General features: G+C 31.2%; 11 protein-coding genes across 22 annotated transcripts; 4 read left to right on the top strand and 7 right to left on the bottom strand.

Moving 5' to 3' along the window:
* Positions 1-1125: 1125 nt before the first annotated feature.
* LOC130899956 (S-methyl-5'-thioadenosine phosphorylase) lies at positions 1126-3245 on the bottom strand. Its single transcript, XM_057810180.1, has 3 exons — positions 2871-3245; positions 1821-2600; positions 1126-1329 (listed from the first exon to the last, which is right to left on the bottom strand). The coding sequence occupies exons 1-3, from the start codon at positions 2886-2888 to the stop codon at positions 1294-1296; spliced, it is 834 nt and encodes a 277-aa protein (XP_057666163.1). The 5' UTR covers positions 2889-3245; the 3' UTR covers positions 1126-1293.
* Positions 3246-4937: 1692 nt separating this feature from the next.
* Positions 4938-17069, top strand: LOC130899941 (protein O-GlcNAcase). Of its 2 annotated transcripts, XM_057810144.1 has the most exons (16): positions 4938-5238; positions 5406-5457; positions 5558-6054; positions 6108-6389; positions 6658-6858; positions 6932-7065; positions 7124-7355; positions 7712-7893; positions 7949-8016; positions 9817-9988; positions 10426-10600; positions 12314-12367; positions 13398-13483; positions 14875-15267; positions 15327-15483; positions 16271-17069. In XM_057810144.1, the coding sequence occupies exons 1-16, from the start codon at positions 5160-5162 to the stop codon at positions 16399-16401; spliced, it is 2895 nt and encodes a 964-aa protein (XP_057666127.1). In that variant the 5' UTR covers positions 4938-5159; the 3' UTR covers positions 16402-17069. The 2 variants fall into 2 exon arrangements, with proteins under 2 accessions (XP_057666127.1, XP_057666135.1); XM_057810152.1 differs by lacking the exon at positions 12314-12367 and having other exon boundaries at positions 4948-5238.
* On the bottom strand, positions 16999-21137 carry LOC130899952 (leucine-rich repeat-containing protein 27-like). Its single transcript, XM_057810167.1, has 5 exons — positions 20210-21137; positions 19807-20006; positions 19064-19425; positions 17570-17888; positions 16999-17202 (listed from the first exon to the last, which is right to left on the bottom strand). The coding sequence occupies exons 1-5, from the start codon at positions 20484-20486 to the stop codon at positions 17143-17145; spliced, it is 1218 nt and encodes a 405-aa protein (XP_057666150.1). The 5' UTR covers positions 20487-21137; the 3' UTR covers positions 16999-17142.
* A 1225-nt stretch (positions 21138-22362) lies between these two features.
* LOC130899965 (protein rhomboid) lies at positions 22363-31477 on the bottom strand. 6 transcript variants are annotated; one of them, XM_057810243.1, is made up of 6 exons: positions 31224-31395; positions 27623-28191; positions 25735-25866; positions 25144-25658; positions 23981-24301; positions 22363-22900 (listed from the first exon to the last, which is right to left on the bottom strand). In XM_057810243.1, the coding sequence occupies exons 4-6, from the start codon at positions 25312-25314 to the stop codon at positions 22562-22564; spliced, it is 831 nt and encodes a 276-aa protein (XP_057666226.1). In that variant the 5' UTR covers positions 25315-25658; positions 25735-25866; positions 27623-28191; positions 31224-31395; the 3' UTR covers positions 22363-22561. The 6 variants fall into 6 exon arrangements, with proteins under 6 accessions (XP_057666226.1, XP_057666217.1, XP_057666206.1 ...); XM_057810234.1 differs by lacking the exon at positions 27623-28191 and adding an exon at positions 26002-26077 and having other exon boundaries at positions 25144-25361; positions 25731-25866; XM_057810223.1 differs by lacking the exon at positions 27623-28191 and having other exon boundaries at positions 25144-25361; positions 25731-25866; positions 31224-31471.
* A 2629-nt stretch (positions 31478-34106) lies between these two features.
* LOC130899997 (REPTOR-binding partner) lies at positions 34107-57857 on the bottom strand. 2 transcript variants are annotated; one of them, XM_057810291.1, is made up of 4 exons: positions 57703-57857; positions 40009-40096; positions 35969-36090; positions 34107-34332 (listed from the first exon to the last, which is right to left on the bottom strand). In XM_057810291.1, the coding sequence occupies exons 1-4, from the start codon at positions 57745-57747 to the stop codon at positions 34237-34239; spliced, it is 351 nt and encodes a 116-aa protein (XP_057666274.1). In that variant the 5' UTR covers positions 57748-57857; the 3' UTR covers positions 34107-34236. The 2 variants fall into 2 exon arrangements, with proteins under 2 accessions (XP_057666274.1, XP_057666265.1); XM_057810282.1 differs by having other exon boundaries at positions 34107-36090.
* LOC130900007 (partner of xrn-2 protein 1) lies at positions 57213-60178 on the top strand. Its single transcript, XM_057810304.1, has 3 exons — positions 57213-58410; positions 58467-58597; positions 60025-60178. The coding sequence occupies exons 1-3, from the start codon at positions 58235-58237 to the stop codon at positions 60066-60068; spliced, it is 351 nt and encodes a 116-aa protein (XP_057666287.1). The 5' UTR covers positions 57213-58234; the 3' UTR covers positions 60069-60178.
* A 9-nt stretch (positions 60179-60187) lies between these two features.
* LOC130899978 (coiled-coil domain-containing protein 28A) lies at positions 60188-63603 on the bottom strand. 3 transcript variants are annotated; one of them, XM_057810255.1, is made up of 4 exons: positions 63589-63603; positions 63187-63370; positions 62925-63081; positions 60188-60806 (listed from the first exon to the last, which is right to left on the bottom strand). In XM_057810255.1, the coding sequence occupies exons 2-4, from the start codon at positions 63307-63309 to the stop codon at positions 60469-60471; spliced, it is 618 nt and encodes a 205-aa protein (XP_057666238.1). In that variant the 5' UTR covers positions 63310-63370; positions 63589-63603; the 3' UTR covers positions 60188-60468. The 3 variants fall into 3 exon arrangements, with proteins under 3 accessions (XP_057666238.1, XP_057666244.1, XP_057666252.1); XM_057810261.1 differs by lacking the exon at positions 63589-63603 and having other exon boundaries at positions 60188-60803; positions 63187-63413; XM_057810269.1 differs by lacking the exon at positions 63589-63603 and having other exon boundaries at positions 60188-60755; positions 63187-63408.
* A 100-nt stretch (positions 63604-63703) lies between these two features.
* Positions 63704-64885, bottom strand: LOC130899932 (protein Cep78 homolog). Its single transcript, XM_057810132.1, has one exon. The coding sequence runs from the start codon at positions 64808-64810 to the stop codon at positions 63707-63709; it is 1104 nt and encodes a 367-aa protein (XP_057666115.1). The 5' UTR covers positions 64811-64885; the 3' UTR covers positions 63704-63706.
* A 119-nt stretch (positions 64886-65004) lies between these two features.
* LOC130901835 (run domain Beclin-1-interacting and cysteine-rich domain-containing protein) lies at positions 65005-70352 on the top strand. Of its 2 annotated transcripts, none has more exons than XM_057813465.1 (9): positions 65005-65359; positions 65481-66116; positions 66653-67316; positions 67376-67640; positions 67698-67877; positions 67929-68111; positions 68164-68346; positions 68670-68823; positions 70082-70352. In XM_057813465.1, the coding sequence occupies exons 1-9, from the start codon at positions 65183-65185 to the stop codon at positions 70283-70285; spliced, it is 2646 nt and encodes an 881-aa protein (XP_057669448.1). In that variant the 5' UTR covers positions 65005-65182; the 3' UTR covers positions 70286-70352. The 2 variants fall into 2 exon arrangements, with proteins under 2 accessions (XP_057669448.1, XP_057669456.1); XM_057813473.1 differs by having other exon boundaries at positions 65039-65359; positions 67379-67640.
* Positions 70353-70409: 57 nt separating this feature from the next.
* On the bottom strand, positions 70410-80235 carry LOC130901850 (G2/mitotic-specific cyclin-B3). 2 transcript variants are annotated; one of them, XM_057813493.1, is made up of 7 exons: positions 80017-80235; positions 78443-78799; positions 77208-77359; positions 76105-76372; positions 75461-75847; positions 74938-75112; positions 70410-72308 (listed from the first exon to the last, which is right to left on the bottom strand). In XM_057813493.1, exons 2-7 carry the CDS (start codon positions 78788-78790, stop codon positions 72145-72147), a joined length of 1494 nt encoding a protein of 497 aa, XP_057669476.1. In that variant the 5' UTR covers positions 78791-78799; positions 80017-80235; the 3' UTR covers positions 70410-72144. The 2 variants fall into 2 exon arrangements, with proteins under 2 accessions (XP_057669476.1, XP_057669467.1); XM_057813484.1 differs by having other exon boundaries at positions 76105-76399; positions 80017-80167.
* Positions 80236-80401: 166 nt separating this feature from the next.
* On the top strand, positions 80402-97344 carry LOC130896339 (peroxisomal ATPase PEX1). The gene is made up of 14 exons (XM_057804352.1): positions 80402-80607; positions 80661-80876; positions 80929-81043; positions 81426-82319; positions 82806-83067; positions 83383-83545; positions 83600-83750; positions 83925-84109; positions 84398-84597; positions 85568-85627; positions 85711-85897; positions 86746-86916; positions 94940-95043; positions 95104-97344. Exons 1-14 carry the CDS (start codon positions 80518-80520, stop codon positions 95171-95173), a joined length of 2868 nt encoding a protein of 955 aa, XP_057660335.1. The 5' UTR covers positions 80402-80517; the 3' UTR covers positions 95174-97344.
* Positions 97345-121896: the final 24552 nt, after the last annotated feature.

Genomic DNA, 121896 nt, shown 5'->3' with positions numbered 1-121896 from the left:
TTGTTTCAGTCCGGTTCAAGTTCTTTAGTTCCAGAACGTGTTCCTGTCCAAAAAGGAAGTACCGGAACGACGTTCCGGAGCGTTCCGGCTCGACAACACCACTGACATTAAGTGAAATATTCAGAGCTTGAATTAATAAGAATCTACTGGAAATAAACTATTTGCTTCCTTTTTAAATGTGAAAATAAGTTACCTCATTGATTTCAGAAAGTTTAATGTGAATTTTATGAAATAATACAGATTTTGAGTGAGCTCAAAGGAAAAAATATTACCATAAATATGATTTCCTCAGCATAGAAGTAGTTCTTAAACTTCGTTTGTCAACAAACTAGTTTAACAATCAATAATCTCGAGTTATTAATTTGCTTATTATAACAGTGTTGCTCATATCTTGACGTTTTCACAAAGCTTCGATTAGATTTCTGAACCAAACATAAAAACATCAACTGTTTAAAATTAATGAAAGAATAAAGTTTTAGTTTAGAAAATAAATTGAATTTTCTAAATATGTTGATAATACCCATACTTAAATAAATGTTTTCTGACACAAAACAACACTTTCAATTAGACTTCCAAGTTACCTTTAGTCTAAGACAATAACATAATTATCAAAACATTTACTAGATAGTTGAGAGTGTTGGTGTAGTTGTACTAAACAGTCTATTTAGTTCATTGTTATTGTAAACATGTAGTTCATTTGTTATCAATATGGAACATCTAAATTTATTAGATGAAATTGGATCAGAAATAATGTTAACTTGATTTACGTGTTAAGTCATACTAAGAAACAAGCCATCTTTTTTACACCTTATCAATTGAAATACAAAAATCGCCAAAAAGCTAATGATCAAAGAATAGCATATGTAAACAAGAAAATTAATCATTATGATACAGTAAATTATTAGTCGCAATTCAAATTTTCAATTTTTTTATCCAACAAATCTCTATATCAATAAAAAGAACAAATTTACTTCACTTTTTTGCATTTAAAAATAGAAGCAACACAGTAAATGTTTCGTGTATATATTTTATTTTATTTTTCATTTGGTGGTAGAAAAGTTTCGGTTTATTATATATTAAGATTTAGTTTTATGTAAATTGTAATATATTTTAATAATAAACGTATTTATTGAAAAATTAATTTTATTTGAAAATTTTGGGTACAAAAATACTTGATTATAAAATTTAGATATTTAATTTGCTAACTAATGGTACAAATATATCCAATATCTCAAATACACTTTTGAACACCATTATTTTCTATATGATATTGATAAACTTATTGCCATGTAGTTAATGTGGTAGCATTACACTATTTTGCTGCATGTCCTACAAAAATAATTAGCTATAAACAAAATATATAGAAAACATTCTAAGATAAGGCAAAAATGATTTCAATAAGCACAAAATTTATTGCATATTGGCAGGGAGTTATGACAAAATAGTGGAGTGAAAATTAAATTAAATATTTAGTTTTCGCTTAAAATAAATATTCTTGACAATCTGAAAAATTGATCATTGATTAAGAATATAACTAAACCAAATTGAAATTCTGACTCCAAAGTTTAGCAAATGCTTTTGATAATGTTCAATCAAGTAAAGAAAGTAATTTTATATAATATTCCAATTTTCAAATGATTAACTTATACTTGGAACATTGTGACCAATAACAAACAATTACCAAACAAACAAATTCATATGTTGGTTGAATGGGAATAGTCTATTATATCTTTTGAATACATATATTTACATAATGCATATTAACATTAGTTGCTATATTTCAAAATATCGTACATTTGATATAATAAACAAAAAAATACCTTAAGTTCTGCAATAACTTCCTTCCAATTACTTCTACGTATTTCTGGCACTACAGCCAAAACAAGTTTTATAACTTTAGAAACATTTCCAGCAAATGTCTTCATAACTTCTGGAACAGACACTTTCTCCCCTGAATCTCTCCAACAGTCATAGTCAGTGACTAAAGCTATATTAGCATAACAAATAGCTGCCTCTTTAGCTAAAATTGCTTCAGGTACTTGTGTCATACCAATAATATCACCTCCCCAGAGTTTATACATTTTACTTTCAGCTTTAGTAGAATAACGTGGTCCTTCAATGGTTACAAGAGTACCTGTTTTTATTATAGGCATTCCAAGTTTATCTGCTACTTCTAAAATCAATTTCCTTGTCTTTGTACAATAAACAGGTTCCAAGGGAATATGACAAACCCCAATTGGATGTTCAGGTTCTCCATCATAAAATGTTTGCTGACGATTCGTTGTTCTATCTATCAAATTGTCAACTAAAGCCAATTCTCCCGGTTTATAGTGCTCTTGTAAAGAGCCTACAGCAGAAGTAGCTATGATATGAGTACAGCCTTCCTCTTTTAATGCCCAAATATTCGCACGATAATTTATATTACTTGGCATAAGATGATGTTTCCGACCATGTCGAGCTAATAGAACACATGGGACTCCATCTATTTCTCCTAATATCAAAGAATCTGAAGGGTTTCCAAAAGGTGTTGAAACAAATTTTTCTTTACGATTTTTCAGAATATCTGGGTTATCAAACCCAGTACCTCCAATAATTCCTACCTAAAATGATTAAATATTTACCCAAAGCAATGATATGAGCATAGATTTAAATGAAAAACTTTCCTGTTTTATACATCTCAGAAATATAAAAACAATAATTTGAATTACATTGATAATATACCCTTTTTTATGTATATTGCCTAACTACAAGTTATATTTTCTATAAACATTAACCAAGAATAAAAAGGCAATATTTGTTGAGAACAATTTATTATTCCATAATATAATAACTTCAACCGTCTGAAATTGCGATAATATAATTAATCTTACCTTAACTGATGGTGTCATAGCTTAGGTTAATATATAAAATCTTTGGGTTCAGCCAATTATGAAATAGAAATATTTTAAGAATCTAGTTAAATTAATATCTGAAATTAATGTAAACACCTTTATCAGTTTATCCTTGATATTTTATCACAAAATTATTAGTACGAGCACACCAATCAATCAATGTTCAGTAATTATGTCTAAAATATCTTTGAACGTACTATTTTTGTTTATTATTGACAAACAATTCAACAGAAAATAACTTCTAACGTTATTTTGTTATTTGAAAACTATTTCTTTAAATTATATGAAGCATAAACCTAATTAGAATATAGATAAGTTATTAAAACAACTATTTTTATGAACATCGTACGTTTAGTTACAACCAACACAATTGGCGATAGTGATATTTTACTCAAAATGCACAATCATGTAGTATTGTAATATATACACTATCTCGGGTTTATTAATTTTGAAAAAAGGTCAACCGAAATTAAAAATATGGTAATATTTTGATCAACTATAAGAAAAACACTGATAAGTGAAAATTGATATTTTTATTAGTAAAACTGGCCAATATGGTAGATTCTAACCCAGAATAAAATAATTAGTTTAAGATTTCTACCATAGATAGTGAAAAATTCGACCATTTAACTTCCACCAAAAATAATTTCAAGTATTACTTCTATCATAGACACTTGTTGCTCAATATGTTCGACAAACTCATAGTTAACTTCAAAAGTAAACTAGAGTAAATTTAACTTATCAAAAATATTTGTTATGGTTACCTCGCGAAATTTGGTAGTAAATATAGTATAACTTTCATTACATAATTTATTATATTTGAACTAGTTACCTATAGTTCATTATCATTCCGGTTAATCCAAACTTAGCTCATTTGAAAATAAGGGTATAAATAATATGTATTAATAAAAGTTTATTATGAAAGGTACATGAATTAATCTGTATTCATAGCTACGGCTTTGCGTCAAGTTCAGTACAATAACTGTACATATAGTGAATAATATAAATGAACAGCCTTAATAACTAAGGATCATCTAGTGAACCTCTCGAGTATTTACTTCACTACAATATACAAGTATAGAGAAATATTCCTCTTAATAATTAGGACTTTACATATATGTGTAATGAAGACTTTGAAATCAAGAACAAATGAAATCTTAAATTACATTTATTAAAAAACAAAACATACTTAGCATAAATCTGCTAAAAAATTTCAAGTAATCTATTTATAGGATTCAATAACTGCTGGACGTTCAGGAAACTCATTGTAGAACTCCAAAAGTCCAGCTGCTTTTCCCAAAATTATAGTTGCAGTAAAAACACCTATCCCAATAGCGAGATGGCCATTATACTTGCGTTGATTAGCATCATAATTGGTTTGCCAACTTCCATTAGGTTGAGGAAGATCGTTATAAGTGGTTTGAACAGAGTGTTCCCCATGATGGGCGTTTCTTTTAGTGCAATTTCTGATAGCTGGGCTAGTTAGTAACCTTCGAATATACATTTTAAATTAATATAACTAGTAATTCTTTACCAAAATATGATCAACTATTTTTGATGTATAGAATAATATTTCTATGGTTGGAAGCAGTGCTTGTCACTGATTGTCAAAAGTATGACAGATTATTTAACCTACATAACATAAATATATTATTCTAGCATTAATACAGGACCGTCTTACTTTTAATTAACTTGTACGATGATATATTGGAATTTATATGTTTAATCAGTTACCTGAATTTGACCCATATAAAATAGTTTTTCTATATATTTTCCTATTATGATATCCATAAGTTACTAGATGAAACAAAAATGTTTTTGTATGCATGTACAATGATATCCATGATTTTATTCGAAAGGCTAATTTATTTGCATAATTTCATACACCACATATCTATTTTCCTGAAATTAGAGTAATTTTTCTAGATATTTGATGACATGAAGAGCCTAAACGACCCTGTGCTGAAAAGTGAAAATTGTGTTGCATAGCGACTAGTAGTTAATTTCTCGAAACATATCTAAGTGCTTTTTGAATACTCGTATCCGAAATGTTTTATTTCTATGGTTCATAAGTGACATCTGAAATAGTTGTGTAAATAAGTCATCAAATAAATTGGAAAATACCAAAAAAAGTTTAATATAACCCCAACTAGAGCTTTTAGTGCTTTTAACTCATGATTTTTATACATTGGTTATATAGTTTTATGAAGTAACAGTTTTTATACATTATATTTATACAAAAGTTCCAATTATACAAGAAACTAAAAAATGGCCGAGGAAACAAATCTACCCAATTCCGAAAATTTAAATACGAAAAATGGAAATTTTATTTGTGGAGTAGTTGAAGGTATGCTTACAATGTATTAATTACATAAAGGTTTTTTATTCTTGATTTGTTTTGCATCATCTGAACGTTTATCTGTTTCATTACTATTTTAAAGGTCATTGATCTAATTTTTTCTTGAAATGTTTATGGACTAAATATTAAAAAATATATTCTTATTTCATTTTTAGGTTTCTATGGAAGACCATGGACAACAGAACAGAGGAAGGATCTCTTTCAAAAGTAAGTAATTGGTTTATTTTTGGTACATCAATGAAGTCAAGACACTTTTCTTTATTTTTTACCATTATTCCATTTGTTAACAATTTTTTTACCTTTATAGAATGAAAAAATGGAATATGAATTCATATGTATATGCACCAAAAGATGATTACAAACATCGTGCTTACTGGAGAGAACTGTACACAGTAGAAGAAGCAGAACATTTGACTAGCCTTATTCAAGCAGCAAAAGATCAAAATATTATTTTTTATTATGCATTGTCTCCTGGCTTGGATATAACCTACAGTAGTTCTAAAGAAGTGGCAGCTCTGAGAAGGAAACTGGAACAAGTGTCTCAATTTGGTTGTCATGCTTTTGCATTGTTGTTTGATGATATTGAACCAGAAATGTCAGAAGCTGATAAAGAAATATTCCAATCTTTTGCCCAAGCACAAGTATCAGTTACAAATGAATGTTTTCAACACTTAGGTCAACCCAAATTTTTACTTTGTCCAACTCAATATTGTTCTACTAGAGCTGTGCCTAACGTCACAAATTCAGAATATTTAAATACCTTAGGATCCAAATTAGCACCAGAAATAAACATAATGTGGACTGGTAAAAATGTATTAAATGTTTCTTTTTCTCCATAATACATTCAATATTTTCAGGACAAAAAGTAATATCTAGAATATTGACAAAAGAAAATATTCAGGAAGTAACAGAGGTATTACGAAGACCTCCAGTTATTTGGGATAATCTACATGCTAATGATTATGACCAAAAAAGAGTATTTCTTGGTCCTTACTCTGGTAGATCTCCTGATCTTATTCCAAAATTACGAGGTGTTCTTACTAATCCTAATTGTGAATATGGGGCCAATTTTGTAGCTATACATACCTTAGCGCAATGGTCTAGATGTAATGTAGATGCTCAAAGGGATCCTTCCATACGTAAGATATTAATCTCTTCATATGTATATTTTGTTATGTATAACATCTATTTGCTTAGATGTTTACGTTTTTAGTCTGAAATTTTATTAATGCAAGAATTATCTTTACTTATAATTTTGATAATAAAATCATCCATCAATTAAATTATACATAAAAATAATTTTTTCTATTTGTATGTAGATAAATTTTCTGCTATTCAATTCCAATTAATAGTATGTTGATAAACATGTTTCAAACTATTGGTGTCATATTTTTTCACATTATTTAGATGATACTGTGTCTGCTGATATAAAATTAGAGACTGAGACTGAAGATGGATTATCAGGCGAAGATGTACCATCAACACTATCTCCAAATATGTATCACCCGAGACAAGCTTTACGAAATGCAATAAAAGATTGGCTGCCTGAATTTGCTAAGCACAAGTCAGCTTGGGGTCCCATTACCAAACCTCAGCCTGCAGTTGCTGGTAATAAATTGATTATCTATATACGTTATTTGATTATATAAGTGATTAATTAAATATATATTTTTTTAATTAGTTGTTCCTGTGCCTATAATACCTTCAATAAACACTTGTATGAGTTTAACATCTACTAGTACCACCACATCGAGTAGCAATACAGCTATAGTAAATTCAAATCAATTACAAGCATTAGCTGAAGTTTGCAGTACAGTAAGTAACAAACAGAAACTGAAAAATATAAAATTAATCATGTAAATAACGTTTTTAGGTATCTTGTACTGATTCAATTGTTAGTGCAGTTCCAGGTCCTGTTATGAACTCTCTGGTATCAGAGACAAAAGTTATTTGTAATGAATCTATTCCTAATCCCATTACACCTGTTTCAATTCCTATTCCAATTGATACAACTGAGTCTAAAACTGTCACTATACTCAGTGGTACCATAATAAAACCAGAAAAAGGAAAAGTGGACCATGAAACTACAGAAAACCCTGCTGATGGTACATACTTTTAATAATAACAAATATAGCAAAATCTTGATTGAAACTTAATTTGCTTGGAATTGAATTTTCAGAATTCGTTGCAACTGAATATAATAATTCATATGTAGTTGAACAAACTGTCTACAAATGTTATAAGTATACATCAAAAATTGTAATATAAATTTTGAATTCAACTTTAAAAAAATTAGATCACTGTTAGGAGTTCAAGATTGCATAAAAATGGTCCAAACATAAATTATGAAAAGAAATAGTATCACATCATAAGATAAATTGTCAAATTTTATTTATATTCATAATAAACTATCTTTATAGTATGACCAATTCACACAATTGTATATAATTTCAATTTTCAGTCACAAATCTCAAAGATCCTAAGGATGAAAGTACTATGAACACTGATACTAGTTTAAGTAATGAGTCAAGCTTAAGTCCATCAGAACCAATGGATTGCAATAGCACCCCCAACATATCACCTGCACATGGAAACAAATGTACTAATGGCTCTAATGAAGATGTTGCGATGAGTGAGAATTCTGTGAGTATGTTTGGTGTTATCTTATGTACACAACTTTCATATTATATTATTCCAGACTTTCAGTGGAAGCATGCAGGTAGATCCTAACCAAATGGTCATAGAAAATAATACTGAAAATGAAAGGTATGCCATCAAAAAATTCAACTTTACATAAAAATTACATTTAAAAAAGAAATTACTGAAGATTTTACCATCATTGATCTCTTATTGTCAACTTAAAGCAAGAAATAAGAAGAAAAAATCTATATATATTATATATGCAGGTAACAATATTGTCAATGTGAAACGCATTGGAAAACCAAAAGAAGGGTTAGTAAGACAGAATTCGTTCAAATTGATTTGGGACAATAAGAAACTATAAATACTTGGACTAAGCTAGTAACTGACAGATGAAAAACAAGGAAGAGAAAGGGAGAAATTAAAAAAAGGATTCAGAGACTACTTCACTAATCAAACAATGGAAAAACAGGACCCACTTCCAAAACTAGTAACGCAAATAATTGATGGTAATAAAAATAGATGTAGACTAAATTATAATTTTCACGGACAAGAAACAAAGTTTAAAGTGGAAATATTAAAAAATAGGGAAATTATCAAAATTTGTCACTAGCTAAAGACTAAATGGAAAAACAAAAATGGGGAGGATATTTACCAAAAGAACTACTATAATTATAAAACTCATAGGAAATTAATTTCCTAGATTGGATACCATTGCCGAATTAGCAACAATAGACAAGTTGTCAAAGATTCAGACTAGAGTGGCAAGAATGAAGAAATTAAAAAATAGTTATTTATGACTATAATGCTTAGGTAAGGCGCAAATTGGGACACGTATAGCACGTGCGAGGTAACGCAGCACAGCACGTAGTTTTGTAATCTACAAGAATGAATACATTTAAGCAAATTAACGACATAGCGATACCTGACACGACACGCGTGAACTCACTGACGTGTCCTGCTGTAGTTAACACACGCTGTGTCGCACGTGTGGCTGACTAGCAAGTCTCTCATTAATTTTTCTAAAAAAAATGGCAGAAGAAAAGTTAATAGAGGCGGTAAGGGAAACAGAGAGCTTTACGATACAAAAAATGGTGATTATGATGACGAAATAATTAGCAAAATCAGTATCACTCATTTTAGTTGTAAGTGTAAATTGTCCACTGTTTATTTTCTTCAATAGAATAACTATATTAGGTGATTTAAATTTCGTTCTCATCAAAACATGAAACAACATTTTCTCCAGCATAATCCAATTCTGATTCAAAACTCAAGTTCAATAACAATAATTGTTTTGTTTGAGTGTCAAAAATTTCAAGGAATTTTTTGATGCCGGCTAGTCGCGAACGGCCATCAAATCCAAATCCCATCGTTTTCATATTGAAAACGTTTGTCTTAATATGTCTCTCGTGTCACGCTATCTCACACGTGCTATACATGTCCCAATTTGCGACTTGCTTTAAAGATTTTTCTCTTTGGTCATTACGTGAATATAGAATTTTTGTAAGTAATTTATTATTTGTTTGACGATGGGTACAGTCAACAGTTCCTTTACTATAGTTTCATCCATTTTTGTTCAAAAATAAAATGATCTTCAAATCTTATGTCTTCCTAAAATCTCAACAGAAAAAACTATTTCTGAGCAGTTTAATCACGAATTCATAATGTTGTTATTCTTATTAATTAATTAATCGAATGTCAAATAACTGCAAGTGAATTAAAAATCAAATTACTTGAAAAATCAACAGGTGTTTCTCAATAAACAACTTCAACCCATTTTGTATTTAAAGGGCATGCCAAAACTCACGGAAGTCAAAATTAATATTTTTCAACTAAAATGGAGTTTACAGTTCTGTAAAACAATTAGTTTTTATATTAAACAGAAATGTTTGAATTCAAGTATTTTTTTTTTCATTTTTATTTTAGCAAAGAGTCAGCGTTGACATATGAAGACTTAGCCTTACTTTGTGATCTATTTTATCTTCCATTTGAACATGGTGGACAGGCGTTACAACTATTACAAGAATTTAATTGGTTAAAGTCGAATGCACATTTAGTTATAGTGGCCAATCAGAGGAAAGACAAATCAAGTCCAGAGGTAATAGTTTTTTGTAGTTTCTTAGAATTTCCTTTGAGAGCCTTTTAATATTATTATTGGAGAGAAATAGTTATAAAGTGAAACCTGGATAAGATTTCAATTTTTTATGTGCTATTTTGTAAAACTACAGTTTAACCAATGGTCAATACTGAATCAAAAATTGTCAATCAAAATTTAAGCTATTCGCTATTGTTCTACATATATTTTGTTACCGAATTTAGTAAAAGTGAATGTATGCTATTGAACAATCACATTTATAATGTATTCATATGCTGTGTAATTAATATAGAATAAAGATATGTATTTAATTATCTTCAAATTATATTTCACTCCAGGGACAAAATAACTTTTGTTTACTACACTCACAATATTAATCAATTTCTAATGTTCATATTTAAGATTAATCCAATAATACGTAATAATTCTAAATGCCAAAGGTCCATGAATGGTTTACTAGAGCTGAAAAGTTGAATGAGATGTCGCAAGCCATGACTAGATTGTTTGAACATATATCAAGCTGTAACAATCGAGAACTATTGTATGATTTATATGCTTATATATGGGATATGAGAGGTGTGATATCGTTGCTCAATTCATACATCAAATGGCTTGGTGAGTATGCATAAATATATATATTGAATACAAAATTTAGTGAAATGTAGTTTATTGTAAGGAATTGTTAAGAATATATTTCCAATACTTTGTGAACAGTTTTGTGAAAAAACTCCTAATATCCTAAAATATAGCGATATAAACTTAATTTTGATCCTTTTAAATGAAATTAACACTTTGATCTAAGAATATGTGGTAAAAAATACCGGTTTCCAATTGTCTGAAAATATTTTTATCATTTGGTGGAAGCTCATTTTTGTAATCAAGTAAATTTTTATTTCATAACGATTTGTTGAAACTAATTTTATAGTTCAGTTTCAAATCTTGAATTTTTACTATTTGATTTATTATATCCTTGAATTTTTATTGTCATACATTCCATAAAATTTAGGTATTTTTATTCTTTATCTTCAGTTTCTTAGTTTTGTCTGAAAGAATAATAACTGATTTAGGAGAAATGATTATCTTTGTATCCATACCTCAACTCTGGGTAAATAAAATTAGTTCACTTTATAATTTTTAATTTTATGGTTAATATAACAAATGAAATATTACAATTCCTTATAATAATACTCTATGTAAATACATTGAGATGTTAGATTTAGAGCTTTCTACAGGTTTTTGAAAATTGTTAATTTACAATTTAAAATTCCAATAAAAAATGTTTTTGCTAATATTTGAGGTTTTGAATCCTAATGTATCGAAACGTTTCTAACATCATAAATGTCGTTTTGTGATCAAAATTTATTTTACAATAATATCAAGATTTATCAGTAATAATCTAATAATTTTGTCAAAAAGTCTGTTTACGTTCTAAGTATTTTAACCAGAAGCGTAATATTTTGTAACATTGTATATTGTGCAGAAAGCGTATTTAAATTTCAGGAATCTTGAGTTTTTCTATGCGTCACAATTCGTTTTTATTTTGAGAAAAGGCTAAACGTTGACAGACTTTAGTTATGATTGAAATCGAACAATTTTGTAAAATATAATTTTGAAATTTTAATAATAACTTTTAGCGTTCATTAATCAAACTTGCGAAATGCTTGCTTCGTATTTAAAAGTGAATATTCTCTAAATAAATTCGTAACTTACTCAACTATCTATAGAAAAGGCAAAGACTATTTTTTTGAGCATTCATTTCTGGACATTTTCTATACCTCAAGTGACACTGGTAATAACTGTTCAATTACTGACATTTGTATCATTACCAATTTCGATATAAGAGTAGAGTCAAAATTCAACAGTACTACAATTTTATTAATTTGTTTAACACATCAGTTGAATTTCCTCTTTGTGCTTTTATTTTATCACTGTCTGCTCATATGGTTTTCCATTTTCTTATTTAGTGATCTTTTAGTTTCCCTATCTCTGTTACAAACCTTACTAATACATTCGAAATTAGTTGTTATCACTGTATTTTAATAAAATCTTTCTTTATTCTTGGATAAGAGATGAAGTCTTAAGCAATAGATAATTCTATTTTTGGCAAAAATGTTAATTCTTTGTTTTTAACAGTTGATTAAACTATGGATATAACCAAGTTTTAGTGTTCGCTTGGTTTTAAATAAAATTAAATGTAGATACCGGGTTTTTTAAAATTACATTAAAAGCAAATAGATGTTTTGCAAGTTTGACTGAAGTGAACTTTCAGTTGAAACGCTGATAAGACTTAGATCGAGCCATATTAACATGTTTTTTTTTCGTCTTAAGCTGGCGGTCATTTTCCTCCATCGATGCCATCGTATACCCAGGGAACCTACACATGTATGCATCTTCCAAGGAATTTAGTATATCGAGATGTTTATTCATATTTCTTTGTATTTTCTCGAGCATTTTGCGTAAATTTATATTAATGCGTTCATTTTAATTTTACATAATGTGCATAACATCATTTTTCATTGTTATTATTGCGTAATTTATTATAATAAATAATAAAGACACAAAAGGTAATATAAGTAATAACAATCAATTATGTAGATCTTAGAAATAACACATAACTACCTTAGATCTCTGAAGTAGAGAAGGCTATTGAAACTTGGATCAAATATAAAAAAAACATATAAAACAAGAATCTTTTGAGCACTATCCAGGAACAAATAAAACCACTTTTAATTTTTCAAAGCTGGAAAGTTGTTACACTAATCCTGTTTGTCCTTTTTTAAAAAGTTCATATGCTCAAAACAAGATCAATAATTAAACTATACAAAAGGTGAACCGATATTATTGTTTAGCATTTCAAAGATATTGGCACTTTTAAATTTTATAGCATTGTATTTGAAAGTTCTCATAGAAAATCATCAACAGAGCTACTCATTATACAAACAAGAACTCAGTAGCTTATGCCGGTGAAAAAACAAACTTTTGTCGCCCAGGAAGAGAAATGGAAATTCATTTTTTCTTGTTGTTAGACAGTGACTTCAAATTTAACTGAGTTAAGTCAAAACTAATCCAGCAATGGTTAGAAGAATCTTTGTGGTCCTTAATATTGAATTTCTTATCAAACTAATGTATAAATAATATTCTATTAAAGTACAAGTGGTAAAATCGACGCCTCTTCTTACAATAGTTCATTGTGTAAATGCATCAACTTCAAACTCTAGAGATCTTCGTAGGTAGCCTAACCTTTAGTATTAATTTGGATTGTTGCTTTTTTTCATATTTCTAACATTTACTATTTCTTCACTTATTTGCTTCGGGTAAGAAATGCACATTAACTTGCGTAACATCATGCAAAAAAGCGCTGCGCTGTTTGATACATTCTGTTCACACATATTATTGTTATTATTTGATGTAGGGTTTTCGAAAGGATGGAAAGAGACGTTTATGAGTGGCGACCAAGAACCATGGGTGTTCAGAGGTGGACTTACTGCCGATCTACAGGTAATAGTTACTATTATTCTTACTCAAAATAAAAAAACTATAATCGTAGAAATTTTATATGTATGTACATTTATAATAAGAATATTTTTCTCACTATAATCAGCATTAATTAAGTATATATGTTAAGTAACCCAACTTATTAACAATATCCGGAAACTGTGATAGAATTATGAACCCATTTTACTAATTTTTACGAAAAATTCTTAGAAAAATATATCGTGTATAAAGTAGTTCATTACTCATTCATTAATCTACCATATATAATACGAGGATATATTGAAAAATTCTTAGCCTACTATAGAACCAAACAAAATTTCAATGTCAAAATATTTTATTACTCAACATATTTTCTTCTTAATTGGATACATTTATTACAGCGAACCTGTAACGTCTCTAGACCTTTCAAAAAAATGATGATAGTCGGACGGAGCCAAATCTGGTGAATAAGGGGGGTGTTCTAGTAATTAAAACCCTAAATCACGAATTTTTTGCATGACAACATGAGATTTGAGTCCAGTTGCTTTGTTTCCGAATCGTAGAAATGTACCCCAAGTCTCATCCATTTTCACAATTTCGGTGGACATCTTTTCTTTTAATTTATTGCGTAACTCTGGTTTACTTTTTTGACGTCAAACTTTACACTGACACTTCTAATAAGTTATTGTTGCTTGCTATGCTAACACAATATTTTGTTTATGCATGGAACTGGTCTAGGCTAACTAGATATCAATACATCCTCGTACTTATGATAATAGTTTCAGAAAGATGTCCTCTGCTTTTATTGAATAATGAAATGCTTTATTAAAAATGTTTTCAGAACCTCATCATCATCTATCAGCCATCTTCCATCCACTGCTGGATATAGGCCTCCTCTAGTTTAAACCATCTATCTCTATCTTGAGCTGTATGTATCCAATTTCCTGTATGTATCTAGATTTATTTCTAGGCCAACATTCATTGTGGTTCTTTTCAAATCCGTGGCCATCTGCCGAGCGTCTTGCATATTGTCGGTGATTATGACGATATCATCTGCGAAACGCAGGTGGTTTAGATACTCACCGTCGATATTTATACCTTTCCCTTCCCAGTTTAATTTTTTGAAAGAGTATTTTGAAAGAATTTCAGAACCTACGAGTGAATATTTAACATATGACTGGAAGGCAATTTTTCATCATTTTCATTTATATGATAAATTCTATCAATTTTAATGTTTTGTTGAATATTTTTCCCTAATATGAATTGGCCTCAGTGTATAGGTCTGGCTTAATTCTTTATAATAATAATTTTCTAATAACCTTAGTATTATTTTAACCAATTTTCTTCAAAAAGACTTTGATTTATTAGTTTATAATAATGATATTTGAATTTCTTTATTAAATATTTTGTTTCAGCGTCTAATTCCTGTTGATTCCGGGAACGATCTCTTTATATATAAAGTACCCGAAATGCCCACCAATCGAGTGTTCACTATTCGACCATACCTGCCTACCGATGAAGAAATCGTGTATAATGTTTGCACAAAAACGTGTAAAGATGGTCTCGAAGATCCAATACCTTATCCTGATAAACTTCGTCACCTTCATGCTGATAGAATAGTAGGACCTTACGTAACTCTCCATCCAGAATTTTGTTTTGTTATAGAAGACGATTTGGGAATTGTAGGATATGCTTGTGCTGCTCCGGACTATAAGAAATTTAGGATAAAACAGGAGTTAGCTTGGATACCAGATATGTGTGAAAAATATCCAATGGATTGTGGTAAAGATATTCATAAATTTGCACAGGTAATTTTTTTAACTGTAGATATTCTCTGTTGAAATTTTTTAAAATTAAACAATTTTAGGAATCCATTGCATACTTTCATAATTTCAAGGATGAAATTTATGTTAACAGCCCTACACATCCCTCCAGTATGATTTGTAGTTTGTTACCTTCCGTTTTAGACCAGTCTGTCAGTAAAAGATTGGTTACTTGCATATTAGCAGCATTAAGGGCAAATGGTTAGTATTGACATTAGATTAGGAATATATACAGTTTTTACTATTCCCTTTTATAAACTGTTAATTTATTTAAAATATTTTACTGTAAACTAAAAATGAAATAAAAATATTTTATTATACAATATCTGAATATAAATGTGTTACAAAATGGAAGACCTCAGGTATTGCTCTGCGTTCTTGGTTCAAACCATATATTCAATTTCAATAATTATATAGATTTTCATGAAAATAAAAGTTCTTCAATATTGTGGTGAGTAGAGGGTTGGTTATATTGAGATTATTATGGTAAAATAAAGCATGTATGCAAATTTTTGTGGTTTCAAATGTGTACAACTAACTGTGTTATTTGAGAGAGGTGAAGGAGAGTAAATGGGGTTATCAAGGTTTAACTACTAGTGTCAGTTTTACTCTTCCGGCTGGGAGCTATACTAGACTCTGATTTGAGGAGAAAAAGTAACAAAAAGATATTCGCAACACTAGAAATAGGAAAATTATGTGCTAGTTTGAAATACATGATCTGGTGTTCTAAAAATACGATAGTAAACCTGTTAATTTATGCCATGATATTCAGGTATTAAGGTAAATAAGTAGAATATGAAGAATAAGCTGATTCAACATGATAAATTATATTAAAACAATATATCATTTCTACAAAACAACTAATAATCTCCTATAAATTCCCCTGGTAAATGTCATTTAATAATCGACAAAATTTGGTAGAATGAGATATACTTCTGACAATAAAAAATGCTATTGAAATTATTCCAGCAAATTTTTTCTATTTTAGGGTCTTTTGGAGTTCATGTTGTAATTAACTCATCAGACAGTTATACACACGCATTTTATGGGAAATTGGGATTCGTGGAAAATACCCAAGAATCTATTAAAGGAAAAATTGTGATGGGACGTACATTTTAAACGTTATTGAACTGATTCAACAGTCTTTATATCACTTTATTTCAATTTATATATGACTTTATATTATATTCTATACATATTAACTTAGTTTATTGTCAGTATTACATGCTGTCAATAATTTTTGACGTATTGTGTAATATGTGTATTTTGTTAGTAAAACTGATTTTAGAGCCTCATACCATTTCTGCTTGTACCATAAGTTCATTAATAGTTATTTATTATAAATAGAACATAATATGTATTATTATTATGAATTTTTATTAAGCTCCGCCTGTTTGCATTGAGATTTTTAAAATATATGCTTAATTTTATTACAAATAGTGCCTGTATCTATATAAATATTAAAATTGAAAACATGTTGCAAGACATTTTTTAATATTGTTCATTTTTAATTTACTAGGTGATTCAAAGCAAGTACTAATTTTCTAATCTTCCTGAAATAGATGGCGGAAATTTATTTATAATTATATACACGAAACTAATTATTTATACACATATTGCACCATACAGTATTTATATTATGAGATTCCAATGAATTTTTGTCTAACAGCTTTCAATTTCTTTTTTCCTTATATTCACTATGTGATTTAAAAACGCTTTGAAAAAAATTATTTATTCAATTTTCATAATACTGTACATTAAGTTAATTTAGTAAATTATTGAACATATCATTTAGGTATTATTTATTATCCCATACTCAAAATTTATCTTCGTAGAATAAGCAACTTCAAAGTGACATAATCAAAGAGTTTTCTCGTTAATGGATTTAAGTTCCATTAATTTCTTCTGAATATCCATGATCTGAAATAAAACAGTTTAATTCAATTGTTATAAAAATAGATGAAAAGTGGAAATTATTTTTGAAACCCCAAATTTAATAAAAAATATGAGAAAATAAGCAGGTTTCAGAAAAAATAGATCTTTTGCATATCAGTATTTTTGGCTTAAAAAAATAGTAACCACTGTGAATTTGACCTCGACATATCTTCAAAAGTATATTAATAAAAGAATAGGAGCAGTTAGCTAGAAGACAGCATTTAATCATTCTATTCATCTACCTATTGGTAGAAATAGTAAGATAGTTTAGATAAAATATGAGAAATACAAGAAAAACAAACATGTATGTATTTGTATATAGTTTATTTTTATGGATCCAAAACACATTTACCATTTTTATTTGCTTTTCAGCTTGTTCAGCTCCAGATCCTGGTGTCACTGGATCAAATGAAACTTTCATGTCTTTTAATTGTTCCATTAAGTTTGTTATCATCATTTGAATATCTACTGGAGAATAGTGAACAACAGGTTCACTACTGACATAACTTTCTTCATCAAACTTCTTTGCAAGTTCTTCTCGAGATAACGTCTTGGCATAACGCTGGTCTGTACCATAAGGAGCTTGTGGGATACCTTCCAGGAATGGTTTTGGATGTATTTTTGCTTCAGATTTCATTTTTAAACGCCAAGTAGTGATTGCTTGAAGATTTCTAATTAAAAAAATATTCTTTTATTTAATTTTTGAAACTTTTAATTCTCCCTATATTTACTAAAAGGAAAAAGAGAAAAACGAAACATTCTAATATTTTTGAGTTGTTGGAAATGTAAAGGGTTGTTAATAATAAAATAATAGTTCATATATATGGATCAAAAGCAACAGTTACAGTTTTGTAAATCAATTATTTATTAATAAAAAGAAAATATATAATTATTGAAATAATAAATTATATAAAATAGAAATTAACAAATACTGAATAATTTTTACCAATGATCGTAAACTAAAAGCAATAACAAGAACATAAGACTCTTTGAATGAAACTATTTTTAAATGGCTCACAGAAGATTTTAAAATCAGAATCTAGGTACTTAAGTGGTAGTCAAATAAACATTGTTTTCATCAGCTAGAAAAATGATTCAAGATAATAATGCTATCACAAAGTGTTACTAGGTAAGTAGTAAAAATTTTTTTTAAATACTGGTCCCCCTCTTACCCCTCAAGATCTTTTTGGGAGGTAGAGTGCCATCTTATTGTTCATTTTTGATTCTCAATACAATGCTTTTTTATTTTTTTTTCTACAACTCTTTCTACTTCAAAAACCTGGATCTTGTTGCCCATTAACGTAGTAGAAGGGCAAATTTTGTTCTGCAATTTGGCTGAAAATCTAGGATAAGGGGTTTTCGGGGATGAGGAAACCAATGGTGATATCAGTTTCACCATAGGACTACAATTACATAGTTAAAAAAATAAAAACCCCAAAAATTTTGGTTTTTGTTTTCTGAAAAATAGTAAATTACTTATGAAGCCGACAAAATTTTGAATATGGTGTTATAAGGTGATGAGAATTCTCTTATCATAATCAATTTTGAGCAAATTTTTTTTTCTCATGCTTTATTTGAAAAATTTTCAGAAAATATTTTTCTCCCTCTTAACTATGACAATTTTGTGCAAACTAACTTCAAAACTCGTATAAAAATATGAGGTGCTCTATTTTTTTCAATACAATATATAATAATATTATGTTTTGTATCCTCTATCAATTATATGGAAGCAGTGAAATTATTATTCAGGCATTAATTATTAATATGCCACACTTAACGGTAATATATAGGGCTCTGAGTGATAAAGGTTCCATTTGAATATACTTTATATTAGTTTAATACCTACCTTTCTTGTTGTATTATTCTCTCTTGATCGGTTAATAAATTTCTCAATTCTTTTAACCATCCTTCTTTGAGGTTATTAAATTTCTTACTGTCGCCATCCTTTAATGTCTTATTGAAATAAGATTTCAAATATAATGTAGATCCAGTTCGGCTAACTTTATGGATTATTTTAACTTTTTCTGGATCTTTTTTATCTTTAGAAAGATTAGGTGATAATAGTTGCTTTACTTTTAGATCTGGGTTATAAGTTTGTTCATCTGAGATTGTTTTCTTGATTTCATCCATACTTTTTCTCGCTTCGTTGTACATTTTGGAAGAACTGGGATAATGTTTATCAAGATTTCCACTTTCTATATTGGTTACCTAAGGTGATAAAAGAAATTGTGAACATTAACTTGTAGAGTTCTATGAATCCTTTTTAATAAAATATCAATTATTTAAACTAGAATGAAGAATAATCCTACAAAGGTTTACTTTTTGACAAGTGGAAAGGTTTTAATGAATGAATGAATTTAATTTGATATTAGCCATGAAGAAATAAACAGCCATTGAGAAGTCTCATTTTACTTCTATGAACTAAACTGTATAGTCATAGTTTTGGACAACATAACAATGATAATAGAGTAAACTAATTGTTGTAAAGTTTTACATCAAACTTAGAAAAAGTTATTGTTAAATTATAATAATCAAAATTTAAAGCAATGATGATGATAGTAATTAGTGAAATTAATTATAGTTCGTTACCCTTATGACTCTCTCTGTGTCCTGGATATCTCCGTCTGAAATTGAGCTTTCTTCTCCAGATTCATTCTTTATGTGTGTAATTTCATACTGCTCCCTTAGAAAATCCTTTATGATTTCTGTACCAGCCGCTAGTATTGCTCTCACTGGGTATACCAGAGGATTTTCAGTAATATGGAGACCTTTCAAACTTTTAACTGTTCCTAAATACAAACAACGATTTCAAAAACCTTGTACATATTAGTCAATGATACAAAGAAAATCTGAAAAAATTTCATTTTGACTAGAATATGTATCTATATTGTTAGTAATAGACGTTTTAAAGTTTAAAGAGGAATAAGTACTGGAATTAAAAAAAATTGTAACATAGTTTGACATATTAACTGGAGCTTAAAGTGTGACTTACCCAGTTCATTGGGAAGTTTGTGCAAATTATTATTTGTGAGTAATATATTTTCCAAACATTTATGAAATGCAATACTGAGGGGAATAGATTCTAACATGTTATTTCTCAGATCCAGCCATTTCAAACCCGGCAGCTTCCAGAATATATCATCCGGCAATGTTGTTATAAAATTGCCTTCCAAGAAAAGCATTTTTAAGTTGATCATCTTTAAAATATTTGGAGGCACTGTTATTAATTTTTCTTTGGAGCGATCGCATATAACATCCAACTCATACATTATTGTATATCTTAATAAAAAAACCAAATTTTAAATTTGAATAACACTGTAAAAACTCGTAAATGTGATTGACAGTTTTGGTACTGCCAAATTGTTTATTTCCATAGTAACGTACACTTGTATAGCATGTCTGATTTGTTACGATAATTAAAATCGATTTTACGCATTCGTTATCGCTATCCTGTCAGTCGATTTTTTTGCGCGAGATTTTCTCAGAGGGAGTAAGAAGTTAGATTTAGCAAAAGAATATAACAGAAATGACTAATAAAGTAATAATCTGAAGCTATTATTATTGTTCGTGAATTGACAAAGTAGCAGAAAATAAAATTGGAGGGAGAAAATATTCAAATAAAAACTGTAACTTATATAATTTAAAAGACATCAATAATGATTAGATTTCAACACTGAACGGGCGAAGATCCACACACACATAACTGAAAAAAGTTTCCGTCAAAGATAGGAATTGAAATCCGGACCGCCGGATTTCTACTCTACCTACAGACCTATCATCTCTATTATTTTTGAATGACATTTATTGCTGATGTTTTCTACACATAACTATTTTTACGTGAAGCCATTGACCACAATTGTCAAAAGTTAAATTGAATAAAAAATATTTTTATAAAATAATGTATTTTCTTCCATTAGCGTAGGTTTTTAAGTAAGTCCAGAAGTAGGAAGATTCAGAGAAAAAAGTGGCACAAACTTTAATGAACAAATAAAACAAAAATCAATTGTTTTTATTATACAAAAATCTTTCTACGTTATTATATTGTTGGTTATAATTAGAAGACTGATATCTAGGTGAATAAACTATTCATGCACATAATTTTATGATCCTGTTATGTATTACCAATTTCGGAACAATAAATCTAAAATTAATACGTAGAATATATACACACATAAAAGTATCATGAGCTGCTTTTTTGGAACTATAAGAAAAGAAAGTGTCAGCTACGTATGCAGATATTCGCAAACATTACGTTCGGGGTCAATGTAAATTATAACTAAATTTCTGTTGATAATTGATGTATGATGATTCATAAAGTTGCCTTTATTATTTTTAGCAAATTCAATAATCGAAAAAATTACTTTTAATTGGTTAATTATGATTAAGAACTTATTAGTATTACATTCTGTACGTGGAGTAAAGAATAATTTCTTCGTCTCCAAAATTAATTGTGGATTTAATAAGAAACGTGTTCGTCCTCTTCAAGGTACGGACGGGAATTTTTTTCATGGATGGGTGATAGAGGGCCACAACGTTATATAATTTCCTTGACCGTACTGGGAATTTTTTCTTAGGCATATTGTACCATTTCTTCTATAGTAGACACGAGCAAACTATGTTTTATTGTCAAGAAGAATACAATTTCATAAAATATAGACGATAGACAGAGAGTAAACAAATATTACATTTTCGATAAATGTTAGCTGCATTCTTTAATTTTAGTAAAAATGTACGTAAAAACTATATACATTGATAATTAGTACCTATACATTAGTGGGTATATACAAAAAGAAAATAAATAAAATTTATTCATTAGAAATGATGTGTTTGGAAGAAAGCCGTATTAAAAATATACACAACAGTTTTAATTTTATTGAGGAATTGAGGAAGTAAATTATTTTGAAGGTTCTTATAGAAACTGTGTCCAAATTTAACAGATAGAAATGTCTTATCGAATGCCCAATAAAAAATACTCATTAATCGTGTTATATTTGTTATTATGAGGGTTTTTATTCTGCGGTCGTGGGGAGATAATTTAATCAAAATATGAGTAGAGATTTTATTCACTAAAATGACTAGAAAATAATTCATAATAAAAGGGCCGTTATGGCCCTAAGTGATAGGTGAGTTATACTATACTCAATATTTATTAGTGACAAGTTTTGCATTTTTATTAATATTTTTTTTCTAAATTTTTGGTGATTATGTATACAAATAACAAAAAATTGTACAATTAAACTATTCTCAAATTATTTACAAAATATTATATATCTAGGAATATATTCCAAAGTTTACAACAAATGGCTAGAATACAAAATAAACTTTAATGGTAAAATCAAACATGTCAACAAACATATATATATCTAAAATGAATTATATTCGAAGGGGTGCATTTTTTAATTTGTATAGTTAATATCACGAAACAAATTACCATAAATGAATAAAATATCACACTTATCCAAAATAAAGTTCTGTTGATTGTTATACTTTGGCACATATCATCATATTTGTATATCATGAAACCAAGAAGAAGGCCGGAAACACCTCCCACGCAGTGTGCTTCCCATGATATAACTGGTTCCTTTTTGGAGTAAATGTGAACAATGTTGTATATAATATCGAAAAGAACTAATACTCCCAAGGCAGCGAGTCTGTAGATTTTATAATTTACTCTTGAATAATTCTAAAAATAATTTTTTTAGTAAGTGTTTTGAATCATTTTCTCTAGAAATAAGAAAATTTTTATAAATTAAGGATACCCCAATTGATGCAAATAAACTAGATTCATGACAACTTGTTCAACTACATCAAATTTTTGTTAGAAAACATGATTATTAATTAGCTAACAGAATACAAGAAAAGTGTTCACGAAGAACAATTTCGAACAGGTAGTTTCAAATAAACAAGGACAGGTGAAATTGTATATATGTATGGGGTGAGGATTGACAGAGACCTAAAGATCTATTATTCTCCTCCACGGTATCTGAAATTAGTAGATTTAATTCCTGATCGATGAATGAATTTTAGCGCCACCCGAAGTTGAGTGGGTGGATGAATGTTTCCTCTTTCAAATCACAGTATCTTCGGTCGTCTCTTTCCATAAGTTTGAGTTTCTTGAGGTAGCCATTCATGCGATAATGTCCTGTTAAGACCACTATTAAATTTTTAGTGCAGATTGAATCTGGTTCATGCATTTTTTAGCTCTATTATGCCATCCCATTAGTCTTTTTTCTTCGTTACTTTTTTAATTTCTTATTTCTCCAATATTGTATCGGTATCAAGAATAAACGTAATTTAAAAGAAAAGATCATGCTGATTTTTATTAAAAAATACCAGGGGTATAGATAGATCTAGAGCCTCGCTAACGTATTTCGAAACAGTTGGTTTTTTAGAGCAACATGATAAAAAAATTATAGAGAAGTGTAGAGAAGATCGGCGATATTCCAATACTAAACCGATATCTAATTAATATCAATTAATTTTCTAGCAAGTTTTTGTAAACTGGTTTAAGAACTCTTATTAAGTCATCAACAAAACATATTTTGTTGATGACAAAGATAGCAAAAAAATTTCAAGGTCTAGAAAGCAAGAACAATAAATAAATAGTTTATTTGTTTCATAATGGGTATTGAAATCATGTGTGGAGGTAATTTTATTTGCTCTTAGCTGGTTTTATTTCCAGATAATGCAAATAATTAATGTATGCTGGGAGGATTAGCAATATACGTTATTTTATTTGCAAATCAGGACAACTAATACTTACTAAGATAATATCGGGAATATTGGATATTAAGAGGGCATAGACACCGGCCGATGCCCCTATCACAAGATCAGGATGAACACATGATGCTCCTAGAACACCTGTAAATCCTCCTAGGAAATAAATAATCAGAACCCTGATATGTCCTTGACGTTTTTCTAATAGTACAGCGAAAATACATTGTATTATTATATTAAGCACGAAATGGTACCAACCATCATGAATAAGCATATAAGTAAAGAACCTCCATAACTCTATACGTTTGTCTGGTTCAAATCTCAATGCTTTTTGGAGATTCGCAGTTGCAAAGACATGTATCAGGAGCTGAAATAAAAAAAGGTGTGAAATAAAATAACATTTTCACATTTTAATTCAACACTAATGTTCATAGAACAAAAATTTGTGTCCAAGAATTTTCGAAAATCTAATGGCCAGATTTCAAGAATACTAACGGCGAGAAGGCGGCCACTTATACGATATTATTTTCAAGCGATAATTTTCCTTTTTCCTTAATTTATTTTAAGTAGATATTTGTTTGAATACAACTTGTACAACCTGTACAACTAATTCTATCAACTGTTGGTGAGTTCCATGGACACGAAACCAAATATTTTGCGAAGAAAACAAATTAATAGTGAAAGCAGATGCTTTAAAAATGAAATCAATTTCAGAATATCAGAACAAGCTGGAAATTTCATTCATTCGGAACGGTAATTAGTCAATATTATCAAAATTGCAACACGATTTATAAGGCAAAAAGAAGTAAACAAAAATCTTTCAAAAGCGAATAATATCGGATATAAAATATTCTATAAACAAGTCTTACGTAAAGGTTATACTAACAATTTACATTAATATGAGTTACGTTGTTGTATCAAAATCTTGTAGGTTATTTTTAGACCTCCTGTGGATTTACATATATAAATATACATATTTCTCATGAAATGTGGGTGAAGCATGTAAATTGGTTTAATAACACGAAAAAAGTTCTATTATGATTCCTTCTCATTTTGTTGTGTAATATTTTATTGTCCAAAATATCTTTTAGATTCTAGTTTATTTACTAATAATTACGTGAAAACCCAAATGTATGATGGACCGAATCTTTCGGTACAGTATCTAGCTGGGAGTATTATTTATAAAGGTGTTTTAAATTTTCACAATACCTGAATTAGACTAACAATCAAAATACCAAAAGGAGTGTTTTTTAAACAAAACCATTTCTTTCTAAATTTGGGACTTATTTGATAAGGCACCAGAAATTTTTCTTCCTCCGCTGAATATTCGGGTGTTGTAGCAGGGCTTGATGCATAATTGTTATTTGACTTATCACTCATTCTTCATGTCTTATAGTTTTATATATATATATATATATATATAGTCCCTGAAAAAAATTAGCAATTGTTAATAATGACAATTCACTAATTATATTTTCAATCCCTTTATTTTCATTTAAAAAAATTCATCTGCTTTCTGTTAATCAAAATAGATCGAAACCCTTTTTCTTAGGTAAAGCAGATATGTGAGTGAATCTGTTCCACAGAAAATCTTCTATCATTCCTAAAACAACATTGCTTCAAATTAATAGCATAGTAAATATTTTATACTTATTCAACCAATTTCCAAGTTCATCAATCGAAATAGTAATTTATCATTACATTATATTGTTACCTATTGGTGCCTACAATAGAAACAAAAATTCAAGAAAATCACGCCTCAGCACCTTTGAGGATGTACCCCAACGCAAATTTACTTACAATGGATGAGTCATGGATCCAGTTCTATGATGTAGATACCAAAAAAGCAGTCAGGAGTGACAACAACGAGGTTCATAACCGCCGAAAAAATTCAAGATAGAACCTTCAGTCTGTCAGCTATATTTTGGTATGCTGAAAGCGTAATATCATTAAATTTACCAGCAAAAGGGAGCTACAGTTACAGGTGATTATTACGCCAATTTACTACAAAATTATATTGGGTGATAAAAGAAAAATGCTGGGACAATTTACGTAAATATAGCTCACACAGGCTTCGACTTAGAAGAGCATCCGTTGTTTTCTTTGGATGGTAACCCCAGCGATTGCCAGCTGTTTCCAAAACCTAAAGAACACTTGCGTAGTAAACGATCTTCTTAAATTTGCGGTAAATCAATGCTTTGAACAATCGATGTTTTGTGTAGGAACTTATGTTAACTTTAATAAAGTCTATATTGGACAATTTTTGATTGTTAGTGGGTCATGGACGGAGCCTGTACGAAGAGGTTCCAGTAACATGAAGCATTTATTATTGAATCATCTTCCGGCAACACTTCGACTTAATCTTTGATAGAGTAGATAGAAGCGCTATCACCATCACTCGATCTAATAGTATTAAATGTCTTCTTGTGGAAATATATGTAAGTACTGCATATGAACAACATAATGAACAAATCACTAGATTTACCTTTTGAAAAATGACGGTTGAGATTAGTTCCATCAATTTTAAAATTTTGTATTATTTAAGATCAGTTTATTGGAAATAACAAAAATAACAAACGAAACGATCGGCAAACAGTACATTTGTGCTATTCCCATAATTATTTTCAAACAACTATATTTCCTCGTTTTTTTTGAAAATTTTGAAAATTTCACATGTTCAGATTCTTCCTCATCATTGTTTATATTTTGGGAAATTTGCGGATGTCTTGATTTCCACAACATATTTTTTTAATAATCAATCATTGCAATACATATTTGTATCTATTCCATTGTATATAAACAAGACACTCAAAAATAACTGTGCTGGGGCTTTCCAATAAAGATTTGCACGCTTTTCTTTTGACGCCGGAGATATCAAAGCTGCCATACGTGTGCCGAACGACTTGGATTTGTGACTAAAGACAGTTGTAGACCCATTTAAATTAGTGTTTGTATTTCAGCATAATATTTAGGTCTCTATTAAGCTTTAAGTTAATGTGTGGTTTTTCAACCAAATCTATTGTATGGCGTACAATGCATGCTCCTTCCCAAATAATGTATTAGTGGGAATTTCCATTGGAGTATTTCCATTGTTATTCGATATTCAATCGGAGTCATATAGGGGAAAATAACAATAAAGTGTTTTTGGCCAGATATTTGTTCCTAATTGGGGTTAGTTAGTTATAAATTAACGCACGAAAATAAAGTACCAAATAAAAATAAAAAGTTTCGTAGGATAATTTTGAAATTTCCGAAATGCAACGATCGGAAATTCTGATAAAAATCTTCAGGATCCGCATCCAGTTGATAGGTGATCTATCTGACCCAGGATAATAGTTTCCGAAAAGCTTTTATAATATCGTTGTGAGATAAGTCCATTAGTATTCAATTTTTTCAGTATTACTTGTCTTTTATTTTATCTTTAGTGAGTTTCAACTTTTAATTAGAGTAATACAATACAGATACAATAGATATTATGCCCCGTTCACTTCTTTTATGTAATTTGAATAACAAATGTGATTCGATTACCTTTAGTAATATTACAAACAAAAGTTTGTAATCTTATCACGCATGTTGTAACCTAAGTAGCTTTTAAACTACAATAAAGACTAAAAATATTTCGATGCATTCAAGTGCAAAAATTTGAACGTTGGTTGGTGACTAAAACACTTAATTGATTGACACCTACCTTCAATTTAGATAGAAATTAAAACAAATTTACAAATCAACCTCGACACGTTACAGTCTTGACTTAATGGTTTATAAACATGATAAAATATTGGTCATCTTTTGTCCTTCCTTAATTATCGCTATTAGTAACAGTGGCTAGACATAAACAAATTCATAATTAGGCATAATATCAAACAGAGAATAAAAAACACTTTAACTTATTTCAGATATCAGAATCATTAGAATTTATATGCTAATTATATGTATTTTTCTGGGCGTTTCAAGTTGTTAATTATTGTCTTGACGTTAACCTTGAAATACCTCGACGTATTTCATCACTTTTGTAGATAGTTTTTCGTTGGAGCACCGTTTATTTATTTTCAATGAATAAAACTAGATCTTGCCAATATTGGCACGACTAATAATAATGTATTTAAAATTTTGGATCTAATAAATTTATAAACTTCGTTTAAACCAGTTTATTTCCGTGTACCCAAAAATAATCATAACTAGGAAAAGATTGGTTGATGTCACTTAGAACGAAGAGGTTGTTAGGCACGTTAAATTTAGAACCAAATGGAACGCATTCTGAAAATTCAAAAGAACGGCATATATTATTTTTGTTATGACAAGTTATCCTAATTATAAAATAAGTTTCAGATATCAAAGAATTCAAGGCAAGTATAAATATCTCTATCTCTCTATCAAGATAAGTGGAAAAAGTTTTTATTCAAAATATTAGAGAAAGTTTATAAAGAAAACAATATATTTCACAAAATATATGATATCTATGAAAAATTTTTCATTTTTCCACATTTTTATTTGTCATTAATATTTATTCTATATCAAAAGGGTTTGTTTGACTCGAAATTTTCTACCCGAATGATCTTTTCTTACTACCTATCAGCTGATTTTGGATCCTAACCCAGAACGGGATTCAGATCACAATTTCCCAACGTCGCGTCCAATTTTCGGTGAAAATTAAAAATTTAAAACATGATCTAGAAGAACTTATGATTTTTATTACTTCTTTGTAAGAGACATTTTTAATTTGTACAAAAATTGTTAAAGAAATTATAATAATCTCCCCGTGAACACAAAATTAGATTGTACATACAATTTTGAAAATTGAACGGGATGTTTGTTTTGGAGAGACCGTATAATTCAGTAGCACATTTTATGTTCCACCATATTACTTTAAACCAACAGCGATAAAAATTATTTTTAGATTCAATTACGTAAAAGATTTTACGTTATGCAATTATTTTTAATTACTTCACTTTCAATTACAACTACATTGTTTTTTTTTTCATAAACTATTATATTATACATATAATGTACAAATACAAAATACAGCAATAACGCATATTATATCTCACTCCCAATAAAATTAATTGTATTATTTATTTTTTTTTAATGTTCTATTAAAATTAAATAACCTACATTTCAAAATCACCTATCTACGATCACTTTCGATCAGTGAATGACCAATTATCGAATTAATTTGATATGGGTATGATATAAAAAAAAGAAACGTTTCAGCATATTTTATTACATTCCTTTCTGCACTTTGCTTCTATATTTGTTAGTGAGTGAATCTCGCGAAACAATTTTGATTTGAATTTTGAGATTATTAAATACCTCAAATCCATTAACTCAAAAAAGATATTCCCAAGATACTATTCTCATTAAAATAGCCATAAAAATCCCACATAGGCTATTTAATGCCTGGGCATAAGTCCAGTATTAACATCAAAAACTCGAAAATACCTTACCTAAGAACTTATAAACTAAATAAAGTTGTAATATAATGTCGTGCATTTTGATTGATTTTGATGAGCGATTTAAGAAAATAAATTTATTTCGGTACCATTCAGAATAATAACTTTAAATTATATGCAATAAATTACATTTTATATTTATTTGTTATATATTTTAGTTTTAATCCAATTATTTATAATTTTGTCAATTATGATTATGCATATGATATAACTATTATTCTCATCATTTTTTACCATTATATAATATTAATTTGTAAGCTTTTATTGCTTGTGTTCATAGTTTGTTCGTTCATATTCTTATATCGTATAATAAGGATCATTTTTACTTAGGTATTTCCTTAGACTATTTCCTTGAACAATAATTCTGTTTTTATTGTGCTTATGTAAACTTATTTGTTCGATAATACAAAATCATCAATAAAGAAAAGAATGTTTGCGTTTCCAGAGTGTCGATTCTGCTTTTTCATTTGCTGTGAATTTTATTAATATAGAAACTGTCTAAATATAGGAGACTGCTATAACTATTTGAAGAAATCTATAAATAAATTGTCTATCGCACATTCTTGTCATTCAAAGAAAATTTCAGTTGTCCAAATTGTATTCGATCAATCAGATAACGATTGCGAAACAAAACATATAATTAGAAAATGTACATACAGAAATGTCTAAATTCTATAAAAAAAAAACCAAAAGTTCTATTTATATTCAAATCCTTTGTTCCCAGCATATATATCCTTCTAACCAGGACATTTCCTAAGTACCTAAACTTAGTTGATAAGACTAAAACAATACAAAATGAAAACATCTGTCTGTATTACATTAATGCGAATTAACTGTCCTTCCTTGCATTCACACGGCGCATAGGGTGTGACAAATAACGCGTGAAAATGTTTCCTGACAAAAAAAACATTCAATAGTTTTACCAGATGTTTAAACGCAGGGGCGGTAAGAAGGGATGGTTAAGGGCGTGTTAATAGTTTTCAGTAATTATAAATGCGGTTAATGGTATTTAATTTTCTCAAAATCTTGAAAACGAAAAAGGAGGAAAATGAGCAAAATGGTTTTAAAAACCGGACAAAAACTGTGAAACATTTAAGTTTTTGTTATTTTTTCGTTCTAAAGCTCTTTATTTCAAAATATTGAAACGTTTGAAACAAAATCAAACTGATCTGTTTCAGGTTTTTAATTTTTGAATATTAGGTATTACCACCAGGTAACGTTATGTTGGCAGCATTTCCTGGAAATGTATCTATGAAAGATGTAGTCTAAATCTCGAAAGAAACTATTGAAATTTTTGTGATCATTAGTGTTAGAATTATCATATTCAAATTATATTTACTAAGCGTCCAGAAAAAACTGTTTATCGATTCAAGACTACTTAATGAATCTTTTAAAAATTTCGTCCTTAGAATAATTTTCACTTGGGCATCATTACAAAGATCCAGTCATTTTTAATATGTATGTATATAAATAAAATAATTATTCGGAACGCAAGTTTTTGGACATAAAATTGATCCAACAAGTTGAAAATTATAATTTTTTGTAATTTTACCTAAAATTGAAAGTAAAGAAATATTCTTATTTATATACTACCACAAAATTAATGAAAATCAAGGTAATACATATTCCGTCTCCGAATTTTATCTAAACTGATATACATAAGAATGTTTTATTAAAAAAAATAAATAATTTGATCCATTTTTTATCACTAACTGCTTTAACGCGGTATATTAAATTAAATAAAAAAAGAATCAACGATATACATTTAAATGGTACATATTTTTTTTTAATTTATTACAGAAAAACATATAAAAATATATAGAATCATATTTGACTTACCTAAACAAATAATATTTCAACCTTCCGTATCCATTCACGCTTCATGGGTTAATACACATCGTTGAGGTGTGTGAAACAAAAAATTGCGCGAAAATTTTTTCAGAGAGAGGCAACTACCACATGATACCCTCTCCTCAATACTACAAAGTCTGTAGCGTACACATCAGTCGAAAGTGAAAACAGAGACCAGATCAACCAGCCAAAGGGAAATTTTCCAATTTTCCGCGGGCATCGGCCGCGTCGTGCGCTTTCCCTGATACTGAAAATATTTGTTACGGTTGTTATAGCAACGGTGCGATTCGTCCCGCTGAAGCGGACTGAACCAAAAGCGTTTGAAACTACTGAAAGTCAATGAGAGGATGTTGATCTCTTTGGGAACTACGAAGGATGTTTCTTATCGGGACGTAATGATCACAATGTCGCTTTTCCCTTTACTGTCTTTGTCTAGAAGCTGGAATTTATTTTTAGGTGATAAATTACATATTGAATTCGTGCTATCAATCTATTTATTTATATTTTTTCTTGTGGAATATTTTTGTTTGAATTTAAAACTGATGTAGATCTCAAGAAATACCGAGTTAATTTGAAAGACATACAAAAATGTTTTTGTTTATACTTTATTGAATAAACCAATTATTATGTTCATAATAGAAGACGACGTATTTATAATATGTATATGAACGGTTTGTATTTAATTTCATTAGGTTGACTGAAATAAGTAATTTCATTATTATTACTAAATTTTCTAGAAAAGTTGAACGCTCATTCCGTAAATATTTCATGGATGTATATCAATTTCCTAGAATAATAATTGTTTTTTACTATAATTTTATTCCATTAATATTAAATATGTGTGTTTATGCCATCTCTTGTCCAAGTATCAAACAAAAGTTCTATCGAGACTTAATATTCAAATGAAATGGTTGAATGCAATAAGGTAATTTAACGAGAGATGGCGCAGCTAGTAGTGCTTGTTTTTATGAAATTATTAGGAAATTCTGTAAAATGTGTGATATGAATACTTTATAATAATAATTTTTTGTAAAATAATTTTGATATTAATTTATGTAGCAACTAGGTATTAAAAATATGTACGTAGCCACAAAACTGATAATTATAAATAATGGAATAGTGTATGTGATGGAGTAATCATAAATTTGGAATATATTCATTTTTAGTGAGCTAAAATATACGTAGAACCGAGGGAATAGTAATACATAACATGTTTTGCCACAATTGCAAGATATTATATGCAAAATATTCAATATTATAACGAAACCAATTAACTCGTTTATCAAGCTTAATTTATGCAGTCAAAATTAGAACTGAATTAAAATTAACATTGAACTAAACTTTCTTGTTGCTAATTTTTTGGTTTATACATTAAATTGGGACTTATTATAAATTACTGGTAAGCCAATAGAAATTCCCTGTTTGGGTCCTTTTTGTTATGCAAATGTGGAAAACTTCTGACACTGTATATCAGTTTTAAAAATAAAGCACCACGGCAGAAAGCGGCGCAATAACGCGAATAATATTTCTATAACCAAAGAACAAGGAAGTTGTAAACAAAACAATACCACCAACACAGACTAACCCATAGAACATGGGTACATTCTGTGGACAGACCTAACGTATTCTGTGCTCATAACCTCACAAAATGAAGGAATTAAAATAAGAAGGTAGAAGTTTTAGTTTAATTTTTATTTATTGTTAATTTTCTGCATGAACTACAAGTACCATTTCAGTGGCTTTCAACAAGTAATTTAATTTGTCAGTTTTATAGTAGTTTTTAATTTTGGCTGCATAAACCAAGCTTCAATTAGTTAAACTAAAGACAATATCTCCTATGAAATATCTTGCTAGCATTGCTAAAAATTAACAATATGAATGTTCACTGACGAAGTTCTTTGAAAATAGAATCCTATATAAGAATTGACTAAGTACACACCATTCACGTTTTCAAATGTTTCATTTAGACCCCATTGGTACCCAGAATCTGAGACTGTTTTAAAAATCCTTTATTCCAAAGATGCTCAATAGCCATCGTGTTTGATTTGTTTAGAATGTAATTCTATGGAAACTTTCTATAACATATTTGGCATATATAGGAATCAGAGCTGTAAGGGTAAATTTAAATTATATTAGGTACCATTAATAATAATATAATTAATGAAGCAAAATTTAAATAACAAACTGCTTTAGAACTTGAATAAAATATTTACATCAGACTTTTACTAGTGTGTTCACCAAATACCTTTTAATGATTTTTATATAGGTAGTTTTCAATTTATGTAAGAATTATTTGTTTTTAGAGAATTAATTGAAACCTTGAAAAATGAAAACACGATTGAGACTCAGAACCAGTGTCTCAAACTAAGTCTTCTCTGAGAAGTGAAATTTTCTAAAACAATTATCACTATCTCCTAAACATTCTTTTCAGCATTTTCTAGTAATTTGTTCCTTTGTTTTAGTGTTATTTCTTGTCACTATTTAATTAAATTCATATATTTTATTTTGGTTAGTTCAATTATATTTTTTCTGCTTTTCTAAATAGGTATGAGGTGATACCAAGTTGTCTACTGCACTTCAACTTTTTGAAGGATTGTGGTATTTATAATGAACTTTCTGGTATGTTACAGTAACCATTTTAAACAATGTTTCTATGTTATAATCAGCATACGTGTGAGTCTAGTTTTTGAATCTTAAAAACAGTGAGAAAATTTTAGTATCAGCACCTAATTCATTTGCAATAATTGGGTACATTTTTTAAAATTGTTGTTTGGTATAATGCATAAAATGCTCACGTTTTCAAATACATAATTATGTAATTTTATATTTTAATTAGGTATATAATCAATGTAAAAAAAATAAAACAAGATGTGGGTTAGATAAAATATATTCCATCATATAGTATAATAAAAATAAATATAAATTGTGTACATGTCTCCTAAAAAATAACACTTTCCTTGTATCTGTATAGTTCCTCAATTATCACAATAGCACATTCACTTCACTTTTGTTCTTGATTAATATTCAAGTCTTCAAGAGCTTCATGAATACCCTCTGGAATTCTACCGGCATCAATTTCTTTCGCCCAAAAAACATACTAAAAAAAATCATTATTATACCATACAATAATCATCATCAGATTAAAGACTTTCTAGAGACACATTTCCCATGACTGTTTGGGATACTGATAGGACTTGGAATTTTGGCCATTTCTCCTCTATCCATGACAAATCTAGCTTCGATCTAATATTGTTCAGTTTGTTATTTTTTAAACGATTCCAATATAATTTTGAATACTTTAAATGATGCAACTAATAATAGATTAATAAAAATGATGATATGTTATATTCAGTTTGAAATTATCGATAGAGAGACAATGTAATGAAGTAAAACTGAACGGGATATTGAAAAACATTTAAAATAATAACAATTGTTAAAAATTGCATCACGGGTGTAAAAGAAATATGTGGATATTTCTTTTTACTAGATAATGTGTTAATCCCCCATTAACGGTGTATATCTAAAAAGTCTTTAATCAATGCAATCTTTAGATTTAAAAACATATATTCAATAAATTATAGCCTAAGATCACATTCCGAAAAACATTCAAACCAAGTCTGCCTCTTCGATTCCTTTTATTCCATTATGTATTGCAGTTGCTGCTAGATTTTGATTGCCAAGGAATTTGTGGTGTGAATTTTTCGAACAGTTTGGATAAAGCTAAGGAAATCTGTGAGTATGAGGTGATTTGGTTGGTTTGACGAAGAAGCATTCAGCAGTAAAAGTGGATGGAGGTTGGTGTAATGCTAGCAATACCATCTTGAGATTTCGATACGTCTGTGTAAATATGTACAAAGTTTTCGTATTCATCGAGTATTTTACTAAAGAATCTTTTCGAATGGTTGGTGTGATATTTGTCGAATAACATAAGCTGGGTAATAAATTTGATGCTTTTTATTGTCAGGAAGGAAGAAATTTAATTCGCTTATATATTATGTAATTCTAGCATAGAAAGGTTTGGCGGTTCTGGGTTTATGTGAAAAAAGATTTGAGAATTTCTTCGAGGATTGGATTTTAGAAGGTAATTTATTTTGGTTTACTTCCATTGATCACAGAATCTATTGAATTATTTTGTATACTTATCTCCTTTTCAATTTGTGGATTACGATATAAGTCATTAGTAGAGTATGCTTTTTAATAACTTTCCAATCTAAATTAATTATATTTCCAGTTATAAATTGTTAACTTTACTAGCATACGACTTTTTTATTAACATTTTTATGAATATAAGATACGCAATAAGGAAAGTTTAATTTTAAAATAGAAATCACAACAGTTGCCAAAGTTTACGACGATATTTAGGAAGACACGTGTATTTACCTGGCCTAAAATGTATATAAAATTGAAAGGAATTAAGGATTTCAATTTTGACCGTGAGAAACTGGCTTGAGTAGTAGTATAAAATCATTTTTTGTAAACTAATATGTTTTAGGACTTTTATTAATATCACCTATAAACAAACTTATAATAAGTGAAATATTTTCTTGAATCTGCAAAATCACGCCTTAAATAATTACTTACTTTGGGAATAATAATGTATATTTGAATGTAAATTGTCAATTTTCAAAATATAACAATATCAAGTGTACAGAGATATAATGAAAGTATAAAAATTTATTTATTATGTATGTAGTGTATATTATTATCACTATAAATTTAAATATGTATTTTACCTGTTCGAGCTCCTTTCTTAGAGCAAATACCGCTTTTTCTCTATCTGCAACTAGTTCTTCTAAATATTGGTAACGTAATTTCTTACGAGCTCTACATTCTCTGGCACTTTGTCTACTGCGTTCTTAAAAAAAAAAAAAAAGTAAATTATACAAAAAATTGTTCAGTTCAACTTGCCAGGTGTTAACATAGAGAAATCAGCAAAAAGGAAACAATTCAGGAAATCCCTAAAATTTGAGGTTATGTTTGAATATATAAAGTGAAGAGGCATTACAATTATCTTCTTACGATGACTAGTCAGGCAATCTAATTTCCGTTCGTACACGAAAGAGACATTTAAAACAACACAAGAATTATCCTGTATAAGCAAAGTGGAATACGTACAGTCCAATAAAATGGGGCGAAATTTCCATCCGAAAGAAAGGCCTGAATTTGTCAAGTAACTTGAGGTTAGCATACATTTAAAGTATTCCTAGTTGTACTTCTTATGAGAAAATATCAGAAAACATTTTTAACAAAGTGGGTTTGAAAAGTTTATGAATCCAATAATACAATTAAACAATTCCAACTTATAATTAGGGGTAGAAGATAATTTTAATCTACTCTGAACATACATTAAAAACATGAAAGATATTAAGAGAAGTTTCGAACAAAAAATGTGGGAATTAAACAATATTTCATATTGGAAATGTGGCAAAATTAAACACCAAAGTGGACTAACTCTAATATGTATTCAAAGCTTTCGAATACTTTCGTATTCATCGTCTGGGATTGAAATTATGGTAAAGTACAATATAAGAATATGTATAAAAATAATAAATTTTACTTACAAGATTCGGCGGTTTTAAATGTTGTAGTTTCAAAAACATAAAATTTATGGAATTTCAAAATTCAATATTCAAATTAACACTAACAATTATTTGGTTGAAATATTGATTCTGGTTACTATAGTATCATTATTTTCATTGGTTGGATTATAAATGACGTTGAATTTTTATATGTTAGTTAAGGTTAGGTTGTTATGAATGGAGTTGAATATTTATTAGTTCCATTATGATTGACATTAAATTTTAAAGGTTAAGTCGTCATGAGTGAAGTTAAATTTTATAGGTTAGGTGAGGTTAGTTGGTTATCAGTGGCGTTGAATTTTTTATAGAATTTGTTTTTTTTTTTAATCTAAAAGATATACATAAATTGCATTAAGGCTATTTAAAACAGTTTTTCTATTGATGCATTGATCATTTTGGGCAACATATGTCGATTCTAAAAATAAACGTTTTTTGTAGTTTTTTTAGTTGTCCAAATATTGGCAGATTTATAATTCACATTGTGTCCTTCATGATATACGTGAGTCGCTAATGAACATATATATAATTATTCTAATAATAAACGATTGAAATTTATTGAAAAATTTATGAAAAATGTGAACAAATAATTATTTTGAATATAATTGTTTTATTCATTTATCAATTATTTCTTTCCTACGGATGAACAAGGTCAAATTGCAGATAATTGTTTAATGTTGAAAAAATTTCAATAATTATTTTTTTATTTTTGAGAAAAAATATTTTAAAACAATATAAATGTTTATATACGAGGATATATTGGATAATTCTTAGCCTACTATAGAACCAAACAAAATTTACCCTACCCTTGCACGCTTTTGGTCGACATTCAAACATTTGGGGATCCATTTTGCAGCAATTCTGCTCATGTCCAAATTGACGTGAATTATATGATGAACGCGTTCGTATGAAATATGTGCTTCAGATATGCGTTTTAGCCCAATTCGACGGTCTGATACAATCATGTCATGAAATGCATCGATATTTTCGGGGACTGACACAGAAACTGGCCTTCTCGATCGGTCATCATCTTCAATGGAAAATTTACCTCTTTTAAAGCTTGCAGTCCAATTTTTCACGGTGGCATACAAAGGACATTGATCACCAAGGGTATTAGGCATACCCTTTTAAATACAGGTACTTAATAATAGCTCGATACTCCCATTTTTCGATTTTCACAATTTCAGTGGACATCTTTTTTCTTTCAATTTATTGCATAACTCTGGTTTGCTTTTTTGACGTAAAACTACACTGACACTTCTTATAAATTATTGTTGGTTGCTATGGTAACGCAATATCTTGTTTATGCATGGAACTGGCTATCAATACTAGCTAGATATCAATACGTCCTCGTATGTTTTCGAATAAGTTTTGGAAAAATTAGATCTCAGATTATCAATCACACTTTGTAGATATGATTAGAAAATGTTGATAAATTCATATTTTTAATATGCTAAACCATAAATATCAATCGTTTATGGCAAATATCTCCAAATGTTTTCGAAATATTTTCAAAAAAAGTGATGTTTGAGTAATTTTCAATTATATTCTACACTCTAAATAGAATTGTCAAATGATGGGGTTGTATTTGGATGGTAATTTTAATGATCACTTTATGAGATTAATTTATTCGTTCACATCACCGCACAATACAAGGGACAATTGAAAAGTAGGCATAACAGGTAGGCCAGAATTCCATGGGATACGAATGAGAAAATTATAAAACGGTAAAAAACTTTTTTATGTTAGAAATAGTGCTACAAAACATTACCAAAGCCTTCTGCATGACGGTTATATTGATTCATTCTTTATAAAGGTGAAATTTGAAAAGATTAGTTCTAGCAGTTGGAAAATAGAAAACAAGGTTATTTCTGAGAAATACTTCATCTGATAGATGGCATTGTTTTCCTTGTTCTTGATAAAAAGTTTAAAATTTGTCGTCGTAAAGACCAAACTTTATCAAAACCTGACCTGTTGATAGCCAGCGAACCTTGCAGTAGTAGGATAGGTCAACACTATACGTTTCCTCATCTAAAGAGAGCATCTGCCGAAATTCACGATGACGCATTGCATTTACGCGAATATAGTTCACAATAGCAATGGTTCTATCCAGAGTGTCTTGCTGCAAAATGGTAGATTTTGCGCAAAGATTTTGCTGATGCAAAATGCAGTTTAAGTTTTCCTTTTTTAACAAAGCAACGAATCCTTCTTTTTTGCCTCTCATGGAAGGTGCGCCATCGGTCAGACACTGACTAAATTACTGAGTAACTCTTCGTAACATTGAAAATCTTCAGTTATAGTACGAATAAAATATAAAACTTGTGCCGAATCTGTTTTATCAGTGCTTTCATCTAAAGCAATTGAAAAATAAACATCTTCATTTTGTATAATTGTATGAAGTTGCTCTGTTACATTTTGCGCTAATTCGTGCTGTCGATCTGCTACAGTTCTTCTTGAAAGAGTTAATTGTTTGGGTTTGTCGACATTTCTTGGATCTAACATACTCACATTCCTTAATTATTTCAATGTCACTAAATGGTTTGCCCCTTTTTCCAAGTATAGGTATGTGCTATTTTATACGTAACAGCAACTGCAGCGGAATTTTGATTTACAAAAGATGCCTGCTGATGATGCTTCTCATTTTTCAACTTTTCAAGTGCAGTTTTCCGTGATTCACCTTCTAAAGCGAAATATTTATGTTCTTTATTAGTCAAGTAGTGTTTATTTGCATTCGCGCAAAACTGTATTGCACAACAAACACATCATTTTATCTATCTCAACAGTAAAGAAAAAATCTAACTCCCATTCTACATTAAATGTACATACATATCGTCTGCTAGCATGTGGCTGATCAGTATGACAAATTTTGTAAATAATATTTTGTAATTTTAATTTATTTTCAAATAAATATTACATAGAACATTATTCGTTTCGTTTCTTCGAATTTTCAGTAAAGTGAAAAATTATTTATTTGGATATGAAACCAACATTTCGGCAATTCTCTGAAATCTCCGGATAAATAATTTTTCACTTACCTGAAAATTCTACAATTTTTTAATTCTCAATATTCCTTCTAAATAAAAAAAGAAAAAACACACATTTTCGTTCAGTTCATTCTTATTGCAACTCGGGGGCGCTGGTCTGTGGGGATTCAGCATTCTTACGAATCTGATTTTATTATTAAAACTTTTTCTCACCTAATTTGGCTTTCATGTCCACTTTTTCCGCCGATTTCCTGCCTGGCTTTCTTCCACGTTTCCCCGATTCCTTTCGCGCCGGACCTTCCTGGAAAAAAATAGTAGAAATATATATCGTGAATGATATAAATCTTATATCATTAAACTCGCAAAAATGACTATTCCAATAATTAGAAAATAATACTAAAAATGATTTGGAACCGCTCAGTTAATATAAAACAAAAGATCGAAGAATTTTAATCTAACTTATTGAATGAGTCAAAAAATCAAATTCATTTGAAAGTAACAGACAAATTTAATTTGTTGGTTATCAGATTAACACTCATAAAACGCATTATTCTTTGAAGTCAGAATTTTGTAAATATGATAAATTCATAGTAATGGTAAAAACAATAAACAAAAATTAGACGATGACATTAATGACCCTCACGTTGGGTAGTTTAATCAAGGCAGTAATAATAATTTAGAAAGTAGAATAGCTCTAGCATAAGAATACGAGGTGTGGCTATGAAGTAACGAGACTAGTGCTGCTACAGAAAGAGTACGCATGCGCCAAAGGTTAATGACTGTCAGTTGTTTATATTGACGCCTACTCTTTCGAATTCGATGTCTACCGTGTCTGTAGACAAACCAGTGTAGCATTGTTTGTTTATGAACTGTTTCTATTTACCGTAAAAAATGAGGAACGAATTATTGGGAAATGTCACATGAAACTTGGAAAAACTGCAACTGAAACTTATAATTGCTGAAGATGATTCACGTTTCGGTCGCCATTCCACGTCAAAAACGGATGAATATATCGAAAAAGTCGGTATTCTTGTTCGATTTGACCGTTGACTAAGTATTCGTACGACTACTGAATCTATAGGAATTGATATAGAATTTGGCGGCAAATTTTCACTGAAAATTTCATTATGCGAAAGGTGTGCGCCTCATTCCGCACTATCCGTCAAGAAGTTACTGGCAAAGTAAAACATTCCAGTGCTAGACCACCTACCTTATACGCCGGAACTTGCGCCGTGCGACATCTATCAATTTCCTAAGGTAATATCTGTATTGAAAGGAACAAGATTTGAGTATTTTGAAGTTGTGAAAGAAAAAGCTGCGCGCGCCCTGATAGAACCGACAGAAAACGACTTCCTGCACTGTTTCGAACAATGAAAAATTCAATTGAGCGATGTAGGGATAGAGAAGAGGTAAACATTGAAGAAGAATATTCGTTAATGCGATATACGTGTTAGTTTCACTTCTCAAATTTAAGCAACATGGAGAGTTCACATTTGTAATTTAAGTGTACTCACAAATAGTTAAAATCCCTGTATATTTGAAGATGTGTCTTTTTCGGAACCGAAACTCAATTCTGGGTAAAATTATACATTGTGTCCAAGAACTGTTGGTATCCTTCTCCGATAGGGATAAAGAAAATTAACTTTTTTTTCAGAATTTTGAAAAAATGTTAGAAGGAAAAAAACTTCGAAGCAAAGTTGTAGATATTTTAATTTCACACCAATATGTAGGGTTCTAATTTAGTTCGTTTGTTTAGGGTATTATTTAGTATAAAACCTTTGGTAGGTTACATGAAAATCTGAAACGATTCAAGCGCCGTCTTTTCTGGAAACTGTCCGTCTTCCAGTTTTCCAGAACATTGGTCCTTACTTCTTCCAAGCAACTGATTCGTCGCGATGTCCAACGAGTATGAATGTTGCTTTGGGTATTTAGTTGAAACAATAGAGATGAGCAAAAACGAACAACCATAACTAAGTGAAGAAAACCAAAAAATAGTCTGAAACTAGCAAATAATTAATTTTGCTGCCGAATCAAAAATACCTCGCCGTACTGTGGACTACAACGTGAAAAAACATGCATCCTCCAGGAGCTTTGGTAATAGAAAACGTTCAGGGCGACTTCGAAGGCCCAAAACCACAATTGCTGAACGTAAACAATATCAATACAATATTGTACTGATCAGTAAACTTATCGACGACTTACGAGTCCATAGATAGCAGCTCAGATCAATGAATCTAAGGATCTGTCTTTGAGTACTTCTACAGTGAAAAAGGAAATTGAGAGAAGCTGACTTCTTTGGAGGGGTGGCAGTGAAGGAAGACGTCAAAATGAAATTAAGAGATTGCAGTGCGCTAAATAACATAAAAATTGGACGCTTGAAGAGTGGGAAAGAATTTGATAGAATAATTAGTGAAAGTTTGAGGTTTCTGAGCCTGAGATAAAATTTTTTATGCGGAGATCAAAGGAAGAACGTATGTTAGATCCATGTGCAATCCCGACTGTAAAGTAGAGAGGAGGCTCGGTGATGGTTTGGAAGGGCGACTGGAGATCTGGTACAAATTGAAGGGATTTTGAAGAAAGAAGGATATAAATAAATATTGTAGTACGTCCTGGCCAGCGCCTGATTGATAGAAAATCTATCTTCCAGCATAACAACGATTCCAAGCATTCCTCGAAGTTAAGCAAAGAATATTTGAAAGAATTGGAAAGGAGGATCGTGCTGTGTCCTGAAGCAGTGTCCTACTTCCACTTCTCATTTTTGGAATATCATGAAAAACAAATGGAACGAAATAGACGACGATTATTTGTCTAATTTGTTATGCCAAAATTGTGTACCAAAATAATAAAATCAAAAGGGGGTTACATCGATGAATTAAAAATATGTAGTAATTACAGACTGTAGTTTCATTAGTACTATATTCTCATTTATATATGTTCTTAAAAATATCAATATCAAAATATATCGTATTGTTTATTCGTTGTGTATCACACAAACTACACGGTGGACAGAAACTTTTGATCGGTAGTGTATATAGTATTTTTGGTAAATTAAAAATTACAAAATGTATATTTATTAATAAGTTCGGCAGTCAAAACTCTAGTCGAGTAATGGAAAATGAGTCATAAAAAATAATAAAATGGATCATTGAATAAATATTGAGCGGTAAAATAAATAAATGGACAGTTATTTGTGAGCAATTAAAAATTCGGAAATAGTAAGAAATCTTGTTCTTAGCGGTTCTATAATCAATCGGGTGGAAAATGTAAATGAAATTTATGAAAGAAATGACTCTCTTGACTGATGGTACAACAAAATGAATTATATACTACTGAAGATAGGTACGTACTTCCAATTTTATTTATTAGACTCCTTACATATTTTTAGTACTGATATAGTCGGTCAATTGTTCCCAACACTTTTTTCAACTAATCATAATAACCTCATTAATTTTTGAATAATTTCAGTCACCACATTTTACGAGCGATATTTTGAAAGGGGGTAAGCTAAGGTAATTTTGTTATTGGAAAGGTAACCACATATTTTTACCTCGAATTTATAGATATCCTATCTAAATAGATAAGAAAACATGTTTTGTCTAATTGAATGACTGATTCATCATCACACTGCCGACACTACTAAAGCTACTATAATAAAATTTGGGCAACGTCACCTCCCACTAGGATTTTGGAATTTTCACTCCTAAGAGGGTTAAATAGAGGATGAAAGTTCATCAATTTTGAAATAGGCTATAAATTAAAGGATGATAATCAGGTACAATTTTACCTCTTAAGGGGTGAGAGCTGAATAAAGTTGTTTGGAAAAATTTTTTGAATTTTTTGAATTTTGGAAAATTCAAGCCATCTTTAGATACAGGGTTTGTCCGGAAAGTAATAGGAATGAGTCGATTTAAAAAAATTTATTGAGCCAATCGTTACAATTCTTTAAAAACTTTCAAAATAGGCTCCTTCTGCGTCGATGCAGCGCTGCCAGCGCGATTTCCAAGCATTGAAGGCGTCACGGAAGGCATTCTCCGGAATAGCCTTGAGAGCCGCGGTGCATGCTGCTTGGATCCCCTCTGTCGTCTCGAAATGCTTGCCTTTCATCGGCCTTTTCAGGCGAGGAAACAAAGAAAAGTCCGGGGGGGCCACATCTGGGCTGTAGGGCGGCTGCGGAAACGTTGGAATGCCGGCCTTAGTCAGGTAGCTGTTCACAAGAAAGGCGGTGTGAGCCGGGGCGTTGTCGTGGTGCAACTTCCAGTCTGCTGCGATGTCTTGTCGGACCCGATTGACCCTTCGTTTGAGTCTCTTGAGCACTTCGACACAGTCGACGGTCTGTGTTCAAAACTTTGCGCACACGAGTCACATTGTCGGTGTTTGTCGAAGTCGAAGGTCTTCCAGCACGGTCTTCATCGGCGACCTCTTCCCGGCTCTCCAAAAAGGCCTGGTGCCACCGAAACACACCACTTCTTGCTAAAGCAACATCTGGGTAAGTCTCTGTCGCACATTTACCGAGTTTCACACAGAATTTAATCGCGTACCTCTGCTCTAACGAACGCTGCATTTTCGGCTTGCACAACTCACAGAAACACGTCGCGCGAAAATGCCTGTCCTGACTCTCCAGGTGCTCGGAGACAACTGACCAGCCGCTCGTTTGTTAGCTAGGAACGCCCTCTACCGAATCCAGTCGGTGCGCGCACGCTCTGAAGTACAATCGCGGCGGAAGAAAATCAGTCCTATTACTTTCCGGACAAACCCTGTATATACTCTCTGTTAGACGCGCTTCTACATGTAACGTCGGCGTCGTTAGTAGTTGGCAGTCCCAAATCCGAAAATCACTTAAATTTTTTGTGTTATTTTTGAATTTGCGTTCTAAATCTTTGCAGTTCTTCAATACTCCGTATCATGAAAGTTTTAGAAACAAATTCATACTTTGTAAACATGCGTTTTATGAGATTGAATTCAAGTGCTTAACTAAAAACGCCTTTTAGGGAACAGAAAATCGAATACTTAATTTTATGTAGAATTAATGGTTTACCAAAATATTTATTAACAAGAATATTATCCATTTTATTGCCGAAACAATTTTTGCATATGTTTTCGACATGGAATGTTAAGGAGATTCGAAAAATCGGAACTACCGGTTGACATTAAATCTCCGATTTCTACTTCGGTTCCGATACTTTTAAATCGTATAGCTAATTAGGCAGAACGTAGGAATGATCAGGTTCATACTTGCCACGGGGAGAATTCCGCCGTGCTCTCTCTGTTTGTTACTTTTTCTTGAAGAAGACAGTTCATTTGTTCTGTTTTTTTGAGCTTCAATTTCTGAAGCGGGTTTTGTGTTTTTATAATTAAACCAAAAACAAGAGTTGTTTAGAAGTTTATATTTTACTAGTGGAAACAAGTAAATGATTCATTAGGTAAAGAAAAGGTCGTATATCAAGCTGAACTGATAGAACGGTTCTTGTTTTTTCTGGCTCATTTGCATGAATTCGTAACTCTTCGCCGTTCTTCAATTCGTTTTTCAAAATAAATGATGCAGCTGTATTTATATTTAAATAATCAGCTACGTTTTAATTTTTCAGGAATTTTGTTCTAACACTCGACTTTTGAGAAAATTAAAAATTAATAAATTTCAAAGCATGGTGTCAGCTTATTTTCACATACCACAAATCACGGCTACGTTCTGCCCTCAATAATTATAAACAATCATAATTGTTTAATTTTGTTTCACAATTTCATACTGTGAAATTATAGGTAATCTTCATAGATTTTCATTTAGAACTGATCCGATTTCTTCCAAATTTATTATCTAATGTGTTCTGCAATTTTTATCAATTTTTGATAAAAATAATCTAAACAAGAACACGTTTTGTGAACGGCAATATTTAAAGTAACCTTGACAATGTGATTTAAAACATATAGGAATAAGAACAAAATAGAAATAGAACAGTATATTAGTTGACCGCTATTTTGTTGCATCCTCATTGATTTTTTGACATAATTGCTTGGGACTAATAATAAAAAAAACCTTGGAAGCCAAAATGAATATAGGGGCAAGTTATTTCGAAACCGAAGTACATTCTCACTTTTTGCCTTTCTTAGTTCCTTATATCCAATATAGAGCAAGAAAATTTCATTAATTATTACGGCATATCTTTCACGAGAAAGCGTAATGAGCTTCGCTACACCAAAGTTAAGTACTCAAAAAAGTCAAGTCTAACCTTCGCAACTTATCATGTATTTTTTATTTGTATTGTTACAGTTCTAACAATAATTCTACGTTTAATTTATTTTAATCACTAAACTTCTTTCCTGCACTCAACAAGCTGGTGATCTACCTTCTCGACGATAAAATTGTTACTGATATCATAGACATTTGGCGTGTGTGAATTCTTGAGTACCGCTGGTAGACCTACTTGATTTGTTATAACCAATCGGTTAAGATTCATTGTGAATTCAATCCGACTACCCAATCGGATTTTCTAGCTCAAAATTACCGTCAATAAAAATAATGTACCATTAAATCTTGGTAGAATAGGCAGACGACCTTGTGCGATGATGACATTACACAGAAACTACTTCCTGTCTAATTGTTACCGAAGAGCACATTTCGATATCTGTGATAATCACACAATTGAACGTTTCAGTTTTCATTTATGAGCTTACGAAATGAACCAAGCATTCCAGCAATTTACTCCGTAAGTATCCCGTTGAATGAATCATCTAATCCCTAGTAGTTACACTGTTTAGTGAAAATTACCAGAACCTGTTTCAAAGAGAGGTGTGAAGGTTTGGTGTACTTCGAAATCATTCCATTCCAGAATAATATAATAGTCACCCACATACCGCAAAAGTTATGCGGAATAAGATCTAAGCATTTGGTGGTTTTGAATCCTACATATCCAGCATTTAGTGTCGACCTTGCATCCCATATTAATCTTTATTCAGATCCATAGCGAAATTCTTGTCTGTTAAAAACTTTGGATCCAAGGAGATGCAGGAAAAATGTAGTACGACAATTTGTTACCAAGTTTTACCCAGGTCTCAAAGAGCTTGCTGAAGGTTGGCTTAAAACCAGAAAATACTTTGAGCATCAAGCCTTTTTGTATGAATATTTGAAACTGACATTATTTATGAGACACCCTCTAAATAATGAAACCTCTCTCTTATACTCGCTCGCAGCTTATAAAATGGGAGATATAATAAACGACACTAAACATCAGTAAGATGATTTGCCCTTTAAAGCATGTAAAAAATAACGAATATAGGATCAAAAAAGAAATAAGCAAATCTTTAAATTTTTAAAGTAAATTAATTGAAGCAATGAATAGCGAAAAAAAAACGTTAATGAAATGTGAAGAAATAAGCGAGTATATAAAAAAAAAATAGTGAAAAGGTCCAAAATAGTTCACGACAAAAATTGGGCGAGTTAAGGAAGAAGAGATTGAATTAAAAATTATTTAAAAAATGTGCAAAAGTTGACAGTTCTTCTAATACAACAATTTATTAACTCCTGATAACATTATTGCTACAAAATATATGCAGATTATTCATTGATGACGATCCTATTTATCTAATTGTGTACGAAAACTTAATACGTAAACTTTAATAACATTTTAAGAAAAAAATATTTTTTAAAATAGTTCAGATGGAATAAGTCGTGAAGTCATCTAGTGTATAATCTCAACATTCACTTTAGAAACGTTGGTCAGTAACAAACGCATAAATTTACTGAATTTCTTTGCTTGCTGCGAAATAAATGAATAAGTACCTGCGTAAATTATCATTAGAAGTGAAATTTTTAAGCCAATTACACACTATCAAGGCAAAAGAGTAGATACGAATGTTACAAATCAAGGACTGTCACGTAGATACCAAACAAAAAAACCGTAGCTGCCACTTATAGTGCCCTACCGGAAAAGAGCCCTGATCAAAGGCGCATTACTTTGTCTGATTAATTAAAAAAAATGTTGCTAAATTTAATTTTATTCAAAAAACAATTTAAAAGTGTATGCTCACCGATAAAAATGCGTAGTTCAGCCGGCGCAAACACGCAGTTAAAAAGCTACACACTCAACCAACCTCACAATAAAACCCAACAACCGGCAAAGCCGAGTATCGGAAATCAGATTCATGGAGACCGCTCGACGAATGTCAGAACGCATTTACAATGTTGCCTGTTTTATATGTATATAGGGGAAACAATGGAAAAAATTTGAAATTACCAATTTTCCTGATTCGCAGCCAAATTTTCAAGTTTAATTCTTCCTTAATGTACTTTTTACTATCCCGTGTTACTTATATACGTATAATCGCAGTAATTATTTTATAACTGGGTCATTAGCGAACTCTAAATGGATTGTATGTAAACAGTAGCTAATTCAGGTTTTGATATAAACCTCAAAAATCCATTTGAACGATCGTTATTTCCCACTAATTTTTATACTTGTTACTCATTAAACAGTTCAAAAAATAATCCAACTGTACACAGTGTGAATTAAATAAAACTGGCCAAACTTTAGTTATGACATAAAACAAGAAAGTGCTTAGAGTTAACGCTCCTTTCGATGCTGTTTCCAATTACGGGAGAAAAATAAACGCACGGTGAAATATCAGACGAATACGGAGTTGATTTGTATTTCAAGTCCCTCTCTGGTAAAAAGCTCGTGGTAAATATACTTGTACATAGGTGAATCAACACACTATTCCTGTTTTATGTACATTTCTTCATTATTTTCAGAATTATTTGGTACAAAAACAATGGTTTTATCAGATTTTGATATGTAGTGCAGAGAAACATGTTATATCTAATGATTGTTAGTTTTTAAAGTATACATAGAATATACAATAATCTCTAAATCAATTCCATTAAAACCCAAATTGTAAAATTAGTTAGCAAACTGCAAAAACATTGTTAATCTTGTACCACACTTAAAATTACGAATAATGTCATTATTCTGATATAATCCGATTGGTGTTATTTCGAAAGCCACATATTTAACACGTAAGGGGTGTCCTAAGCACTTTTCCAGACCAGCAAAATAACTCTACTGAACACACAGTTTACACTACCACTACATTGGAAATTCCAACTCAGTAAAATATTATTTAAACTCGAGTTATATAAGGAAAAAACGGAAAGGACTCAATCCTATAAATAGGATATCAATAGGGAAGCTTGAACAGTTTAATCAAGACTACGAGGTATGGCTGTTAATAACATAACTGGCTGTACCGCCTGATACGCCCCTCCACGTCAAGAATGGAATTATCAATCATTAATTGGTAAAGGACACATCATGAGTTCTCCATCAAGACGATGTTCCGGCTCATCTGTATACCAAGTTAAGCATTCTTTATCGCTAGACCTTGAGCTGTGCGATTTCTATTTCTTAAGGTGAGATGTACATTGATAGAAACAAGATTTGAGTCCGTTAAGGCTGTGCAAAGGGAAGTGACACGCGTTCTGAAGGAGCTGACAGGAAAATACTTACCGTTATGCTGAAAGGTTGATAGTATCACTTGTATTAATTTCAAATACATTATTTCGAAGCGTCACTCTCGTTATTTAAAAGCCACACATTGTTTATTGAAATCTCACAAAATACTATATCAATAGTAGTGTGGGGTATCAAGAGTTTTTCCAATGTTCTTAACCCAATTTAATTGTGTTTGTGACTTGTGGAAACTTTGGGTGAGGTAGATCACCTTCCAGCTGATTGCGGATTTTAACCCAGAACGAGTTTCCTAACGTTTAAGTAAAAGAGTTTCAAATTTAAAACTACCTATTATAGAAATATATTTCGATTAATTTAGTTTTTCTAAGTTTTTAGACCTTAATTCAGTTGTGTGATAGATTTTAGGTGTTTAGCCCATACTAGAAACGGTTTTACCAAGTGACATGATACGATAACTTCGTTTCCGAATGATAGTGAACGGGATCCGGAAAACTCTTTATATGGGTCGAAATTTTATAATATTCCAAATGAAATTACAGAACATAGTTTCCCAAAACAGATAATTTGTCTAGATGCAAGTATTCTGCCAAAATTTTGTGGACATCTAAGAAGTGATCTATCATGATACTTTATAGTCACGCCTTGTTTTACTTTATCATTATTTTTGTTTTTGTAAACGTCGTAATAGAACGTCAATACATTGAAATATTTAAAATGTGAAATAACAATATTATCAACAAGATATTGTCGGTAAAAATGTTAAGCGATAAATAGAAGCTTAAGTTTAAAACACGTTTTATTGTTTATGTGATTGTTATAACAAACTACAGATTATTGAGAGTTGCGACTAATTTTGTGAAGTGACTCGTCAAATAAAAACGCAATTTCTAATATTACTTTATTTAATAATAATAAATTATACTTTCAAAATTAACGATGTGATTATTTGAGATGATAAAAGACGACAAAATTATCATTATTTACTTCAATAACAATTTTTTAAATACACAGTATTATCATATATTGGAAATAGCAAACAAAAAGTGAAACAAGGTTATGAAAAAATTCTGAACAATACGAAACGCACAATATTGATATGGGAACCATTCTAACAACGTATGGTATAATCCACACATATTATACAAAAGTAAATAAAACATATACATATTATTAAATCGAAAACATTTAAAAACAAAATAATAACATCAAATATGAAGTTTTTTGTAATAATTGTATTACTGTTAACATAGGACAAACATTACAATAGTTTAAAAATAGGTTATAACTCATCTTATACGATAAAAAATGGATCTACTACCATTAATTATTCCACTGCTTTAAATCAATCAATAAACAAATTATAAACAAACAATTTTGACTTGTTCAGATTAAGTTCGTATCTAATTATTGTAAATTTTGTGCCGAAAAAGATTAATCCACAAAGTCAGGATTAATTATTCTTTACACTAGGGTGGGCCAAAAAAACTTTCTATTTTTTCTTAGCTACTACGATAATATCGTTCAAGGTGAAGAAAAAAAATTGTGGTAAAGTTTGAGCTCTTATTATCAAAATTTAGATGTGCTGCATCGTGATTTTTGATTTCCTATTTGAATTACACGGGAATTTTTTATTTTTTGAAATTTAAATGTATTTCAACAAATTATTGTGTAGTAAAAAGAAATCGATATTTTTGTAGGAAATTGAAATATATTAATATATTAAATAAATAATTAAATAATAGACATAATTACATCCAAAATCTTTACAGTACTTCCGACTACATTGAAATCAGTTTTTATTCGAATCGTGGGAATTAAAATTATTATAATTTGGGAATTAAAAATGAGAAAAATCACGAAAATGATGTTGTTTTATGTTTTTAAGACTTTTTTGTAGAAACCTATAAAAGACTGTGAAAGTAATAGATTATTTTAGGATGAACTACGAATAACTAAACCGAGTTAACTTAGGGAAAAATTATTTCAGACCTTTTTTGTTTAATTCACTACAAAAATATTTATTTCTTTTTATTACACAATAATTTGTTAAAATACATTTAATTCCCAAAAAATTAAAAATTCCCGCGTAATTTAAATGGGAAATCAAAAATCACGATGCGGCACCTCTAAATATTGATAGTAAGAGCTCAAACTTCACCAGAATTTTTTTTTCGTCATCTTGGACGATATTTTCGTAGTAGCTAAAAAAAGGTTTTTTTGGTTCACCCTACTGTACACCTCCAGAAATAAGAAAAGTAGTTAACGTTATCATACAGATTTTTTTCCCAAAAAACAAATACAAGGTCGGGCAAATGTTCTTTTGCTGTCATTTTTTTTAAGAAAAATCTGGTATTGCTTGTGAAATATGTTTATTCAATTCATTAGAATCTATTTCATCAAGTTAAACAAGTATCAGCCAAGTAGCCTCCTCCAGAGTTGGTGACCGTACAGGTTCGCTTTATGACATTTTCCATGACTCTTGACTGAGCAAAAATTTTCTTTAAGGGCTTAAAGGTTTATTGACACCATAACGGTTGAATCGGATGATGTATTCGAACACCAAAACGAGATTTTAAGCGACCCAGAAATGCTTCCTTCACAATATCAGTTGGAGCTCGGTCAGAGTGTGCGATATTGAAACCACATTGTCACCATTCCCAATTCATCTAATTGAGGAAAAAAATCGATAATCATAGCGTGCATCGTTCTCAGTCGTCATTTGGCCTGCGGTGTTATCCAAAAAATCAGACACATCACTCATGATGAAGTTGGATGAAAAATTGTCCACTTCTTCGTTGAGATTCAAGATGGCTTGAGAGTAGGTTACACGGGTTTGACTATCAGATGAAGCACTGTCTGCACTCTTTAACATTTTGTGCAACAGCAGCCATGTTCTAAGAATAACGGCTGCTTTCGAGCCGGCTAGCCTTGGGAAGATCTCGTGTTGCCCCAGTCTCTTCAAGAGTGTTTAAACGCCACAAATCATCAACTCGGACAGTCATGAAATCTGCAACTGCCCAAGAAAATTGAGGCAATTGTTCCGCGTTCCTGCGGAGTAAACCTATTCATGGCTTGTCGATTTGTATTCTGCTTTGGACTTTCTATTTCATGCTAAAAAGCACTCGAATCAAATAATGGCAACGATATAGATAATTATTTGAATTTATGTGCGTTTCTTGAATGTCACTCAGAGAAACATGTAGTCAAAAAGTATGGAGGATATGCTCACTAACTGTGGAGGGTAGAGAGAAGGAAGAGTATCTCATATGGGAGAAAATGGAAGTACGCGAGAACTTGCGTTGTACAAAAGAATGAAAATAATATTTTGCGCTTTCTTCAAAATTTACTCCGATACTAATATGGCGCCCTTATCTAACACATTTCTTCGTATATACATATTTTTCTCCTTACATCTACTCTCCATAGCAAAAAGACAGAAACTTTTATGTCATAATTATTTATAATTGCTTGAATAAAGCTCCTGATGACAAATATCTGGCGACGAACGTTTGCTCCAATATGGATGCTTGTCGGGCAGAAGAATTGCACTATATCCAATCTATTTTTATGGTCAGCGACTGAATATAAAAATAGATTGTCAGAAAATGAACTGTTACAGAAAGATTTTATACCATAGTTAATAAATATTTAAAGTTCAAACGGAAAAAAAGGCATTAATAAACCGGGAAAGGGATTGTTTTCGTCGCTCGTCATCAATTTTATCATCAGATGATGTAGGGGATATAACTGCACTGAAATATCACGGCGGTTGACTTTCAAATACTGTCTGCGGGATACGTTGATGATTTAGAAAAGAATAAGACAGATACTGCGCAAATAAAATACACATTCACCCTTGTGAATGAAGTTCTTTCTCTAATATTATATCTTAGTATGCATTGTTATAGTCGTAGAAAAATTATAATATTCAACTACAACATAATTCTGCGTTAGGAATGCCATTTTTATTTCTATAAATAAATTCATTTTTTTAAAGTTTCCTTTCCGTATATATTTGAAAATTAATATCAAAAGATTTTCATGGTGGAAGGGATTGTTGTTTATGTTTATGAAAAAACCCGTTATACATTCAATATTAAAGTGATTCTTACATTTTACAGTAACGTTCTGTATATAACCCCAGCGGAAGTTTGGCTTTTCTCACTTGTAAAAACAATGTAGGTATAATTACAAAACGCACTCCTTGTATAATGTTTATTTTTAGAACGCCAACAAAAAGTTGTGCGTATTTCTAAGAGCAATGTTTGTATCAATATACTGAAAACGAACAAAAATATATGGCAACATTGTATCGTGTATTGCGCAGCACTATTGCAACATAAAAACAACGGAGTGCCTACTGACTACTGCCTGAGGTTACATGCATAAAGTAATACGTAGATATGCTACGTATTTATCGTAGACTTTTAAAGAGCATTGCCTCTTTTCAGATATCTACGATGTGCCACAAACAGGCGATTTAAGATTTAAAGTTTATATAACTATGAAGATGTTTTGCTATAATTATATATAAAGTTGATATTGAAAGATAAGATATACAGTTTTACAAAATTTATACCTATTCAATTTTGATGACATATCTTTAAATCGATTATATACTTATCTATATAAAGATGGCCCGATTTTTTTCATTTGGTATCAATTATGGAATTAAATAATAATAACAATAAATGAAGATTACATGATTAATGATGCGTTTTTTTCATATATTGTTAGAAATATGTACGAAATTATAATTTTGATTGACAGTTAAAAATTTGACTATCTGTTTCCGTTATAAAAATTGTATTCTATAGGAACAAATGATACACATCAATCAGATGGCTTTAAATTAAGTTGGATTTTAATATTTTAATTTTGAATCGTTTGCTAATACAAGGGTTGTCTGAAAAGTTTCCCACCTCAACCTGAAGATGCAAATGGACCGCTGAATTCGAATGTAACTTAACTGACGTCGAGCGTGAGGACGGCAACAAACGATGTCATCGAAGTTCACCAGATGGTAGTGGGCGACCATCGGATTAAGGTTAGGTTAGACATAGAAGAGACTATAGTTAGTAGACTGATTGAAGAATTACGCAAGCTCAAGCTATCCGCGCGTTGGTGCGGCGATTGCTCCCTTTAGACCAAAAGAGAATTCGAATGAATATTTTCCAGTGGAGAAAAAGTGATGGCGACCATTTCTTGGAATAGTCATGGGATTGTGAAAAATCTATTTTTAGGAAAAAGCTTGCACCTATTATTTGGAATGAGAAGGTTATGATAAGTAGCACTACTTCATTTCTGTAACTATATAATATTGTTTTCGACTGTACCACCGAAACAAACCCCTCCTGCAACTTTTTTTTGGCTACGGCATTCTTTAAAGTAAAAAATGAAGGTTTTACATCTTTAGCTAATGATTGTTGAGTTTTTCTATAGTACGGTATAGACCCACTAAAAGAGATGATATGTTTGAACGAATACGAAGTATTTCAATGGTAGAAATTGGGCGCCACTCATTAGGTAGTTAGTTATCTAAATTTTTGATTGTTAAATTTGTTATTTGATGATTTATTCTCATTGTTAGTAATATTAGATTTACATTTAGATAACGCCATCTAGCGACAATAAGATTATTATGAAAACAGTTAAAATGTCTGCAGGAAAGCCAATGTGAAAACTTACCATCAAGAATAAATTTTCAATTTCCGTTCGGTGGATGTTTAAAAGAAAATTCTCGCTGTTTACACAATTCTATAGATATGTCAAGACAGAAAAAAATATCGACATGTGATTTTCACTATTTTAATGTTAATATAGTTTTTTATTTATCTATTATTTACTTAAACGTTTACGCTTCTATTTAAATGTGTCAAGAGAAATCGCAGTATCTAAAATATATGAAACAACGTCCTCTAGCTAATTAAATTGCTTGTAATTTATATATTTTGTATTGCGGGGCGAAAGCTCTTTCAAACAAAATCAGTTTATAAACTAAGTCTAAGCAGAACCGGACTTCCAGGCATTTTTTCATAACGAGGTTCCCACTCTCCCACACCTCTTATTTGAAGGATTAGACTAAACCTTGTAAAATGAAAAATGCCTATAATTTGTTGAAGAATTCGATTATCGTATATATAACGTTACACTTAATTGGGTAAATACAAAAAAAAATTGCTTTTTTAATTCTATATTTTTTTTAAATACGTCCTCCAGAGGTGAACATAAAATCCACGTGTGTCTCAGGGCCAGTTTTGTTATACATATTTTTTTTCTCCGAAGCAGGGCCGGATAAAGCTGAGGGAATGGGGGCTATAGTCCCAGGTCCCAGGTCCAAGAGGGCCCCATCATTTGGAAAACATTCTGTATTTTTTAATATGTTGATACTACAAATCTGACTTATAGATATTATTTTTTTAATTTTTCCGGGTTTCCGAATTCCTTAAGGGGCCCCTTTATTATTTTAGTCCCAAGACATATAAATCTTAATCCGGTCCTGCTCCGAAACTGTAAGATATGGCCGACGTCCATGGTATGTATATTAAAAACCACCCCTCTCCGCCAAACAGTCATACCATTAAAAAATTTAAATTATTGTATTGTTTCAAAGTATTAATTTCAATTGAGAATATTTACAAAAAAAGGAGAAAGAAATGAACTAACAAACACTTTTTGGTAAGAATGTAAAACATTGAGGATACATTAGAGAGTCTACACAAATGAAACAATAAAAATGGAAACAAGAAAATATAGAAATCATTGAATAGAAAAAACTTGCATGAAATTCTGAACATATTCGATATTGACTATCTTAATTTTGTAGACGATGCAATGTATTTCATATAAATCAAGCTTTAAAAAGAGCTAATTATTTTAAAACAGTTCACTGTAGTTGTCCACAAAATGAAATGTTTATGAAAAGAATTCTTTTTAATGATGCAAAAAGAAACTAAACAATATTCAATTTTTTTCCAGATTCTAATATATTATTTAGTAATTTAGGTAATGCAGTTTTAATCCTTTTTGGGGCAAGATACTAAAAATATAAGTGAAACTGTTGAATAGTCGTTTTGGTTGCTGAGAATAAATATTTGGTTGCTTTGGATTTCCTTTTATCTGCTGATACATTATTAGAACATGTGTAGATGGACAAAATCATTATTTGTACATTATATTCTTCATTAAATTATTGTGGTTATACAATAACAAAATGGGGATATTAAGATATTTTGAGAAACTACAGACAAAATAAAAAGTATGAGATTCATTTGGAATTGATAGTGAACTTACCAATTAGAAAATGATTTTGAATAATCTATACCAGCCTTCAGTTCATCACGTTTATCATAATAATTTTTAATATCCATTCCCTTCCTCTTTCAAGATTATACACTACGTAAGGTACCAAAAAAGGAGTGAGATAATAGTGAAAAATAAAAATTAATTCCATTTACCTATATGGAAACAAGCATTACACATAATGGGTTACGAATAAAGATTTTCTAATTGAAACTTGGGAAACACTCAATTGAGTGAAGATCTTAGGACAAATCTGAAGAAAGTGAGAACTTACTGAGTATTCTTCAACAACCAATTCAGTTCAACATATAATTCATATGTGAATACTTTTGTGATTCCATTATCTCCTAAGATAGATATATAATGTATTTCTTAATTAAAAATATTTTAATGGTACAAGGGTTTTTAAGCAGTATTCAAAAAAATGGATAAATTTACTTTCGAAAGATAAAAAATTGAACAGCGCCACCAACACTCACATTTTTAAATATGGTACCTAAGCACATGTAAAAAAAAATCAACTAGTTTCGAATTTTCCAATTAAAATCGTTGGATTGATGAATTTTAAAATAATAAATGTTAAGTTGACTATGAAAAATTAACTAAATACATAACAGAAACAAAACTTGGACGAATAACCTAACATTTTAAATAGAGTTTTTGCTTAGTGCTTCCATCTTTAAACTACCTGTAATCGTTTTTAATAAAATATTGGCAACAATAAACAGCAACTGTAATTTCAGGTAAAATTAAAAAGGTCCATTGAAACTGCCCTCAACCTTGTCCTTATCACTATTTTGATATTATTTGTTTGTATTTATTTATCACTTCGCTTTCAATTTAAATTCCACAACAAAACTGCGCATGTGTCTTGTACAATTTACCCAAAGCAGTGCCTCTCGAAAATGATTTTATTTGTAATAATAACACAATCTTTTTTTAAAAAACTAAAAATAACTTTTAATTCCTAAGGTATACTATCCCTAGCTACACTAAAAACAATTTGTTACATTTTACTGGTCCGTAAAAACAAATGGGTGCATAATTCAACTGCAGAAAAGCATGCTTTAATATCACTAGTCCTGTGTGTGATCAAATAGATTACTAATTTTCATCTTTAAACTAATTGTCATGGCTTACTTACGCAAACACTATGTTCATCAATAACAGCCATTTCTTCAAAATTCATATTTAATCTTTTTAACTAACGACAATTTGTGAAACTTGCAAATCAAACACTATATCGAACACAAAAACAGCTCAACGTGTCTATGTTATTTACAAACATTACAAGGTCACCTAATATTTTTCTTTGCGTCATCGGTCGATAATTTCATGGAATCGTGATAGTCCTGCCATCTTTTCTTCGAATGATGAACTAAAATATTTAAAGTTCACTATTAAGAGTGATATATTCATTATATGCAAACAATTCCAAATTGTAATTATATAACATTTGTGCCTATATTATACTTTATATGAAAAACTCGAACCATGCAATACACACTGTTTGTTTACAATGAACTAAAACAAATCGTGAACCGTGGCACTGCTATTTTCACATTATCCTTCCTCTCTAGCAAACAAAAAGTTCATCCCTACTTTCCTCAGTATACATATCTTACGTTTAGGTTAAGTTTTTTTTGATGTACAAAATATAACAAATATAAAATAAAATGACTAAATCGTACCCTACCAATTGGGATGTACAAAAATATAGAGATGAGGTTGAACCGGAACATCATTGGGAATTAAGAAAAAGATTTATAGAAACACATAAAGGAAAGTTTAGTGAGGAATACTTAGTCGCTTTAGCGAAAACTTTCACTAATATAGAGTTTATGGGATGCAGGTAAATTTAACTAAAATAGGCGAATAGATAAAAATAGTACAGTATTAATATTACAGCTATCCACCCAACTTAATGATACGAATAGCTGAATTATCGAAAGACGTTGCTAAAGATTACAGGAATGAGAAAAAATCTAAATTACAAAGAACCTTTGTATCGGCATCTAGTGCTGCTGAAAACAAAATAAGTGAGTTCATTTTTTCCCTAACTTTATTGTAAACATTTTAACACTGTTTTGAAGGACATAAGTAACAATTACCAAAAAGGTATGGATTTCCTTTGACGACGGGTTGTTTGTCAACTTACCACCCTTGATTAGTAATAATTTATGCCATATAAAATGTGCATGCTATTCACTTAAATAACACTCAATATTCATTAAGGTATAACAACAAACATAATAAATACCTCTAATTTTTATTTTTTATGTAAAAAGCAAGAATAAGAGGGTAAATTCTAGATCGCCTATAATTAAACTGCCTTCTTCTGTGTTGAATCGAGCATCTTCAGGGTATGCTTGGGAGCCGAACTCCAAATATGCGAGCCATATTCCAAAGATGAATGAATCTGGGGCTCATAGAGGATTAGAAGCTGTTGTGGAGTATATAGCTTTTTGGTATTGAAGAGGGCTCCAAATTTTTGTGAAGCAGCCTTGGCTGAATCGGCCATGTAACTATGCCAGGACATATTGCTTCCAACCTCAATACTCAACTAGCGAATTTGCGGTGATGGTGATATTTGATGTACAGATAGGACCAAATCCTGAGCTACAGTGCCGGCTTTGTTATGTCACAAATGCGATTGCTCTGGATTTCCCATATTTTGTCTATAGCTTCAGTCCATATGTTACTGACATAGGCCAGGAGGTCCCCAGTTGATCTACGTTTACGGAAGCCATATTTATCAAACCCATAATAATTATTCTTTTCAAAAATGCTGGAATTTTAAGATACTTGGAAATATCTACGGTTTTCCTCTATGATAAAGGTGACCTCCAGTATGGAATATTCACATTAAGAGCTTGACGAAGATTTTAATACAATAAATTTTTTGTGAAAGTACACCAAAAGTATTTCTGAAACTCCAGTAGCAGTAGCACCATTTCTTAAAGTAACGATAATTTGCTTCATACCTTTTCCTCAATTTTTCTGGTAGCAGCAACAGCTGAACAATATTTGCTGATTATTTTTCATTTATTTGGCTATTATACAAATCAATAATTAATTAATTTTTCTTAATTCGATGAAATAATAATGCTTATGATGATATAGAAACTGGTCAAAGCTGTCTATAATTTTATGTGAAAAGTATTGAATTGAATTAATCAAAATTAAAGAAAAAAGTCTACAAAAAGGAGAATAAAACTTATATGCACTCACTGTCACTTCAGCATAAAGTAGTTCTCAATTAGTAAAGTTACTCACATCCCTTGTAGTATAAATAAATATTTCTTATAGAATTTGTTTTATGAATATTAAACAAGCTAAAACAAGTTTTGATGAGTTTATAGTTAATCTTTAAGGTTTATCAAAACGTACATTGATTTGTTATGGTATATCAAAAATTTACCTTCACTTAGCTGTTAGTCTGAATTATATATATAATTGTTTTTAGAGATGAGATTGGATCCAGGAAGACAAATACACCCAAGGAAGTAGTGGTTGAAGTGTATTATGATTGGAAGAAGGAAATGACCTCAAAATTTTTTGAAAAATTTATTTTGTACAAAATAGAATGCAACTAATAAAAACTTGGAAAAATCATAAAATACTTACAATTTCTTCCTTCTCAATATATATTCAACAAAATGTATAATTAATTCACTAGCCTCTAATTAATTAATGTATTTTTTCATTGGATGAATATAACACAAAAAATATATATTGCTTCTATATAATTCTAGGTTTTCATTTTATTGATATTTTTCAACTGATAACTGCAAAATGGACTTAATGTGTTGAGGAAAAGAACCACTTTCTAACCTATTCTAAGTAAATTATGAAATATAAGTAGAACCATGGCAAGAATTAACAACAGTAAAAAGGAACTATACAATAATTATTTACTAGAAGTGTTGTGTAATGCCTCAATTGAATCACTTAACTGTTCTAAACGCTGTATCAGCTGACTCATTGTACTCTGTGATTTTTGAATGTCTTCTTCATTTAGACTTGGCACAGTTGCAGAAGCTAAATCAAAGTGTAGCTTAGCCAACTTTTCCTGTTGTTCTCTTATATTTGTCATTTGTTCCATTGTACAACCACTACCAAATGCACGTAATTTTCCTGAGTGAAAATCTGCTAGCAGTCCCAATAAAGCTCTTTCCATATGCCGAACATCAGGCACTTGAGAGATAAAAGAATGGTGTCGAGTATCTGAATTATTTGTGCTATCTACTATATGCCAAATAAAAACAGAAATAAACAAAAAATAAAAAAGGATATGATATAAATATCAAAATTGTGTTATATGTACATTACAGGTCAAAAATTTTCGCCCACCTTACACAAAAAATGAAAACAATATGATTGATATTTATATTTTAAAAAACAATATATTGATAAGAATATAGTAATAATAAACCCGCAGTTTGTAATTGTTACATATTTGAATTTTTAATTTATCAATGTAGCCACCTGAAACTTTTATTATTTCGGCGCACTATTTTGGCATCCTCTGTAACAATTTTGATAAATAATTGTCGTCTATTTGGTTTCAATCGTTTTTCAAGATATTCGAAAGATGGGAAGTGGAAATGGGACAATGCTTTCTGACTTCCCTGTCCAATTTGTCCCACAACTCAATTGGGTTGATGTGAAATCATTACTTTCAGCATATTCTTCCTATCCAATTCTTTCAAATATTTTTTGGATAACTTCGAGAAATGCTTGGGATTGTTGTCATGCTGAAAGATAGATTTTCTGCCAACCAGGCGTTGGCCAGGACGTACTACAATATTTATTTATAGCCTTCTTTCTTCAAAATCCCTTCAATTTCTACCAGGTCTCCAGTTGCCTTTCCTCCAAAGCATCCCTAAATCATCACCGAGCTTATGCAGTCTTTTACAGACAGGATTACACATGATTCTAGCATCCGTTCTTCCTTTGACCTACACACAAACACTCTTTCTCTTGTACCTAAAAACTCTTTTCCACTCTTCATGCATCCAATTTTCATGTTATTTAGCCCACTGTAACCTCTTAATTTTGTTTTTACGTTTTTAAAGAGGTTTCTCCACTGCCACCCTTCCAAAAAGGTCAGCTTCTCTCAATCTGAGAAGCTATCTAAGGGCCTGTGAGTCGTCGATTATGTTTACTGATCAATACACTACATTTACCTTTAGGGGTTGTGGGTTTTCGAGGTTGTCCTGAATGTTTTCTATCGCCAAAGTATTTTTAATTTAGTTGCATTAGTACAGTTACTTTTGCCTAGACTATGAAGATTTACGATTAATGCACGAGTTTCAACTGATAACTCCTTGGTTTTACCCTTTTTAAAACTTATGAGTCTGAATTTTTGGGAATGGAAAGAATTCATAAACGAACTTCACAAAAGGATGTCTTGTTCCAAAAAGTATAAATCACACATGTTCTTGTAGGGCTAACTGGGACTAAACTATAACACTAAAGAAATAATTCACAGTTAAAGAATAATAAACAAATCAGTAGGTACTTGCAAGTTTCGCTTTGACCTTTGCTTGAAAATATAAAAGAGAAATTTGTTAAATTGTATTATTTTGAAATTTAAAGAATGGATTATGGGGTGGGCACAAATATTTGACCGGTGGCGAATATAAATAAATCAGGGTGGCATGTACACTGTGACCCGAAGTGTTGCGTCTCCTGCTGCTGCACTGTGAATGTTCAGTGTTCGCAGCTGATCTATTAATCCCACTCCTCTTAGAAAGATCAGAATGTGGGATGCCTCTAGCTGCCAATCTTAGTCTTCTATGAAATTAAGATATATTTAACTACCTCATGTGTTCATTCAACCAAAGTTATGGAATAAACATTCTGAAATATAATGGGATCTTATTTTTAATAAGGTCAAAATAGTTTTTAAAACTCTGCTTTTCTGAGGTAAACTAGGCAAGTATACCTACTGGGTGTGAAAAAGTGTATAACAACATGGAATCCAATGAATTAATGCAATTGAAGAAATTGGAAGACATGGAAAAATTGTGAGCACCTGAACACCTTTAAAATGAAATTTCCATACTTCAAATTTTAACTACGAACTGTTGTTGAAAAGATGTAAACCTAAGATTTCTGTTCAAACATGTTACAAAACAAACATTATGAATTTCAAGTAAATTCAAATTGTAATATCATAATTGATAAAATGAATGAATACACATATCTATATAGATATGATTGAAGTACACCTTGTACTATGTTGTGACCTAAAACTTGCTTAATTTTGATATTTTATGGTGAAGCATGCAAATTTTTGAAATTTAAATAAAACTGCTAAATTATAAGTGATAAAAAAAGTTAAATTTTTTATAATCTCACCTTTATGTGGATTTCTTGCCCTTACGGCAGTTGTTTTACTACAATCCCGAATTTTTCTTTCATTAACAAATGTTATTTTTGAGCCAGGTATTGTATTTCCACCTTTCCTAGCACTGTGTACGACAGAACTCCGACTTGTATTACCCGACGATGAAATCTAAAAAAATAATATTAGAGTTTTAACTAATTATTAAAATTAAACTAAAATGGAAGCTAAGTGAATTTTGTATAATTCTTTGAAAAAACATTTAAGTGTGTTTACCACTTTACTGCTTTTAACAGGTGATACAATTTTTCCTTCAGATTCATCTTGAACGATACTATCTTCATTTTCCGCATCACTTGAAACTAATTGCTGTAATTCTGATATTTCTCGTGATTCCATTTTAAATATTTAACTAAAATCTTACATCTTCATTTTTATCATTTCGGTAAATCTAACAATTCTGAAAATTATTTATTTGGAAATATATACGTCAAATTTATCTATTTTCAGCTTAGCCAAGTTTTAGAGAACAATTTTTACTTGTAACATGGCAGACATTTGGAAATATATTTGAAATAATAATAATAATATAGACCAACACAAACTAACTATTTCGACTGCATTTTCACTTAGCGTTCACTCATCTTTGGCATTCACAATGCATAAATACTTCTTTACCTTTCCTTGACCCTTACCACCACGCTCATCTATTCATTATTATTGGTAACATCTCGATTAATATCGACTTTCAATACCTAAAAGTTTTTATATAAAATTAACAAAATAAAAAATCTTTTCAATGATTCATCAATTTATCATAACAGAATATAAAAAATTGTATCAAATGAGTGACAATGCTATTAACAGAAAATTTTGAGTCGTCTGTAGAATCCAAAGTGAGATTTGAAGAGTCATCGAATTCTTGTCGGCATTCAATATCTTGTTGTAATAATTCTTGAACTCTCTTGATAGTTTTTTGGTTCATACAATCGTTTAACCTCAAATCAACTATTTCCAAAGATTTTTGCGAACAAAGAATGTTGATAATTATGGGAGTTAATTCTTCAGTTATTCCACAACGTCGTAGATCTAAAGCCTTGATCCATGAGTTATTCTTTAGTTCATTTAGAAGGTATTCAAAACCCTCATCCCCAAAGATAGCATTATCGTTGATAGTAATTCGCTTAACTCCTCTCATATCATATTTTCGCGAGCTTTCAATTCTTCGTGCAAGACTCCATTCTCGTTCTCCAGAATACCTCTTAAATCTTTGATACTGCATCAAGTCTGCTAAGTACTCACCACTTTTTGAACTTAAGTGGCAACCAGAGAGATTTAAGATTTCAATATTTGGTGTACCTCGTATATGTTTGCACACGGTTTCACATCCAGCATCGCCAATTATACAATTAGCCAAAGAAAGGTGTATTATGGTTCTATTTTTACCTAAAGCTTTGAGTAGATCTTCTAAATATTGCGGGAACATCGGTAGACCGTCTAGTTCTAGACGTGTAAGAGCTTCTGTTTGTCGTATGGCAAATGAGATAGATATTGTGAGTAGTTTGAATATATATGCTGTCCACAGCCATCCGAATTCTCTCTGTATGGATCTAACTTTCTGTTCTGAGTCAGCATCATGTAAAAATGAGCAATCTATTAATTCGCTTTTGATACTAAGTACCTGGAGACTTTTGTCGGAACTGAGAGCATGCGCGATTAGTATCCATTCGTCTACGCCAAATTCATCACCAACAAATTTGAGCGTCAGTAGATCTCCTATCTTCAACGGCTTTAAGGCTGGTATAGGTGAGCGCTTCATAATGTGACATAATTTGGGATACCATTCAGAAAATATATTCACTGGTTCTAGGGACGACTGAGAAGAATCCATATTAGCCATTTATAAAGTTTTATTGCATTTTAGAAAATAATTGTTTCATATTCTTGATAAACATTTACATTGACACAAATTTCAGACAAAACGTCAGTTTTGATAAGGGCTTCATAATTCAATAAGATAGTATATAGTGAACAACTAGCTCCTAACACAGCATATTTATTAAGTGCCGAGATGTTTATGATTGTATTAAGTTTGTAAGCCTGTGAACAGTTTGAAAGAATGGATGACAGTGGACATTGACAGTAAATATTAAAAATGGGTATTTTGATATGTGAGGAGTATGAACTGTAATTACGAGATGAATAGAAAAAAATGCTTTATTTTTTATTAAAATGTAGTATAAAACCATAATTTAAAAAATAAAAATTTATCATGAGCGAGCCATCTCTGTATACGCTAAAATATCAGCAATTGCTCAGAGATTTGAAAAATACAGTGGAAGGATTACTTATGACTCAAGTTGCTAATGTTTGGTCCGTTTTTGGTGGATTGAACAGGTTTCATAACATTGTTGATAAAATATTTAAACATGGCTGTAAAGGTTCAGAAGTAAGTTGATTAAGTATTATATTCTCCTTCCCTTCACAGATACAGTTGGTTGTAACTCTACTTTATCAATATGTATATATTGAATCAAGTTTTGTTTATATTAGATCAAATATCATTTCAGGTACCGGGTTACTATAAATTTATTCAAGGTTTGGAATGGTTGCAGCCTGAAAATACAAAATCTTTTTTTTCAATAGACTGTGAATATCGTCCACATATTCCTTCGCATCTAAAAACTGATAAATCCGCAATATGGTTGTACAGAAGTTTGGAAAATCATTCACTTTCACAAAAACTTTCATGGTTGCTATCTGATAAAACACATTTATCCAATTGCTACCAGTCATATGCATTTCTTTGTCAAGAAAAATATGCTGAAGCTACATTAATATGTTTGAGAGCAGTAGAAAGAAATCAAGCAAGTTTATTGTCAGATATCAACCCATATTTATTTCTCCAAAAACCCAAAGAATATATAAAAGTCCACAGAAGATGTTCATCTTTTCCTGATAATCATATGCAAAAGATTTACACAGAGAAACTGAATATCAGAAGAAAAACTATACAAGGTCTTAATGATGAATTAATGGAAAATGGAAAAACTGAAGTTATTGTACAAAGTAGAATAAAAACATGGCACAGTATGCCAAATTTGTTAGAACAGCAGATGTTACCTAAAAAGAAGCCTTGTTCAAAAAGTAAAACTACTCCAAATACACCAATTCATTCCAAAAAGCTTTCACCACCTTCATCTAAGGTAAACACATTTGACTGAACTGCTTACTCTATTTTTTACATCAACTAATATTGTGCTAGCAACAACTACAATTAACATTAGAAAAATTAGCATTTAGGTTTTTGTCATATTTAATTTTTAATAAAGAAAATCTATTTTTACTGCAAAGTACTCATGATCACAATAAGAGATGAATGGACATTTATCTTGTTGCTATTTATTTCTTTCACATATCTTGTCTAAATTTAGTAGCATAATTATATATACATTATAAAACAATTAAAGAAGAAGGTTATAAAAGGTTAAAGATTACAAATTTGTTTATAATTGCAAATAAAACAATTTGTTCCTTTGCCATTTCAAAGTAATTTTATAGGTGGTGAGGTGAAGTTCTTGGATATAAAACAATTTAAATCAATATTGCATCCAATTTAATATTGTATATTTAATTCTGATTTTGTCTGGCTTGTGTCAGTTTTTTTCCAGGCATAGTATGTATTCTACAGTATTGTAAGCAGTTAAAAAAATATTGAAGAATAAACGAAGAATGTTTCTAGGTCTATAGTAACTACAGGAGTCTACAACCTAGAATAAGAAAAAAACGACTCAATCAGACTATATCATCTAATTCATCTGAAGTAAAACATGTCCTAGTTGATAACTTGAATATAGTTGAATATACACCTTCCTTAAGCAGCTCTCAAAGCAGTGGTACTACTCTTATTAATGATGAATTAACTACTTCATATGTTTCAATGCCAGAAACGAAAAAAAAGCGAGCAGTAACTTCATCACATTCTTCCCTATCTGTAGTAGATTCATTCCTGCCAATGGCTGGTGAAAAAGATTACAAAAAGTTTCCCAAAAAAACATTCATAGAGGATGGAGGAATGAGTGTACTTCCTGCAACTACAGGCTACTTTCCAAAACCGAGCAAGGGCCAAAGTCTATTATCATTTCTAACTTCCAGTCACTTTGCTAGAACTAATGCAGAACTAGATAGAGAAAATGCACATTTTAGCATATCGGAAGCAATTATTTCTGCAATGGAGCAGATTCGATGTAAGAAGAGATTTAATGTGATAGAAGAACAATTAGATGATAGTGACCCTGAAATAGTAGATCTGAAACAAAAAATTAGATTAAGAAGAACAAAAAGAGTATTGGAGAATCAGAAAAAAGCAATATCTTTCAGTTTACTGAGTGATGGAAAAACTGATAGTAAGTGTCTGTGATTGTGAATCAATGTAACAATATAGAAATAATAATTTTTCTTGCAGCAGCTACTACTGTAAGTCCTTGCTCTACAAGCTTTTCTGATACAAATGCTTCAAGCTCTGATGAAATAGAAGATCTAGAAATAAATGAAATATCCAATTTAGAAGAAAATTCTGGTCTTTCAATGTCAATGGCATCTCTTTACTCTGAAGTAGATTTAATGAAAAGAAATGCACAAGGTACTCCTGATGGTGCTTCAGACATACTGTCTGCAGAAGGTGTTGCTATATCTCTTATTAGTAAATTTAGTGATCGACAGTTACCAAGGTATTTTTAAGTATGCATTTAGGGTTACTAAAAAACAACAAATGTTTTTGTTTGTAGAGCATCTGATTTAGAGTGGTTGGTGTCTGAAGAAGAAACTCACCAAACACTATTGCCTCTACCAAAAAGTTGGCCTGTGAGTCCCGATTCAGCAGAAGAACAGATAACTTCATTAAGAGGAACTCAAGATTGGGCACCCCCTAGACCCCAACTAATATTTACTTTACACCCAAGTCCAATGTATGTCATCTTGTTATCCATATCAATATACTAATTTCACTTTAATTGTAGAAGAAAAGAACTAATAGCAAAACAAAATTATAGATGTGCAGGATGTAGTATGAGGGTGGCCCCTAAGTATGCATCAAGATTTAGATATTGTGAATACTTGGGCAGATTCTTTTGCACTGGTTGTCACAAAAATCAGTTATCACTAATACCAGGCCGAGTGCTTCAGAAATGGGATTTTAAGAGGTAATATAATAAAATAATTTGATAAATTGATTTTATGGAAAAATATTTTTAGGTATCCAGTGTCAACATTCTCCTATAGACTGTTGGAACAAATGTACACCGATCCGCTATTTAGAGTTTTTTCACTGAATAAAAATATTGGAAAGATGGCAAAGAATCTCGAACTTTGTCAAAGAATTAGATTAGGGTTACACTACTTGAAAGATTTTATATTCACTTGCAAACATGCTGAGACGTAAGTAATTTTTTCAAACTACTTTTTGCAAAGATTGTATCTATGTTTCTTAATACACATAAATTATCATTACTCCTGTTTAATTCTGCCATAGATAGTGTAAATTATCTTGAGTCACTAGTTTTCTCTAAAACATCAAACCCTCCACGTTTTTTATACAGAATTTCACACAAGAGTAATGTAACCATATAAATGTATTATATTCTATTGTATCAGATAATGTGTTAATTGAAAATAGCTGTATTGGCACAATAATACAAAGCAAATCCAAAATTGATTGCTCTTATGATAATAATCATTTATTGTTATCCATCCATTTTTAGGATTGGAGAAAAGCTGGTTAAGGAAATGGGATCAGCATTAACGGAACCAGAAGTATATTCTATGGATGATTTATTTAAAATAAAAAATGGTGATTTGGTTACAAAGATGAAATCTTTAGTAGAAATATGTTGTAAGCATACTTCTGAATGCAAGGTTAGGAGATCTTGATTAAAACTAATTTTTTACTTATTTAGTACATCAAATTGGATAATTTAAAAAATGTCCTGTTAAAGAACTGTGAGAAAATTTTAACACATCAGTCAGTAAGATTAGTCACTCTACAGTGCCCAGTTGACTTAAATTATAGAAAATAAGGGTAAATATCCCCTCCAGATAATGTTTGTTAGTCGTGCCTCTATTTTTATGAGAAGCAATTTTCCACATGTTGAGGACTAAAAATAATTTTTTAAATAATACTTGCAATTTCCAGGAAGTTTCCACTTGTTTATCAAATTGACTATCTAATTGACTAGTAATATGGAAGTAACCTGTTTTAATTTAGGGCTACTATTTGGATTATGAAAATGTTTTGAGACATTTAACATGTTAAGCGCCATGCCCTATTTATAAAATTTCGTAAACAGGCCAAGTTCATTTTTTTATAGGTATTGATGATGTGTAAGTGCAATTTGAAACATGTTTCAAAATTGTTGAAGTTTTGAAATGACCTGGGTACAAAATATAAAAAATAAATACTTATTATATGATACATTTTGTTTTGACCCAGGGATCACATATCTATGTGAAGGTAAATTTCGCGGCCCACGCAAAAATTATAATTTTTGTGTGAGCCGCAACATGGTTTTACGGTCTACACTCATATAGAATGAGGTGTTATGAGGGTCCCCATGGTCCAACAAGGTCCAATCTCACAAGTAATTGACAGTCCATTGGGACCGTCATGACGCTCAACTTGTTAAGTGTCTCCATTCTGCTAAAATTCAGATATTTCTAAAAAAAACCTGAAAATCAATTTATAACTGCAGACAAGGAGAATCGCCACAGTTATTCTCGGTAAAATGGAAACCTACTTCTTATCTATTCATTTCTCCAAATCTGACCCGCAGAATCTAAAGGGAAATACCATCAGCTGTTAACTATTTTTTGAGACTCTAATAGCAATAAGTGTTGCTGTTCTGAATTTAGATTATTTAGTAGTAGTGCTAATCTTAGTAACTGCTGTGAAAAATAGATATTTCATACGAGTGTCTCATGGTTTATCATTTTGCCACACAAGTATGAAATATCTAGTCGTACATGTGCTGTACACCATTCTATTCCCACAACGTATACGAAATACTCAATAGTATTTCCACAACCTGCTGCACTAGTTCATAGGGTAGAATATTGAATATTTTGTGAAGGTAAGGAAAAATATCTTAATCTTATTACCAGTTTTGAATGGTTTTAGTTATGTATGGCGAGAGGATTTATTTGCGAATGTTGTCGAGCTGACGATGTGATATTCCCATGGCAGTTAAGGACAGTCTCGAGATGTCAAAAATGTGGTTCTTGTTATCATGTAAATTGTTGGCGTCCCGAACAGGCTCCATGCAAGAAGTGCTCACGAATACAAAAAAGAAAAGAAAGTGTCGATAGTAGCAATATATTTTGAACATGTATATATCAATCAAATTTTTTATTTTTTTATGTATCAGAAAATCAATATATTTTTCCAAAAAGTACAAACATCAAAGATTTATATGTTATGTTAAACAGGGCCAATAAAATAACAAAAAGTATATTTATGGTTTATTTGATATAAATAACAAACTACAAACACGGTTCTAAAGAAATTCAATTCCAACAATCATTAATTTATTTAACATTATAAGTGACATGCAAATTCTTTTACAATTTGCTTAAAAAATAAAAAAATGGACTTCAAAGGTTACAAAACATTTTAAAATACATAATTTCAGATGCAAAACAGATTTCACATGAAATTCTATTTAATAAATTAGATATGAACATTATTTTTAAAAAAGTATTGGTGGACAATGAAATTTTAGTTTCAACTTCATTTTATTACATCTAAAAGATTAAAATCATAGTAATTGAATATTTTCACAAACTGTGAGGTTGATTTTATGTTTAAACGAAGCGGCATTTAGTTTAAAAATGCACTTCAACTTTATTTCAAAAACTTAATAGCTCAAAAAAAGAGGAAATAGTAATTTGATATGTACTGAGCTGAAATTTTTGCAATACACTGTTTACAATTACCAACCAACATTCACAATTACACTGTCTGACTCGCGTTTCAATAATAAAGTTATCGTCTTTAGAGACCAGAAGATGATAACTAGGTTATTGAAACGCACACCAGTGTGTTACTGTAGTGGTACTAAACAGTGTATTCAGTACTTGGATATAAAATATAAAATCTCCATTGGAAAGTGAGAGATAATTTTTATGATCAATATGTTGACAAATTGTCAGTTGAACCTTAAGGTTTTCAGCACCTAATATATACAGTATATACAAATATGATATACACTTGTTAGAAAACTAGTTGTTCTAATCAACAAAACTAAAACAGTTTTAACCAGAACATTCTGCAAGGAGATAATATTAAAAAGATTATCGGATTTTTACTATTAATTGGTTTTGTACTACTAAGATATTCTGAAAGTGGCAATTAATATCAATAGGGAGAAAATTTTTCTTAGTTTATTCTCAAAATATATAAAAAGGAGAACTAGTTGATATTTGGGGAACCATTGGTGATATTAAAACGGAATATACTGTTTTCTACTACTAATACTACTTACAATTCCTCAGTCTGACTATGTTTTCAATAACTAAGCTATCATCTTCAGGAATCAAAAGTCGAATGTATGTAAACACGGATCACAAGTGTCATTTTAAGTGTTTATGTTAGTGAAGTGAAGTGACACTGTTCGCTACCACTACCAATGTGTTCAATATAAGATAGAAGTTTTAATTATATATGAATGTATGTTTAACACTTTTCTAGGCATAAAAAATGAAAGTGAATTAATGTGCTATAAATATTTCTTGAAATTAATTGGTTGAATAAATTGACATAATCAAAAGAAACACGACCAATTCTATATAACATTTAGGTAAAACTTTTACCCAATTTACAGATGTCACAAAGTCAACAATAATTGGGAAGGATGATAAGAAAAAAGTCTATCTTGATTATAAAATGTTATTCTTGTCAAGAAACGATTTAATAGGGTTTGGCATGAATATTATTTGAACCAGATCAAAAGTCCTCAGCTACCTCTATCTTCTACCACCTCAAAGCAGCAGCTATTTAAACGGAAATCATGATTAGAAAAACCTTCAATATAATATTCTTTAGAAAAGAACAACTGAATACTATTTATAATAATGAGGTAATACATGTTTTGAAGGTCATAACTTTATTTTTTAAAAAATTCATAAAAATCAAAGTATATACAGAACAAACGTTGTATATAGTCAATTTAAAAAGAAAATAACTTAAGTAAACAATTGATTATTGGCCAGAAGTGGTACTTTAGCTACTTCAAAAAATATTTTATGAGAATATTTATTTCTAACAGTCATCAATTTGGGATTTGGAGGTTGGTTTATATAATTATTTAGTAATAATACCACATCCTTAAAGTCCTCCAACCGGTAACCTACAAATAAAAAAGATTCATTGATTTAATCAACCATCAATTTACATAATTAATAATATTTTGTGATTTGAAAAATGCTTTTTTCATTTGAGATTACTGAATTCTCTTATTACCTCTACTGATAATATGAAGAAAATATTGGTAACTGGACAACAAAAATCCGTAACAATTATAACATCCATTACAAATACAAAGTCATGTAATAACACTGCGATTCTAGTTCTAATAGAGAAAATAAATGAGACTAACCATATGATAGGAAACCAAAAGGAAAGTTACCTTTAATTTTAGTTCATATCAAAGGAAACAGTGGATACACAAAAGTAAAACATTAAAAAAAATATCAAACACAAAAAATTCCGTGAAAAAATTTTAAGAAAATGTAAATGCAGGGGAAGAATTGTATGAATTGATACGAAACAGAAAACATATATAAATGCAAAACTATAATGTGAAATACAAGAACAAAGAAAAAAATATATTTAGTAAAGATGGATTAGAGCAGATAAAGACGACATATAGAAGCAGAAACATAAGAGAGAGAGAGAGAAAATTCCAGTATAAACATAAAAGCAAAAATGCTATAAAGGGAATTTGTTACCACAACCAAAAAGAGTCCTGAATACTATTGCACACATTGTTAAAAAATGATATGCAAAGAACCAACCTAAAACCAGATCTGAAGCGTGGAGCATTGTGTGATGGGGAAAAATCAAACTGGTAGTGTCAAACCCCATCTGAGATGTGAACTTGTTATTAGAAACGACAGAAAAATTAAAAAATGATTTGATTGGGACACATGGATGGTATCAGTGATAACAGCAAGATGAAAACAATCCAGATGGTCGAAAATCACAAAAAATGGAAAAATAAACAGAAGTTGGAATGAAAATACTTTACAGTGGAAACATAATTAAAGCAGAAATAGTTTCGAGAAACTAAGGATATTGGAAAATGCTTATTGTATATGTTAAGAGTCCAAATGATTAATTACTATGTAATCTTTATTATTCATCACATTGTCTGGTCTTTATGAATATTGCTACATGATTATTGGGTAATTTGATAATAAAGTTATATTAGATGAGGTGTGGATTTCAAATGTTCATTACTTTTGTTTAGTTTTGAATTGAATAGTGTAGGATACGGACAAGTTGTATTTTCGTAATTCAGTGTCAAACTATAATGAAAGAGTTGTTGGGTTAGGTTAATAGTAATGAAACATATTTTCATTACTATAGCCCATAGGTGATGGACATTATGTATAATGCCTGGACAATTTAATAAATGTATATTATCAAATATCCACCTCATATTGGTTATTAAGAAAAAGAGTAATTTTAATTTGGCTAGTGCAGTTTATAAATCGAATATACATTCACTCAGTTTTATTTAGAGTTAGAAATGGGAATTTTCAATAATTAACGGTGTATTCTGGTCTAGAAATTTGAAAAAAAATGATTTTTTCCTATATTTTCAAAGCTTAGACCTTTAAGAATGTCCCTAAACGCATGTTTTAAAATTCGCATTGTTTCCGGAGATACAGTAGATTTTGTGGCATAGCCTCTAAGCTGGCCGAGTGGAACCAGTTATTCTAGATCCCAATCTAAAATACACCGTCAACTAATAGATACTCCATGATATGTAACAAATCACACCATTCACGTGGATCTAGGAGTGCCGACATTACAAGAAGTTATCCAAGAAAGGATCATCAAACACCACAAAACTATAGAAACCTACCCAAATCCACTACTAGAGGAATTGTTAACGCCAAGAAACGCAAAAAAACTGAAAAAGGGTTTGCCAATAGACATAATACATTATAGATTTTAGAATATCTAACACTCGCAAGCACCCATAGGATGTATAAAATATTCCGTATATTAATAAAAACTTGTTATAAAAAAACTTCTACCCGACCGATTCCTTTGAAAATTGATGGAAATCTATTTTTATATCTCTATCGCGTATGCCTTGTATTTTAAAAAATTTCAATTTGGAGTGTTTTTAAAAAATTCGAATAGGTCAAAAAAGGGGAAAATAATTAATATTCCATGTCGACGGCATTTTGTAATTTTTTTTTGGCTAAGGTCAATGAGATAGCGACATCTTTACAAATTAAGAATTTTTCCAACTTTTTTTCAGATCACTACATCACTACAAGGGCTGGAATCATGTCAACCAGGGTGCACCGTTTTTTATATACCCCACTTTACCTGCCTATAATTTATTGCAATTCTGATTTTTTTTATATTCTTAAAAGCCAATAAAAACCATATAAAACAATGGATAGTAAAAATATTTTTTGTTCGTTTTAAAAATGTCTAAAATTTAGGCTTCTAGACCAGAATACCCCCTTGAACTGGATATACCACTGAAAGGTTTTATTTTAAACTTGCAATGGTAACTTTGAAACATCTATACAGTTATTTAATCCAAATATAATTGTTAATTTGCAGTAGAAAGATGAGTTTTATGAATGAAAGTAACCAGACAGCAAAATTACTTCTGCTATTTAATATTATAAAATATTGGTAATATCTGTCTATTGAACAATTGTAACAATTTGAAAAATGAGAAGTCAAACAAGATTTACAAATTTCAAAAGAGTACATAAACTCATTACCTGTATAGAATTCCAACGTTTCAGTCCAACCACTAACATCTTTCATTTTAATTGCTATGTATAAAGCTGCTGATGCTAATTTAGAATCTCGGATGGTGACTGTATCATAATTCATTAATGAGTATTCTAACACAAATCTGGCTAAAGTCAAAACTGGCATCTTAATCCTTGCACACTGAAAAAAATTAAATCTTGAAATTGTCTTCTAGAAAAACATGTATATTTCGTAACCATATTTGTATGTAACTGTGTACGTAGTTGAACGTTTAGTTTGGTAGGCACAATTGTGCTCACTTATTCAATTCAAGTTTGAACAGTAAATTTGTCGCCAAAAAATCTTCTGTTTTTCGATGAGTTGTGGTACATAAGAGGTTAAAAGTATATCAAAACAAGTGCCACTTATAATATTACTTAAATACTTTTTACTGTATGAAAAGATTTATTGAACAAATTTTTCCACCTATAATATTACCAATTAAAATGGATCTACTGAAAATAATTAACCGAACTATTCCATACTTACTCTAGCATATCTCCTTAGAAACCTATAACTGATAGGTATTCCTAATTCAAATCCACATACTTTCAACAAATTTATTTCCATTCTAATCAATTCTCGTTTTGAGTAAGCACCATCGCATACATACAAGAAATCGTCAATCATCGGGGGTATTCTTTCGTCGAATTTACATGATACCAACATAGCGGCAGCGCCTACAAGTTGTAAAGTTTCCTTTCCTATAGTCATTCTACTGAGGTATGTATCAACTAATTTTACACCCAAATAAAGAGTTTCGTGATTTAATTCGAAACTTTCTTGTATCTCTACCATCCAGTCGACGAGTAGTGACCGCATCCAACGAGTGAGACAAATTTGTCGGTCGAGGTAGTCTGGTATTTTGAATTTGGTCTGAAAATCATCATTTAATTATCAATACAAAGATATATTCGAATAAATATTGATATTTATAATAAAATCAACTTTTACAATACAATTTAATGTTAAAATTTTAGTTATTATGTTCTGATTAGAGACGTTGTGATTTTTTAAAAGTGAAAATAGCAATGTTTATCTTACTCCTCAGTATCTTCTACAGTTATTAAAAATTTTTTGAATAATCATGTAAGAAAAAGGTCACAAAACAAATTTGATAAAATCATACTAACTTCTTTTTCATTCAGATAGTTGAAAATATCCATTGCATAATCAGACACTTGGAAACAATCATCCCAATTTTCTTTATCAAAATCTTCCACATTGTCTGGTACTTCATGGTTTCCAATGTTGAGTTTTAATTTTATTTGCTTGGAAAGATTTGAGATGTTCTCTTCCCGCTTTTCCACATTTTGTTTGGCATTTTGTTGGACTTCTTGTATTAGCGGTATTTCTACAGTTGAGTTACTGCTGGATCTCAAATTGTGTTGTTTCTTAGCACTGCAGTATGTAGATTCATTACTAGAACTGTGTGATTTGAATGTTATATTTTTCATATATCATCTCAATCACACTGATTAATATTTTTTTCTGTAATTATCCAAATAATGTAATCCGATTTTGATTAATGGAACTAATTGATGAGTTTCCAATTAATAAAAGTAAGTAATAGTGATTATTTAACAACTGTTCTCAGCATTAAATAAATATACAGTGTTATCCACTATAACTACTTATTTATTTATATAGATAATATATACACTAAAAGATAAAATGAGTATTATTACCTGTAGATAGAGACTACTTACATATTTGTATGTTTGAAAATTTATTATATAATTGTTTTCGTTTAAGAAAAAATAACTACTTTAATGGTCATAGCACCCAACTTAAAATGGTCTAGAGAATTTGAATTTTACAGCTTTCATGAGCATTAAAAATACAACTCTAACTGCTAAAAGTGGTGGATCAGGTAAAACAACAGAGTACAGATTCGTTGATGAATACTAGGAATCACAGTAACACATAGTGATGGAATGCTCCCACTTAATGGTACGCACATCTTCAATACCTAGACTTTGGGGTCACTGAAGCATAGAATAAATGAAGAAGTATAAGCATCTGTAACTCAGTGCTATTCAATGCTTCGTCTTCTAAATTAGTGTGTTCTGTGCCGAATTACATATTTAAGCGCCAGGTTTATTAAAAGATTAAACAAAAATAATCACACAACTGATTTCAGTGATTGATGTAGAGAATTCAACATAAAAAATGAACAATCAACTTCAACATTTTATATAATACTAAATCAATTGAAAAATATTCTAAAACATACCCATCTTCTGAAGCAGTATAGTATAAGGAATCATCAGTCTTTTCAAATTCATTACTAAGCCTTTTGTTGATTTTATTCAGTTCTTTCAAAACTTCCTTTGATTTAACTGCAGTTTGGTTGGAAACAGTAGGTTTTGATTGTCTAGTGACTACCTAAAATTTACTTGGTTTATAGAATATTTTTGGAGCAATGTCAGCAGTGGATTTAAATGTTGACACAATCAAACAGAAGAGTTAACAAGTATGCAAAAATTTGTAGAATAATAGAGTAATTATTCCAATACATTTCAATGAACTCAAGTATTTCGTAAATTATTAAATTGAAAGATGAAGTTTATTAATAGCAAATAATTAGTATATATATATATCAATAGTTTTTTTTTGTAAAGTATAAAAGTAAAATTATCAAATTCTCCATCAAACCAAGGCTGGAAGATGATCTCAATGAAAACCAATTTTTTTTCAACAGGATAGAGCGTCTCCTCATTATAGAGTATGAGTTTCTAAACTTTTCAGTTTATGTTATACAACTGACCTCTTCAGGACCTTAGATAATGAATTGTGATAAATGCCATTCAATTTACACTAGAAATAGTGTGAAAAGTTGGAGAAGTATGTGAAAATACACTTTCTGCAGCTGTTCTCATTGCAAGGCAATTAGAACAGCTGCGAAAATATATGTCAACTTCTACAATTCAAGATTTTTTAATAAGTGGGATTTAAAAAGAAGTGTAACTACAATAAAAATTGAACTATAGGTTAAAGTTAAATTGTTCTGGGTAATGTTATTTGGGACATCCTGTATGCCTCAGATTTATTTAAAAAATAGACTGCAGATATGTGGGAAGAATAGAATTTTTTGAACACACAGAGCATAATAGTAACATCAAATCAGCACTATTATCTATGCTACCAGAGAATAGAAGCTGGATTCACATCCTCAATATTATTCAAAGTATGTGAATTTGCAAGTTGATTCTATAGTGCTGAAAACAGAAACTGATAATAGTAATATGGTAAGTTTTATCATTAACTAGATGAAAAAACTGTTTCTATTTTCCAGTAATTTAGACAATTGAGTTTAAAATATGCTTGGTCTGTTTTGATACTTCTATTGTTCCCATGTGACCACAACATTAGACAATAGTACAAATGCGAAATAATAAGTGTATGTGAAAAATGAAAAAAAAATTAGCTCAAAAATTATTTGAATAAAGTAAAAATATATGAACTTACTTTCAATGCAGGTGCACGTAAACATTCCAAATTCTCTTTTTGGCTAATTTTGTTCACAGTTTTGACAGAAGCTACTGTTTTCTTTTGAGTAGTAACTTTCTTAACTGTAATTGTTTTCTTTGCTTTTTTAATATTTTCTAGTAGGTTAATATTTTTTTCGCCAAAAGCCAGTCTTTTAATAGATTTGTTTTCCTTTGGAGGTGAACAATCAGCTTTTCTTTTTGTTCTAGTGGCTTCTAATGCCTCCTTCGAATTATGGCATGGTAAAGTTGATTTACTTCGTGTCGAAATTCTGTTCAATGAAAAGTGTGGCATCATGCTGTTTTGATTGGGTTTTATTGGCGCCATTTTGAAATTCTATAAAAAATTAATTGGAATAAATATTCTGGTAACATTATTTGACATTGAATTATTTACAAATAAATATCTATAGCTATATACACATTTAGTACTTTAATTATGTAAACTCTATTGAACGTTTAATATAACTTAAGCATAAGCAATACTCATGTACTAAACACAATATGTATTTTGTTTTTGAAACTTGAAATTTGGGTCAATTTTCACAGTAGTTATTAAGATGACGTTAATTTCTACCGTAAGTGTTCAAAATAAAATTCTGAAATGGCACTTTTCCATAATAAAATCACAAATGAAAAAACTGTTTCAGACAAACCATAGTTAACTTTAAATAGAAATGCATAGTTCAAATATAGCTAAACCAACAAATTATAAGTTGAAGTAAATTAAGCGAAATAGGAAACACCAAAAAAAAAACTTCCCAAAACTGGCTATACATGCAATACTAATATATATGTCATAATATTGTTGCAGATTGAGCCCTGTACCACTGAAAGAAAAGAATTAAATCTTTCTAGTGACCTTAAACTTAGATTTCAAAAAATGATGGAATTATAAGTTTATTAAATGGATATGAACTTTTTCTACTTTGCATATTATTATCTATTACTATAAAACTTGATTGTTGATGTGGTATATGATATTGATATTAATAAAAAGCATCAGCAATTCTAATTGAAACATGTGCTTTGTAAATATTCTAACAATAATAAATAAACAAATAAATAATGTTTATATTATGCTTGGTATTATCAAATATTACAAATAAATGTGTCTAACTTGAGTTCCCATATCTACTTTATAAACATTTTTGTGAAAACACAATTATAATATAAAACTCATTTTATGTACTTTTTCCATAATGGATTGTTAAGTGAAGTGTAGAAATACCTATTTCATTATTTATTCCCCTAAATTATCCCCAAAGTATCTAAACATTAATAAAAAACGAACGTTGGATAATTAAAATTTTAAAATATCGCTTTACTATGGATAGTTAAGTGACAAAATATGCAGCCTGTTTTTTGGCGGTTAAATACACATTCTGTTATGAAAAAATCATGCAATTATGGGTTCTTTTTTGGATAGTTATTAAAAAAAAAAGACTAAAAAAGACTCACACTTTTGTATATAGATAAAACATTTTCTGTTAAACATGCGAAGACTATTTATATGTTTAATAATACAAATAATAATTTTATTTAATCACTTACCTCTAATAATTCTGAATATTTTTGTAAAACTTGGGTAATATATTTAAAATAGTTTTGTAATTGTCATAAAAGTTTTTCTAGTTGGTTGTTAACAGTCGAACGACGGTTATACTTTAAAGTATTAGACCAATGTTGTCAGACGTGCTACATCTGTCTAAAATTTTATGTTTGAAATGTGAACTGATTGTTGCCTTTTTAGTATCAAAATATAGAATGCTATAATTGAGAATCTGATTTACTATAGGTATAATTTATACGAGAAATTTTTGAAAAAATAAATATAGAGTTTTTCAATTTCTAGGAGAAGTTTGGCATCATTATTTTTAAAAAGCTAGATCTATATTCTAATTGGTTTAACAGCTGAGGAATCAACCACACACTTACTATTTCATGACTTGACTTTTATGTTCTGTGTCTAAACATAACAATAACATAACCACATTATTTTTTAAATTATAAAAGTATGGTATTGAATAGTTTACTGAAAATTAATTATATAACATGTTCGAAGGAAGTTTAATTATAAAATACCTTTCAGTTAAAGATAGTTTTCTACATATAAATCCAAATTTAAAATTCTTAGAAACAGGAGTGAGTTATAACAAGATACATTGTATGTACTCAATAACAATTACTGTTTTCAGACTTATGTTCGTGTTAATTCTATACAGGAATTTTATTTTTCAATTGGAGATGTTTCAATTGAACTTGAAGATAACTTTATTGGACTTAACTCATTATTTGCGAAGAGTTTGAACATAGATAATAATACTCTAGTAAGAGTTTCGGAGATAAAAAATTTACCGATAATTTCTAGACTTACTGTGTTCCCATTAAATCCACATGAATATGAGGTTATGGTAAGTAACTTCAACATATTTATGAATTGAGAAATATTTATAAATGTTTTAGGAAATGTTAGCTAATAATATTCAAGACACATTACTAAGCCAAATAAGGGTAGTATTTAAGGGAGAGAAAATTGTTATTTGGGTAGGATCCAATATTAATATCACAGTGTGTGTTGGTAAGAAACAATCTATTTATATTTTATTTTTATTCTTACGAAATAGTAAATTTAATAAGAATTATGCATGATATTGATGAAAATAATTTTAATAGGGAACCTTCTTCACTTTGGTTTCGTTTTATCTACTTCCAAATAAGTTTAGCAATGTAGCTTCAAATTTAAAGTGGATGTGATTACCAACCCTACTGTATCATTTCTTTTATGAAAGGGACTTTTCACTATAACTTGCTTTACATTCTTGTGAAAAGTAACAATAGATAGAATCAAGAAATTTTGTACTACAGTTTTAGATTTAATGTGCGAATAGTAAATATTTTCTTACTAATATCTTGATCACTGGTTTATAGTATTCATTTTATATAAAAGTTTTTTCTTGCAGATAGTATACATCCTGTTTCACCAGGTGTGGTTGATTTTCTAACAGAATTGCATATTGAACAACCTGTCCGTAAGATAGAAAATACTGAGTCTCTTTCCACACAAACCAAAGCATGCTTAAACAGCTTGGATTGGAAATTGTTTTCAGGTTTCATTGAAACCAATCCGGAAAACACAGTTCTCTCAAAATACTTAACTAAACCGTCTGAGTTTATTTGTAGGGTAATACCTTTGAGTAAATTACCATTATCTGATATATTTTCAACATCAATACAACCTTTTACTGCATTTTTATCTAAGAAGACGATTCCTGAAGATCAATTGTCTTCTAACATTTGCCAAATAAGCCTTGTGACTGAAGATACGATAAATAAAAAACTTTTTGTTAAATTAATATTTTTGGAAGACATTCAGGAGATACAATTAAAATCATTCAACGAACTTTTTGTGGGACAGGAGATTTTTGATATATATGAATGTCAATTAGGAGTAAGAGTGGTATTAGAACCTATTGAAAAACCTCCACCTGTAAATGAGATTCATATAACTGCAAGTAAAAATTATACAGTGGATATATTAGAAGTTTTTAAAAAGTACTTGGCAGATGGTAGTGATGAAACTTTTGTACTAAACAGTGAAATACCAATCGATATTGGAGATAATATAATATGTAGTCCTAAGTTCTACCCTGAGGATTCAGAGTTTTGCGTTGTTGATAATAATCTGGTGAGAAATTGCAAATATGTTTTAAATATAGATAATATTCATAAAATTACACAAAAAGAAAATCCAATTAGTATGCCAATTTTAGAAGACATAGCAAATGTTAAGAAGATTTTAAATGATTCCATCAAAGCTATTACTGATATAAGTACTGACAATGTTTTATTAACAGGTGAGCCATTTTTTGTTAAGAGTTTTATCAACAAACATCTCATTTTTTATTAATTTAAAATGACTAATTATAGTGCTCTTAAGATTTTTAATACTACCTACTCATTGTTATTTGGATGTTCTAAAGTATAATTAGAAGAATTGGTGCTATGATATAAGGGTATATTTTCACAGCAAAATATCATACAATTTTTAATACATTGGGAAAAAGATAGATTTTTATATTATAACTTCAAAAGACTAACATTTTTGGTTTTTCATTCATATAAGGGTTATATAAGGGATAATTTTAATGTTCTTAAATTGATGATTATGCTATATGGAATCTATGTTTTCGTTTTAATAAATAGTTACTAATCTTAAAAAACAACTTCATTTTAGATATGAATGAAAATTAAAATAAACCAAAAGTTCTTTCATTAACATTTTTAGCTAAATAATAAATTGTTTTATTGTTGTCTGGGAAGAATATTTATTATTATTTTAGGTAGAGCAGGAACGGGCAAATCAACAATTCTAAATACAGTTGCTAAATATTTAAGTAATTATCCTTACTTAATTTTTACAAAACATATAAACTGTAAAAGGATTAAAGGTAAAACTATGGACTCTCTGGAAAAATTCATGTCAGTGACTTTCTCGGAGCTCATTTTACATCAACCATCTCTGTTAATCCTAGATGATCTACATATTTTATGTGAAAATGCGTGTGGTGAAGATGATGCTCCAAATAATTTATACTTCAACAGGTTAGTTTCATTAAAACTTTTTTCATGAAATCCTGCGACTCATTAAGATATCTATTAATTCTATATTGGGGATTATGATATAATTATATAGAACTGCGAGATTGAAACTGGATTGTCAAAATATGCCTTCAGAACAGAATTATTTAGTATATAGGCATTAAAAATCAGCATCGTTAATCAGACAGTAAATAGTGGACATTTCTATTTGAATAATTAGGATATGATTTACTAATTATTAACTATATTTATTTCATCTACTTAATGCTTTCAAAGATATTTGAATTAAAAACTAATTTATTATTTTCCAATTTTCAGGATTAGTGAGATGCTGTACATTTTATTAAGGCGTGTAACTGGTGTTAACAAAATTAACATTTTAGCTTCTTCTGAAAATACAGATAAACTAAACAAAAATATTTATTCCTCACGCGGAACTCATTTATTTAAAAATATATTTTCTATTGAAGATTTCGTGAAGGTATGTGCTTGCTCTTTTATTTAATTAATACAAGTAAACTTGATATTTTCTTAGGTCGATAGAATAGCTGCTCTAAAATTTTCTCTAAAGGATTATAAATTGGAAGATTATATTATGAATGAATTAGCTATCAAGACTGAAGGATTTGTATTTCAGGATTTGATCAATTTTTGTAAAAAAATTGTCTTTGAAATCTACAAGCATGGTAAGGATAGATTATGCTCTACAATAATATACTACTACAGCCAGGTCTTGCCAGATATATGCTGAAGTATATCTAACCTCCATTATATGGGCTCAAGAACTCATGAACTACTTGTCTGATATGACTTTGTCTGGCTCAAAAAATTTGAATAGGTATATAATTTATTGTTTTTAGGACCACCAAACATCTCTCCAAAGGTGATTAAACCTGAGTATGTAGATGTAGCATTGAAAAATACATATGTAATGGCTTTGCAAAACATACAGTTCCATTCAGCAGGAGAAAACGATTTCTCTACTATTGGTGGTTTAAACAAAGTTAAGGAAGTTTTGTTGGAGAATTTGCTTTGGCCTGGTTTGGTGAGAAAATAACATTTCAAATTTTTGAATAGACATCAACTACAGAACTATTAATCATAAGTTACTCTATGAATATGTGCTAGGTTTGATACAAAACAAAAAAAATTCAATGATACATAACTTCTTCCGCTATTCCTATTAGTGATGTGAAGTTCAGTTGAAGATGTTAATGGTTACATAGATAAATATCTTTATATCTCATATTGACCACCTTTGATTACAGTACAACACTCATACTCAACATGTTTTTGACAAGTTGAATTTCAATTAGTATTTTCATTATTTCAGTATCCTAATATTTTTTCCAATGCTCCGCTACGTTTACAATCTGGATTATTACTTTTTGGACCTCCTGGAACAGGAAAAACACTTATTGCTGGAGCTGTTGCAAAACAGTGTGGAATGAGGTTGATATCCATCAAAGGCCCAGAATTACTGTCAAAGTACATTGGAGCTAGTGAACAGGCTGTAAGGGATACTTTCCAGAAGTATGAAACTTTTAAATAAAGCTAACAAAATATTCAAAATATTTCTTGAAGAATTTTTTAAGAACTGTGTTTCTGGATTTATTAGTATGCAATTTATCAATTGTATCTTCAATATTTTTCACATTTTCAATAATTTTCCTCACTTCTCCTATTGAAGCTCCAAATTTTGGTAAAGACAATTTTTTAGATATGAAAAAATGTCTATTAAATGGCGAATAAAAAAATAATAGCTTCAAAACGATTGAAATCCAAATAAATTACGAATCCCTCAAGTATGAACGGACTATATTATTTTCATTTTTGTACTTAAAACCATAATTTATGTTTGAGTACAGGAAAGTGTGTAAAACGTTGTTTGGCTCATTATTTTGTAGCTAAAAAAATTCTATAATAACAATAAAGTGAAATGAAAGAAAGAAGATTGGAAAAAAAATGTGAACTATTCAAGTGATCTCAACTTTGGAAACGACGATTTTTTAGGCATGAAAAAATGTCTATAAAATTAAAAAAAATTAAATCAAAGAATAGCCTCAACACGATTGAAATCCAAATAAATTACGAATCCCTCAAGTATGAACGGACTATATTATTTTCATTTTGGTACCAACAGTTTAGCTACAGTTTCTGAACGTAGGTAAAATATGAGTGAGTGTAGTGACGGATATTAGCTTGTAGATAAAAAGGCAGGTCCTGTCAGAGGTGCAATAAATAGATGTATTCACGTAATAGTGTAAGTTATTTTATATCTGTTGCTTTAATAGCAATTTTATAATATTAATCATACATCCAGGTCACTATAAAGGGTCTAACAAATCTCAAGACTCTGCATTAGGGTGATAGAGTCTAAGAGGTTTTTTATGTTTGCAATCCGTGTCTTTTCTCAAAAAACTATTTTGTCAAAACAAATATGGATATTTTATAGAAACACAACTAATTCTATAATAATTTTTCACAATTTTTTCTTTTTTAGGGCTCAAAGTGCAAAGCCTTGCATTTTATTTTTTGATGAGTTTGATAGCTTAGCTCCCAAGTAAGTGAAAATGCAACATATGTAAAAAAACTTGAGACTTTATTGTATTAATTATAAAATGTTCATAATCTTATTTATTTTAGACGTGGTCATGATAACACTGGAGTGACCGATCGAGTTGTTAATCAACTACTTACACAGCTAGATGGCGTGGAATCGTTGACAGGTGTATGTGTTTTGGCAGCTACTTCAAGACCAGATCTTTTGGATTCTGCATTACTTAGACCGGGAAGATTAGATAAACAACTTTTTTGTCCCCTACCAAATGAGGTGAAATAATTATTCAATAATCATAGATCAATGTATATGTTTTGGTAATTAAATCTTGGATGTTATCGAAGGACAAGAGCCAAACTGCAGTAGGGGAGATAAATTGCAAAGGAGGGTAGCTGTGGAAGAAAAAATTAGATATAAGGCGGGACAATCTATACAAATTGGGCATTAGATTGTGTAGATAAAATAGGAATAGAAACTATAGATAATTGAGTGATACAACTGATGCTTTACAATATACTTATCACACTAAGACATATAGGAACTGTTGAAATTAATTTTTTCATAGTTTTCCCAAGATCAATTCATCGCTTTCTAAAATGTTTTTTTAATAACGTTTCCATAAAAATTGTAGCGGTGAATTAGGTCTTACATTACACTGCAACGTCAAGGTTTATTGTAGACCCTATCAGAGCAGATTTTGAGATCTACTGTTCATCTTCCAAAGTTCCAATGAACTCCAATTTTATGATGGGTCGAGTGAGTCAGTTTTCATCTTTGGCACTTGATTGAAGAGTACCAGGCACCTTGATTTTTGATACTTTCAGTGCTTTACCTTCCTTACATCTATCTATCACTAGATGAATAGGTATGAGAACTGTGATAACTTCAAAAGCCATAGCTGAGAACGTTTTTATAGCTCTAGTGATACAGACAAAGGTGAACCTTTTTTCGAGGGTTTTTCTCGTGCTGTTCTGAGCTGCTCTGAAATGCCAGACTGTATTTGTTTGGTATTATAATAATAACTTACCTCCATCGCAGTATATTTGAGTTACAGCCCTAGGTCTTACCAGCTAGATTTCCTCTAAATTAATTAGTTTTTTTATTTTGTTTTCTGATTTTAGGATGAAAGATTTGATATTTTGAAAGTGCTTTTAAAAAATTTAAGTTTAGATGACAATGTTTCACTGGATGTTATAGCTAAAAAAACAAATAATTATTCTGGTGCTGATCTGCAATCTCTTTTGTATTGTGCCCATATGCTTACTATCGATTATACATTCGAAACTGATAAGGTGAGTTCCTTAAGTTTTTAAAGAGTATTTACCAGTACTATTAATTTGTTATAATTAATTATATTCTGTAACGTTTAGTATTTTTCTTAAAATGATTCAATTCATATAGTCTCCTACCATTATGAAAATTGTAAGTAAGGAGACAATTTGAATAGCACTGATTTCGTCTCAGAAGTAATAAAATTGTGACTTTTTTAGCTGCTCCAATTGAATATAAATATGAATATTTTTTAATTATTACAAAAGTTGAATTGACTTGAGGATATTCACATTGTTATCATATCTCCTGTTTTTTTGGAAACATAACGAATTCTTATGTCATATGAATCCCTTCATCTTCCATAAATCAAAATACTATAAACAAATTTCATAAACACAGTTCTAAATACATCTTGAATATTATATTATTTGTATGGTTTTCTGCAGGATAATAATTAAGCTTTTGGTTTGCAATTGAATGAAGAGATGGCTTAGTTAAGAGCCTCTTGTATGTATAGATTTTAAGGTATCGTATACACTGCGACGCAAAGAATCTATTGTGTCCCCCTTTCTTGTTGCAATACTGAAGAACCCAGTGTTTACAGCTGGTCCGTCAATCCCACTCTCTGTACAATGAAATCTGCACGCCACATTATCTGCTATATCTAGCGTCTTCAGATGTTTGTTGAAGCGACAGTGCCCCTATAGGACTCCTGTTAGTATTCGTAGATTGTTCTTATTTAGGTTGATACATTCAGCAGATCTTTTCTGGTTATAGTTTCCCTTAGTATGTCTCAGCCTATGTCTCAAGTTGTCTCAACAGTTGTTTTGCTCTTATCTACTTTCTTTTCTAGTGCTTTTTCAATTAAGAAATCAACTATAAACAAAATTTGGGACGTTGACATTTATAAATCGCAATAATTTTGCGGCGTATAGTAATTTTCTATTGATAGATATTTACATACCAAGGGAGAAAAGGAGAAAAATATTTTCATCTTGTCGTATGTATATTACCAGTCAAAAGTTTTTGCCCACCCTATTGTCAAGCGAAGGTCGAAACGGTGTCTTACAAACCAAAAATAATACCGTCTGGTGGGGTAAGATTGGCCCTTTAAGGGTAACATTGGCCCAAAGTTAGAAAAAGTTTTGCGGTGCTGTATTGTAATCATAAAATATGTTATCGACCTAGTTTACTCATTACTGGATAGGTAGCACCACTGGCCCCACCTGTTGATGAAGTGGGAGATTAGTTCCATATCTCACAACCACTCCAGTGCTGCTCCATCTTTACTGTGAGAAAGTGGTGAAATTTGTTGTCTCCCAACTTTTACTTGAAGAGCTACTATCAGGCAAGTGTATAATTATATTATATATTCAATTCTTTCAAGTATTTTTGGTGTAATGATGCTGTTACTTTTGTTATATACAAAATAATTCGATTTTACTATTTCATGACATCTTTGGACCAGAGTTGGGGTAACTTTGGCCCAAAAAAGAGTCAGATTCAGGATCCAAATTTGCAACGATCCCTAAAGATTTGTTTCCACCATTGCTAATAGAGCTAATGGCAAGTTTGGAAGAAAAGCGAAGAGACAATTTTACGGCTGGATTTGTAAAATGTGGAATCCATCCCTTAAACAAGCAAAGACCGTCTTCCAGAAAACCAGCCCGTGGATAAAGAGTCTATAGGAGAAGCTTTTATGGAACAGCTGGAGAAGAAAAGAGCTGAGTTTTTAACTAAAGATGGCCCGAGAAGAAGGATGAAAAAATTGCAAGTGCCTGCTGGCAAGAGTATTGCATTTGAAGAGGTTGAAGCAGCCATCTCAGAAGCAGCAAACAAACCTTCTACCAGTGCGTCAAAGAAAACACAAGTTTCCAACAAGAGAAATAAAAAAAGGAAAACTCTTCTTCAGATGTAAATGATGTTGAGATGGTGTTAGAGTCTGATGGGTAAAGTGAAACATTTTCCGATCTGGAAGAAATATTACAGGAAGTAGCAGGCGTACCTGTTCACAGGCCTCATGATGAAGAAACACCAGTTATTGATAAATTTGTAGTGGTTAAGTATGATGGACAGAAATACCCTGGCAAAATTGTTAGTTTATCTGAAGAAAGACCTATAGTTGGATGCATGGAAAAAAGACTCAAGTTTTGGCGCTGGCCAGAAAAACAAAATTGCCTGACTTACGACTGGGTGGATGTTTGTCAGAAGATCAATCCTCCAAAAATAGCTTCAAAGAGGAACCAGTTCCAAGTGCCAGAACTGGACAAATAGTATGTAAATATATGTATGTAAGATATGATGTAAACTGATATCTTTTTTTGTACAATACAATTTTTTTTCAATAATATGAAGTCCGTTTCATTTATTCCCATTTCTCATCATTTCATGGATGTTTTTGAAGTGAAAGAGCAGGTAAAAACACAAACTAATATGTCTGGTGGTAATTTTATCTTGTCTAACTTTAGCCCAACCAATACATATATGGTTTGAAAGTATGTTTCGCCAATTCAAGGCAACTTTGGCGCAAACATTAAAAAATTATAGTATAATATTGCAAAATGATTGAGGGGTCTCAATATGGTTTTAATTTAACGATATAATGTTTGCTTACACATTAAGATACATTGAAAATTAATATAATCAATGTCAAAAGATATGGAGCTGATAAAACAATAACATAGCTTTAGATTTGGGCCAATCTTACCCCAGCTGACGGTAGTGTCAGTTATTTGTTCACTTGCTGTGATTCATACTTTTTGGAACAAGACATCTTTTTGTGAAGTTCGTATATTGTTTTTGTTCTCTGAAAATCAGTCTAAAGTGAAAAGGATATTAAGAGAAACTGGCCTTTTTGGAAGGGTGACAGTGAAGGAACCTCTTTTGAGACTTCAAAATAAAAGTGGGCTAAAGAACATCAAAATTGGACACCTGAAGAATCGGAGAGAGTTTTGTGGAGTGATGAGTCAATGTTTTTGTGCACTGGTGAAAGGAAGAATGGATGTTTGATCCATTGTAGAACACGGCGGAGGCTCGGTTACATACGATGAATAAAAAATTTAAATATGTGTTACTGTTACGCACCTTAAGGCGTTTTTAGAATTTCGAATAAGAGAATTTAGAAATAACTTTAACCCAAGTCGAAGATGATGTATCAAAAGATCTGGCTGAAGAGGCAAAATTTCTGGCTTTGAATCTAATGATATATACGGTGGAAATTTTCCTTAATCAGAAAATCATTTTTCTCCCTAAATTGAAGGTCGATCGAAAATCACATTTTTTAATAAAGTAGTAGAAAAAATATTAATTATTTCGATATAAATAAAACATTGCTTGATATATTCATTTACCTACCTTATTTACGTAATATTTTACATAAAAATTTTTGGAGATTTCATGTACTCGAAAAATTTCAATCAAATGTAACGTAAAAAGTTAATATTTTCCTTATTGGTCTAATTATGTTCACCGCAGCACAAAATGGCGTAGAAAATGTGTTAATTAACTTGATTAATCAACAATAGATCTTGCCAAAACCCTAATAGAGAGAAAAGAGGGTGGCGTTTAAAATATGGTGTGTTTATATATGCATAATGTAACATTTGAAAAGCATAATTAAAGGTCCTTTGAAAACGAGAAACGCAATAGAAATGAAATTTAAATGAGACTGAGGGAACACTGTGTAAATTAATTGTTTTAGGTAACTTTTGAATGTCGCGAGAAACCCTTATAATCGCAAATAAGAACGTTTAGAATAAAATAATCACTAGAAGTTAGTGGTTTCGTGTTGGTTCGTTGTTCAAACACAAATTTGTACTTTTGCATATTTAAACTGTCTATATTTAAACAAACTTTAATTGCAGAATTAGTTATACTAATGGAAGTAATTCTAGTTTTAATCTGATTTCATATTGCATTACACCAGGCCTCTTTTACATTTTGATGTTTTACTCTTGTGCCAATTTTTTTCAATTTTCCTTCTGTTGTAGTTCTTGAGCTACGACGTCTGAAGTGATATAATATAGTTTATTTCAGCAAGGTATAGAGTAATAAAATATCATTAGGTATGCAAAGGGACCACAGAGTCACCCAAGGAATATTTAAGCCACTTTCATAGTTTGGCATTGATTTCATTGTAAATTTTTTTTAATCAAGTGCAGGTAGTACCACCCGGGTTGGGGTCAATATATGGGTTCAGCCATTCACAAACAATGAAAATATTTATGCTTTTCCTAGACAAAATCCATATTTCTCAAAGTGGTCCTTAAAAGTTTTTAAGTTATCAACGGAATACTGTCATCCTGGACAAGCTCCATTAAAATCTTATCTAGGGTGGGTATTTCTTTTTTAAAATAAAAAAATAGTGAACTTTTCTTCGAATTACACTTTTGGTGTCTCCATCAATGACTTTCACTGCTCTGCCTGGACTTTTCTAGGGACGTTCCACTTAGCCTGCTATCTTTGTCCCCCGCAAATTTTAAAAACGGTGGACTTTCCAACTCCAGTCATTCGGGAACATCGGTCGACAGTTTCTTGTACAGTCAATTTCGGGTTATCGTATTTTATTCAATCGTGTACATTTAAAATAATGGATAGTGGAGAATTATTGGAACATCTTCTCGTTGGTGTAAATGTCGCCATCGAAACCTGAAATAGGGTTGGAATTAGGCAGAGGCACTAATAGAGGGTTAAACGGTACCTGTTAAACGCAAAACTGTATAATCTAATACCTAAGTAATCCCTACACAATATTTCAAGACTGACACCGAAATTGAGCCGAACTGAACGGGATTCCCCATTTTATTTCTCTATACCTTTCTGAAATAGACTATAGGTGTGGTAGTGTTTTTTATATATATTACTAAAAATTATTTTTCGCATTTGCAAATTGCATTTGATTTTGCGTATATAGTTTCATTAAAATTTTTCTTTTATTACCACACTTTCGGAACGTCGCCTTAACGTATTTACGCAAAATTCATATCCCCTTGCAACTTTTGTAATATTTTTCTTGAAGTTGGTACAACTTTTATTTCTAAATTTTTGAATGGTGCGTCTAATAATTGAAAAATCAGCTTCATCTATTTTATCACTAATTGAAGGTCTAGGCCTATTTTTCCCAGGAGACGAGAGTAATTTTTCTGGGGTCTCTCGTCTCCATTCCTCCTTCTGCCTATTTAATTATTTCCACTAAATTCACACTCACCTATACATAAAATGTGTTTAAATTTATTAACAATATGACAAGAAAATGACACTTCAAATTTTTTCAAAACTTTATTATAATAATTTTTAATTCTAATTATGGAATTTTTAAACAAAAACGTTTTTACATTATAGAAACTCCGTACTTTTCCTAGCATAAAGCGTTGCTCCCTCCAATTTTTTTGAGCAGTAGTCGACAAAGTTATTTGTCGCAAACCCTATATATGTTTCATATACCTCTCTTGTTTGACTATGAAGAGTTATAAAGTATATTCATTCATACTTGATACCTTTTTGCTACGCCATTGCTTAGTCTTATTATTTCGACGTTTTTGTTTTATTATTTCATTTAAAGAGTATGTGGTTGAACCTTTCATAAGCTTAGCCGAATTTAAAAAACACCTACCACGTTCTCCTTCTTGTGATATTTTCGAAAAAAAAAAAATTAGTTGAAAATCAATGTGCGGGTTCAATTCCAGTGAAAAACCTGGTAAATTAAATTGCTCGGTAGATGAATAAATAATACAATGCCCTCTAAATCATTCCGACTTAGGAAATATTTTCAGATAACTTCTGTATCTATGTTTGAGTTTCTAATTTGTAGTTATGTTCGAACCAGCTCGACTAATGACTGGGGTAATTAATACCTCTTCTGTTGTCTTACGTTTAACGCGAACGCGCTCCTAAAATACCCCACTTATTTAATTCGCTATCTCGCTATCGCCTTATTTCACATTGACTTACAAATCGTGGGATAATCTGGAGACGATTGAAGTTCGCAATCTTAACAATTAATCTTAAGTTTATTCATACGCGTTGGTTTATCATTAGAACGATAATAACTGCTAAGACTACCGCGTCGGGAAGAATGAAGATTTATAGAATGGTATATTTTATATAAAATTAGTTCAATTAAAGTTGGTTGTACTGTTGATTTTAATCTAAGTAGCCGTTCAAACTAACTTCAGGTTAAAATTGTTTACTACTCAAGTTATATAATACAATAAAATTAATTTGAAGCCCATAAAGTCAAAGCAATCGATGAATATCTAGTTTTAGTTTCAAGTAATCAGTAGATACATTCAAATGTTTACTCAGCAAATGAAAAGTGAGTTCAGTTATTGACCACTTGTTTGAACACTATATAATTACAAGTTAATTTTCTAGTTCTCTTGTGGTTTCATTCAATATGCGACTTTTTTATTTACTAACAATCCTATTGAGCTAAAAACTCAACCCATATTTAATCCGTCGCCCTCCGTAATCCTCCGGAATACTAAAGAATACAAAGTTCATCGGTACGATTTTGGCGAACTCTGAAATTTATAGTACCTATCCTGGCTACCAAAAAGCGGTGGCAGTCGATATTTAATGTGGTTATGGGCTCCTTCTTTGGCCGAAAATCGGCGAAACAACTAGAAGGATTAACGTGAAAGGATTCTATATTCCCTTTGCTTTTAATGACTCCAGAATCCAGAAGCGTTTTGTGGTTTGAAAATGCTTTTGGATTCAAGAATTGCTAACAATTTTAAATGTTTTAGTATAATCAGAAATGATTTCTACTTTTTTCAACGAATCGGAATCGATTATTAATTCCGAAAAAAAAAAAGAATCTGTTGGTAACACTGGTAAACACTAGTTTTGTCACACGAACTTTGTGATGATTTTTTTCATGCTGGTGTACCCCCATTAAAATTTATAATAGTTTTGTTTCAATAACTTCCACTTTTTATATGACAGCTACATATTCTTGTTATATACGGTATATAACTTCATTTAGACGACTGTATTTCTCTTGAATTCAACTTCATCTTATATACACTTGAATTAAACATAATGCATTAAAACCACGTCCAAACACACTCTCCAGTATCAAAACTGGTGCTGTGCCAAAGCCTCCAAATTGACCAGAAAGTCAGAATTCCACTCTGGAGCTTTTTTTAAGTCAGCACTATGAGGTATCGGAAGATAGTAACTAAAAGAACTGCACTTATTGGAACAAAGTGATTTAAACGATTAAGTATGTGATTTGAATCTGTCTAAAAACATATCGAGCTTTTGGGGTCTAGATTAAACGACTGGAATTCACCTTTTCCTTTTTCTTAAAAAAGACTAGTTTTAAATCAGAAGAGACTTAAATTCAAGAACATTTAGAAGCATAACCACATCAAAAGGTCTAAGAAATAAGAAATTAAAAAAATTTGAACTTATAACGGGGACATATGTTGGACTTTCATCTGGATTTTCTGGTAAATTTACGTGCTGTGAGTGAAGAACAAGGCGAGAGGGTCCATCGGAACATTTCCTTAAAGGAAAAGGAAAAAGGAATTCAGGAATGCTAGTAGATTATTATCTAATATATAATATCTCCAAATACTGCTCATGTTTGTACTATTTTCGAAAATATATGTTGAAATGTCACAAGAAAACCTACATTCAAAATTTTGTTAAGCAGTTTAATTGAAGTTCAAAATATGAATGCATGATTTTTGAAAAACTAAAATTTACTCTTTCAAGGAAATTTCCACTGGTTGAAGTTAGTCTTGATAGATCTTTGTCGCTTTAATTTTGCTGGGAGAGACTAGGAATAGTAGCTGTCCATGTAACTGTGGGGTTTAAGGTAGCAGTTGCTAAGAATCAGCCAGATCACATATACTGCAACCGCTCTCTGGTGGTTACGTTAGGTACTATAAACTTCAGGATACTGTAATTATATTCTTTGAGAGTAGAGACTGTGGCAGTACTCTATAACTCAAAAAATTTGACAATTTGGCACCCCATTAGAAAATTTTTTTGTCGGATTACCAGGGGTCGATATAATTTTTATTTTTTTTTTAGGATATAGTTATCGATAGTAAAATAACCCAAACCCATTTAGAAGATGCACTACAAAGAACCAAACCGTCCTTATCTAATGAAGAAAGATTAAAATATGAGAAAATGTAAGGCTTAAAAGAATCGATTTTTGTAGAAAGATTTTCTAAAATTTGTGTCGCTTTCAGATACGCAAAATTTCAAAGTGGTTCTATCACAGAAGATTTTAAAACTAGTAGCAAAGCAACACTAGCATAAAATAATTTGGAGATAAATTTAATTGTTACTGGAAAAAAAATGTTATTGTATTTTATTTTTTACTTTACTTTGAAGAAATGGTAGAACCTCTCATATTAGATGATGAAGGGATCGGGATGATGGAAAAAATTCATTTCCAGATAGGAAAACAGATGTGTCGAACTATATTTCAATTTTCTTGGGCTCATAAATGTTGCCATACACCTTTTAAACATATACTGTTTCTAAATTTATTGAGAAGATTGATAAAATACATCAATTTTACCAATCCACCTTTTTGCTTGATATAAATTCTTAGCAGCATGACTAACGTTGTCAATTTCGTCTTTATTCGAATCGATTTCTTTGCACAACAAAAAATAGAAAATCGTATACGACAGTATGAGAAAAATAGAAATACCTAGAAAAATAAAGAAGAATATCGATGGAGCTTACGATGGAGATTGGGGTAAAACAAGGAGACGTCTTGGTACTCTTCTATTTTTCTTTGTCATGGAGAGGATGATAAAAACAACAAAAGAGAGAAGAACTATAAACTGGAGGCAATAATCGGCTGCAGAAACCTAGAACCGGTAGAAATAAATGGATATAGTAATCGTAGTAGATAGAAAATGGAAGAAAAAGTAGATATATAGATAAAGACAATAAAAGACCTGAAACTGGAAGTAAATATCATGGAATGTAGAAGGATGGTAGTAAATCAAAAAAGAAAACATGGGGACGATTTAATAATGAAAGGATAAAGAATAGATAGAGTGATCGCTCTAAATAAGAGAATCATTCGGAAAGAAGAGACTAAGACAAAAATAAAAGTATACGACTCAATAACAGTACTTACGTTAATTAATGTAAACGAACAAAAAAACAGCTGCTGAGAGGATGGATAGGAAAAGAAATGAGGTAATTAAAAAAAACTCAAACAGGAACCAAACTAGTTCAAACAGAAGAAAAAAGATATTAGAAAAGAAGGTAAGGAAGACCCAGGAAAACTCGGCTACAAGTAGCTCTGGAAAGAGGAGGAAAGGGGAAAACATTAAGAAATTGAATAAAATAGTAAAGGATCGGAAGGAGTGAGAAAATGGATGAGAGAAAAATTAGTCTGAAAAGACATGAATTACAGACGGTGTGTGTGTGTTATCGGGAATCGGTTGTGGGACTGTCTGATATGAGAGGTTCTGTATAATGGTTGGTGATTTTATCATACAGGTGGGTCATAAATTTTTATACTTTTATAACCGGTCTAGCATCAGAACCGTGCGGGGGAGTGGGGTCAGGGTTCCTTGTCAACTATTTCGATCGTATTATATATATTAATGTGTAAATGGACAAGTGAAGACACCATGGAACAAGTATACTAGTCTGTGCGGGTTTGTCTACGCGCACAATGGCGACGTTCAGATGGCGATTTGGCGATACCCCAGAAAAATATGGAAGTTGATCCCTTTAAGATACAGTCAATGCAATACCTGAGAGAAAATGATTTAATTTTAATGAAAATCTTTGTAGAGATGAAGTTCGAGCGTTTTGGCAAATTTAATAAAGTTTTCTTCTCGGAGGAACCTTGTTTCACTTACATGGGTATGCCAACAAATAAAATTGGAGATTTTTGAGAAGAGAAACACCTAAATTAAAAGACGACAGATGTGACAGATGTTTACATTCGCCAAAAGTGACTGTTTGGGCGGCATTATTTTCAATGGGTTCAATAGGATCTTACTTTTTTGAAAATGCCCACGCGACGATTCAGTAACTCGTAACGAGATTTTTTAACCACAGTTACATCATTTTGGGGGGTGGATCAATAGAACATGGATGCGGCAAAATGGCGTAACTTGCCTTACTTACAACGAGCTTACGCGTTGTTTAATAAACAAATTGATCTTACATTCCATGACCTCCGCACAGCCCAAACTTATCTCCAGCTCAATACTTTTTTTGGGGTTTTCTTCGACATCGATTCTACGTGAATAAACCAAGATCTATACTCCAGGCCGTTTCTTAGAAATTATTTTTGGTTTCATTTCAAATAATCATTTGTTTGACTAAAATGTGTTTTCTTTTTTAAAGGCAATTTCAGAAGTGCCAAAATTTACGGCCCACCCTGTATAATACAAAATTTGTTATTTTGGGTATTTATGTAAATTAGTTGTTAATAAATTTTTACTGAAAAATGACCGACTATCATTTATGCTATCCACTTGTTTTACCAGGTATACAATTATAGAGCGGGTCACGAAAAACAGTCCACCTCGATTTTGGATATTAATTAATTAGTGATATTTTGTTGAAAAATGCTGAAAAAAGTACAAATTTTCAATGATACAGACTTCTGTCTTAATAGTTTTCGTAGGGCTCCAAACGATTTGTTCCCTCCCGCCGGTCTTTTTTCAATTTCCCTGCTTTCATCTCCTTCGTTTTTCATTGTCATTCCCAGGTATTCGAACTCTTGAACTTTATCAAATTTATCTTCCTGTTTTGCTCTGTTTTAAATTGCTGAACTTATTCAAATACTTTACCAACTCCATGTATTTGATTTTTTTTCATTTATGCCTAACATCTCATTGTGTCTAATATATCTATAAATATTTTTGAAATTCAGTTTTTTTGGGAAATAATTGTGGCAGATTTATGAAAATTCATTCTATCATCTCTGTAGATGACTAGCTGGTACAATAAATGTATTCATAGTAAAATACAAGACCTATTGCCTTTGCCCGTCGCCTTACCATTTATAAATGAAAACATTTATTATCACGTCACATTAAAACCTATTTTGTATAGATTAACTCTATTAGCTGAAAAGTTTGAAATTGCTGGAAGTATGCCAACAGTAGCCCAAATACGAGAGTGTCACATATCAGTATTAGAATGGATCGTGTCGATAAATTCGCAGTGATTAAATATACTTGCCTTTAAAAGAATGGAATACTAGGCAAATTCACAACAGTTTGGTAGTTATATTAGGGAAATCTGCATTATCCTAGAGAAAACGAGGTGTCGTAAGCCAAAAATCTTGTAGAGATGAATGTTGTAGATTGTTTGGGGAGTGATTTTGGCTTTACAGCCACTCTGCGCATTTACCTATAAGATATTTTGTAAAAGACTCTATTTTATTGTTGTGCTTCCAAAAGGAAGCTATCTTGCTGGAGTTTTTGTATTCCACTTCCCAAGGTGTTAGTACTACTTCGTACCACCAGTTTCATGTCGTTTCTGGTCATCATGAGAATTCCTCAGACTTCTCAGCTGATGTTGTCTGCTTCCTTATTGTCTGGTTGGTATATGCTGGTGATCTGGTAGACACATTAGGGTTACTTTCTGACTGCTCTCAGAATTTGTTTGCTCTAGCACACTAGTTGGGACGTGTACTCAATAGGACCTTCAAGGTTTTTATCCAAACATTCCTGAGCGAATTTGTTTATTGCTTGAAACTGAACTTGAAAAATGGCGACTGATTTTCCTAGTGGTATGGAGAGCTTGCATTTTGGTCCACAAATGTCCAATCCAGCTCCTTACGTTAGTTACGAACTGTCTGTGTACTAGACAGATACATTTTGAGTCTGCGGAAGATTTTTATTTGCCCATGGTTAGTGATCAGCAATTACCACTTCAAACGGGATATCTTACTCCATTAATCTGTGTAGCGCCTCTTAAGATTGTGCTGGAACTGATTGAAATTGCCTCTTAGGTTTCAGCTCCATGCATTGCCAAAAAGCTTGCGACAAGAGCATATAGCCGCAGTGGCTTTTATGATTACTCTGCCTAGATGATTGTTCCAAGTGTTTTATCCAAAAAGACTTCTAGATTTTTACAATGTTAAAAGGTACATACATGTAAATTCAAGAATACATTTCCAGTCGCTTTTAGTAGACGAAACCGTTGTACAACCTTAGCGGAATGTTTCGGTGACACATACACTACAAATTCAACACGTAATGGAGCAGACGCCATGTTTTGGAGCGCTTTTAATTTGTGCTAGGTAGCGGTATTTGTTAAATCTACCGTGTTCTGTAACCAAACATCATGATGTAGTTTTTCTGCATGAATTATTTTCTATAATTTGGTTTTGAATAATAATGACAATTTTTATATACATAAAAAAGTGAGTGAGGGATGAATACCCCGAAAAGAAACTATACACAGTTCCTCCACATGTACTATTTAATGTAAAACTTGTTAATTTCAATAAAAGCAACGCAAATAGCCTCTAGCCTGTCATAAACTAACCACTGAGCACTGAAAACAAAAATGTGTTGACAGCGAATGCTCAACACGTTCCCGATCGTTACCGTTATCAATAAGTAGCAGTAGCGCTATGCGCTACGTCCGCTGAATGCCACCAATGAGTTATGATCCATCACTATGATGTAGAGGTATCGATTATCACAAACGCGGAAAAATGCAACATGCCACCTTCAGCAGGGAAGTTTCATCACTCGTTAAAATTGACCGGTTTAAACTTTCCAGGTCCTCGCAGCGAAGCTCTAAAAATCGCTCACAACAATTAACTCCACGCAGTTTTTGTACTGTGCTGAAAATTCTAGGCACCCACCTAAAACTAATTTTTGTCATATTTAAATGCTCATGTAGGATCCTCAGAAATGGAAATGCCGGTTTGTGCTGCAATTCATCCTACAGCCTATAACAGCCTACATTCTGTTTTTGATTTGTGTTGGTGTTAATGCTTCTTTAGTCTTTAGAGCTTTACTATAAAAAAATCATCAAAGCAGCAAGTTGAAACTTTATGTAAAGCTTATTGAGACTTGTCACTGATGCGTACATAAATATTTTTGCGACGCACTCTATTATATGTGGCCAGGACTCATGAAGATATTTCGCAGGGATTTGGAATAGCAAATCCCAGATAGATCCTTCAAGTCGCAGCTCATACGACTTATACGTAGATTCACAGATGTAAAATATTTCAACAATCAATAACACCAAAAGGCAAAAAAATTAAAATTAATGATTGTGATATCTTACATGTTACGGAAGAGAAAACAAGCAAAGCTAAAAAAATAGTTATACATATAAAAGACCTCCAGTACTTTTTCGATCTTTTAACCCATTCATACATTGAATAGGATACCATAATTAAATATGTAAATATTCGATGAATCTAGTTAAGTCTCTATTCATGGCGTACTTTTTAGCAGTTTTTAAAACTTAGGTTTAAAGAGATTTTTTGAATGGATATCTGCGCGAATGGCTGAGCTTAAATTAGGGGTATTGAATAAGAAGAAGCGGTTACAAGACGGACAAATTGCCGTTTATATTTTTTCAATTGCGATATTTTGAATTAATTGCGAACAGCGGCTCCCAACAATCGTATTTAATATATCTATCTTCAACACACCTAAAATTTTCATCCACTAGGTCTACAAAAAATTGTACTTTATGAATAAACCGCATGCTAGTACAATACGCATGTTTCATATGTTAAAAATTAGTTAAATAATAGTATAATTATAAATTCATTGATAGTGAAACCGTTTAATTCTTCTGATCACCATTGCTACATGTTAATAAATATATTTGTCCAAACAATTCATTAGATTTCATACTTAAACCAAGTCCATTCTGTTTTGAGATGCTACGAAACTAGAAGAGCTAGAGCTGGCAACTATAAGCTCTGACTGCAGTTAAGTCGCTATGATCTACTATGATTTCAAGGTCAATCATTATGTGTACAACAGAGTCCTGAATGGTTGCAACTGGCATTTGGTGATGGAAGTCTTTCACTGGCAACTACTTTTATAGATAATTTAAAAGAAGACGGATATTATTTGGTGATGAAATATGTCCACCAAGATCCACCTATTAAGCGATTGATGCACCTCCTGTGTATATCCGCAAAGGATATCGGGTGATATTCTTACCAGTCAGTGTATTCATGAAGATTCACCAACTCCAAAAATGGCGAAAAAGCCACGGGTCTATCATGAAAGTTATCAACGCAGTTCTCTTGCGTAGTACAGGATTAGGAATAATAATTAAGTTTGAAGATTAACGTATAGTTACAGCACACTGGTACATCACATAATGTTCACCTATAATTCTTGATTCAGTCAAGATACGCAAGTTAATACTGTATCACGATAATGAATCGCCGCACACTGCATAGTAGACAGTTTTTACGTGAAAAAAGTATAATAGTCGTTGAACATCCACCTTATTCGCCTGATTTGATCATATGAGATTTCTGGTTTACTTTATCTAAAGAAGCATTTACATGGTTGACGTTTTATGACTGCATGTGAGATAAATTGAGCAATTCATCCATTTTTGAGAGCATTCCAAAAGTTGACTGGCTTCTGGTTTTCAAGTTGTGGACACTTCAGTTGCAACGTGCATTGATATATTTCATTCAAAGTGTGCTCGTTTTTGTAGATGATTTAGCACCAGTATGCTCAGTAGTTGAAGTGTTTAACAAAGGTTATTTCAGTATAATCTATGACAGCTCTTAACTGTGTAGTCCAAACTTATCAGTATCAACTTTTATCTCGAAAGTCAGTTGATTTTAGATAATTTTTTACCTGAAATTGTTTAAAAATTACGTTACGTTTTTGAGACACATTGGTGACGATTTTTAACTTTTTTTGCATTACGTAATAAAAAACATACACCGTTGGGATTAATTTATAATGTTGAACGATCAATTTTGTTGAAACTGGTGATGAGATTTGAGTTTAGTGCATGAACAGTCAACAATAGTCAGAATGTAGCCTTCTAACTAAAACAAGAGTTTTTTTCGATTACATGTTGTTTAAACGGAATTTTTATCAGTGAACTGTGTACTTTAAGGAAGCAGAATAATCGAGGAAAAAACCGATTTGTGGAAAGAAAACAGATTTTATAACTAATCATATTTAAAAGCACCTTGAAACATTTCTAGAACTGCAGATTCATGTTTAAAATTCCCATTTAAAAAAGGTTCACGATGAGAACACAAAGTTTTTGTGAAAATACTTTTAATTTTCTTTTAACTCACTTTTCTCCGTAATCGAGTTTTAGCTGGAGAAAAACTTCACGAGAACTGCTCATTCTTATTTGTATTCATTTGTGCCCATTTGAGCAGTATGCGCCATTAAGCTTATTGTTGGATTACAAACATGGCAAAGAAATTAAGGAAAAATGATACTTTTCATTGAAAATTTACATTTTTATTTTAGAAGTTTTTCGCATTTTGAATAATTTTTAATACACATTCACAGAAGTGAGCAAGAGAGAATATTGCAAAGAATAACAAAAAAAGCAATTTTGATTATATATGTAAACTATTTTTGAATGTACGAGGGCGGTTTGATGGATGACTAAATTTTTAGAGGTTGTTAACAAGGAAAAATCAATTATTACTATGAGGAGACCTTGTCGGACATAATTGCCTGTATAATTCCATTATAGTTTTCTCTGTTGCCCTAGCCCTACCCCATTGAGGTTCTTCAGAATCAGGGAATCCAGACTTCGCTAGTTTAGACGCAAGGCTCTTCAACTACGTCAAATCCTTAGATTTTCCTTTATCAATTAATATGAGTTTGAGTGTTACAGAGGATGTTTATCGTAGTTTCTTCCTATATTCCTCAAGACTAGCAGTTCTGTGTTGTATCTGTGATAACCAGCTTCCCTGTGCCCTGTGATTAGGTCTAATAGAGTCTTTGCTTTCTCTATACTCAATTTGATGTAAAACCAATCATTAATTCCACTAAAATAATTAGAAATAAAGATGACGAAGTTTTCAAACATCTTTATTGTTATTGAAGTCTTGAATATAATTTTCATGGATTCTTTAAACACAGAAACGGTATTATTTTGACTAAAAATAGCTTTGTAATGGAAAGAAAGCAGGTGAGAATAACTGATAATTAAGTTAAGCGGACCGGACGGAGTTTGAAGATGTAGAGTCAATACAACTTTTACCATTGATCTGCGATGAGAAACAAATAGTGGTAATCGTAAATTAGATTTCCTGTTTTTCGGGAAATGAAAAAATAACTAGGAGAAAACGTAAACATAAAATATCAGATACGTTGTATTTTTAAGATAATTGCTTACCAGAGGGATAACGTTTTTTTAGTTTCTTAACAATTTTAAACACCTGGTGCAGGAAAGATTATTGAATAATATTCATTTAATATATCACTGTAATTCCAGTCTCTGAGTAGGATATTTATTGAGATCTTTTCTATTTTTATCGGCAACAAAGAAAATTTATGTAGCTGCGGTTAATAATAAACAAAACAAGACCAACATCGGGTTGGTCTACTGTTCCAAAAATCTCTTTGCAGCTTCAAAAATTCATAACTTCGAAAATAAACATGATATTTATATTCTGTCTTTTGCTTGTATTATACTAACTAATCTGTAATCAATTTCAAGCCAGGTACGTAGTAACATGTCGCCTGTGATTGTTCTAAAAGCTTGTGAAACGGCGATTCAAGTCATCAAGGTCATTAACAGGTGGCCGTTAAACAATTTCCTTTAAATAACCCCACAAGAAGAAGTCGAGGGTTGTTATGTCCGGAGACCTTGGTGGCCATGAAATTGGGCCATCCCGTCTAATCCATCGGCTGGGAAAAGTTTCGTTGAGGTGTTCCCGAATTGCTGTCAACCAGTGTGGTGGTGCACCATTCTGTTGAAAGTAAACAATCGGCTGTAATTCTTCCAACTCAGAAAGAGCAAAGTTTTGAAGCGTATCCAGGTACACGCAGCCAGTAACTGTGGTTTCTATGAAGAAGAAAGGACCAATGATTTTGTTGGGCATAAGCCCACACCACACATTAACCTTTGGGCTGTCTCGTTGAAGTTGCATGTCGGGTTTCAGAACCCCAATACCAGACACATGGAACGTAGCCTCATCACTGAAACACACCTTTTTCAAGAGATCTTCATCATGCTCAATACGTTGTAACATGTCTACGGCAAATTCGACACGTTTTGGTCGATCTATTGGTAACAGTGCCTGCAGAAACAGCATACAGACGCAACTGTTTATGAAGAACCCTGTGGATTTTGGTTGTAGACATTTGGAGTTACCTTGAAGCCTGACGAATCGAAGTTTTTGGATTGTGCTGGAATGTTTGCCGTCTTCGCTCCACATTTTCTGGACTTGTGCTGGCTCCTCTTTTATGCCATACTGATCCAGTGCTCATGAAGCTTGTGTGCCATGCACAGATGGAGGGTCTGTATGGCGGGTCTCTTTGGAATTTTGTACTGAAGTTCCGTTGATCCTGTGTATCTAATTTCGTCTCTATGAACCATCACACGCATTGAGCTTTCTGTTGTGGTGTCCACATTTTCACTTATAACTGTTAACTGTCCACTTATTGAAAAAAAACTTTATTAGTTGCAGTAATATATGCGAAAGACAGAATATAAATATCTTGTTTATGTTCGAAGTTATGGTCGAGGTTACTGGCCGAGCCGCTTCAAGAAAAACGAGTGGAGCGACGTATTTATTCGAATTTCGATGACTAAATAAAAATAAATGCTAGAAAAACTGAATAAATTGCAAAATTGAAGTTATAAAGCACCATTTCTATAAGATAATAATCCAAATATCGTTTTCAAGCTCATTGTTACACAAAAATCTGTGCTGCTCTGTGAATTATATTTTATAACATTTTTTTCTATTGTATAATTATGGATAAACTATAAGTATTACTATTGGTTCTACAGACTGTGGAAATATTCTATATTTTACTAGTAAAATAATTAGTTTTTATTATTTTAAGAGCTTCGTACCGCTTAACAGTCGATTCTTTAGCTTTTTAGTTTTTTTAATGCTTATTCTGCTATTCGAAACGTTTTGTTTGTTAATAAGATAAAAAAGATAATAGAAAGTCAATACGTCAACATTTGCATTATGTCAAAAAATAAAAATTATAAAACACCTAAAATTTTTCTACTTATTATATGTTATTTTATTCTTACTTATTTATTTTTATTGTAGTACTTTATGATACACGATATTTTTTGTTTGATTACCTGGCGCGGAAACAAACAGAGCAGATAGTTTTCCAACAGGCAACATACAATTAACCAAGCAAGACACATGGGGTGCTTAGATCAATACCACAACACTTAATGAATGCCTCTAGGTTTTGTTTATAGTCATAGCCAACGCAACCTAATCATGCAGAAGTGTATTCGTTTGTACATGGAGCGTTTCATCGAAGATCCTTTGATTGTTGAACGTCTTCTTTCATACGGAACCATTATGTGGTAGCCCTGTACGGATTAAGCAAAAACTATAGTGTGACTGGACAGAGTTGAGCGCCTCGCGTGTATTAGTATCACATTAATTTTAATGGCAGGTGAACAAATGACGCCTGTGATATTATCAACAAGGGCTTACAGGCACATATCACTGACAGAAGCTCTAATGGAATATGAACATGTGGTACTCAATTGACGCCATAGAAACACAAGAAATCTCAATCTTCTCAGACAGCAGAGAGAGCATGGATATGGCGTCATTGAAGACGCCATATCCATGCTACAGCTATCTTAGAAGAAGTGGAATACTGCTGGTGCATAGAGGAGAAAGAAACTACAGACCAGTCATCGGTGAGTACTCACTAACACGTGTGGGGTTCAAAAAAACATGGGTAAGCCTTACAGTTTGCCGATCGACGTTAAAAGGTGCATTCTAAGGTGCTCAGTTTTTCAAAGGGTATCGGCCCTTGGTAGTTTTAAGTGGGATACAATGAGCCTATAAGAAAGCATATGTGAGCAACGATACATGATTACTCATATGGTTATGAGCTATGAGGTGAGATTCTAAATTTTTAAAGTTATGAAAACGACGAAGTAGTCACTAGAATTTTGTACTAACAAACTTGCAATGAAAATTTGTGTACTCATATTTCAATAGAATGATATATAAGATTTCTGTTCAGTTAAAAAAATTTATGTTTCCAAATACTTGCGTTTCAGTATAGGAGGATATGTCCTAGGTACCCACCATAATTTAGACCGCGCATTCACCAAAATTTATAATAACTACATGGAGATGTCTTTGTTTAAATGCATATTTCCATTGTGGATTTATAGACGATAGACGATAAAAAGGACGGTTTACACGACAAAAATGGATATGAGTGGAGTAGAATTAGGAAAATATGGCAAAAAAGTCAATTTGCCTGTAATCCGATTTAGCTGAAAGAGATCTCATAGATTATCTCGAGGATTATAGTGAAGGGATAATATTTAGCGTAAGGCGAATGTTTACAAATTTTATATAATGTTTTCTACACGAATATTTCATTAATTCAGAAGAGTTATTTTTATGTAAAAACTTATAACAAGAATATCGATTATCGTTATGCTATAAAAGAAAATCACGAGTATTAAGTACTGCTTTTTATATAGATTTTTAAGAGAGAAAAGAAAAATCTGATAAGCTTTCTCTCATAAATTGCCAGTTATAGGTGAGAATTCTTAATAATGATATGGCTGAAATGACCTAACTTGGTTGTAGCAGAAAAGAAAAGGAAAACACTGTCGCAATAAATTTAAAATATAAAGTGAGAAGCCCATTTCAGCTCCGTTTTGTCGTCATTTTCGTTACAGTGTTTATGTGGTTAAGACACGTGAACGCTTTTTATTCAAGCTTTACCACTTTTTAAATTGTTTTCGACACTGACAGGGGCGCACAATAGGAAGACTCACAGCGGAGCTCGATTAATGCAATGAAATACAAATTTGTGAAAGATATTCAGCTTTCAACTTCTTCTTTCCTTATGTCTCTCAACACAATCACCAAAATGAAAGTTATTCATTAGAATTGAATTGTATATGTCAAAAATTGAAATGACATGTTCGATTTTCTCATGTCTTCTCATGTCATCACGTTAATGTAAAGTTTCGATGTGCAAAGCACGTAAGGTTGGTAGGACCTAGATTGGTCGTGGTTCACTCGGAGGCCTGAGGCATATTTAACCACAAATTGGAAACTTAGTTGACTATCTAACCACCCAACCATCGTTTTACAGTTTCTATTTCTAATTTTGCTATTTTTTCGAGACAATCCTCTATGTCATATCTCAGCACCTATGGTCCCTTCTTTTTTATTACTCTCTTTGTAATAATTGTCCGTTTTCACTGCCCATATCTGGAATTTTGTGCCAACAGTACAATGTCCATCTAAGATTCTCTGTATTGACTGTTTCGTGAATCTCATTCTCTTTATTGATTTTTGGCAAATTACTTTGAATATCGTGCCATCACTTCTGTTTGATCATATATCCTGAAGTTTAGATCTGATTTCTATAATAACATCTCTTAACAATTCCATCGGTAGTAGCACTGCAACTCTCTTCCGCATCATATTCCCTCATCTCAGTTTCCTTTCACTTCGTAGTGTCCAAGTACTCAGCAGAACACGCTATTTGTTAGATCCACCTTTTCTACTTCTTTGATTATAATAATACAACATGTATACATAAAACCTAGAAAAGGGACATAGCCCCTTCCGTAATTATTTCTATATTTATTTTCAGTGATACTAAGTGCGGCCCTGTCTAATTTCTTATTGAACTTATAAGAAAATAACAAAATTTTTTATCGAGCTCAAATTGGTACAATCGGAATTATCAATGTCAAAGTTAATTTTGGTAAATTATATTAAAATTGGATGATTATGCAATTATGCAAGTGCGCTCCTGATCATACTTTTGGGCGCGATTTATGGCTCTCGCGCACGTGCTCCAGATAGTGATAAAGTATACGGGCTTGCTTCGCGAGATAACGCCCTCTGTATAATAGGATTTACTATACGTAACATAATGGTCCATTCTGAGGCATTTTCTTATTCTTTCTGAAGATAAAGTGGTCGGAATGCCGGCGATATCTAGTTATCAGTGTTGCCGCAGCAGCGTTAGGAGCACCGTGGTGCCGGAAATGAAGGAATCTACTCGATAACGGTAGTAGAGATGAGCGTTATTTGTTTTGCGGTATTCACGTTATTTGAAATGATCGGATATGCGGGAGGCGTTTGATTAGTGTTTGATAATTTTATATCAATTTGGGCAATGACTGGTCACGTGAATGACCTTAACAGGTCGGTAGAGAAATCCTTGTTACTTCTTGCTGGACAATTTGATTTTTTTGTAGATTGACGTCATACATTTACTGCTCCGAAACGTCAATATCATACACTGATTCTTGGAATCTTTCATTCATCCGGGTGAGAAAGATTACTTTGGAGAACATAGTTCTGAGGAATTTCTCATACAGCTATAGTTACTCATTTCTCCTAGGTAAAAACTGGTTTTTTTTCACCTTTCTGTCAGTACCAAAAATCGTAAACAGTAGCACTTTTGATAAAACCACTGATAGCGTTTCTAAATACAATTGCTCCGGATTTGAGTTTGTCGAATTTCTTAGGCACTATTAGAAATAATCTATAATGCAAAAAAAACAACACTGACATTTTCCATGTTACTTGAGGGTGAAGAATTTTTTTGGCTTTTGACAGTTGATGGGATCTAATTTTGGGTGGGAATGGGAATGAGACCAAAATTGTCAAATCCATATAACGTTTTGTGGAAAATTTCATGACATTTTGATTAATCAGAAAAAAGTGTCAGCTATTTAAGTGAAGGTACTTATGTTACTTTCAAAACAATGGATTCAAAACAATTTCGTGTGTTAATTTATCATTGCTTCTTGATAAAAAAACATACTGTACAAGCCCAGCAATGGCTTCAAAAGTGTTATCTGGACTCTGCTCCATTGAAAACAACCAGTTATTGGTTTGATGAATTCAAACGTGGTCGTACTGACACCGATGATTGTGAACGTTCTGGTCGTCCTATTGATGTGGTTACTTCAGAAAACATCAGAAAAGTTCACAGATTAGTTATATTTAATCTTAAATTGAAATTGTGTGAGGTAGCTAAGGTCGCAAAGATATCAGAAGGTACTTTGTTGACAAGTGTGTATGAACTTTTGACCATGAGAAAGCTTGTTTCAAAGTGGGTGTCGCGTTTTCTCACAGTCGGTCAAAAACAACAACGTGTTGATGATTCAGAGCAGTGTTTGGCAATGTTCAAACATAATAAATCAGATGTTTTGCGTCGATATGTGACAATGGATGAACCATGGATCCATCACTCCATCACTCCGGAATCAGAACGAATATCATCTGAGTGGACTGCATCCATTGAACCACGTTCGAAGCGTCCAGAGACACAACAGTCAGATGGAAAGGTTATGGCTTCAGTGTTTTGGAAGGTTCATGGTATATTGTTTATCGACTATCTCCAAAAGGGAGAGACAATCAATAGAGAATACTACATAGAGTTGTTAGATCGTTTGAATGTAAAAATCAAGCCAAAATGACCTCATATGTCGTACAAAAAACCACTGCTTCTTCAAGACAATGCACCGATTCACAAGGTGATGGCAACGATGGTTAAATTGAACGAATTACATTTCGAATTGCTTCCTCATCCACCGTATAATTCTGATCTGGTCCCCAGTGACTACTGGCCGTTGATCTGAAAAAAATGCTGGCTGGTAAGAAATTCAGCTCAAATGAAGAAGCAATTGCTGAAACTGAAGACTATTTTGAGGCAAAAAACAAATCCTTCTACAAGCACGGCATCGAGAAGTTCGAGAAGCTTTGGAATGATCGTATTGCTCTTGGAGGAGATTACATTGATGAATAAAATCAATTTTTGGCAAACAAAAGTTAGTCACACGACTGTTAGCTTATTGAATCAGTCACTCCGTTTATGTAAATGAGCTTTTAGGTCTCGCGCTACTTCTGTGATAACTTTTTCGATTACAGTTACAAATTAGTGAATGTTACTCCCTCTAATCGATGGCGTTGCTGTTGCCTCCACCACAATGCGAATATAATGTTATCTATCTGCGGGTTTTTATGCCTTTTGTACGGCGCATAGACCGTTCTTTTCTCCGCCTTTGTCTACTAACAATCGCGGCTGATTGTTAATTGAGTTTTCGAGGAATGATGTCGTTAAATGAATTTTTGGAAGTTTTATTCCTGAAGTACTAATGGATATAAGTTTTATCGACTACAATCATTGAGAGCACAAATAAACAATCGCACAGATGGAACATAAAAATGAAATTTGTTTTAGTAGATGTTTGAACAAAACAAAAGATGGTATTAGGAAAATCGGGAAGGAATAGAAATATAAAACCTGTCCTTTTATTAATATATAAATTTATTCAACTCAAAAATTACGTCTTGTTTATTTTTTTGGTAATCTAAAAATTGTTAACGGTCGTCGCGTTGCGATCAAATTTCTATCAAGTAAGCCGTGAAACAACGTGGTAGGTGGGAAATTGTTTCGTCGCTCCTTAAACTGTTTCATGCAAGCGATTAGAACTCAGCCAACTGAGAGGTAACATTGTTATCCTGAAAATTGTAACCGCTGTCGTTGATGGAAATTCGTGTATATATTCTGTACTTAAAAAGCTTTAGGCGATGACGTCAAATTTCGTTGAAGTTATGACCGAGATAATAATCATAAAGGGTTAGTAAATGTCCCGAGAAAAACTACGTTTTATTTTTATTGTCTTAGCTACATGCTAAAAAGTAATGAACAAAATTGCCTCAAATTATTTGAATGATATCGAATTTATGAACAAGAATTTTTAAAAGATGGCAAGTCAAAACTTCTACCAAACATTCATGTTGGTAGAATTTAAATTCCATATTTGTTACATCTTATAAATGGATTATTTTTTATTAAACAGGTCATTAAGATATTAACGAAATGAAATAGTATTATTCTTATATTATATCACGACAAATTGTAAAAAAGTTTCCACCCTTCTTCATCTTCGAATCAGTAACCGAAGCCGATCCTGGGTACATGATCGGCCAGTGGAGAGTCGCTTTTTGAGAACGCCCCAATAAATATAGAGCATTCTTTTCGAAACTAGAAACGCTTTAGTGCAATAGTTGGCATTATATTAACGCCATGTCCGATGATTAGTGCAGTGCGAAGTAGCTGCAACTATAAATATTATAGTTAGAATAAGTAAAAAATAGTGCTAGTCCTTGGCTGGCAATGTACTAATTCCCAATAAAAAAAAGCAAATCCTTTCCAAGTAGCTAGCGTACAAAATATTTCTCATTTAGCACAGAAGAGTCAGAATTGGCATAGTAATAAATCTGGTAAGTGAGGTGGATATGGATAGACAAAATGACTTTTAGCAGAGTTGGAGGCCGATGGACGTCATTAACTCACTTATTTCCGTTTATAAATCGCTCATACCACTTACGAACAATGCTCAGATTTCTCCATAGGTTGTGAGTCCCCAATTTTTTCACGAAGAAACTTATTTTAATGTACCTATTATTTACGATAAAATTTCACGATAGACGCTGCGAACATGATCACATTCATTGGCTATAATAGCAGACTAAAAAGTCCCAACTGGTTCAAATTTGTCACAACTTGTCCTAACACATGAGGGTACGAGGCATGCTATTTGAAGTATATATGAAAATTTAATTATTAGATTTCACTAACACTGTTAAACTCTGGCAAAAATATAGATCGGAAATATCTATTCAGATTTGGGTGATGATATTTTGCCTTTTACTACGGCACTGATCCATAACGTTTTAAATGAAATACTAGGTTCAAATATTTTTTACTTTACCTCTGATGAGTTTCTTTGGGTATAATACTCTTTTGGTATTAATTTCAGGTAAGTCATCTTAAGAGGATTTGTTTACGTCCTTAAATACGTAAGTAGGTGGCGTTAAGAGTTTATGAATCAAAAGCGGTTTGAAATCCAATAATTTAACTGAATTTGAAAAGACATTTTGTTTATATTAATTCTATTTATAAATCTGGAATTGAATTTGTGAACTATTCATTGGATTGTATTTAAAAGATTTTGAGCTGCCTTGATATGAACAAGAGGCGAATAAATATAAATAACCATGTATTTAAATCAAAATTCTTGTATATTACTATATCTTACATTTATTATTAAATTTTGATTTTTGCGTAATAAAAATATAAAAGTTTGAATGGTACTTGACTTGAGATTTTTGATAAAATTCTTTCATCCGGTCACGTATACCTCCATATATTTATTTAAATGAAAATGATTGAGTTAGTATAGCAATAGAAGAGCCCCCTCACTCTTCCAAGTGCGAATAAAAGGAAGGATTGATAGGGCGTTCCAAGTGGCGATTCCAGTCACGTGTCAGCTCAATCAGGACACAAAAGCCAAAATTTGCACGTGATCTACACATCTATGGCATATACGCGAATTCGTTCATTCTATTCTACCGGCTACAGTTTGTGCCAATCCAACGTTGTGTTTGGTATTCACACATTTTATTGTTTGAAAATTGCTGACATCAATGAGGTAATTCGATTTTTGTGGACCCCTGCATCAATAGTTTGAAATTACACATTTTTATTATACTCCATAGTCCAAGAATCCTTTAAAAAATGGTAATGAATAATGCTGATATTACAGAGGCGTACTGAGATTGATTTTAAACACCAAATTTTACTTTTAACAATAAATATGAACTAAACTTGACGGACAAAAACATTTTAACATTCTAGTGAAGGTGAAAGTCAAGTTTAAAACAAAAACGATATTCCAGAAAAGTCACTAGATACTAAAAAGTATCTGATGTTACATTACGTATTCAGTTTGTTATTGAAACACTGCAGTGTGGTATCTTCACAAATTCGTTCCCGTGTCTTTTCGAGGCTCATTATGTTTCTGTATCATTTTTTTTTGGTGGGACTTCGGGATTTTCGAGGGCTGAATTGGTATTTCTTTCGATGCGCAGTTTAGTGTTTGGACACTATATTACAAAACGACGGAAATAACCGATGTACCATATTTTTGACTTTGAAATTAGAAAGATGGAGCAGGTCTGGAAGGGAAGGGTCATCCAAGAAATGATAAGTAACATTAAGAGCGTGCAATTGAGCAGGGCGAGTGAGTATAGTATGAGATAGTTGATTCAGGTATAATTTAAGGTATATACTTCATTAATTAGATTGAAATTTAAGTAAAAAATATGTATTTTGATCATTGTTATACGAGGGTTTTTTCAAACGTTTCCGATTTAACCAAGAAATAAGAAAATTTTTTCCTCAATAATTTTTATTTTCCAACGTAATATCGTTTTTTCAACCGTTCCAAACAAAAGTTTCCGACTATTTTCTCAGAAGAGGTGCTTACTTAGACCTATGATGAAAGTCTTTCTACTGTAAGTGAAACTTTAAAATTTGGAAACAGAAAAAGGTCGCTGAGGGACAGATCTAGAGAATATGGTGGGTGGTTAGCCAATTCGAAGTACAATTCATGAATTTTAGCCTTGGTGATTACCAAAGTGTGACAAGGTTCGTGGTCTTGATGGAAAAGCACTTCCCTTTTCTTTAACTACGTATAATACTCTCCTGTTACTGTTTTATATTAATAAGTCGATGAACACAATCCTATGACTATCCAAAGAAATGGTCGCCATCACTTTTCTAGTCGATGAAATCATTTTGCCTTTTTAGGAGCAGATTACTCCTTTGCAATCGACTGTCTTGACTGATTTTTCGTTTAGGAGTCTAGTGTTGGATCCAGGTTTCATTTGCAGTTATGAACCAATGCAAAAAATCCGAGTCATTCTGCTTGAACTGCGTCAATAAGGCCTGGGAAATGTTCAATCGAATGCTCTTTTGGTCCAACGCGCGAATATCTTAGGCATCCATATGCAAATACGTTTTTTTGATATGCTGATACCCTCTTCTATATCTCTAACCTTAATTCAATAGTAATTCAGTATCATTTGGTGAACTTTGAACCATATTGCTGGTTGTGCTGATACTGCCACGTTTGAAAGTGTAAGTACACAAAGTCTAACTTCTTTTTCAATCGTGTGGGTATATTGCCTTTAGAAAAAATTTACTGACAGTTCAATACTTTTTCCACTTTCTGAAAAATCTTCACTGCGACTCACTTATACGATTGTCAAACGTCAAACAGATACTAAACAGAGTAAAATTTAGTGAGAATCACTTGACGCATGCGCAAAAACCAACTTAATAAGTGCTGATATCTTCAGGCGAGGTCGGAAACTTTCCATACAACTCTTATATTAATTCTTATATTTTTACGCAGTATCAGAACTACAATAATTAATCTCTGCCTCAAAAACTACACCGAAAAAATTTGTGATGTTCACAAATATTTTTTCATTTTGCTGGCGTGTGACAATCATATATAATAAGAATTTAAACTTAAATAGTGGAATATCTGTGATCTTTCACAATTCTAAAATGTGTATGTACAAAAAGCTGATGCTTTTATTAAATATATACACAACGTTTTGAATGTACATTATGTACAATTAAAAAAAATTCTTCTGGGTTTCCTATATTAAGTTTTATTGTTGAGTTCTTTCCTCATACATTTTTATAAAACTTGGTATTCGTACTTGTGAAAATGAATCTGATATAAAAAATAATAATATAGTCAGTCTGCATCGTTTTCGTCAACATACAAATTGAAAAACTGCAATCACACTTCAATCACTCCAATTCCATCAATAAATATTTGGATCGTTTAAAAACTATACGAAAAGATATCAATCTATAGACACCTACACAGTTTAATTGAATCGGTCTATTTAATCCGAGAATCGAAATAAACTAAATATTTATTTTCATTTAACAAACAAATAAATTAAAAAGCTCGTTTTCTAACAAAGGCTTCAAATTAAAACTTAAAATTACTTTTGCGTCATTAAAACTGGCAATTGTTGTAAAAATTGATTAAATCCAGATCCGTTTTTGTATTCCGTTGCGGGATTGTAATTTGTTGGGTGCAATTTGTGTTGACACACAGAAGAGTTCTCTTAGCGGTTTATTCATTTTTTGTCGGTGGGCTAGAAACGTTTCCAAAATTAACCATTATTTCACCGACACAAGAAAACAAATTTGTTTATTTTTTGAGTGAAAACGATAACAATATTTTATATTTATCGTCAGAATTCCTACAACATATTATAAACTAAGATATATTTCAAAATAGAGACTTTCTTTAGCCCTTCTTTATCAATCACACATAAAAGTTCGATGCGGTTGTATCAGTGAAATGCAAATCCCTATAAATGTCCCTGTAATCATTCCGCAAATAAGTCCCTTTGAGACGTTTATATGGTCTAATTGAAAGTATCCACACGCATAAAAATCAATTTCGTCAAGTGTAGGGGGTTGTCTTTTTCAATGAACAGGGGCGAGTTCCATGTACACATGCATTGATTATGACAGGGGAGTGACAAAAGAGTTCATATGAATTAGAGGGAGTGTATAGACACATTGTGAAGCCTTACTTTGTCATGATTTTGATACCGAAGGACAATGAGGACTCTTTTAACGTTTAGGTAGCGGCTTTATACCAACGTTTATTTACTTGACGAACTAGATTCAATTCCAATGAAGTTTGTATACTTAAAAAAACAATTTGATGAATTCAATTATATAAAAAGATATCTATAATTTATTTTGAAGTCACTTTACCAACTTAACATTTGGATGTCTATTCTTTATTGATCAAAACATCGGATTGAATTGCGTCTCTCGCAGGAGCTTTTTACCGGTCTCATCTAACTAAGTCATAGTTTGAAGTTATAGAGTTACAAATTGTGATCCTCTTTTTTTCTTGTTCACTGTTCAGTGTTTTTGAGTACTCTTCTTATTATTTTTCCCGAGTCGATTTTAATACATCTCCAAATTATCGAATAGTTGATTTGTTTTTATAAAGGGTCTCTCGCAAATAAGTATTGGATTGATTGATAAAAGAGGATATTTTAAATATATTTCTCTCTTACACATACTTTATTGCATATCTTCTCGGGGGATACAAATTCAAATTTAATTTTTTATTGGTTCTACTCTCTTCAACACACAGCAATTTATAATACTCTCCGAAATCCTCTGAATTTCCTTTTTGTTAAACATATTACAAATCCATTTAAAAGATGTTTAAATGTCACTCTATTTTTTTGATGTAATTTACATAGGTCTTTAGCAATACTTGGACTGCCAGCATAGTAGTAAGCTAATATTGAGCATCAATATAAATGGTCTAAAAAAATAGTTTTGATTAATAATTACGCCCTTTTTTATCAGAATTTTATATTACCCTACCTACGAAGTGTGTGTTTTTTAACAGGGTAACTTACAATTTAGATTAATATTCTTCAAAGTACTAGAAATGTACTTAACCTCTGAATCTACGTTTTTTTCGACGAGATTTGCGCTATTGTGGCCTTCTAGATATCAGTAATAGTGTTAAAACGTATCCCTGTTTCCATTTTTCTATTCAACAAACAGCTAAAAGTGGTATGATGCTAAATTTGGTGAGTAAGGTGGATAGGACCTCCAGCGGCCAAAACTCACGAATCATAAATGAAAACTATTTGCCTATTTTTCAGGTCTTTTTCGTCGCACATCGTTGAACAAAAGAGTGCGAGTATCTCCTTGGAATAAACTTTGCATTTCGCGATCACATTAGGAGAAAGCAATGTCCATAACTTTGATGATTGACTTTGATTGATAGACTTGCAGTTCCGGCTGGAGACTCTTTCACAGGAAGTGGTATACGGCCCCAGCTGAAATATTATATAACTGGTAATTAAAAGGGGTTGAACAATTAATATTGAAATGTACGTGACTTTTTTTTAATGAAACGAAATTATTATTCAAGGAAAACCTGGAAACACCTTACTAATAAAATCAATAAAAATTCAATGAAACTATCCCCGAACACGATTCTGCAAATTAATATTAATTAGTGTAAACAATAAAGTTCCAGCAAATAATAAAATTATTCAAAAAGTAATAAAATAACTCATATCTACTTTAAAAAAATTATAAAAGATAAGAATTGGGACTTATCTCTTGTTTCGGCTCTAAGTTGTTGAAGACGCGTTTATAATGTAGTTGGGTCCAGCTAAACTCCAACTACAATTGGACAAATTTGCTGAAATTTACTTTGAGTTTAACCTTTAGTGAGCGTTGTTGATAGAAGACGTTTTGTTTATAATCAATACGAAGATTATAATGAACTTTTCGAATTGGGTGGAAGGTCGACAACAAACTAATTTCTTCAAAAACTTGAACGTGACTACTGAGTTACAATAAGTAAAAAACGAAATATGAAAAATATTTGAAGAAAAGTGTAACAGGCCGATTTGCATATTACAATTTATTAATATGCAGAATTATGAATTAAAATTGTCCTCACAAAGCTCTCGAATCGCTCGTTAATCGTTGGTTTAAACGAACAAGTTATAACTGACTCATTTACAATTTCACTACATTAGTACCATAGACAAATTTTTATTTGGCACCAGTTGCAGCTTGTAAGAAAAGTTAATGTTATGTAATGCGGATATAATGGGTTCGTTCCAGCCCGTCTTTGGTACAGTGACAATTCTGCGTAATAGAGATTACGTGTTCCAACCGAACAGTTATCGTATACGACCGATTCGGTTTTGTATTCCAACTGACTTATCGTTTGTGAGCCGTTTCCGGCAAGGTATTTTCGATACCTAGTTAGGTTTGTTCCAGCCTGATAATCTGGACCATTCTAGGAACGGTTATTGGAAGCGTTTAAATTATATTTTCTGCGCAATCTCCGGCTATGCGCGGTTCTTGTAACAGTACTTGATTTAAACCAAGTATCGAAAAGACCGTCCCGGCAACGGTTCACAAACGATACCTAAGTCGGTTGGAGCACAAAACAGAATCGTTCTTATAACGGTAACTGCCCGGTTGGAATACGTAATCTCTATTGCGCAGAATCTTCACCGTACCAAGGACGGGTTTTTGATGGGTTGGAAGCTCCAGCTTGGAACGTACCTGTTGATAGCAGCTACTGTTACCAGAGCCGTCCATAGCCAGAGATTACGCTTCAATAGTTCCAATAACTGTCGTAAGAATTTCTATTACTAAAAATGTGTCTAGGATAGATTTTTCGTTGGTGATAATGATTTATTTTAGAAAGAAATTTCAATTAATAGTATATTGTGTTTTATTTATTGCTTTTTTTATCAAGTATCTCCTAATTTCTATTATAGTTTTAGTTTTACAAAATTTCTCCTGGATGAGACTGTTGTGTTTATTAAAGAATAATCTTTATAAATTACGTCCTATTTCACAAGAAACTCTTAAATGTTTTCTTCTCAGGTAAACCACGTTATATTTGGAATTTTTAGTAAATGTCGAGTACTAAAATTGGATAAGCGTCAAGAGGGAATGATGATAATGCAATATTTTATCCGGGCCCAAGAGGCACTCGACTGTAAAGAATTACAATCATGGTTGAAAAATAGAAAAACGACAACGCCACAGCGTCATTTAAATTAGTGAAAATTGGCGTTAAATATAGACCGACCTCTACCATCTGCAAAATGTGTTATTATTCGTGGCTTTTTCATTTTTTTTTCGATGTTATTATTGAGTTTTCGGAGTGATATAGGAATCAGTTTTCAGTGTTATCGCAAACAGTTAAAAACGTTGATGATTTCTGAATCGTAAGAATGCATCTGTCACTAATTTTCTAGTTTTTCGATATTATTAGTGACTGATTTATACAAATATAATATAAACTAGAGAAGAAAGGACTTATGGTTGTAAATGGCTAGATGCGTGAATTTTAGGTAGTTCAATGCAACAAAATGTTACTCTGCTACATCAAAAAATTTGCACACATGTTCAGAACCTATAAGAATATAATCATTTTTTCGATTTTTTTGTCAAATTTAAACAATCACATGAATTCAAAATGTTACACACTTGTCACAGATCAATTGAAATATACTAATTAAAAATTCGTATCAGTAAGGCCAATTCAGAAACTTGACATTCCGTTTTCGTAGCAAATTCAACACCCTCTTCATAAACTACTGTAAACCAAAAAATTTTTGTTATTCTTTTTTACGTGTGTACCGCTTTTTGATTCCGTGATATTTTTCTGTTGTTTATAATCTGATGTTTATGGAGGCCAAAATACCACCATAAACATACAAGAAGAAAGAGAAATAACCCCAAAAGATAAGATTCGTTTATGCTGAAAGTCGGCAGACCGATTGGCAAATAGCGACGTCAAACGGCAACTATGAATGGTCTTCAACTTTTTCAGAGAAATCTTTGGATAGAAACCAACAGAAACGATCCTTCGACAGTATATGGATACAAGAACTTCATTGCAAAACGTTCACGAACAGAGTAGGTGAAGCATTAGTTTTCCAAATAGCGATTTGATATTCTAGTCATATTTTAATTATAGTTGCTGAAAGAAATGGCTTTAATAGATGAACAATTAAAACAGAAAGCAAATTATGCTTTAAACATAAAAAACACTCCTCTATAGGTTAATCATACTAAAAAGAAAAGAATACTTCTTAGCATAAGGAAAATATAACTGAATTAGTGGTATTGTTTCAGGTGGGGGGGGGGTCTACTTTCAACATCATTTTTTAAAAACTGAGAAATTATACCGATTAGAATCGTGACATTGATTTTCTCGTCATTCTTTGTCAGTTTGTTCAAATGTTTGATACAGCTTGGTTCTCTTGTTTGACATACTAATGGGAAATATTATCAAAGTAGATCTCTCTATGAAGATACTGTAGTAAGTTTGAAGGCTGTTTCCAAGTGCTATGAACACGCTGTGCCACAAGTCGCTTTTGATTTGACTGAACTAAACTCTTCCTCTTTACCCACAACCCCTTTTCTAACTAGATACTTCTGAAAATGGGATATGTGCTCCAACGGGTACGTTTCGGATATATCTCTGATATTTTACCACCGAACAGATAAGGGCTATTCCGGAGGAAACCTTTCAGTCGTGTACTTAACGTTGAGATAAATTTAAAGGGTATAATGTTCAAATAATTATTATTATATTTCTATATCGTTGAACAAAAATATAACAAAAAATTGACAGTATATCTGTAATCTTCAGTTTATTATCTGGTTTTTCAAATCAAACTAACCCGCTACGACTCTGTTTTCTACTTTTAATACCACTTGCATCGATTTTTGAATTAGCGATATTGACAATAGCATTATAATGTACAAAATATCTGTGTATTTCCTTGATCTAGTCAAAATCAATATGTGTAAAAATAATCTTGTTTTATTTGTAACGATTCACTGATTCAATATAAAGAAGGTATTCATCGAAAATCTCCGTTGCAGAATGTGTGTTCGAAAAGAGAATTTATAAACGGTGTTGCAGCCACGATTGTTGGGAAACAAGGACTGACGAATTGTTCAATAAATGTTCAAAAGTTACCTTCTTCTTTCGTATGCAACAGTAGCGGAGACAGAAATTCAAAGACATGGTGTTTGAATTTAATTCAAGATACAAGAAATATCTGCATTGTATTGAATCGATTATTGCTTAGGATTACCTTACATACTTATGAAAAACCCGATAGGTATGTTGACTAATTTGTAGAATTTGCATTTATTTTATAGATATAAACGTATACTACAAAAGTACAAAAATATTATTCTCATAATTTCCACTACCACGTTCTAAACGAAGATCTTCGTCTTCGAAAGATAAAAAAATGCAGCATTCTATCAAAGTTATACGATCTTGACTCATTTCTTACGAATAAAATTGATGAAAATTTGGAAAATAAATCATTCGACTTACAAGTGTTGTGGAGTGTCGACGCTTATGTCTATGTCAATTAATATGGCACATTTGTCATTTTTGGAAAGATTGCTTTGTTGTAGCACCAATGTCAAATCGTTCCAAATATAGAAGGTGTCTGATAAGTGAAAATTCTACGCTTCGATCGTAACTTGTAGATGAAGAGCGACAAATATGAAAGTTTAAGCAGCCATGGCATCAAGGAAAATATGTAAAATTGAACGGAACGATACAGTTAAAGAATGAAAGGTAAAGCGTTAGATTAATCGTTTCAATAGTGGATATTTGACGCTTGAAGATCGTTCGCCCTCAGGTCGTTTGCTTACGTGGGATATTGAGCGGATAACTAACCTTACAAAAAAAAGAAAGGAAGATCAGCTGCACTGAAGAAATTAAGATGGCAGCAGAAAATCGAGGAATAAGATGGCACGAAATAAAACAAAAGATACTGGACAGGAAAGAATGAAAACTGATGTGTAATTTTTTTCTGCTTCTCTATGGCTATTTCCTACTGCTAATATTGAAGTTTTATTTGTACAAGGATGATCCCAGTACCTGGCCTGACCTAGAAATGGCGGTAGTTGCTTGAAAAATTACCACTGTATTAGAAAGTATTCAATCTATACAGCATATGTTCCAAATTTGAAGACACCACGTTGTTTTGTATTTGTTTTGCAGAATTTGTGAACATGGAAAAAATGGTCATCGTTACGTGATACTATACTTTTATTCGAAAGGCCTTAGCCCAACCAAAAGCTGAACTAGATTCTACTCTGGGTGAAACTGTGTGACGACTCCAGAAATGTTGAAGAAAATCCATAAAGCGGTACTGGTACGCATATTAACTTAAAATTTGGACATCAGAAAGCTGAGCACAAGATGGGTGCCACGTTTGCTTCAAATGAAACAAAAACAGCGTCGTGAAGATGTTTCCATCGAGTGATTGATAATATTTAGCCGAATTTTTGCGCCGTTTTATAACCATGGATGAAACGTGGATCCATCGTTTCACACCCAAATCAAAAGATCAATAAAAACAA

The sequence above is a fragment of the Diorhabda carinulata genome, chromosome 1 (assembly GCF_026250575.1).
Source record: "Diorhabda carinulata isolate Delta chromosome 1, icDioCari1.1, whole genome shotgun sequence".
NCBI lineage: Eukaryota > Metazoa > Arthropoda > Insecta > Coleoptera > Chrysomelidae > Diorhabda > Diorhabda carinulata.
Note: the sequence above shows the minus strand (reverse complement) of the source record. Positions and strands in the feature narration are given on the sequence as shown.

What these genes read in the sequence shown, in the direction of transcription:
- LOC130899956 (XM_057810180.1), bottom strand. An exon ending in AAGTTATTGCAGAACTTAAG is followed by an intron (nt 1,330 to 1,820) that starts GTATTTTTTTGT and finishes TTATTTTTGTAG; the next exon opens with GACATGCAGCAAAATAGTGT.
- LOC130899941 (XM_057810144.1), top strand. Translation starts at nt 5,160, where the DNA reads ATGGCCGAGGAAACAAATCTACCCAATTCCGAAAATTTAAATACGAAA. An exon ending in AGGAAGGATCTCTTTCAAAA is followed by an intron (nt 5,458 to 5,557) that starts GTAAGTAATTGG and finishes TTACCTTTATAG; the next exon opens with AATGAAAAAATGGAATATGA. An exon ending in TCAAAGGGATCCTTCCATAC is followed by an intron (nt 6,390 to 6,657) that starts GTAAGATATTAA and finishes CACATTATTTAG; the next exon opens with ATGATACTGTGTCTGCTGAT.
- LOC130899952 (XM_057810167.1), bottom strand. Translation starts at nt 20,486, where the DNA reads ATGTATGAGTTGGATGTTATATGCGATCGCTCCAAAGAAAAATTAATA. An exon ending in CAAACTTCCCAATGAACTGG is followed by an intron (nt 20,007 to 20,209) that starts GTAAGTCACACT and finishes GTTTGTATTTAG; the next exon opens with GAACAGTTAAAAGTTTGAAA. An exon ending in AGAATAATACAACAAGAAAG is followed by an intron (nt 17,889 to 19,063) that starts GTAGGTATTAAA and finishes TTTTTTAATTAG; the next exon opens with AAATCTTCAAGCAATCACTA.
- LOC130899965 (XM_057810201.1), bottom strand. Translation starts at nt 25,314, where the DNA reads ATGAGTGATAAGTCAAATAACAATTATGCATCAAGCCCTGCTACAACA. An exon ending in TGATTGTTAGTCTAATTCAG is followed by an intron (nt 24,302 to 25,143) that starts GTATTGTGAAAA and finishes TTTTTATTTCAG; the next exon opens with CTCCTGATACATGTCTTTGC. An exon ending in ATATTCCCGATATTATCTTA is followed by an intron (nt 22,901 to 23,980) that starts GTAAGTATTAGT and finishes AATTATTTTTAG; the next exon opens with AATTATTCAAGAGTAAATTA.
- LOC130899997 (XM_057810282.1), bottom strand. Translation starts at nt 57,747, where the DNA reads ATGAATTTTGAAGAAATGGCTGTTATTGATGAACATAGTGTTTGC. An exon ending in TTGATGAACATAGTGTTTGC is followed by an intron (nt 40,097 to 57,702) that starts GTAAGTAAGCCA and finishes ATTTTTTTCCAG; the next exon opens with GAAGGTCCGGCGCGAAAGGA. An exon ending in GGACATGAAAGCCAAATTAG is followed by an intron (nt 36,091 to 40,008) that starts GTGAGAAAAAGT and finishes TTTTTTTTTAAG; the next exon opens with AACGCAGTAGACAAAGTGCC.
- LOC130900007 (XM_057810304.1), top strand. Translation starts at nt 58,235, where the DNA reads ATGACTAAATCGTACCCTACCAATTGGGATGTACAAAAATATAGAGAT. An exon ending in ATAGAGTTTATGGGATGCAG is followed by an intron (nt 58,411 to 58,466) that starts GTAAATTTAACT and finishes TTAATATTACAG; the next exon opens with CTATCCACCCAACTTAATGA. An exon ending in TGCTGCTGAAAACAAAATAA is followed by an intron (nt 58,598 to 60,024) that starts GTGAGTTCATTT and finishes AATTGTTTTTAG; the next exon opens with AGATGAGATTGGATCCAGGA.
- LOC130899978 (XM_057810255.1), bottom strand. Translation starts at nt 63,309, where the DNA reads ATGGAATCACGAGAAATATCAGAATTACAGCAATTAGTTTCAAGTGAT. An exon ending in CTGTTAAAAGCAGTAAAGTG is followed by an intron (nt 63,082 to 63,186) that starts GTAAACACACTT and finishes TTATTTTTTTAG; the next exon opens with ATTTCATCGTCGGGTAATAC. An exon ending in GGCAAGAAATCCACATAAAG is followed by an intron (nt 60,807 to 62,924) that starts GTGAGATTATAA and finishes TTTGGCATATAG; the next exon opens with TAGATAGCACAAATAATTCA.
- LOC130899932 (XM_057810132.1), bottom strand. Translation starts at nt 64,810, where the DNA reads ATGGCTAATATGGATTCTTCTCAGTCGTCCCTAGAACCAGTGAATATA.
- LOC130901835 (XM_057813465.1), top strand. Translation starts at nt 65,183, where the DNA reads ATGAGCGAGCCATCTCTGTATACGCTAAAATATCAGCAATTGCTCAGA. An exon ending in TTTCACCACCTTCATCTAAG is followed by an intron (nt 66,117 to 66,652) that starts GTAAACACATTT and finishes GAATGTTTCTAG; the next exon opens with GTCTATAGTAACTACAGGAG. An exon ending in ACTTTACACCCAAGTCCAAT is followed by an intron (nt 67,878 to 67,928) that starts GTATGTCATCTT and finishes CTTTAATTGTAG; the next exon opens with AAGAAAAGAACTAATAGCAA.
- LOC130901850 (XM_057813484.1), bottom strand. Translation starts at nt 78,790, where the DNA reads ATGGCGCCAATAAAACCCAATCAAAACAGCATGATGCCACACTTTTCA. An exon ending in TACGTGCACCTGCATTGAAA is followed by an intron (nt 77,360 to 78,442) that starts GTAAGTTCATAT and finishes AGTAAATTTTAG; the next exon opens with GTAGTCACTAGACAATCAAA. An exon ending in ACTATCTGAATGAAAAAGAA is followed by an intron (nt 75,848 to 76,104) that starts GTTAGTATGATT and finishes GATGATTTTCAG; the next exon opens with ACCAAATTCAAAATACCAGA.
- LOC130896339 (XM_057804352.1), top strand. Translation starts at nt 80,518, where the DNA reads ATGTTCGAAGGAAGTTTAATTATAAAATACCTTTCAGTTAAAGATAGT. An exon ending in AATAATTTATACTTCAACAG is followed by an intron (nt 83,068 to 83,382) that starts GTTAGTTTCATT and finishes TCCAATTTTCAG; the next exon opens with GATTAGTGAGATGCTGTACA. An exon ending in ATTTGCTTTGGCCTGGTTTG is followed by an intron (nt 84,110 to 84,397) that starts GTGAGAAAATAA and finishes TCATTATTTCAG; the next exon opens with TATCCTAATATTTTTTCCAA.